This window comes from Schistocerca gregaria, chromosome 4, assembly GCF_023897955.1.
Source record: "Schistocerca gregaria isolate iqSchGreg1 chromosome 4, iqSchGreg1.2, whole genome shotgun sequence".
Lineage (NCBI taxonomy): Eukaryota > Metazoa > Arthropoda > Insecta > Orthoptera > Acrididae > Schistocerca > Schistocerca gregaria.
The window spans coordinates 541,302,086-541,446,264 of NC_064923.1; the positions used below are offsets into that span (position 1 = coordinate 541,302,086).

The window sequence follows — 144,179 nt, forward strand, 5'->3', positions numbered from 1 at the left end:
TACTTCTCACATATTGTCCATATAATATGACCAACAGAAACGAGTGCAGTGAAATGTAACTTACAGGTTAATAATTTGATAAACTGGTGTCAATTACAATTTTATAACATGAGAATACAATTACAAAGGTACAAAATACATCATTAAAGAACACAACAGTACAGATAACATTTGTAGTAACACAGGCTTTACAAAAGAATAGAAATAAACATGTACATCAGTGTTACAAGAATTATGACGTAAGTACATACATAAAAGATCAGAATAACTTTTGAAACATCAACTTTACACATGAGCATTAAAACAAATCAGAATACATAATGTCTAAGCATCGTTACGAGGTAAATAACATATTATCAGAAAAATTTTACCACATAAATCTTATTAGCTAAACACATAAATGACAGGAAAAACAGAAATACACAAGAGGACACAAACACATAGCAGAATAACACAGGAGGAAAGACAGGCTTTGTTTTCAGTGTAACATTTGGTGCTGCAGTCCACCCCAAAACTTCATTCCATATATCTTTCCTCTTATTTCAACATTTGTTTCCACCAAAAAATTTTATCTAAGCATACTTTCTGTATTTATATGCTCACATATTTCTTACCTCATTATTTATTTTTCATTATCTTACCTCATCATTTATTTCCAAGAAAATCCTACCTAAACCTGTTGTCCCTAAACCCTACTTTTTTGTTCATATCCTCTTTCAAAATCCTTTTTTGGCCAAACCATTTTCTTATAGCAGCTTCTCAATGCACTTCTTCCAATTCATCACAACTCTTTCTCTTATATAGCCTACCACATCTTAAGCTAACTGAAATCTACTGAGCTCAGATGCTAAACTAAGGGATGAGGCAATGCAGCAGCACAGAACAATTAACACAAACAGCAATGACAAAAACTCAAATTGGCAAAGCAGGCAGCAATATATATATATATATATATATATATATATATATATATATATATATATATATATAGAGAGAGAGAGAGAGAGAGAGAGAGAGAGAGAGAGAGAGAGAGAGAGAGAGAGAGAGAGAGAGAGGTTAGCAAAGCAAATGCAACATTATCACTAATATGAGCCAATGTGCAGCAACAAGAAAAATAAATCAGTCGTACAACTGGCTTAACAGAGTAATACAAAGTGAAATTTAGTAGCACTATACCTGGCAAACAGCAGCAGCAAATGCAATAACTAATATCTAAACATGACAAAGCTCAAGCAGAAAAATATTACAGTAAAGATGGCCATGTTTAATACCTACGTCACATCTTAACACTAGAGTGATGCATCACGAGAACTTACGCTACCAGGTAAGTTACCAAATCGTAAAAAAATTATTTATACTATTCCTCTGAAGGGAAATGTCTATTTATGTGCCCTCGTTTTCTTGTAAGTTGATCATAAATTTATTATTGACTGGATCTGTAGGCATAAAATAACTATATTATTACATCTATTAAATTTTATATTAACCAATGCTGCAGTGCAGAGAGAAACTAGATATTAAACAAAATGAGTAAATAAATACATAAAGCAAGCCATATGGCATTTCTCTCAACTAGCAAGACAATAGCTGTGAAATGTTTCTCATCGTTTCATTACGCATTTTAGTAAATATCAGAAATTAAGAGCTCCACAGTATAATCATATGTTTTCAAGTTTAAGCGTGTCGTATTTGCGATGCTTTCTTTTCAAGTTTGAGCGTGTCGTATTTGCGATGCTTTCTACAGCTCCACAGTATAATCATATGTTTTCAAGTTTGAGCGTGTCGTATTTGTGATGCTTTCTACAAAGTCATGTAAATAGCGAGGATAATGGCCTCTTTTTTTCTCCACCTGTGCCTCTGAAAGGCACACACTGATGGCTTTATTTCCAGGTGACTGTCGCACAGCTGGGTGCCCACGACGCATTACGTGCAGGTGGTCACTTAACTTTCTTACCGAAATATTTACGACACCAGTTTGCACTACAGTGACAGTCTCATATAAAAATTTCACAGGTCGAGAATTTTCGTTTCAAATCTTTAGAAACAAAATCCTGTAAATATAACAGTGGTCAAAAAATTTTTGCCAGCATAGTGATACATTCACGCATATACACACATTTCATAACTCTTAAAGTACGATTCTCAGTTTCCAACATCCTTTTTCACAAACCAGAGTCCCTAACTTCTATTCATTATTCATATACATATAAACAGGTATTCACATTCCTCATATAGCATCAGCTTATTGATCATAAACATACCTCAACAGCATAATACACATTTTCATTGTAATAATAACATCATAAAAACTCAGTCAAATCTTAAAATCGTCATAGCTTTCTGCAATAATTTCAAACCATAAAAAATATTCTCTGCTCATGTCAATAGTGTTATCTACCTTGAACATACATTAAAAACCATGATCTCATACCAAATACATCATTCAAAGACCTCATAGTATCACAATGGTTCTGAAATAATCTGAAGAGTTCACAAAGTACAGACAAAATACAGTTTCATAAGTGTGAAGTTATCCAACTGTGTATTTATGTAAACATCTGTCACTGATGTAGTAAAATAAATGTTTGTCTCTCTCAGTTAAATGGTCAGATAGCTGTGTAATTTATGTGTTAGAGAAATATGGTACCGATGTGTATAGTTGTATAAGCAAAATACCATATTAGCTAGGGCTCCTTGTGCTTGCCAGACACATGGTACACAAAGTAAGCGTGTACCCTCCTGAGGATCAACGTAATTATACCCTCAGGGGTTACAGATTACAGCAATGGAATGAAATGTATCATGGAAAACTTTATTTGTAATTCAAAAATCTTGAAAAGTAAATTGCTTAAGTACAACATTAATCTCTCAAATGCGTGTCCTCTAGCGCTAAATGTGCATCTTGCTGTAAGATAATTCTGTGAAAGTGTCGTAGTTATCGTCCTCTGTAAGCAAAGTTCTGCTGAAGTCAATGTACTTACCTCATCATAAACGAAAGTGAAATGCTTTGCATATAGATATCATAGTTATTACGTACCTTACCATGATCAAGAAAGTACTATAACATAACGTATTGTTGTGCTACGGAAAAGGCTATCTCATTGTAGCTATACCACAAAAGTTACTACTAAAACATGTTTTACTTTCTAGAATAATACAGAAAAACTGTGCAGATATAAAACAGATACACCGCAAAAGCAACAATGTAAATTGTGTCACATATTAGTAGCATCGTGATATAATCGTGTAGCTGTCAATTAAACTAATCACTGTGTCATCTGGTATCTCTCAGAAAGTACTTTAAATATAGAATGTAATTTCAAGTAAACTAAAATGTTGCATTAAAATCTCATTAGCAGTACCGGTACATGTTCTAAGTATGTAGCCTTATAGTCGTTACGTAATCATGCAACTAACAAGCAAGAATGTATGCACACAATAACACTGTGTCGTCTGTTCACTATAACAATGCATTCGTAATTTCTGATTGAATAAGTTCTCTTGGTTCTTGACAGGATATTTAACTTCAAACATTGTTGCATGGTAACAGTTTCTTAAGTCTGACAAAGCAGACTAGTAATGTAAAGTGAAAAGTTTTATGGCAAAGACAAAGTTAAAAAGCAGATTATCTTTCAATAAACTGTTTTACATATGAAATGTGGTGCAAACCTTTACTCTTCCTAGTATGCAGAGTTTCAACTTCAACTCAATTATCATGTGGTATACGTCGGTAAGAAATACTGGAGTTTTTCTCAAGGTTAACTTATGTTATTTTTCTCAAGCCCAGCCAGCGCACGTGGCTGCCTGCGGAGCGAGTCATTGTCTGCTATCTCTTTGTTGGCGTGCGTCGTTATTGGGATTGGGAGACGTAATTTCTACAAATTCACCTTGTCGAGAGTGCTCTGCTCTATTTGAATCTCGCCAGTTCTGATGCAATTCAGGTCTGTCGTTACGATTATATCGCCTGTCGTCATGTCGGTAATTTCTGTAATTAATATCCTGTCGGTCACGTGGTAGAGAACTTCTCCCTGAGTCGTAACTCCACGGAGGACCATCGTGTCTGAAGTTATTCTGTCTCCCGTGACAATAAATGTTTTGGTTCCCATATTGTCTGTTTCTCTGATTGTCTCTGTTATACTCATTACTGCGGAAATGCGATCTTTCTCTGTAGCTATTACTCTGCCAGTGGTTGTCATACGGGTGGTGTCTGTTTTGGTCACGATTTGTCTTGTGAGAATAGCCTTGTCGTGTCCATTTATTATTTCTTTCATCACGGAATTGCGACGAATGTGACCTGTAATTGCTGTGTTCCTGTTTTCGCGTTTCGCGATTGTCAGTGTCAATTTCTAATTCTTGTAAGAGTCCCTGAAAAGCTTCAATGTCCTCTTTGCAACGTCCTGCCAAAATAATATGTCGTAGATGTTCAGGTAATTTGATTAAGCAAATGCGGATGAGTTCTGAGGGGCTGCATGGGTTTAACAGGTACTGATTCTTGTGCAACATGTCTTCAAAATATTTCACAAGACTGGAGAATTCAGATTGTTCGAAATGTTTCATCATTATGATGCTATGTTTCACTCGGTCTTGTGTAGGTTGAGACCAATATGCTGAGAGAAAGGCATGATAAAATTCTCCTTCACTGTGGCAATTGTGAATGAAGAATCACATTCTTTCAGCTGGTTCATTTTCTAAGTAGCCACACATAAATTCTAATCTGTGCTCTAATGACCAGTATGCCCGTGGATGAATGTCGTTGCCAGAATTCTTAAATGTTTTGAATTTACGTGTAGTAATGAACAGCTTATAATCAAAATCATCGTGTCGTCGAGTCGCACATCACTCATTGTTAGGTCGTTTCGGCGGTTCCATCTCAAAATTCAATGCGCCTTGCCAATTTCGTTCATAATTTCCGAAGTGTCCTGTGTTATTATTTTGTGGATGTTCTGTATTTCTATGTCCCTCTTACCGTACTGGAGTGCGAGTGTCCTCTGAAATATATAATTCTTGTATTACTTGTGCCAACTGATCTTGTACTTCCCAGATTTCTCTTTTGTACGGTGTATTGATTTGATTTTGATTTTGTTTGAATTTTCTAATTTGTTCATACTCTTCAGTGTCAGTGAAGGTATACGTCTTGTATCATTCAGATCATCATCTACCTTTGTAGATAAGTTAGTGAACTGATCTGAAAGTTCGGCTACTTTATCTGATAGTGAAATTATTTCCTCTGTGTGTTTTTCTGAATCAAGTTTCTGAGTGTCCATTTGTGTTGAAATCGTATCTACTGTGTCCTTTAAGTTTTCCTGAGTTTTTGCAAGTTGCGTAACCGAATTGGTAGATGCAACTGAGTCAATTTTAACCCACAAGGTCTCATGATTTTCATGAACAATGGTTTGCAGTTCTTTTATGGCTGCTTCATGATTCTGTAATGTATTTTCATGCCGTGAAAAAATAGGTTGAAAATGCTCACAAATTTGTGTTTTTATGTCATTACAGACTTTCTGAAATTTCGATTCGATTTTATGTAACTCAATAGTTAAATCTTCACGTGTTTGTTCAAGTGTATCTTCCACTGAGTCTAACTTTTGAAGCTTTTGTTCCATTGCGTCTAACTGTTGCTGTGTTTCTCTCTGGTGTTGTTCCATTGTGTCTAACTTTTGAAGATTTTGTTGCATTGTGTCTAACTTTTGAAGCTTTTGCTGTGTTTGTCTCTGATTTTGTTTCATTTGTTACATTAATTGCAATAATAATGTATTAGTGTCTGGAATCTGTTCCTCTATGCTTTTCGGCAGTGCATTTGCATCAGCAACATTCACATTTTGACAAGCAGAAAATGTGTCTTCACTTATTTGAGAAAACCGTGAGGACGCAAAACCTGAATCTACAGTATTTCCAATATTGTGTTCTGTCATTTCGGATTCCTGAGGCGAGCTGTTGCCGACCGATCGATCGATAATGCTTCGCTCTTCACTACTTGTTTCATTGTCTACACCATTATTTGCCGCCCGCTCCATTTCCCTATGCACAATTACCAAATTACTACTTCGAATGTCTGTTAATTCACTACACAGTGGTGCTGATAAGCTACGCTCGTCGTCACTATTATTTCTCAGTTTACTTTGGAGCCTAGTGTCACGTTATTCACATGCCATTATTGTCACAATATTTCGTACAATAACACAGAAAAGCACAATTTGAAGAGCAGAATAAGAAAACACATTAACATAGCATTGAAAATAATATCTCGTTAATTGCAAGCAAAGCTGCTAAATACTTGGTGCAAACCTACGTGCATGCCACAACTGTTTTACTATACAAGAATGAAAGACTGAAGCTACAAATGAGATTCTCTCTACAATTACGCGCTAGCAATAAACAAAAGCTACGCTAATTACACAAACTACAAGAAAAAAATCAGAAGATTCCAGTGAGGTATCCTCTGCAAAGGGTCGACATACGAAACGTCCCCTTTGAACAATTATACATGACTGTGCTTAAACGGAAACTCAATATTTTTTTAGCACAACGCAGTCTGACTTTCAATAATCCCTACAAAAGAATGGCCCTGACTAACATTAACCTATACCTTTCACAAATCACTTACCTCACAAAAATCTTCGTTACTCGAACTACTGCAATACAGCGAGTGCCACTACTGCCAGCTAAATAAAAGATTCAAACTACTAAAGGCACTAACTACTGATAGGCATAGTTAGCAAATGAAAGATTTTGATAGAGAACAAACAATGTATTTACCTCAATAGTGTTCAAAGGTCATAATGTATATAGCAGTTCATGACATCCAGTCTTACAAATTTCAAAACTCCGCCATCACTCTCCCCACATCCACCACTGCTGACAGCTCACCTCCAACTGCGCAATGCTATGTGCTGTTCACATCCAGCTGCCGCTGTCCAACACTACAATGGCAGACAACAATGCAAACCAGCCACAGACTGCACACAGAACAACCAGTGATTTTCATACAGTGCACTATGTGGCGTTACCAATAAGAAAACCTAAATAGCCTACTTACACTGTGAGAGGCATTCTCTCTATCCGCTTCACTCTATTCTCTTTTCTTCTTATTTATTCAGTGCAACCTGTATTTATGATTCAGTTAATGTAGTTAATGAGTAATCAGACTGTAGACTTTCATATTGTTTAGTTTGTAGTATGTGTCCAACTTGTTCTGGAAGAGGAGTGGGATCATAGTGAGCACATGGAATCTTTTTTTTCAACTTCTCTGTTTTCTTCAAAAGCTTTCAGGACATTATCACCTTTGATATGTTATTTTATTTTTTCTGTTACATCTGTAACAGGTTCACGTTTTTGATATTTTTTGTTGTTTCCTAAGTTTGAATCCTTCTTTCAATTCATCAATAATTCTTCTGTTTTGTTTAGTTCTTTTAATCGCTTCAGGGCCATATCTCGCCAACATTTACTAAAGATAAAAACATTTTTAATGTATTTTATAATTTAGTGGAGGATGACAATCCCCCAATGCAGTGTTTAGATTTTTAAGAAATGTTTTACTCTAACTCTGTATTTTTAATCTTTAGGCTAACTACTCATGTCTGTCATGAAAAATCCAAATTGATACTCATTCCAACAACTACTACACATTTCTTTAAAATTATCGAACTTTAAATTGCTACCAGCAAACTCAGAGTAAATATGAACTAAATTTGTATCACCTTGTCTAAACATATTTAAATATCTTTGAATTTGTTAGAGCTAAATAAAAACAATATAATCCTGTATATCTACCTTTAGTAAAATGTTCTCTAACTTCATCCTGATTTTCACTAATGATCTCGTCGAATTTTAGAAGGGAATTATCTTGACATTGGTCCAATAGTATGATTTCATCATCATTTTCAATAAAGATACTAATTTTCTCATTTTGCTTATCTTCCACTTTTTTGCACATTTTTATAACTTCTTGACATTTTAGATGATCTAAACTTTTGGAGTAGATGTGTAAAAGATTTCTTTTACTCCTGTTCAACCACTCTTGGGCTAAAATATAACTATCAATCATTAATGTTGCTTTTCTGCAATCATTTGTTCCTGTTACTGCAAGTCAAATGCAATTTGGTAAAGATTTACTGTGTTTATTTTTTTATTTCTTCCCTAAAATTCATATTTTTTCTTCCCAATCAGTTTTCATTTAGTTAATACGAGTAATATTTGCATTAGTAGTAAACGAGTTACTTATTTCAATCTAGTGACAATTTATCTGTTCTCAAAAAAAATGACTGAAGCAATACAAGACAGCTATGTTAATGCAGCATTGCTTGGTTTTTATACAACATTTCTAACTTCAAATCGTATCTCAAACAACAATTAACTGCATCATTATGGAGAAACAATATAAATTACTATTGGTCAACATAGATTGAAAAGACTGGAAAAATTTATTCATATACACATATTTAAAACAGACGAAACTTTAAATAGAGTTATCAATTATGTATGGATAAAAAGGATAGTATTGGAAGTGTGCTAGGGTTTAGTAATCAAAATATTGCAGTTAATAAAAAAACTGTTGCTAATGATATTCAAAAAATTATTCCATTCCAATTAATCAAAATAAATCTTAATTTGACTGCTGAAATGTTTGTAAAGCATAGAGACCATTCTCATAAAGGAACTAATATTATTGCTTCATTCATGCATCTCGCTGAATTTGGTTCACTAATAATTCATGACCACTTTATCCGGTATATATTTCAATTTTTCGTACTATTCTGGATTTAGAAATAGCTATAACTGACGAAAATGACAATTTAACTGACTTCAATGCTGCCCATGTGAAGATGTTTTAGAAATGGATTAGTCACAAACTAAAGTCTGCTTTAGTTGATGCTATATAAATTTTATCCTTATTAAATGAACAAGATGAAGTGCTGTCAATTTTACTCATTCCTCAAAAATGAGAGAAGTAAATATAACCTAAATGTTCCTAACAAGGAAAATGAAATCAACATAAATGGGAGATGGAAGCGTTCATCCTAATCATGCCCAGTTGTACATGAGCCTTAAGATAGTAACAGATGATGTATCAGATAGACTATCCAACATATGACAGAAATCCAATAAAAAATTAATCCATAATTATGTGGCAAAGCTATCTGATTGTATAACCATAAAAAAAGGAAACAATATTCTATCAGAATACAACATCTATTTATTTTCTCATGACTTTCGTTGCCTTTTATGTCATCTCTTGCTGAAAAAATAAGTGTGGGAGGGCATATAATCAATGGTGGTAAAGTTGGAAGAAAAAAAAGTGCTTTATCGACTGGAAAATTCTAACAGATTTTTTAGGGTTATAAAGAAATTATGTGGGAAGATAATCTTACCATAATTTTTCCTTGGAGTTCCAGTACTGGAGATGCTATTCTTAGATGGTCTGATCAAAATTATTCTGGGTTTGAAAATAAAGATACTCTCACAAAAGTAGGTAAAACTATTGTAGGATATACGGAAATTTGTTAGCCAAATTATGAGCTTGAGCAATGAGAAAATATATTGAGGAACCCTAAAAGAAACCTGTCTTTCTATGAACAGTAAACTGTAGAAGTGGAGAGATTAAGTGGGAAGAAAAATTTTGAGCTTGATGTTACATATTACTATAACTCAATGGAATCTGAAATCCCATATTTTGTTTTTGTCGTGTTTTACACTAACTATAAAAATAACCAACTGCTTGATTCATCACTGTATAATCACAGTCTAACATAACAATCACGACACTTCGCTCCGATTTTGTTGCCTACTGCGCCAGCACATCGCGAAGTGTCCAGTGAGTTAAACTATGAAAGCGAAAGCTTGATGTTACATATTACTATAACTCAATGGAATCTGAAATCCCATATTTTGTTTTTGTCGTCTTTTACACTAACTATAAAAATAACCAACTGCTTGATTCATCACTGTATAATCACAGTCTAACACAACAATCACGACACTTCGCTCCGATTTTGTTGCCTACTGCGCCAGCACATCGCGAAGTGTCCAGTGAGTTAAACTATGAAAGCGAAAGCGAATATTATTTAGTTATTTTGGCTTGTACAATGGAGTTTACAAATGGGATCGTAGCATAGTGCAATAAATTGCAGCAACAAGAAGTAAACGATTCCACATCTGTCTCTTTTGTAGGTTTCCCAAGGACCCATAGAAGTATATCCAGTCATGTTACTAATCTGTATCATCAGAATTCGCCTGCAAACTACATGTATATTGGTGACTTATGTTTCGTTTTAGGAGTACAAAATGGCTAGTGAATAGCAGACGAGAAGATCACACGAAAAAAGATTCTATTTAGTTTTATAACAATGTTAAGTTTTCTCCACTACACGCTGAACAAAATCAGTTCATGAATGAAGACAATAATAAACGCGTGTAGAATTCAGTTAATCACATTCTTTGACATTCCATATATGCCACCTCAGCTGACAATGAAGAGCAGGCAGTCACAAAGGTTTGGCAATCTGTCTAAAGCTGTAAAACACTCCTATAGCACAGAAACAGCCAGTTCAACTCTCCATACATCAGTGCCATATTTATCTGAATCGTCAACACAGACCTGCTTTGACAATTAAGTGGTAAAATTAAGTGCAGTTATTCACGTTTGTAAAAAGCATATGGAGTGTCAGAATGTGCAGATCGAGAGACTTTGTGCTAAACTGTTATGGGACAAGCAATGTGCCTATCATTTTAAATACAGACAGCAACAGAAGTTGTATCAGAAGGATCAAGTGAAATAGGGACAAACAAATTTTGAAGGCTATAGGATCCCAATATTTAACAAATGATGCCCTTGGCTTGTTAAACCAGATTAGCATGCCATCTGCAAGATGAAAAAACAACAATAAGCTGTTTGCTCTGTTACAGCACTCAGGCATACATGTTTTGTCAGAATGTTATGTTTCCATCAGCATGTACATTACAGAGGTATGTGAAAGACATACAAATAAAATGTGCAATAAGTGACAAAATGTTCCACCTTTTGAAGCAGAAGGTACAGAATTTCTCCAATACTCATAAACTAGTGCTTATGTCATTGGATGAAAAGTTTCTAATGGCAAATTTAACATATGATAGCACTTATGACAGTGTTATTGGCTTTGAGGAATTGGGGTTTACACTCACAGTATATTTCTCCCACTATTTGGCAGTTGCTTTTCCCACTTAGAATAGTATAAAGACGATATGGCAACAGTCAACAATGGCTAAAACACAGTAGGCCTATGGAATAACAAATGGGGCGTTGATCCCTTTTTCATGTAGAGGTACATCTTTGTGTTTCTTATGTATGAATCTATGCATGGTAAGCTGCAGTTCTATCCAACATTACAAGTGATTCTTAATGGATGTATAGTAACTTGTCACTGGATTCATGAATTTTATCCCTATTTTTAGAACCATTTTTATAAATATCCGTGTCTTCTGATATTACACAAACTTTTGGAGCGATAGTGTCGCTCCAGCTGTCAAACAGTATTAACTTTCACAGCAGTGAGTGTTGTGACTCTAATATTAGACTGTCTTATAATCATGTTAAAATACAGAAAATCTATTTGAAAAATGGGACATATGAAGTTTTCTCACAGGAGATGTGGAATAGCAATCCACACCCTAGCATATGATCTTATGTACTGAAAGAAATATTTGACATATGATGTCTAACACAGAGCATTAACTGACGAAGAGAGGTCCCTAGCTGTGGGATCAACTTTTTGAAATGCATTATATAGTGATGTAGGTTAAGAGTCCAGATATCACATCCTGCAGCCACTCAACCTGGAAGGCCCTCATTCACAAGTAACTGAAGAAAAAAGTTTCTCAGTTATAGATGCTGTTCATAAGCTTTAAAAAAGCAAATATACAGACAGGCTCCCTAGTGTAATGGGCAGACTGATGGCCACACATACAGCAGGTTGTGGGTTCAAACTTCGTTTGGTGCTTAGCGGTTTTTATTTTTAAACATTTTTGATAATTTCAAATAAATTTGATCATTGTTTTTATTCTGTTGACTAGTTTAAATGTATTATTAATTTCTGTTCCTTCGTCACATCATTTAATTCATCATATGAACTTCTTAATTTTTCCTCATTATTTACTCTATATCATTACTTTTCCACTTTATGTGAATAATGATTTAATTATATTTATTTATCTACTATAATATTTAAACATTTGAAATTGACAATATATCAATTTAAAAACAAAAGACAAAATCATCTATTTGTATTTAATGTGCACTGGTGTCAAAAATGTATCTTTTGTTGTACAATATATAATTTTTTATGATCACCATCTTATAAACATTTCCAAAAGTAAAAATGAACAGTTTCCATAATTTAAAATACTGCACTATGGACAAAATACCACTTGTCAATATTTAAACAAGAGATGGAATTATAAGTAAAAACGAATTCAAGCCAAATGAGAAATAGAAATAATAAATCCAATAGCATGGAGGAAAATTAAAGGTGATTTTAGTCATATGAAGATGGGTTTCAAGTGGAGGGCAAATGATATGAAGAAAAATGAGAGCAAATGAAAAAGTTAATATGATAGTTAAAGTTGTTATGGCTTTTGTGGCCACTTGTTGACAAATTTCCTGTTGGATTCCGCCTTTCGTTCTTTGGCTGACATTTGACTGAAAACTTTTCTGATGTTTCGCCAGCACTAGTGGCTGGCATTGTTACAGCTTCAACCTCCATTGCTGGTGATGAAGTGGGGCCCAGCTTGCTGCGACAGACTATATGTATGTGGCGCGCCAACGTCCAAGGGCTCCTCTGTGACCATTTCCAGTGAGGTTTACCTGTTGCTACCTGCAACAGTTATTCGCTGCAGCACGGAAATCCAGGATCCATTTACCTTCAGGCTTTCTTCTTTCTTGTTGAAGCTGTTCTTGTGTTTGTGTATTTTTACAGCTTCTCCAAACAAGCGGGTGTGACAGCTCTTCTTTACAACCGTAACTTCAAAGTTGGCGAATTTTATTATGTGGTCGGCCTCATACATCGTGTGCTCTGCCATGACCTTTTTCTCCGCCTGCTCCAACCTGCAACGCCGCTTATGTTCTGTGATCCTGCTGTTGATTGATCGCCCAGTCATTCCAACATAAACTTTTCCGCATATGCATAGTATACGGTATAGACCGACATTGTAACTGGGTTCCTCTTCTGCCTTGCCAATCTGAGACATTCTTTGATCTTCTTTATCTGTTTGTAAATAGTCTTTAAGCCTTGTTTGTGCAATATACGGCCGATCTATCCGTCACTCTGACAATGTATGGCAGAAAGGCCACAAGCGACATTTTTTTCCCGATGCGTCACTTTGACGATTGTTTGACTCTGTTATGCTTCTAATATAACTAAATATAACTAAATATCCATTGCTCCTCAGAACACTTGCGAGGTGTTGCATTTCGCGTCTGAGGTACTGCAGCTCACATATTCGTCTGGCTCACGTTACGAGCTTATTAATCATCCTCTTTTCTGACTCGAGTGATGATTCGACAGTTTGTACAGGTATCGATCTGTATGTCACGGGTTTTTACCCTTCCTTGTGACCAGCACATCTAGATATGGTAGCTGTGTGCAATGGCTCCACACAGTGAAGGTATCTTCGACGTATCTGTACCACACTTTATGTTTACAAGGTGCCAAGTCTAGTGCCTGTGCTCCGAAATGTTCCATGAAGAAGTTGGCCAGCATTGGACTACGAAGACTACCCATGGCGACGCTTCCCAAGTGTCCATAGAAGTTGCATTCCATGTGAAATAGCTCACAGTGAGAGATGCATGAAAGAGCTTCGTGACGTCTTGCGGTGGAACTTGTGTGCTCCAGAGAATCACTAAGTGGCACTTTTGTAAACAAAGAGCAACATCAAAGCTGACCACGATGTCGTTTGGTGCAAGTTTTAGTTTCTTCAGCTTCTCAATAAAATATCCTGAGTCCCTTATGTATGTTGTTTTGTTTTTGTTTTAGGGCGGAAAACAGCTAGGGTCATACGTGCCATGTCAGAACTGTAGGACACGAAGACAAAACAAGGAGTTAAAAACGACTAAACATTAAGCCCAATCGACAGAAGGAAAGACAGCTAAAAACATGGACTTTAGAAACTTCCATAAAATAGGCCATAAAGAAACGGAGGTCTTGAATTAAATATTAAATGTCTTTCCCCATATTGCTAAGACAGATTAAAAGTAAGATGTGGTCGACAGCCCGCGAGTCATTCGCTAAAACGGCCGATGACTCAGACGGCAAACATAAATGAGAATGTAAGTTGTTAAAGAAAAGACCATTCCATCAGGAAACGGCGAACCGTCAAAGCAGCTGAAAGCAGTGAGCACAAAGTGCTGGGGAAGAACCACTTAGCAAATGGCGATGGCTAAAGCAACAGCGTCCAAAACACAAAGTAGCTAAAATGTTCCCTTACGGGGAGAGGAGATCGTCCTACCTGTTGTGAGACGTTTAATTCCCCAAAGAAGGAAGACCACTGGCGATACCAAAGTGACACCACCTGATGACAAGCAGCAACAAAGAGATCATCGGAGGAAGTGGAAGAACTAGAGGCCCGAGTACAAGGACTGCAGCGTTGGCAGCAGCGTCAGCGGCCTCGATTCCTGTCAGGCCGACTTGACCAGGAACCCATATAAACATCACAGTGGCTCCATCAAGAGTGAGCAAGTGACAGCTTTCCTCGACCCACTGCAGTAAGGGATACACAGTGTACAGCACACAGGCTCTGAATGGCTTTGAGAGAGTTGGAGCAGATGACGCAATTGAAAAGTGTATGTCACTGGATGTGCTCTGTGGCTGATACAGGGCGAAGAGCTGTGCTGTAAATACTGAGCAGTGTTCCACAAGCTGATACCGAAAAACATCGGTGCCAATGATGAAGGCACACCTGACACCATGGTCAGTCCAAGAGCAATCAGTGTGCATTAAGGTACTATTGCGAAGTGAAACTTATGGCAGTAGAACAAGGCTGGAGTAGTGTTCTTAGGAAGCGAATGAAGGCCAAGGTGAACATGGACTACCATATGAAGCCAAGGTGGCGAAGGTTTCACACCCATCAGGGAACTGGCAGGCAGCGTGAAGTTAAGCTGTTAGAGCAAGAGCCAAAAGTGAAATCCAGGAGGTAACAGAGACAAGGGACATGTCCCATACTGGTGATCAAAGGAGTCATCGAAGAAGCAGACATAGGATGGGTGACCAGGCACGACAGACAAATGGCATGCGTATCTGCCGAGGAGACAGTCATGGCAGTATGACTGCAGTAGTTTGGCAGCTTCTGCATAAACACTCAACTGGACTAGTGTAAATGGCGCCAGTGACCAAATGCATGCCATGATGGTGGATAGTGTTGAGACAGCATAGAGGGGAGGGTCATTCAGATGCATAAACGTAACACCCATAGTCTCGTTTCGAATGGACAAGGGACTGGTGCAAATGGAGGAGGGTGGTTTGATCTGCTCCCCAGGAAGTACCACTGAGGACACATAGACAGTGAGGGACAGCGTGCAGCGGACTGGCAGATAAGAAACGTAGGAGGATCAAGAAAGTTTCCTATTGAGCATGAGTCCAAGAAATTTCATAGTTCGATGAATGGAAGAGCAACAAGTCCATGATGTAAAGACGATGGAAATGACCAATTGTGCTGCCAGAAATTCATACAAATGGTTTTGTCAGTGGAAAAGCGAAAGCCATTGTCGATGTCTATTAGTAAAGAAGATCAAGACATCGCTGAAGATGCCGCTCAAGGAGAGACAGGTCCATGGAGAATTACAAAATCGTCAACGAAAAGGGAGCTGGAGGTGTCTGGCAGGAGACATGGCGACAGCAAAGACGACGACGCTCAGGACGGTACCCTGAGGCTCATCGCTTTCCTGGATAAACATGTCTGACAAGGCAGAATCCACACGTACCTTGAAAACATGGTCTTTTCAAAATTCCTGAAGGAAACCGAGTATGCCGCCATGGAACCCCACGTGTAGAGAGTAAGGAGGATACCAGTCCTCCAGCAGGTATCATAGGTTTCCTCCAAATCGAAGAAACGTGGCTGCAGTCTGGTATTTCCATAGAAAACCATTCATGACATGGGTTGACGAAATGACGAGATGGTCAAACGTAGAATGGCGCACTTGTATTCCACATTGTGCAGTGGTTAGTAAATTGTGAGACTCGAGCCACTATACTATCCACACGAGTCATAGGCACCGTCACTTTGCAAACACAATTGCTGAGAGAAATGTGGCGATAGCTAGAAGGAAGGTGTTTGTCCTTACCAGGCTTGGGTATGGGTATGACTAATGTGCATGACATGGGTCAACCTCACTGAACGACAGTTGACCGAAGAGGAAGAGTCTATCCTCAAAAAAGGAGAGAATTTCACTATGGTCCCGAGTACTATAACTATAGAGGGCATAATTGCTAATACCGAAGCGGCCATTTGGCCCCTTCCTTGTGAAAAATCACGGGAAATGCACAGTGAAACAGTCAGGATACTGCACCTAGAAAAATGGCCAGCTTGCAACCTGAAAAAAGAAGAGGTGCAAGCTGTTAAGAGTCTTAACGCCGATCTTGACGCCGACAAGAATATAATGGCACTGACCAGCGTTAAGAGAAATGCGACCTTGGTAATGAAGACTGAAGATTATGAGCAGAAGATCGGGGAACTATTGGATCAGACAAGGAACTGAAAACTAAGCATAGAACCAACACAGCGTATCGTATGGAATACGAATCGGTTAATCAATGCCTCCCCCCATGAACCATGGACCTTGCCGTTGGTGGGAAGGCTTGCGTGCCTCAACAATACAGATAGCCATACTGTAGGTGCAACCACAACAGAGAGGTATCTGTTGAGAGGCCAGACAGACGTGTGGTTCCTGAAGAGGGGCAGCAGCCTTCTCAATAGTTGCAGGGACAACAGTCTGAATGATTGACTGATCTGGCCTTGTAACACTAACCAAAACGGCCTTGCTGTTGTGGCACTGCGAACGGCTGAAAGCAAGGGGAAACTACAGCCGTAATTTTTTCTGAGGGCATGCAGCATTACTGTATGGTTAAATGATGATGGCGTCCTCTTGGGTAAAATATTCCGGAGGTAACATAGTCCCCCATTCGGATCTCCGGGCGGGGACTACTCAGGAGGACGTAGTTATCAGGAGAAAGAAAACTGGCATTCTACAGATCAAGGTGTGGAATGTCAGATCTCTTAATCGGGCAGATAGGTTAGAAAATTTAAAAAGGGAAATGGACAAATTAAAGTTAGATACAGTGAGAATTAGTGAAGTTCGGTGGCAGGAGGAACAAGCCTTCTGATCAGGAGAATACAGGGTTATAAATACAAAATCAAATAGGGGTAATGCAGGAGTAGGTTTAATAATGAACAAAAAAATAGGAGTGCTACTACAAACAGCATAGTGAACGTGTTATAGTGGCCAAGATAGACACGAAGCCCATGCCTACTACAGTAGTACAAGTTTATATGCCAACTAGCTCTGCAGATGACAAAAAAATTGAAGAAATGTATGATGAGATAAAAGAAATTATTCAGGTAGTGAAGGGAGACGAAAATTTAATAGTCATGGGTGGCTGGAATTCGACAGTTGGAAAAGGGAGAGAAGGAAACATAGTAGGTGAATATGGATTGGGGCTAAGAAATGAAAGAGGAAGCCGTCTGGTAGAATTTTGCACAGAGCATAACTTATTCATAGCTAAAACTTGGTTCAAGAATCATAAAAGATGGTTGTACACATGGAAGAACCCTGGAGATACTAAAAGGTATCAGATAGATTATATATTGGTAAGACAGAGATTTATGAACCAGGTTTTAAGTTGTAAGACATTTCCAGGGGCAGATGTGGACTCTGACCACAATCTATTGGTTATGAACTGTAGATTAAAACTGAAGAAACTGCACAAAGGTGGGAATTTAAGGAGATGGGACCTGGATAAACTGAAAGAAAGAACCAGAGGTTGTACAGAGTTTCAGGGAGATCATAAGGGAACAATTGACAGGAATGAGTGAAAGAAATACAGTAGAAGACGAATGGGTAGCTCTGAGGGACGTAGTAGTGAAGGCAGCAGAGGATCAAGTAGTTAAAAAGACGAGGGCTACTAGAAATCCTTGGGTAACAGAAGAAATATTGAATTTAATTGATGAAAGGAGAAAATGTAAAAATGCACTAAATGAAGCAGGCAAAAAGGAATACAGACATCTCAAAAATGAGATCGATAGGAAGTGCAAAATGGCTAAGCAGGCATGGCTAGAGGACAAATGTAAGGATGTAGAGGCTTATCTCACTAGGCATAAGATAGATACCGCCTACAGGAAAATTAAGGGACCTTTGGAGAAAAGAGAGCCATCTGTATGAATATCAAGAGCTCAGATGGAAACCCAGTTCTAAGCAAAGAGGTGAAAGCAGAAAGGTGGAAATAGTATATAGAGGGTCTATACAAGGGCGATGAACTTGAGGACAGTATTATGCAAATGGAGAGGATGAAGATGAAATGGGAGATACGATACTGCGTGAAGAGTTTGACAGAGCACTGAAAGACCTGAGTCGAAACAAGGCCCCGGGAGTAGACAACATTCCATTAGAACTACTGACGGCATTGGGAGAGCCATTCCTGACAAAACTCTACCATCTGGTGAGCAAGATGTGCGAGACAAGCGAAATACCCGCAGACTTCAAGAAGAATATAATAATTACAATCCCAAAGAAAGCAGGTGTTGACAGATGTGAAAATTACCGAACTATCAGTTTAATAAGCCACAGCTGCAAAATACTATCGCGGATTATTTACAGATGAATGGAAGAACTGGTAGAAGCCGACCTCGGGGAAGATCAGTTTGGATTCCATAGAAATGTTGGAACACGTGAGGCAATACTGACCTTACAACTTATCTTAGAAGAAAGATTAAGGAAAGGCAAACCTATGTTTGTAGCATTTGTAGACTTAGAGAAAGCTTTTGACAATGTTGACTGGAATACTTTCTTTCAAATTCTAAAGGTGGCAGGGGTAAAATACAGAGAGCGAAAGGCTATTTACAATTTGTACAGAAACCAGGTGGCGGTTATAAGAGTCGAGGGACATGAAAGGGAAGCAGTGGTTGGGAAAGGAGTGAGACAGGATTGTAGCCTCTCCCCAATATTATTCAATCTGTATATTGAGCAAGCAGTAAAGGAAACAAAAGAAAAATTCGGAGTAGGTATTAAAATCCATGGAGAAGAAAAAAACTTTGAGGTTCGCCGATGACATCGTTATTCTGTCAGAGACAGCAAAGGACTTGGAAGAGCAGTTGAACGGAACAGAGCAGTGTCTTGAAAGGAGGGTATAAGATGAACATCAACAAAAGCAAAACAAGGACAATGGAATGTAGTCGAATTAAGTTGGGTGATGCTGAGGGAATTAGATTAGGAAATGAGACACTTAAAGTAGTAAAGGAGTTTGGTATTTGGGGAGCAAAATAACTGATGATGGTCGAAGTAGAGAGGATATAAAATGTAGACTGGCAATGGCAAGGAAAGCGTTTCTGAAGAAGAGACATTTGTTAACACAGAGTATAGATTTAAGTATTAGGAAGTCGTTTCTGAAAGTATTTGTATGGAGTGTAGCCATGAATGGAAGTGAAACATGGACAATAAATAGTTTGGACAAGAAGAGAATAGAAGCTTTCGAAATGTGGTGCTACAGAAGAATGTTGAAGATTAGATGGGTAGATCACGTAACTAATGAGGAGGTATTGAATAGGACTGGGGAGAAGAGAATTTTGTGGACCAACTTGGCTAGAAGAAGGGATCGGTTGGTAGAACATGTCCTGAGGCATCAAGGGGTCACAAATTTAGCATTAGAGGGCAGCGTGGGGGGTAAAAATCGTAGAGGGAGACCGAGAGATGACTACACTAAGCAGATTCAGAAGGATCTAGGTTGCAGTAGGTACTGGGAGATGAAAGAGTTTGCACAGGATAGATTAGCATGGATAGCAATCAATGCTTCTTTACTGCCAGTGGACATACAGAGGAACCTGCACAGCACAGAAACCCTACCACCTCAGCTGTATGGACTATCGAAGATACATAAGAATAATGTTCCATTAAGACCTATTGATAGCGCTCCTGGCTCACTGGCGTATAAACTGACAAAACACCTCTCTGTTCCAGCCACTCGTGGGGAAGCCTGACTCAGAAAATTGCACTGAGAAGCTGAAGAAACTAAGACTTGCACCAAACAACATCCTGGTCAACTTTCATGTTGTTTCTTTGATTACAAAAGTGCGATTCAGCGACACTCTGGAACACATCAGTCCCATTTTGCCGCATGATGTCACCAAGCCTTTCGTGTATATCTCGAATGAGCTATTTCACATGGAATGGCAACTTCTACAAACAGTTGGAAGGTGTCACCATGGGTAGTCCTCTTAATCCAGTTGCGGCCAACTTCTCCATGGACCATTTGGAAGCACAGTCACTCGACTTGGTACCTTGAAACGTAGAGTTTAGTACAGATATGTTGAAGATACCTTCGTTGTGTGGAGCCACAGTGAGGAATAGGTCGGTAATTCCTGGGGCTAAATGTTGGATGGCCACACATCTTCACAGAACATGGGGTTTGAAGGCTTGTTTGCTCAGTAACATAGGACAGATGGTAACCTATGGCATCTCTATTGAAAGAATACAATGCTGGTGCGGTAATCTATGGCATATCTATTGAAAGAACACAATGCTGGTGCATGGATAAGAGTTTCAGAGTACACTATTCAGCACATGGTGTCGAACACGGAGCTTCACAGCAGACTACCGCTATGTGCTCACGTGTTGACCCAATGACATCATCAATTATGATTGCAGTGCATCAGGATTCTGCCATTGATCAATGGAAAAGCGTAAACTCTTTGGGTAAATTACATTTTTGCTACAATAGGTAGCTGGTTGTCTCCGCAGATGCTGTCATGTAGGTGAACAACAGTTCCAAAAGTGCAGTGCATCACGGACATAGGCTGGTAGGAGCAGTAATATGCTTCAGAAGACATTCTCTTGCACTTACGTTGGGCATGTGGTAGTTATCGAAGACACGCTACAGCTGTGACCCACCTGCATCCCTTCATGGTTGATGTCTTGTCCGATGGCGATATCATCTTCCACCAGTATAACTGTCAATTTCTCGGAGTCGGAAACATGTTGCAGTGGTTTGATGAGCTTTCTAGCAAACTCACATTGATTCCTCTGCGACCAAATTCACCTGATGTAAATTATACAGAACCCATCTACATCGCTACTGGCTGCTTTCATCGTGCACGCAAATTTGCATCCCATTATTTACGAAAATTAAATGAAGCATCTGTAGACATCTAATGCCACATACCTCCTACCAACAAACTTTCAGATCCCTAATATGCACAGTCAGTGATGTAGTTTGTTCCAAAGACGGACAAACAAGCTATTAAGCAGATTATCATAATGTTTTGGCTCATCAGTGTAAGCACACTGCAAATGGCTGCATTTGCTCCTGGTGTGCCTCAGGTCAGGTATGGACTGGTCATACAAACCAGTGAGTTTCACTGGCCACCATTCATCAAGTCGCTGCTGCCTGAGGTCTGGCTCCTGAATTAAAAATCATAGGTGACAGAGGCAAGTAGGGGAGCTATCATCAAAATGCTGTATTGTCATTACATCCCAGCAGTGGACGTGGACTTCAAGTTGGACTTCAAGAAAACCTCAGAGGGATAAGAGGTGATGAGAAATAGAGGGAGAGGGAGAGGGAGAAGGAGGGGGAGAGGAAGCTGAAAATCTCTGTGCATCTTCCTTTATGGGTCTCAAGGTTTTGCTGAAATTTATTAATATATATTTTTTTCTATATAAATGCAGCCACTGCTCAAGAAGTTCAATAATGCAAGCAATTATAATTTGTTTAAAAAAATTAGTGAGCTACAATCAAATGTTCCATTCAACATTAACCAACTGTGAATACTTGAATATTAGATATGGAGAAAAAAATGGTATGGAGCTTAATAACTATTAGATATGGAGAAAAATTTTATATGGACATTAAAAACGAGTTAAAGATTATTTTTCCTGATGGATAATTGAAGTTAGTAACTGAATGGCATTTTCAGTTTTTTGAAGATGGAAAGGTTACATTGATACAATGACATGAAGAAATTTAATATTAATAACAATGGTTTTTATGATCTGGAATCCATGCTATGAATTCCACTAAAATTTTTACATTACTTACTTTATTTCAAGAGAAAAATATTTTATATTTCATCCATTATGGAAATGCATGGGGGATGAACATCACCCTTGAAATTATTAAAAATATGAAGAAATCAGAAAATTTTTTAATGTAAAATAAAAAATAATATGATAAAGCTTTCCTTCAGATGGCATTCCTTTATTTTTCCCCATTTACCTCCATTTCCCTCAATTTCATTCTGTTTCCCTGAAAATCTTTAAAAATCATGAAAAAAATAGCTGGCAGTAGGTTAAATATGTAAGTTCTGGGTAATTTTTCCAGAAAAATTGTGGAAAAAAATCATGAAATTTTGAGGAAATCCAAGAAATTTTTTGATTTTCTGGTGATCTTGGAAAAGCGGGCCAGAACCTACATATTTGTTCTACAGAAACACTACATATGGTGCAACAACACCTATCGGGTGTTTGGCAAAGCAGTTACGATACTGAAACAAATTGATTAAGCCAATACAGCAAAACTGTGGACTTCCAAGGAGCGATACCAATTAGGCCATTATAAATGACAGTGTACAGCAAAGCCATTCCTCAACAACATAAACACTCCACCACTCTAGCCTAGAGGCAATCAGTCAGTAGGATCAATGGTAACATCTTGTGTGAGGATGTTCCAGTACTGGTCGTACTCTTGCTGCCTGATATGATGACCACTAATCTATAATCATAAATGACTACAAACCAGCATCCAATATTGAAGCCACCACTGATGGGTAGTCGATGAGTCTGCCAACACCATTCCAGTTCTGGGCACAACTGTTCTAAAACTTCTACATCGTTCAGGTCAGATGGCCTACGGAATAAGTGGACCAGGATCAACTTCCAGCATGACATCACATCATCCCATACCAAGGTCCATCTGATGGTATAACATGGGCAGAGGCCTCAGAATTACTCTCAGAATAGTATGTGAGCTAGACACACATGTGCCAGAGTCACTTCATCTGCAGCACATCATCCCTTGGGAAGTGTCAATGGGTGGACAACCTGCCACACCCCAAGTCACTGCCATGCGCTCTGGGCTGATGAAGTGAGTTTTGGCAGCTGCAAGTCTGCTTCTGCACTCAGGAGACCCCACTCCAGCTTATGAAGCCCCAGCCACCACAGAAGACACAGCTACAAGATGTATTTTGAAGAATAAAAAAAGTAACATTTAATCTTGTTTTGTTTCATTTGATAATGCTACACAGGCTCCTCAGTCTTAATCCTAAAGAAACAGTAGGTGTTACCAGCTCAGAAGTCGGTGAGCCCTAGATATAGGATTCAGAAGTGCTCGAACTCAGCACAGATTTCTACTAGAAGGCAAGCAATATTGTTCAAGCCTAAGGAAGTTGTTCCAAGCCCACACGCCAACATCTGCAACTACCACATAGGATGAGTTGGAAAGAAACAAAGTACTTGTTCTCAGGAAAATTGCATTTTATTTTCATGTTCTCAATAGGACTTAAAGACTGGAAAGTTACCTTTAGTAAGCCTAGTGAGTCAGTTGTTTTATCTCAGTTTAAGGATAATAGTTGGCAAGAGTACCTTGGTATGACACACAAAATTTGTAGTTTACTTTGCCATAGTGCAACTTGTGATAAATTTATGACTGACATTTGCTACATGTAGAAGGCATGGGCGCATGGCAGATGATTACTCATATTGTCACTGAACAATTGTGATACATAAGAATTACATGTGACATCCTTGGTCACAGATGTAGTTATTAAGTTAGTGTTTGGAAGTGATACTAGTTTGTTCATGAAAAGAGTTTAAGTAAATTGCACAATCATGGTGCAGACACGAGCAGCTAGTACTAGTAACATGATAACCGCCTTTACAGATTAAGTTTCCCAATTGGTAGAGGACAGTGAACAGCAGAAAGTTCACAATGAACAGTTACATCAGCAGTTATGTGTTTTATTGGCAAGAGAGCAGTTACAATAGGGTGTGGCTGAAATTAGAAGTGTAGTAAAAGTTCCTTCCTCATCTGTAGATCCTGCAGTCATGAATCTTATAATCCCCTTTTCTGGAAAAGCATCAGAGAATGTTGCTGTATTTACACACAATTTACTAACCATTGCTGAGTTAAGTAACTGGTCAAATGAAACATGCTCCCAGGTGGCCAAATTATGTATTAAAGGGGGTAGGACGTCAAATGGGCCGACTTGGAGCAGGTGAAGCACCACAGGACATTTTATTTTCTACGGTCTATACTTTTACAAATAAATTCATAAAACTTTGTCAGCATGACCAGGAAGGATTCCGGATTCACACTCATAGCAGTGGAAGTGCAAAAGAATAACAAAATAAATTTATTTTAGATATGAAATTTCATCATTTTCTCACTTACTGTTGGCTGCATTCGTTGCTATAGGTACAATTTCCTTCATAAGTAAGAGGGATTCTTTGATGAATTTTGCACAGCATACAAAGCATACTTACAGGTGTATGAAACTCTAGAGTTTTCCACATCTATTAAAAACTGTGGTAAAAATGGAGATAATTAACTACAAAATTTGATTTTTTTTCTAAACATAAAGTTTAAAACGTAACAGCTCATTCATTTTTTCATAAATTAAACAGATTCCATAGTTTCGGACACCTGTTAGTATGTGTTGTATGCTGTGCAAAATTCATCTAACAGTCTCTCTTACTTATGAAGAAAAGTGTACCTATAGCAACAAATGCAGACAACAGTAAGTGAAAAAATGATGAAATTTCACATGTAAAAAAAATGATTTTATTATGTTTTTAAACTTCCGCTGATACGAGTGTGAATCTTGAATCCTTCCTGTTCATGCTGACAAAGTTTTATGAATTTCCTTGTAAAAGTATAGACAGTGGAAATTAAAATGTCCTGTGGTGCCTCTCCAGCTCCAAGTCGGCCCGTTTGACGTCCTACGCCCCTTATGGGTGGCGTTAAAATCTATATACGTATTATGAAGTTCTTCATGAGGCATTGTAGAATTAGCAGAGGGTTTACAGCTAAGGTATAGAAAACAGAACAATGTATGGTTCTTTAGGGCAAAAATCGATAGTCTGATGCAGAAAATGAATGAACAGCTGAGTCATTTTCCTATAGGATAAGAAAAGTGAATGCACAGACTGACAAGCTGACAAAAAACCAGATGCAGACAGGATCGTGCTTAAAGGAGCAGGAAATAGGACATTGGATGTTATACTGAAAAGGATTCCCCCAGATTTTTCACAGTGTGTGCAAATGGAAAATCCTAAGGATATAGCTGCAGTATTTAGATTTGCAATACACTTGCAAGAAATAAATAGTGCAACAAACATGCACAATGAATGAAATATTTTTATGTCTGACACCAAAGATTACTTTTATGGTCAGTAGGGGCATTTGGAGGCTCAATGTCACCATCACAATTCTACAATTTCTAGTTATTTGGGCAATAGGCCAGGATTGTGAATTAAAAAAGTAGTGCAAATACAATCGGAAGAGAAAACCATTAAATGGCCACAGCTATGTTCCTTCCAAAGGAAACCATTTCCAATAAATCTCAGAACAGTAAAAACATATGCCAACATGGATTTTTGTTTCATAACTTGGGCGAATAAAAAATATATAAATTTCTATTTGATACTGGGACACATTATCAGTTGTGAGTCTGCGCCTAGTGGACAAGAGAAGACTGAAGTCTGAGATACAGATTCAGTATGGACAACAAAGGTCAAGTTTAAGATAGGAAACATGTTTTTGTGAGCAAATGGAAGTGTTGTCAATTGTGGGACAGGAATTTTCTGCAATATTTGGATTAGACTTTCTGGTTAGGCTCTGTGCTAAAATCAGCCTATGGCAACAAACACTAAACTCAATGGGAATTTTCTTCCAATAAGTACAGCAGTTGCAAATGTTTCCATGCCATGTGGTACACCCATTGTTAAGACAGTGCCAACTAGTGTGCACAAGTGCATTAAAAATTGTTTCAGACAATAGAGTACTGGCAGGTACAGAAAAGCTAATTTGGGTTACAGTAAATTTCAACATACCACAGCAGACTTTATGTTTAACAGAACCACTGCCGAGTAATGAAATTTTTGATAACAGCATTGTTTTATATGAAGTAGTTCAGCACATGCTAGTAATATAGATACACAGGTTATGGTGGCAGTAAGTCTGGAAAATTTTGGAATGGACAAAGTGTGTCTTCTGAAAGCGTTAGTGATAGCTACACTAGAAGCACATGATGAAGAAGGCATTGACAGGTTAATGATAGAGCATAATGCCAAACAAACTTTCAGCACTCCTATGTTGCATTGTAAAGTTAGTCATTCAAAGGGTAACAACTGGTCAATCATGGAATCATTGCTAATGCAGTACAAAGATTTATTTAATTCAGAAAGTAAACTGCCAACCACACAATATCAGATTTCAATGAGCAATCACACACCAGTGTACCATTAAGCAGCATAGGTCACTGAAGCACCACCAACCACTCATAGACTGGTTTGTGGATCAGCACCTCAAAGAAGCCATTATGGTCCACAACAGTGGAATCTGGTCAACAAGTGTAGTAATTGTACCAAAAAAGTCACATATTGGAATGAGAAAACATCAATTCAGTTGTGATTGGAGATATTTTAAGAAACATAAAGTAACCACTGCATATACATTTCATAATATAACTGAAACTTTAGATAACCTAATACAGAGCAAATTCTTTTTCACAAGATATTTAAAGTGTGGTTATCATAAATCTGAAGTATGCCTGGAAGATAAGTGTAAGACAGTATTTACAGCACTGTCTGATCACTAACAATATCACAGCATGCCTTTTGGTTTAAAGACTGCACCTCCAACATTCCAGAGCTTGTTAGATGGAGTCCTTTGGGATCTAAAACTGAAAAATAACATGGTCTATTTGGATGAAATCATAGTTTTTAGATGAATGTGTAACGCATATGAGTGAAGTATTTGATAGGTTAAGTAGAGCTCGTATTGAGCTGAGCACTGACAAAATCATTTTGCAATATTATTAGCCAAGATGAAGTGAGGACAGATTCTAGTCTCACCTCAGCCATACATCATTTTTCAGTTCCACAAACAGTAACACAGTTACAATCATTTCTTTGGCCAGCAAATTACTACCAAATATTGATCACAGAGTTTGTACAAATTGCACAACCACTGACTAGATTTCTAAAAGAAAAAAAGGGGGGTTACATTTGACTAGACATCAGAATATCAAATAGCATTTCAAAATTTAAAGGAAATATTAATATCAGATCCTGTATTAGTTTTTCTCGATTTTATCGAAGAATTTATAGTACCATCTGACACCAGCCATGCTGCTTTAGATGCCAATTTTTAGTCATAATGTAGCTGGAAAGGAGTATCCAGTGGCATATGCATCTCATCAGTTAAATAAGGCTGAGCACTACTATTTGACAACAAACAAACAGATGATAGCTTTAATATACAGTATTTCATATTTCCAGTGTTACCAAGTCGAATCAAATTAGGATTTTTTGAGGAAAATACTACTAATATGCTGAATTTTTGCATATGTCTTCCTTGCACCTTTGTAAACAACATACTAAAAGTCCCTGTCAATCAGCATGGAGTTTTGCCTACCATATTGGCAAAGTGGGGCAGAAATCAGCTTTTCACATTTTTATAGAAAATGGCTCTATTTGTGAGCAAAATACATGATTAAAAATTAAATAACCTAAAATTATCTACTAAGAAGGTCCTATGTACTGTTTTCATAGGATTAATGGTTCAGCTTCGAAACTATGTTTGTTAATCTGTTCTGACCGCATAATGGCACGAATTTCATTCCTGATTACGAGTGTCAGTGTAATTGCTGTAAAAAGAGCATGAAATGACACATAATAAAGATTTAATAGCAGTTAGTGATCAAGTGTCAACTGTTCATATATTTTGTAGCACTACATCATAGTGCTATGATTCATAAAATTGGCTGGGAATTTCCTATGACTCATAATCATAACTTTCTTGGTCATCAGGATCCTGGTCTGTTGGTATACCACTACTTTCAGCTGGAGGTGTTTCAGTACCTTCTTGCAGCGCATGTGTGGAGCATTTATGAAGGCAAGATACACCTCAACAAAAGCTTCAGAGTAGACTTCCTCCAACTGCACATAGACCCACATCCCTTTGCACACTTGGAGCTTATCAACTTCAGTAGGCAGTCTGGAATGGGAGGGTGCTGGATAGTTACTGGGACTAGTGTATTAACATATTTCCTCCACTCCATCCCTCAGAGGAAATTTGGGACAACTTGATGGTCCACTATTTAAGAGTGTTGTCTAGTGGTCTCCTCTGTTGAGGGATGAGATGAAAGATTCATTTTATTCCTAGTCACTAAGATTTTGAAGCAGTGGTAAAGCAACCTATTCAGATATGTTTCATTGACAGATTCCCCATACAGAGCCATAAACCATTGAAAGATGGACTCAAAAATGGTGTCATGTGACGCACTGGTATCCTTAACCAATGACACTGCAGTTACCAAATATTTGCTTGTTTTAATTTCTCCAAAGTTGTTCCCCTCATTTCGTGAATGTTGATGATGTGGTGTCACATCCACTGAAGGCCTGGAGCAACAATATATGTTCCTGGAAGTTCTCATTTCCTTGCAATTCTGTAATGAGTATAATGTTTGTGCCTTGTTTACCTTTTCTAGTTTAAAAAATTTAATGTCTTTCTGATGAGTTGGCGCAACAATAAAAACTAATAAATCTACATCCTCTCCTACCAGAACAACAACAACTTGATCAACTGGGTTATAGTTTATGATATCAACTGCTGTCTGAACTATTAACATACTAGTCTCACTTTGACACCTTGCAGTTCATGTTTTTCAGATGGCAGGGTTATGACCTACGTTTTGTTTGTATCATTTCCTAAGAACTTGTTCTGACTGATCAGAATTGACATAGTTTCAGTGACAACCAGTTCAAATGAGCACTTCATAGGAGCTCTCCTTTACTGTTCTGCTATCGTTGTACTACTAGTACTCTCAGAATAACCACCAATGACAACATCTAACGTTTTGATGACTTAAAGAGTGAGTGTGGGTCTGGGTTATACTGATTTATTTCCCCAAACCACATTCCACTTCTTTAAGAGATGACTTACTTGGGGTTACCAGCCACTCTTCTTTACTGGATAGCCAGCTGTTCTAAACTCTCTTGACTCCTTCACCATCGAATAACGCTAGGTACAGGAACTTTAAAGCCTCTTTCTACCAGTGAAATAAGTAGCCATACAAACCTTACGTTTCGTCAATCAATGATGTATTTGACTTTCCAGCACAATAAAAATTCTCACTTTAAGTATAATATGTAACTTCAGTAAGTCATTAAGTCTCTCAAACTGTCGTATGTTAGAAAGAAATTGACTGACATTCAAAAGAAAGTCTGCTTAGACACCATTACTTTCAGAAAAGGAGATTGAAAAAAGTCTTTCCAATAACAAGGATGAGTCAAGAGTATATATGAGTACTTTTTCAACTGTTCTTGTTTCACATAACAATAGTCAGTGACACAATAAGCACAAAGCTGAATATAGATTATATGGTTCTTCCATACACACTCACTAACACATCTATGGATTGCCCAAAAGGTACTTGTTGGAGTCGTTCGATAGGTGTGTCTACTTTCTTCCCGTAACTGATTTTAAATCTGCACACACAATCATGTGACGTGCAGTAGGTAGGATTTTACCATCCCACACTCGTATCTAGAATATGGTGTGTTCAAGACGCTACAAGGCTGACTGGTTCTATAATTTACACAGAAATTCTTGAATTACTACATATCCCCCCCCCCCCCTCTCTCAGATTTAACACATGATATTTTATACACAATCATTATTCACATAATATCACTCATAATAATATTTCATATCTTAAAAGTATACATTTCTCAGGTATGTTCATATACATATCTTTCCTTTGAGTAACAATTCTCTGTCCTTTCTTGCACAATCTTTCACTTATTTTTTCTCTACTCTCTTCTTATTTTAATTGTTATTAAGACATCAGCATTTATTCGTTGTTTTAGTCAGCTATACTAATATTTAGTAATTGTGAGGATTCTTTTTCTTTTCTTTAATTTTTTTTCAGTCATAAACTTCATGTGTTTAGGACACATAAGTAATCTTTTTTATCTATTCTCATCTTTTGTACTATCTTTTTCCTAGTGTGTACTATTTTCATTATTTGTAGGTGAAGGAACTCTGGATGAAGTGAAAGTGTTCTTTTGACACTCGTTTACTTCCACAAAACATAATAATGCTAGTCGTTCATAGAATTCACACTTTCCAGAATAATTCCTATAAAATTTGTGATTTTTGTCATGATACTGTCCCCTTCTCCTAGGATAAGCACCTATTCCTTGCTTGTAGGTTGACCTTATGAGAGCACTCCCTCTTTCCATTCTGGCAGATATGCCCCTTACAAAAAGATCTCTATTTTTTAGGCCACAGATCGTCCCATCTCCACGTAGGTACATCTGGCCTTTATACTTAGTGAATGTCAGGTACACCCCCCTTACCCTTTCTGAGTAGGCCTCACTGTTCATTACCCTAATATACATTTCTATGTGTACTATGATTAATTAAGCGTCTTCTGGTAAAGCTATAAATCTATTTCAAACTTCTCATTCATTCTTTAATGTATCATTCACCCCCTAGAGTCCTCCTCTACTTATCAACTTCTACACTTTCAATAGATATTATGTCTATATATACTACTTATGTCCCACTATCCTTCAATTCCCAGAGTTTTTATTGCACTGACGTTGCTTAATGATTAACCTGAATAATTCCACTCCTACTTTTGTTTTCTTTCTTTTCTCATGGCTCTCTCTTATTTATCCATTACTTATTACTACTTTATAGTTGTTCATTATGTATGTGCACCTCTCCTTATGTACTGTATATTCGATGAAGAACCGTCATAACTCCCTATATATGTGGGCATAATTCCCAGTGTACACACCTTTTCCCCTACAACACCTGGAGGTTCTCATATCATGACAGGCTTTGTTTTATGTAATTTAATGTTTGCGTAGAAGTGTATATTTGTGTATATGTGGATGTGTGTTCGTGTATCCTGATTCTTCAGCCTTCTTATCTAAAGATAAGGCGTAGGTTATAAGTAACCACGGAATTAAGGAAGAACTTCAGCAATAGAAGTTTATGAATATGGACAGACAGAAAATGTAGACAGGTCCTCAAGATGGGAAGTAAGAAAGGAAAAAACAGATGTAGTTGCTAGAATCGAAGAAGAGAAAGAAGATAGCCCCAAAGACAGGAAACCCTTCCAACCCCCGTTCCCCAGGATCCCTACCTCTCAGGCACTTGAGTGAGATGCCGGTGGAGGTTTGGTGTTATATCATCTCCTACAGAATGGACTTATCCCACCTTTACCCTTTGAGGTCCACAAAGGAAATCCAAGGAACCATATGGAAACAGAAAATGAAGAAGAATCAGGCACACTTGTTTGTGAGGGTTGCTTAAAAGGTGTGATGTTTGTTTTGTGTTAGTCTTCATTTATCTGTTCTTGTAAATCAAGCTTTTAGCTACAATACCCACCTCTTTCAAAGTTTATAGAAACCCCCCCCCCCATCTAAATCACATCTCATAAAAGGTATAAAATAGAAAAGGTATAAAATAGAAAGGTATAGAATAGAAAATAGAAAAGCTATACATTTTGGTATAACAATTGTTCAGTTAGTCACATCATACTATATTTTCCATGAACATAATAGTCTATTCAGTTTATTTCGTCTAGACATCACTTACTTTTGTGATTCTCTTAAGTTGTTCTCTGTTTCATGGTCATATTCAGGATATTTTTTAAGCACTGTAAATGTAAATGTCATATGACTAGGGCCTCCTGTCGGACTGTTCGCTAGGTGCAAGTCTTTCAATTTGATGCCACTTCAGCGACTTGCGCGTCAATGGGGATGAAATTATGACTAGGACAACACAACACCCAGTTCCTGAGCAGAGAAAATCTCTGTCTCAGCCGGGAATTGAACCTGGGCCCTTAGAATTGACATTCTGTTATTCTGACCACTCAGCTACCAGAGATGGAGATTTTAAGCAATAAGATTATAGTATAAATTTAGATTTTAAAGGAATTTGGTGCAGGAAAACTATTTTGGAAGAAACACTGAAAACAACTTGGTATCCGACAGTCGTCACTCTGCCCATTAACGTCCCTGGGGAATATACAATTTTACATCTTTTACATTGTATTTCCCCTTTTTTAATCCAGTTGTGGGATCTACTAAAAATAACATCTTAGGATGGATCACCGATTATACCTGGCATGGTCCCTCATATTTTTGAAAAAAACTTTTGAATCTCTTTCTTCAGAGTTGAGCTGGGAAGAGGTTGTTTTATAAGAACCACGCCATCGACTTCGTACTGAGGTTCCACAGTCTTTTCATTATGCTTACTTACTCTTTGTTGTGCCTTTTCAATCAAATTTTTAGAAATTATTTCCTGATTTACTTCATAATTGACACTAGGTTGTTCAGGCCAATAAAATACTTACTTATAGGTTCTCCTACAAAAGGTTTGCCTATAACATCTAAAGGTGTCAACCCAGTCGATAAATGGGATAATTCATTTAGTATAAGTTCGAAGTCCTTAATTTTTGTTGCCCACGAAGTATGTTTTTCATGGCACTACATATGACATAATTTTCCAATTTCCTTCATTACCCGTTCACACAGATTCGATGATGGGTTATAATTGGATATTAACACTTGTCAAATACTTTCCCACACTCGGAATTCTCTAAATTTGTTGCTCACAAATTGTGGTGTGTTATCTGTGAGAAACCGTTTTGTTTTACTTACTTCTAGAAAGTAGTGTTGTAAACTGTGTTAGTGTCTTCGTATTTGCTCTCTTAATAGGATATAGTTTAATATATTTTGACCAGCATTATATGATAACCAAAATATATGATACTCCTCCCTTCCCTTGTCAAATTGTTCCAAAGAAATCTCCATATGTCGATTCAATCAAAGAGCATCTAAGACTCATCACACCCCACCTGTAGCTTTCTTCACCACTACTAGAGGATTATTCATTACACTGGAACTTCGTTCTATAATGTTATTAACAATCATTTTGTTAATCTCATTCCGAACTGCTTCCTTCAAACTCACTGGTATTGGATACAGTCTGCAAAAGAATGGAGTGTCATCTTTGATTCTGAACTTACAAATATAGTCGCTGATATTACATGGACAGTCGGAAAATACCACTTCATACTCCATTAAAATGTTATATAAATCTCGCCTTTGTTGATCGGTTAATATTACGGATTCATTAACTTTGTCTTGTATATCAGTTTGATGTGTTTCTTGATCAACATTATCGATTTTTGGTGATAATGGTGCTGTAGCTGTTAATCATGGACACTGGCACTCTATTGTTTGTTGGGTAGCATTCATCTCATGCTAGGTGAGGAGAATTCTACGTCAGAGTGACGTAACACTACGTCATCGTGACGTAGATAAACCTAAGTCGACTTCATGTGTACGTATATCGATCTTCGGAGTTGTACCACAAAGTTTGCACCGATAACTTGAAAGCTAAATGTACATACATGTGTAGAAACGAAGTTTCAGCAGTTGTGTGGATGTTCAGCGCACTTGAATCAGTTAGTAAGCTGGAATCCTAACAATTTTGGAGCTTATTGTGTGTTTCTTGAACATAATGAATGTCTGAACGAAAGAACCATAACGGAAGTAAAAAAAAGAAACGCTTGCAATCATTTTTTAAAATCCGATTAATCGTCCATAAATCATGTGGACAGAAACATGAAATAATTAATTACTAAGCTGTAATCCAAAGAATTTGAGATGTTATTGGGTATTTCATGAACACAACGAAAGTCAAAAAAGGCTTGTAATCATTTTTAAAAATCCCATGAATCATGCATGATTCTGTTGACAGAAATGTGAAATAATTAATTATTAAGATTTCTAATCCCAAGAATTTGGGATGTTATTGTGTGTTTCGTGAACATAATGAATGCTGGTATGTGAACGAAGGAACCACAACCACAACGAAAGTAAAAAAAGTGAGTAGTCATTTTTTTAATGAATGGTTCCTTCGTTCACACATTCACTACAACAAGAAACACACAATAACATCCAAAATTGTTGAGATTGCAGCTTAATAAGTAATTCAACTGGGGTGAGCGTACCAAACAACTGCTGTCACTTCGTTTGTACATGTCTATTTATATTTAGATTTCACGTTATCAGTGCAACCTCTGTGGTACAACTGCAAACATTGATACACGTACTCAATACCAGAGAAGGAAAGTTGCTACTCACCATATAGCGGAGATGCTGAGTTGCGATAGGCACAACAAAAAGATTCACACAATTATAGCTTTCAGCCATTAAGGCCTTGGTCAACAGTAGACACACACACACACACACACACACACACACACACACACACACACACACAAATGCAACTTGCACAAACATCTGCAGTCTCAGAGAGCAGAAACCACACTGTGAGCAGCAGCACCAGTGCATGATGGGAGTGGCAACTGGGTGGGGGTAAAGAGGAGATGGCGTGGGGGGGAGGGGGGTGATAGTATGGTGGGAGTGATGAACAGTGAAGTGTTGCAGTTTAGATGGGGGGCGGGAGAGAAGGTGCGGAGTGGGGAGGTAGCGGAAAGAAGAGTAATAAAAAGAAATTAAAAGACTGGGTGTGGTGGTGAAATGATAGCTGTGTAGTGCTGGAATGCTAACAGGGAGGGGGCTGGATGGGTGAGGACAGTGACTAACGAACCTTGAGGCCAGGAGGGTTATGGGAACATACGATGTATTGCAGGAAAAGTTCCCACTTGCGCAATTCAGAAAAGCTGATGTTGGTGGGAAGGATCCACATGGCACAGGCTGTGAAGCAGTCACTGAGATGAGGATATCATGTTTGGCAGCGTGTTCAGCAACAGGGTGGTGCACTTGTTTTTTGGCCACAGTTTGTCAGTGGCCATTCATGTGGACAGACAGCTTGTTGGTTATCATGCCTACATTGTAGGCAGCACAGTGGTTGCAGCTTAGCTTGTAAATCACAGGTAATCCTGCCTTTGATGGGATAGGTGATGTTAGTGACCGGACTGGAGTAGGTAGTGGTAGGAGGATGTATGGGACAGGTCTTGCATCTAGGTCTATTACTCCTTCCACTCGGCTCCAAACCAGAGGACAGTGATTGGTTCTGGGAACGATACTACAAATAGTTAGCTCAGATTCCTCCCCGCGAGTGAGGCTTTCCGCCTTCACCAACTCCGCCAACCACCTTTATGAACTGAGGATGACTCTGAACCCAGACGGCAGGAGTCATTGGTGCTGACACGAGCAACAATTTGCAGTTGGGTACACCCAGTGGTCTCTATCACTGCCGGCAGGGCCTCCTCTACATCTAGGATGAGACCACCGGCTAGCAGACAGAGTGAACAGTGGCCTACTTCCTTGATCTTTCCACTATTTCCCTAAGGGGCTCCATCATCTGTCTAACATTGGAGCTCCCAATCACTAATAAACCCCTCCCGCCATGTCCCTGCTCAGACCTTGCTGAAGGAGTGACCACAAGTCCACTGACAGGCAGAGCAGACAATGCTACACAGCCAGCCTCCACATTGACCCTCCAACTCATGCGATGCGAACGCCACTGAACCTGCCACTCCCCATGGGGAGAGGGTGGCTCAACCACACCCGGTACCTGCAAAGATGTCTTGACAGCAGGGACCGTGGCCGAAGCATGTAACACCTGGGGTGTACCATGCAACACACCAGACTCCCCACTGCCGCTACACTCCGACGCAGCAGCCTGAAGATGGCTGACCGCGGCCAACATCATGTCCAGCTGTTCGCGAACAGTGGCCAGCTCCTCCTGCATCCGTACATAGCAGTCACACATCCTATCCATACTAAGAAATCAATTTACTTTAGAGAGTTAATCAACTTTTAACTAGACTGCTAATTTACTAAAGGCAGCTGATAGCTGACTAAACTATGGCTACTAAGACACTTATTGTTGAACACAATGAAAATAAGCGCTACCTGTCTCTGGACTGTATTCAAAACAAACACTAGCACTACTGGCACTACAGCTGACTAAAGGGACTCTCTGACTCTATTCAAAACAAACACAAAAACTATGGAACACTATTACTAGCACTCAAAAATTATAGCTTCCTGAAATCAAAAACACAAGGAAGAAGAAGTGACAAGTAAGAAAAATACAGTTAATATTTAAATTAACGTAGCTAGGTGCACAGCAGATGTGAAGCAGATGGCAGTTACGACGACACTGATTTATGACAATAATTGCCTAATTCAATAAACGACTGTAAGTTATTTAGTAGTTTGTGGTGTCAGAAAACCATGTACAGTGGAAGTAAATTGAGGATCTGTCCTCACTCCGTCTTGATGATAATATGCACAAAATAACTTACTTGTGTGTGATCAAATCGTGCATTTCTCCATACTAAATTTATGCTGCACTGCCCTTCATCTACTAAATACTTCATCTACATGTTTAACTTGATATTCTATAGTTCTCAAATGTGCAATTGTATCACCAAGATATACCATACAGATTCTTGTTTCTAATCCACGGAGTACCCAATCTAATAGGTGCTGAAATGCAGTCAAATCATTTTTCAATCCAAATGGCAATCTTCAGTATTAATGGTGACCTGAAAGAACTGTGAACACTGTTTTGGGTCTATTGTTGGGAAACACTTCCAGCTGTTGATAACTACTTCTAAGATCAATTGTTGAAAAATACAGAATTTACATGTTTTTTAAGTTATCTAATTATTCACCATGATCAGGATCAGATACGTTTCTGTTGTGGCTCATGTGTTCAAGTAATGGTAGTCACAACAAAATCGATATTTTCAAGTACCATCAACTGACTTTTTAGGTACAATAACATTGCTGACCACAGACTATGCTTGATAAACCCTTATATATCAGCTGTAAGTGTTTTGCTATTCTGTATGATTTCCTACAGGCTGTTGTGATATGAGTTGTTGGTATCAGACTACCTGAACTGAATAAATCTGAATATCCTAAAAACAAAATTTCCATTGCTTCCCATTCACTGCCTTTCGCACATTGCACAGATGCATGGATAGTTGGTTTCATGCTTCAGTCACCTTGCGATCCGTCGACATCCTCAATCTTCAGTATCTCTAAACTAGCTATAATTAATCCTTTCAGGAGATTCACTTCATGTGTTTCAAAACTATCACAGCTTACCGGAATCGTCAGTCCCCATTAACATTGGTTATGCACAAAACACCCATCTGCATATAAAGCCATGGATTTCATATAATGATTCATTGTTGTGTAATGGCTAAACCACACATAATCTCTCCTGTGGCACATCAAAACTTTTTTTTAAAAGAGCCATTGAGTATGATCTGCATAAGAAACTGACAGGCCATATACACCAATAAATGAACTAAAAAGCATTTCAGCATTGGTGACAATCTTCCTCGTCAGGTTTCATTCCAAATGAGGACAATGATGTGTTTGAAGACTTAAGGTCTGTTAGGTTTTCAATCAGGTGACACTGGCTATCTCCTAATATTGTTTTGGACTTCCTTTTGCCCAGAGTAGTGCATCAACTCAATGTGCAGAAATACTGAGCTATGCTGCCTCTATAGCTGTCCATAATTGTGAAACTGTTGCCAATGCAGGATTTTGTGCACAAACTGACCTCTTGATTAAGTCCCACAGATGTGCAATAGGATTCGTGTTATGTGGTCTGGGTGGCCAAACCATTTGCTTAAATTGTCCAGAATGTTCTTCAAACCAATAGCGAACAGTTGTGTCCTGGTGACATGGCTCATTGTCATTCATAAAAATTCCATCATTGTTTGGGAACATGACATCCACGAATGGCTGGAAATGGTCTCCAAGTAGCCGAACAGCCAGAGGACCCTGTCAGTACCATGTAAACACAGCCCACACCATTGTGTAGTCACCACCAGCTTGGATAGTGTCTTGTTGACAACATGGGTCTATGGCATCCTGGGGTTTGTGCCACACTTGACCCCTATCACCAGCTCATACAGCTGAGAGGCAGTGTATGAGAAAGGGTTGTCAATATTTTTGTATGAAACACCAAGAACAGGCCTCTCATTTCCTTTTGCAAGTGGATATTGCTTCAATTTTCTATTTTAATTTAATTAATAATTTTTGAGATAAATGTGTATTGATTCTGCAGTATTTTAAAATTGAAGAAATTTTTCTAAAGCACCCTTGAGCTTTACTAAATAAATTTTTAGCTTTTCCACTTAACCTGATTATTTCATCTGCAACTGCTTTTATTCCTGGAATTTTTTGAATAAGGATTGGGAGGTGTCTTAAATATAGATTTTATATTAGGCTTCTAATTTCTAAAAAATTTTTAGGGTTAGGGGGCAGTGGATGCACTAAGCCAGCCCAGGCTTCTTCGCCCTCCATATATGCCCTGTGATTATTGACAGCTTCTTCTCAAGGTTGCATAAAGTAACAAAATTGTATCAAAGAGATAGTGTGAAAACATACCATGTCTGCATGTATGAAACTTCTGATACGGATCTGAATAACAAGCAACGTTAAACCAACTATTCCCTTATATTGTCAGCTATTCCAAAAGCTATATGAATAAGAGCGAGAGAAAACAAACACATTATATATTGCAAAATACTACAATTACAAAAATAGCAATAATATACCACAAACATACCAAGCTTAATGAGATTGCAGTCAGTTATAAAACATACATACAGCATTATTATACTAGGTAACTTATCAATGCTAAGCGCTGTGTGTGTGTGTGTGTGTGTGTGTGTGTGTGTGTGGCCAAGCGGTTCTAGGCGCTACAGTCTGGAATCGCGTGACCACTATGGTCGCAGGTTCGAATCCTGCCACGGGTGTGGATGTGTGTGATCTCCTTAGGTTACTTAGGTTTAAGTAGTTCTAAGTTCTAGGGGACTTATGACCTCAGAAGCTAAGACCCATAGTGCTCAGTGTGTGTGTCCAGTAGGTCTGATTTTCCTGACACCTATTTGTAATTGTAGCAAGACTAAATGCTGTGTATACTTGTGAAAGCGAAGCCAACAGTTGCTGATAGGTGATGTGTAAGCATACAAAGTTGCCTCACATGGTAAACAGCGTGAAACTTACGCCAACAATTCTGCAGAAATGGAAAGTGTTACTGATGTGCAATTTTCGCAGAATGGATTAGCCTATAAACAGACTGTATTAATACTTAGAAAGTGCACTTTTTGTGCAAACATACACTTTTTTAAATGGAACAATGCTTATTGACATTAGCAGACTACCGTTTTTACTCGAATCCAAGCCGCACTCAAATCTAAGCCGCACTTGAAAAATGATACTCGAAATAAAAGAAAAAAAACATTCCCAAATCTATGCCGCACCTGAAATTTGAGACTCGAAATTCAAGGGGAGAGAAAAGTTTTGGACCACACCTCCAAATCGAAACAATGTTGGTCCATCACAACAAGAGACACAATTTAGGTCGAATGGATGAAGATACAGCTACAGTAGTTTGGTTCATGTCATAAGCTTGAAAGTTAAGTTTTCCCAAGTTGCCATTGCTATCTATATGTCAGGTGCTCCGTCTGTATTTATATGAGTACCCTTCCTTTTTCACGTGCTTCGTCTAGTTTGAATCGACTGCTTATTTTGCTTTGATCTGATAAGTGACGTTCTCTTTGTTATAGCTGTTTACGTCATCCATTATTGTACTGTGTTATGCATTGTTTGTCGCATTCTGATGATGAGTCTTTACGACCTGTCGCCGCTCGCGGCATGACTTGCTTTTCTGCGCGCTACCATCGCTTACAATTTTAAAAAAAGGAGAATAATTGTCTCATAAGCAAAACAATGACAAGAGACTGCTATTTGTTGTTACTACACTGCTGCTTTCGTTGATAATGATCAACAGGAACCCAATAATATGTATAAGAGATACAGACAGGATATGAGTAACGAACAAAAATTAAATTATCTTACTAAGTAGAAATATCTACAAGTGAATATATAGCTTATTACAAGTAATTGAAATATTGTGGTACATAGCTCACATAGCAGAATACATATATGAGATACAGACAGAATATAGATAAGATACAATAATTAAATTATCTTACTACGTAGAAACATCTACAAGTGAATAAACAACTTATTGCAAGTAATTAAAATTTTGTTTCAAGAAACGCATGTGCGGAATAGAAATGGTGATTTAGTGGAAACTTCTTTAATTTAATTCTCATTATTTTGGGTTTTTGCTTGTTTTTATGTCTGTTGGGAGGTGCTTGTATATTTGAATGCCCTTACATTTAACCCCATTCGCATATAATTTTGTGTTGTGGGCTATAATGTGTAACTGTGTTTTGCTTCTGGTGTCATGGGTGTGGCAGTCTGCATTTCTGTCGAGGGCGTCCAATTGCTGTACTGTAAAACAAGCTAGTTCCAATATATAGAGGCATGGCAGTGGCAGGATTTTTAGCTGTTGAAATAGTGGTTTACAGTGTTCAGTTCTTTTCTTGCATTTCATTATTCTTACTACTTGTTTTTGTAACTTGAAAATTGTGAGAGAATCATAGCTCTTTCACCAGAAGATTAGGCCATAGCTCAAGACAAACTCAAACAGGGCATGGTACACCAGTTTCAAGGTATTTACTCTGGCTGTGTCTTTTAATGATCGTAATAGATAGCAGGTTTTACTAAGCTTTTGTGACAATGCCTCAATATGTGGTTTCCAATTTAGTGTCTTACTGATGGTATGTCCAAGAAATTTGGTGTCCTGCCTGTTTGTAATGTCATCTTTGCCAATAGCTATAACTGCATTGAAGGGGGGTTAGATCTTGTCTAGTATGGAAGTTCATACTTACAGTTTTTTAAAGTATTTATGAGTAATCTAACCACCACTAAATGACAAGTAGTTTCGTTAATTGCATCTTGCAATGCGTCACCTCTACTGGTTATCAGGATATTTGTGTTGTCCGCATTCAGAAAGGAGCTGGCAATTGGTATGTGTTCTGGTAGATCATTTATTAACAATATGGAAAAAACAGGGCCAAGGGCAGATCCCTGAGGGACGCCATTTGTTGTATGTAGTATATCTGACCTGCAGTGCCTGATTTTCGTATTTGTACACATTGCTTTCGTTGACTAAGGTAGCTATGGAACCAATTGTGGGCTACACCTCTAATCCCATACTTATGGAGTTTCATAAGCAGCAGCTTGTGGTCAGCCATGTCATAGGCCTTGGACTGGTCAAGAAATATACCAACTTCAGACTGTTTATGGTCAACGAAACTTGAGCACTTTTCTAGAAATGCATACAGAGCATGTGTGGTGGACCTATTTTTCTGAAATCCATATTGGGAAGATGTGATTATGTTGTTAGAATTAAAACATATTTCTAATCTAATTAACAGACATTATTAAAATATTTTTGAGAAGGCAGACAGTATAGCAATTGGCCTATAGTTTGTCATGTCCGTTTTCTCTCCCTTCTTGTAGAGACGTATAATTTTAACAAGTTTTAGCTGGTTTGGAAATATTCCCTCTAGAAATGAGGTATTTATGATATTTGACAGGGGCCCACTGATGTAATTTGAACACTTGTGAAGTAAGAAGGGTATCAGATCATGCCCTGCTGAATATATATATATTTTTAATAACATCTTCAATTTCGTACAGTGTTGTAGGAGATAGGAAAAAGGAGTTCAGAGGAGTATTATTTTTGAGACAAGAGTGTGCAGTCATTGGAGAGTTAGTCAGGAGATTAGTGGGAGGAGAGTGAACAGTACTTGAAGAGTTGGTTAGGAGATTCGTGGAAATTTCTGAAAATTAGCTGTTGAAATTATTGGCAATTTTATATGCATTTTCAGTCTTTTGTCCTTCTATATTTAGTGTGATTTGTCCTCTATCCTTAACTTTCTACCAGTCTGTTCATTTACTATACCCCATATGGTCTTACATTTGTTGGGAGAGCGCCTAATTGTTTTATCATTATGAGCTTCTTCAGCCCATTTGATAATTCTCCTGTATGTGTTTTTGTAATTTTTATAGTATACCTTTAACACTTTGGATTTGCCACTGTCCGGTTTGCTAAGTCTGTGCAGCAGCCTCATCTTTTCTGATGAAGTTTTAATACATTTTGTGACCCAAGCATTCTGTTTTTTGTAAGTGATAGTCTTTGTTTTCTCTGGGAAATGGCAATTAAAGTAATATTCAAAAATAGCTGCAGAAAATTCTCATTTTTCATTTGTTGTTGAGGAAGTAAATGCACTTTGCCAGTCCTCTTTCTCTAAGTACAAAGTTGTTTATTTTGCTATCACTATAATTTTTACATTTAATAACTGTTTCTCCTGTTGGGAGTACACTGAATGGTGGATTAAAATATATTGTTAGTGCACTGTGATCTGAAAAACTAACATCTATAATTTTTACAGTGCAATCAGTGTTAGTAGCAACCTGATCAAGACAGATGTTTAATCTCATAGGACATATAACTTTCATATTTAAGTTGAATGACATCATTAAATTTACTAATAGGGGCTTTCGAGCAGATTTTTCAAGGAAATCAATGTTGAGATCACCACATATTATTATATTTTTTGAGTTGTTGTGACAAGCTATTTCTAGCAATAGTGCAAAGTTTCTGAGGAAGACTTAAATGTTACCACTAGCTGACCTATATACACACGTTATATGCATATTTAGGTCGGCAAGTACTACCCCAGCTATTTCAGTGTCTTTGTCTAAGGAATACGCTTCACAGGGATGGAAAGGTTCACAGCTAATGCTATTTGGTATGTATATACAAGTTCCACCACCTTTGTAATTTTTCCTAGAATAGTGGTGAACTAATCTTAAGTTTTGAATATACTGATAAGGTAATGCTGACACTTTTAGCCAGTGTTCACTAATACACAGTAAGTGCATGTCTGACAAAACATTAGAATCACTTGTAAGAATTTCAAGTTCACTTACTCTATTTCTCAGTCCTTGTACATTGTGACAGTATATGTTAAGGTTGTCACATTGTTCTATGTGAGGAAGATTTATGTCTGCTGTGTCCTCTTACGAAAGTTGTTACTTGACCATAAAAAAATCTTAGTTATTAGCTGACACTTTTTTTTGTTTTTCTTGAAGATCTTCTCAGAGCTGTTGAGATCTTGCTGCTTGAAGCTGTACTCCCAGAAGAAACGTGATTCTCCAATGACGAATATGATGCAGTGGGAGTATGTTGTGATCTCCTAGACTTTCCTTGTTGAGCTGTTTTTTGAATAGTGGTATCCAAATTTTGACTGTGTAATAATTCACCACTAGTTTCTTGTGATTTTGTAGGTGAAGTTTTCCTATCTCCTTCTTCACTAACTGCAAGGGAATTTTTTGATGCAGCTGTTTCTTTTTGTTCCTATAGTACACTTTCATTAGGCATGGGTGCTTTTAGTGCGATTGGTGGTGTGGTCTTTTCATATATTTTGGACGTTTCTGTTAATAATGCGTTAGCAAGTACATGTTTTCCTCAACGGTTTCTGTGCACTCAATGGCAAGTAAAGAAGCTTCTTTCATCGGAGCTAATGTCTAAGAACTTGACATGTTTGAATGCTTTACAGATTTTCCAAAACTTTCTGTTTGTGAAACGTATATACGATAAATGTATGGTAAATTAGAGTGTCAGTGGTGTCTGTTGCAGGATTCTAGTGCATCATTTATTTATGAGATATTGTATTTTGAAAAGTTTCTACATTGACCCTTATTTGTGCCATTCAGCCTGTGTAGTTGCTAGGTATGATGGTGTTATGTTTGCTTACAGTGTGCACATGTATTCCTTGAGTGCATTGCAACCTGCTAGTCAGTCAGTGTACAACAGTCCAAACAGTAGGTCGTATGTGGATGATGGGATTACCAACGCAGAAAAAGCTGACATGCTCATAGTGTATGGAGAATGAAAGAAGCATGCAGTTTGTTCTTGAATGGTGTAAGTGGCACACATCCCAATAGACATCAATCATCTAGACAGTTATTTACCAACCTCTTCAATCAATTATTTTCAAGTGGTAGTGTAACACCTAGACACTGCAACAGAAGGAAACAAGTGACTGATGTTGCATTTGAAAAGTACTAAGGCATATCTTCATGAATTGTTTCCAAATTGTTGGATCAGATGCAGAGGGCCTGATCCTTGGCCAACCCATTCCTCGGATTTGATGCCTGTAGACTTTTGTCTGTGAGGAAAGATCATAAGGTCATACCAACTACACTTGCTAATATACAGTTATGTATTGCTGCAACCTGCTCAGATATCTCCACTGGAATGCTAGCACACGTGCAGCTGTCACTGGATAACAGACTGGAAGTACGTATTGTGTTGTCGGTGGTCAATTTGAAGACAATGTGTGATGGTCAACTCTCTCGTTAATGGCATAACTAGTGTATGCTCTTGTGTTGCCATTTAGTGTGTGCTTTTTTTTCTTTTGATCAGCCTTCTGGCTAGTTTGATGTGACCTGCCACGAATTTCTCTCCTGTGCCCGCCTCATTTTCTCAAAGTAACACTTGCAACCTATGTCTTCAAAGTCATTCCCCGATGTCTTGACAGATGTCCTGTCATTGTGTCCCTTCTCCTTGTCAGTGCTTTCCACATATTCCTTCCCTCTTGGATACTGCACAGGACCTCCTCGTTCCTTACCTTATAAGTTCACCTAATTTTCACCATTCGTCTGTAGCACCAAATCTCTAATGCTTCTATTCTCTTCTGTTCTGCTTTTCCCTCAGTCCATATTTCACTATCACACAATACTGTGCTCCAATCGTACATTCTTCCTCAAATTAAGGCCTTTGTTTGATACTAGTAGACTTCTCTTGAGCAGGAATGCCTTTTTGTCAGTGCTAGTCTGCTTTTGATGTCTTCCTTGCTTTGTGAATCATTGGTTATTTTGCTGCCTAGGTAGTATAATTCCTGAACTTTATCTACTTAGTGACCATCAATCCTGATGATAAGTTTCTCACTGCTCTCATTTGTGCTACTTTTCATTACTTTTATCTGTCTTTGATTTACTCTCTGTTGATATTCTGTACTCCCATTCAGCATATCATGTAATTCTTCTTAACTTTCACTCAGGATGGCAATGCCATCAATTAATTGTCTCATTGATGTCCTTTCACCTTGAATTTTAATCCCACTCCTGAACCTCTCTTATTTACATCATTGACTCATCGTTGTACAGATTGAACAGTAGGGGGTGAAAGACTACATCCCTGTCTTATATTCTTTTTAATTCGAGCACTTCGTTCTTGGCTTTACCCTCTTATTATTATTATTCCCTCTTGTATATATTGTATATTACCTATCTCTCCCTGTAGGTTACTCCTTTTCTTAGAATTTTGAGCATCCTGCATCATTTTACATTGTTGAATGCTTTTTCCAGGTCAACAGATTCTATGAACAAGTCTCAATTTTTCTTTACAACTGCCATGTCAGCATTGCCACTCTAGTGTCTGTACCATTCCTAAAGCCAAACTGATCATCGTCAAACACATCCTCAATGTTTTTTTTCCATTCTCCTGTATATTAGTCTTGTCAGCAACTTGGCTGCATGAACTGTTAAGATGATTACGTGATAATTCTCTCACTTTTCAGCTTTAGTAGTCTTTGGAACTGTGTGCATGATACTTTTCCAAAAGTCAGATGGTATATTGCCAGACGCCTACATTCTACACACCAGTGTGAATAGTCGTTTTTGTTGCCACTTCCCCTTTGCCTTATTTGATCATAAGTCCTCCAAAGCTCTTTAAAATTCTGATTTTAATACTGGATATTCTCTCTCTTAAATCGAATCCTGTTTCTTCTTCTATTACATCAGTCAAATCTTCCACCTCATGTTGTTGTTGTTGTCTTCAGTCCTGAGACTGGTTTGATGCAGCTCTCCATGCTACTCTATCCTGTGCAAGCTGCTTCATCTCCCAGTACCTACTGCAACCTACATCCTTCTGAATCTGCTTAGTGTACTGATCTCTCGGTCTCCCTCTACGATTTTTACCCTCCACGCTGCCCTCCAATGCTAAATTTGTGATCCCTTGATGCCTCAAAACATGTCCTACCAACCGATCCCTTCTTCTAGTCAAGTTGTGCCACAAACTTCTCTTCTCCCCAATCCTATTCAATACCTCCTCATTAGTTACGTGATCTATCCACCTTATCTTCAGTATTCTTCTGTAGCACCACATTTCGAAAGCTTCTATTCTCTTCTTGTCCAAACTAGTTATCGTCCATGTTTCACTTCCATACATGGCTACACTCCAAACAAATACTTTCAGAAACGACTTCCTGATACATAAATCTATATTCGATGTTAACAAATTTCTCTTCTTCAGAAACGCTTTCCTTGCCATTGCCAGTCTACATTTTATATCCTCTCTACTTCGACCATCATCAGTTATTTTACTTCCTAAATAGCAAAACTCCTTTACTACTTGAAGTGTCTCATTTCCTAATCTAATTCCCTCAGCATCACCCGATTTAATTTGACTACATTCCATTATCCTCGTTTTGCTTTTGTTAATGTTCATCTTATATCCTCCTTTCAAGACACTGTCCATTCCGTTCAACTGCTCTTCCAAGTCCTTTGCCGTCTCTGACAGAATTACAATGTCATCGGCGAACCTCAAAGTTTTTACTTCGTCTCCATGAATGTTAATACCTACTCCAAATTTTTCTTTTGTTTCCTTTACTGCTTGCTCAATATACAGATTGAATAACATCGGGGAGAGGCTACAACCCTGTCTCACTCCTTTCCCAACCACTGCTTCCCTTTCATGCCCCTCGACTCTTATTACTGCCATCTGGTTTCTGTACAAATTATAAATAGCCTTTCGCTCCCTGTATTTTACCCCTGCCACCTTTAGAATTTGAAAAAGAGTATTCCAGTCAACATTGTCAAAAGCTTTCTCTAAGTCTACAAATGCTAGAAATGTAGGTTTGCCTTTTCTTAATCTTTCTTCTAAGATAAGTCGTAAGGTCAGTATTGCCTCACGTGTTCCAACATTTCGACGGAATCCAAACTGATCCTCCCCGAGGTCTGCATCTACCAGTTTTTCCATTCGTCTGTAAAGAATTCGCGTTAGTATTTTGCAGCCGTGGCCTCATAGAGGCCCTAAATGTACTCTTTCCACCTCTCTGCTCTCTTCTCTATATTTAACAGAGGAATTCCCATTGCACTCTTCACATTACCACCCTTGCTTTTAATTTCACTGAAGGTTGTTTCGATTTTTCTATGCACTGAGTCAGTCCTTCTGACAATCATTTCCTTTTTTATTTCTTCAAATTTTTCTTGCGCCTACTTCATATTAACTTTCCTGTAATTCCTATTTATTTCATTCCGCAGTGGCTTGTATTTCTGTATTCCTGAACTTTCTATAACATTCGTGTTCTTCCTTCTTTCATCAATCAATAAAAGTATTTCTTCTGTTACACATGGTTTCTTCGCACTTACCTTCTTGTACCTATGTTTTTCTTTCCCACTTCTGTGGTTGCCCTTTTTAAAGACGTCAATTCCTCTTCAACTGTGTTGCCTCCTCAGCTATTCCTTATTGCTGTATCTTTAGCCTTTGGAACTTCAAATGTGTCTTGTCATTCCTTAGTACTTCCATACCCTATTTGTTTGTGTACCGATTCTTCCTGACTTGTCTCTTGAACTTCAGCCTACTATTCCTCACTACTACATTATGATCCACATCTGTATCTCTCCTGGGTGCACCTTACATATCAGTATCTGATTTCAGAATCTCCATCTGACAATGATGTAATACAACTGAAATGTTCCCATGTGACCCAGCCTTTTCACGTACACCTCCTCCTTTTGTAAATCTCGAACAAAGTATTTGCTGTTACTAGCTGAAATTTATGACAGAACTCTGCTAGTCTTTCTCCTCTCTCATTCCTTGTCCCAATCCGGTATTCTCCTGTAACCATTTCTTCTACTCCTTCCCCTGCAACTGCATGACTACTAAATTTTCATCTCCCTTTATATACTTTATTGCCCTTTCAGTATCTTCACATACTTTCTCTCTCTCTTCATCTTCAGCTTTTGACGTTGGCATGTATACCTGAACTACTGTTGTCTATTTTGGTAAGTATAACCTTATCACTGAACTGTTCACAGTAACACACTCTCTGCCCTACCTTCCTATTCATAATGAATCCTACTCTCGTTACACCATTTGCTGCTGCTGTTGATATTACCCTATACTCCTCTGACCAGAAATCCTTGTCTTCTTTCCATTTCACTTCACTGACCCCTACTATATCTATATTGAGCCTTTGCATTTCCCTTTTCAGATTTTCTAGATTCCCTACCACATTCAAGCTTCTGACGTTCCACACCCTGACTCGTACAACGTTATCCTTTTGTTGTTTATTCAATCTTTTTCTCATGGCCACCTCCCCCTTGGCAGTCCCATCCCAGAGATCTGAATGGGAGACTATTCTGGAATCTTTTGCCAAAGGAGATCACCAAGACACTTTTTCAATTACAGGCCACATGTCCTGTGGGTATACATTGTGTGTCTTTAATGCAGTGGTTCCCATTGCCTTCTGCATCCTCATGCTGTTAATCATTGCTGATTCTTCCGCCTTTCGGGGCAGTTTCCCATCCAAAGGACAAGAGAGTGCCCTGAACCTCTGTTCGCTCCTCTAGCCTCTTTGACAAGGCCATTGGCAGACTGAAAGTGGCTCCTTATGCTGGAAGTCTTCGGCTGCCAATGCTGATTATTAAACAAAATTTAAGCAGTGGTGACTTTTGAACCCAGGATGTTTTGATTACTAGTCAAAGATGCTACCCATAGAACACTGTTCGTAGAAGTGTCAATGTGGGAACTTTTCAAACTACTATTCCCCTTGAACGATTTGCACTACAATCCTGCAACAAACGCCACTGGCATTCTAGTTTGTTAATGTCAGTAGCCATTGTTCCATTTATAAAAGTTTGCGATTGCACAAAAAATACATTTTCGAAGTATTATTACAACTTGTTGATTGGCTAACAATACAAGCCACTGACCATCAATCTATTCTATGAAAATCACCATACATTAGCACTTTCCATTTCCACAATATTTGCTCTGTAAATAGGAATAATAATAGTAAATCAAACAATGGGAAATCCAGGATGGAATGTAACAATCCAGAGAAGGAAAGTTGCTATTCACCATATAGCGGAGATGCTGCGTCGCGATAGGTGCAATAAAAAGATTCACACAATCAGCCATTAAGGCCTTTGTCAGCCGCGCGCGCGCGACACACACACACACACACACACACACACACACACACACACACACACACACACACACACACACACACACACGTCTGCAGTCTCAGAGAGCTGTAACTACACTACTATTGCTGACAAAGGCCTTAATGGCTGAAAGCTATGATTGTGTGAATCTTTTTATTGTGCCTATCGCGACTCAGCATCTCCGCTATATTGTTACAATAATAATAGTAATACAGATTAAAATATATATAATAAAATGCAGACACAAAGAAAATATAGGAAAAGTATACACACAAAGGTTGACATTACAAAACAATGTCACAAAGATCAGGAGAGTACAGTTTAATAGAGCAGCTACAAAAAAGAGCACAGTGTTGTGATGTAACTTTTTTTTTTTTTTTTAGAAAATCACAATAGAAGGCCATTTATTATACATACCAGTATTTAACATTAAATAAATACATAATAGTAAGGTAAGAAGACTGCTGCTATTTAAAAAGCGCCACCTTCTGGAATATAAAGGCAGCAAAGGCCGCTGTTGAATAAAAAGAGGCTACTAGATTTTGGAAGATGGCAGCGAAGCCTTCGGGCCAGTTGTCCCAGCATGTCTCTCACATACATTTACTGACAGTAATTGAAGTACTTCATCAGAAATACAATTCCCATCAACCCTTAGAATAGAAAATTCGTCAGAGGCTGAAATGTTTGTTCTGTTAGAGACACTGAAAATTGTCCTACAGTTCTAGCTGGCTACGAGAGCCTTATTTGTTATTTTATTGAAGTGCACTGAAGGTAACATGTCTCATTGTGCTGATTTACCCAAGAAAACTTGATTTCATTTCAGGCCCAAACAGCCTCAGAAGCAGATGTTCCACGTAAGGGGCTATACTCAGTCTGATCATTCAATGAAGAATCTGGAGCTCTCTTTCTACAACTGTAGATCTCCTACTTTTCCACTAAATGTAATTTCATTCCTTTACATGCACTGTGTAGCACCAGTATTCCCTGTATAATACCCCGCACTGTGTGTTCCTCCTTAATAACATATTTTGGGTGTACGTGTCGTCTTTAATGCAGACATTGAACGAACTACCAATTTTGTCAATATAATAGTACTGAGAGCCATTAGAATTTATCCTATATACTACTGAATTACTAAAATTGTCCTGTTTTGTGACTACTGCTGTCTTTACGTATGTATTTTTTTCCTCCAAGTGAACAAAGTAATAACTTTTGTAGTTTTGTATTCAAACATGATATAATCCAAGGTTTTCCATGTGTTTTTAAAAAATTCTGAGAAATTTGTGAAATAATGTTGCGAATACCAATTTTTGGAGTTGTACCATGATAAATTCCAACAACTGTGATCAAGCAAATTTTTTTTATTCTTTCTTGCATGGCCTATGTGCCAAACCAGCCTGTCCTACAGGACAAAAGCAGTTCTTTCTAGTAGAAGCTGCTGACCGAGTACACTTTCATTTGTCTGCTGAATGCACTAACATTTCATGTCACCAGCTAGTGAAGAGGGTGGTGTGAGAAAAGTGTTATGTGGCTGCCACAAGATGCGTCATGGGGAGCATGGACAGTGAAGTTTCTCTCTTCGTTTCTTACTTTCAGACTGAGCAGACAACTTCATACCATCTGCATCTGTGTCTGTTCTCTCCGACTGCCCACTGGCCAATTCAAATGTGAACCACCTTTCTCTCATCTTCCTAGTCTTGTTATTTTCTTTACTCTCACATACGCAGACACCCCCACATTCTGGCCTGAATGAGCTCTCATGCTCCCTGTACTGATGGAATATAGTCAGAAGATAATTTTATTTCTTCTTCGTATATCCATAATTAAAACGGACAACTTGGAATGTCAGCTGACTTAATTCCTCCAATTGTATCACGGTGTTTGTTTTATTGGCAACTAGTTTCAATGTTATTACATCATCATCTTCAGGCCCATACTTGTTGACAGTTACCATATGTGTCTAACACATACTACTACTGGCAAAGATTTCTCGGGCTTCCAGCCGGGTGGTGGTGTCTTCAAACTGCGACGTTTCGATGAGTGACATAATCATCATCTTCGCCAGAAGATGAGTATGTCACTCGTCGAAACGTCGCAGTTTGAAGACACCGCCACCCGGCTGGAAGCCCGAGAACTCTTCGCCAGCTGTATACGCCGGGAAAGCATACATTCACACATACTACTACTGTTGGACAGTAGTACTAATACTACTACTGTTAGACAAATATGGTTACTGTCAACTAGTAAGGGCTTGAAGATGATGTAGCAACATCGAAACTAGTTGCCAACAAAACCAATACCTTAATACAGCTGGAGGAATTACGTCATTTTTTTAACATAATTTTATTTCTCTCTTTCAGTTCAAACCCTCTCTACCATCCTTAACACAGGCAACATCCACAGAGGTGTGATCTGTACACAACTTTACATATGCCCTAGCCCCACAGATGAAGAGATTGAAACAATGTATAATGAAATAAATAAATTATTCAGATCATTGGAGACAAAAATGTAAATGGAGCCTGGACAACGAAAAACTACATAATATAATTTTGCACAGAGCACAATTTAGCCATTCCTAATACAAGGTGGGGCAATGAAAGTGGCCCAGAGAAAAGAGTTCCAGGGTACAAAGAAACACAGCAGAAGAAAGGAAATACAGTACTAACCTGACAATACCACATGTTCAAAGTGACCACCATTCATCTCTTCACGCTTTTGGCTCCTAGTCAGCAAATTGCTGAAGGCAGATTGAACATGGACGGCTGGAATTGCTGCAGTGTCCTCTGAAATCATCAGTCTTGAAGACTGTGAGGGTTGTTGCTATACACCTTAGACTCCAGGGCTCCCACACAAAGTAATCGTACACTGATGGATCAAGTGATCTGGGTGGCCAGTTACTGCCATGACGAGGCTGACCTCTGCTAACAACTCTGCCAGTGTGAAGATCATGTAAATGTGCTACAAGATTCGGCTGGCTGTATGGGCAGTTGCTCCATCCTGTTGAAAGCAACTGTGTCTTTTCCTCCTCAGCTCCTCAGTTAATGCTGTCACTCATCCAGGCCACTTATTTGCCGCCGATGCCCCCCCCCCCCCCCCTGTACTTGACACATAAATCATGAATGACAGTTGTATATGCGAAAGACATGTGGAGGTACTGGAAAGTTTCAGATATATTATGTAATGGTAAGCCAGATTTCTACACCACATTTCCAACTGCAAAACACATCCAGAGACACATGTTTAACCTGATTCACTGGTTATTAACTGCAGAGATAAGAGATTAACAAAATGGAACTTGACTAAACTGAAAGAACCAGTGGTGGTTGAGGCTTACTAAAGGAGTGTTAGACAAACAGTAACTGGATACTACAGAAGAGAATGTGTTGTTTTGAGTAGTAGTATAATAAAGACAGCAGTGGGACAAATAGACAAAAGACAAGCCCCACTAGAAATCCTTATGTAACACACAAGATACTGAATTTAAATGAAAAATAGGTACAATGTATAAACACAGCAAGTGAAGCAGGCGAAACAGGAAAGGACAAATGGCTATCACAGGGATCCCATGCTACAGAAGCAGGCATATTTATGGGAAAGATATGAGCTGCCCATTGAAAAATTAGAGAAACATGTGGAGAAAAGAGAACCAACTATATGATTATATCAAGAGCACTGATGGAAAGCCAGTATTAAGCAAAGAAGGGAAAGCCATAAGGTGGGAGGAATATATATATAGAAGGAGGAAGGAAGGAAGACTGGGTTTAACATCCTGTTGACATTGAGGTCATTAGAGACGGAGCATAAGCTCGGACTATGTCAAGGATGGGGAAGGAAATGCACTTTTAATGGGACCATCACAGCATTTGCCTGGAGCAATTTAGGGAAATCACAGAAAACCTAAATCTGGATGGCAGGACTCAGGTTGGAACCACCATCCTTTCAAATGAGAGTCCAGCATGCTCACCACCTCACTCGGTGGAATGCATATAGGGACTACACAAGAGAAAAGGACGCAGTACAATGGAAAGAAGAGGGGAAGTAGATGAAAAGCTGGTGGGTATGATACTCTACAAATAATTTTACACCACACTGAAAGAAACCTGACACTTGTAATATGATACTGTACAAATAATTTGACAGCACATTGAAAGAAACACAACACCTGTAATAGACACCCCTTCAGAATTATTGAGATACTTAGGACAACGTAACATGAAAAAATATTCCACCTGGTACGCAAGATATGAGATGCAAGAAATATCATCCGACTTCATGAAGCATGTGCTGACGTGTGTGAATAATACTGTACTAACAGTTTAATAAGTCATAGATGCATTATGCTGATTGTTTACTGAATAATTTTTAAACAAACAGATCAATACATGGAGTCACTACTAAAAATAAGAATAAACTTTGTAAAGATTGAGTTACTCTGTTCCATTATTCTGGAACATATATTCTTAACAGTATGCCAGGCACTGTTCAGTTACTGAATAAGTTCAGTTCATAAGGAGCCTGAAACATTAATTGGTTGACAACTCCTCCTACTCCAATGACTGTTTTTATATAAAACCAACCGCACAGTTCAACACAGTAATGTGACTGCAATAAATACATATTGTGAACTGTTTACCATTGCACAATGTGTGGTTGCAATAGCCTAAGAATGAGTTTACACACTTCCATGTGTATACATTAAAGTATTTATGAGAAATTTCATCTGGGATCTGTGAAAGAAACATTAAGACATCCTCCCTCTCTCTTTCCCATAAATATGTATTACGTATCCTTGTTTCATGACAGGTTCTACACTGTTGAGGAGCTATGAATCTATGAAATGAAAAGTATATTTATATTTCAACTGCTCTTTTGACTATTGGAAAAGAGAGGCAATAGGCCAAATGATCTTATTCTTGTTGATGTAATGGGCCACAATTTTGCCTTAACAGGCAATTACAACCTTGTGGCAAATACTTTTTTTCAATTAAGAAAAACTGACTTCATCTGTTATTAGCACATTTAACAAACCAACTGATGTTTTACTAGACTATCACAACTAGGAACAGTGTATTTCCTTTAATACCATAGAGCAAATTATGAAATTTCATTTTCAGTTTAGCCACTCATGCTGTAGGTCTCAATGAGAGATGTTCGACTTTTCACCTGTTGAAGTTAAGTATTCACAAACGTCACATTCAGAATAGAAAGATACAACTGATGATTAAGCAGTACAAGACTTCCCATCAAGGAGAAGCGCACTGCCTATTTCATCGGTGAACAAAAGACTGTATAAAATAATTTTGGTTTATTTGTGATAGAGCAAATTCAAAAACTTCTAACTGGTCCTAATAACAGTTGCAGTAAAGCCTTTTGGAATGCAAAAATACTGATGTTGGATATGGAGGTAGATGAAGGGTACTGGAAATGGAGTATGTCAGCAAGGAAGACATAAGAATGAAGAAAGAAAGTAACAGAGCTTGTTATTACTTCAAGAACAAAATAAATGCATAGAAAAGAACCAGAATCCATATTTCTTTTTCTTGTTGTGTGTATTTTGATTTTTTAATCTGTACTAATAAAAACTACTGCAGATCACTGTAATGCATGTAATCAGCCACAGTGGACAGTTTTCCAAAGTTTTTGTATTTCTTCAACTGATACATAAAGCAAGAAGTTACAATGAACATTTTTATGACTGGTGCAAAATATAGTTATTTGTCTGTTCAGGAAATTTAAATAGGAATAACCCATATTTTTAAACAAAAAAACTATGTTTCACAATGATCCACTCTATAGTTTTTACAGATCTGTGTTCAGTATTTACTATACAAAACCAACTTGAGTCTTTGTTGCAACTGCCATTACACTGACTCTACTTAAAAAACAAAGTTTCATGCTATTAAAGTAGACTGTGGCAATAAGAGTAAAAATAACAAATTTAGTGAAAATACTTGAGATATATCTTTACTTAGTGTCAAATGCTCTTCTTGTCTCTACAGAAAATACACACACACACACACACACACACACACACACACACACACTGACAACACAATTTAACAAACATTCAATTATTCAAATTTATTTGTTTAGCCTTGAGAGGGTGACATACACAATTTGCAACAAAATTCCATGTTTCAGTAGCTGTCAAAATATCCCTTGCCGCACTCCACCACCTTTATTACTGGGTCAGTTAAAAAACTTTCATGTAGAAAACAGTTTTCACACACACACACACACACACACACACACACACACACACACACACACACACACACACACACACACACACACACAGAGCTCAAGTCCAACAATGCCTTTAAGGATCACTGTAATATTTCCTTTTAGGATTCTAGAAGTTCCTCTTATTCATAAGATCACAGAACTGCACTGTCATCTTCGGTTGCTTGCCTGTTCTTTCACAGCAACATAATTACAAATAAAATGGGCAGGAACATTCAATATATAACTTGCGTCACTGAGGCACTCTTTGACGATGAGATAGCTTCTTCCAAGTTGCTGTCCAGTTTTCGATATCCTGACGTATTAGGTCGTCTCCTGCCACGCCTGGAACGTCCTTCCAGTGCAAGAGCCAATATCTGCAACAATTCGCACATTGCACACAGCCTTCCTTTGTACCATTATATAACATATACAAATATCTACCTTTTAAAATACTGTTTACCATACTGTGTGAAAGTGCTTCAGAAAAAGTGGTAGCACTCATTTTAGGGCACTGACAGAGTTTTACTATGGCACTAAGCTACTTGCTTGATGGAGCCCATTTATGAAAGATAAAGACACTGTAGAGACAGTTCTGGCGTTACACTTGATAGTGGAAGGCAAGGCTTAGGCCAAATGAAGACATAACCACATTATCTGTCGACCTAGAAAAAGGATTTGACAGTGTAAAATGGTGCAGGATGTTCAAAATTACAATGAAATATGTATAAATTATGTGGAATGACAAGATGTACAAGCGCCAAGAGGGAACAATAAAAATGGAAGACAAAGGATAAAGTACTTGGATTAAAAATGGTAAAAGGAAGGGGTTTAATCTTCCACCTTACGTTCTATCTATACGCTGAAAAAGTAATGACAGAAATAAATGAGAGGTTCAGGAGTGGGATTACAATTCAAGGTGAAAGACTACCAATGATAAGATTTGCTGATGACATTGGTATCCTCAGTGAAAGTGAAGAAGAATCACACGATCTACTGAATTGAATGAACAGTCTTTGAGTACAGAATATGGGTTGAGATTAAACTGGAAAAGGATGAAAGTAAAGAGAAGCAGCAGAAATGAGATTAGGGGTTGCTCTAACATCAATCTAATCACAAAATAGAAGAAGTTGAGATATTCTGGACCTTTGGAATCAAAATAACAAACAATCAAGAAAGAAAAGCCAACTAGTACAGGTAAAGAGGGCATCCCTTGCCAAAAGAAGTTTACTAGTGTTGAACACTGGTCTCAACATGAGAACAGAAAAACTGGAACAGAAAGGAAACAAAGCACTTGAGATGTTGAAAATGGGTGTACTGAAAAGTAGGCATTCCAGGTTAAAGTGAACCTAATGTGTGATTTTTGAAAACTGACTTTCGTAATAACAAATGCTACTTATAAATAACTTAAATACTGAAAACAATCAATTTTTGAAAAAATAATTTAACTGGATAGATAAAAAAATCTACTCACCAAGCGGCAGCAGAGCACACACATAAAAGACAGTTGTAATTAGGCAAGCTTTCGGGGTTCCTTCTTCAGGCAGAAGGGTTGAAGGGGAAGGAAGAAGGGTGAAGGAAAAGGACTGGAGAGGTCAAGGAAAAGGGGTAGAATTTGGAAGAGTCGCCCAGAACTGCAGCTCACGGGAGGCTTACTGGATTGGATGAGAAGGACAGACTTATTATTTGGGATTGCATTGGATGAGATTTGAAAACCTGAGAGTTTAAAGGTGGAAGACAGGGTAACATGCACGGCAGAGATTGCTGCTTTAACAACATGCAGGAGTTAATCAGAGTTGTCTTCCCTGTCTATTCTCCACCGACCTGCTCCCACTTCTGTTACATACAATTAGCTTTACACTCTTATTAACTCATACTTGATGTTTAAGCAGTAATCTCTGCCTTGCATATTACCCTGACTTCCACTCTTAAGCTCTCAGGTTTTCAAATCTCATCCAATGTAGTCCATAACAATCAATCTTTTCTTCTCATTACGTGTGATAAGTCTCCCCTGACCAGCAGTTTTGGCCAACTTTCTCAAAATCTAGCCCTTTTCCTACACCTCTCCAGTCTTTTCCCTTCACCACTCTTCCTTCCCCTTCAACCCTTCTACCTGAAGAAGGAGCCACTGGCTCCGAAAGCTTCCCTAATTACACCCATCTTTTACGTATGTGCTCTACTGCCTTTTGGTGAATAGATGTTTTTATCTATCCAATTAAATTATAGCTTAAACACTGGATTTCTTCCAAATAAGATTTGTTTTTCAAAATATGTAGTATTTTTATTTCTAGAAAATTTCTTTTTGGTCAGGCTACAACAAAATACACACACATTTTAAAATGTGAAGAAGCCAAAGCTGCATATTTTGAGAGACAGAGGGAAGACTTACTTGAAAAAAGAGCAGTATTTCAGGTTGACTTTCCAGAAAATTATTCAATGATATCAAAACACAAAATTTGGTCTGCTCATTGGAGTCATAATCAAATTTCCATTTTCACTCCAGTGGAATATTTCTAGCTTACATTTAAGAAGCATGTGAAGGATATTAAAAGTTTACATAATGACAAAGAGAAAGCTCTTCAAAGAGAGTTGGCATTTACGGACAGATGGTATCATGTGTGCTCCATACCACAAATACAGGGGTAACATGACTTCAGGCTGTATAACCAGAATCATTGTTGATATCTAAAGCATTTCAGTCAGAAGTAAAGACAGTTGGTATTTGTTCTGTAAAGACAGTGGGTATTTGTTCTCTGGAAGTTGAGCGACGAAGTGCTACTACAAGGCTTTACTACAAGCAGGTCTACTAGATTGTGAAGAAGAGTTAGGCAAAGTATAGGAGGAGGATGTGAATGCCGGACTGATTTAGTTCAAGTTGCTGCTGAAAGTAGCAAACAGAAAATATTTACAGAATCTAAAACAATTTGTTGGTGTATGCCAAAGCGCTGTGGATAAAGAAAGTGATGCGAAAAAATGTTTGTGCAGTCTTGTGAAAGTAGTAAAATTATTTAAATGAAAAGAAAGTGATGTTTCTCATGTAAAATTAACAAATATAATGGCTAAATTACTTATGACAAATATTACAATGGAAGGAGGGAGAGTTTTTATGAAGTTGGCAAAAATATTGATGTTACAGAAAAATATGTTTAATACAAATGTGTTGCACTCAGACCCTTAAAAAAGGTAACTTTGATTCTTCTAGACCACTGAATTAATAATGTTAATATTAAAAAATTGACAGAGTTTAGAATGTAAACAAGTCTACAATTCATAAGAATGATGTCATATGTTATACTCATTATAACCTGCGTAACACCTGATACATCATATTTATTTTTTAAATATTTTGGTGATTATTAAGGTACTTACTCTGCAATAGTGGGAAAAAATCTTTTTGTTCTTTACTTGTGCCTCAGAATTTTATCAAGATTGAAGTTCAAATCTCTCAGAATTTTTAGTCATTACCCGGTTTTAGAAATTCATTTGAAGTAACACCCGTTACACTACTCTCTCACAGAAATCCTAAACTTATGCACTTTCCTCAACAAAAATCAGTCTACTTGCTCATGCAATTCCTATCAAGCATCTTATTTTAAATGTGAAAATTTTCAACTTTTATTGCTTGCAAATGTAACACCTATTACAATGGAATGCCTGTAAAATAAGAAATGTCAAGGTTCTTTACAGAAATACTGAGTGGAGGAACCTATGGAGAACACTGCCAATAAGATGGAGCATGAGGATAGGGTATATGTGAAGATATCAGAGAACAACTTCCACAATACTAAGGCGAGCTGTAGAGTGGAAAAATTGTAGTGGAAGACCAGATTTGAATGATTTGAATATATCCAATGAATAATTGAGGACACAATGTGCAGGTACAACTCTTGAGATGGAGAATTTGATACAGGAGAAGAATTAGTAGCGGACTGCATCCATCCAGTCAGAATACTGAGTTTTATATGTATGAAAAATGTGTTTCAAATATATATAGTTGGTTCATATAGCCAGTACACTGAAACAGATAAGCTACTACACACTGGCTCACCCATATTGCATCTGCATTTAATCCCGCACATAACAGTTTTCACTTAAAACCAAGCATTGGTCTGCAGAGAACACTTCACGAATGTGGAGACAATTTATATACTAATGTTACTGTATTGCCTCTGTAGTCATTTTGGGCATCAGTGAATTATCTTATCACATCCTTTAGAGGTTGCATAGCCTTTATGTATCAAGGCAATAAGATCTAGCTTGTGACACTTTAAAAACCACAGGTTATGTGGAACACAGGCCTTTACCTTATGTAAACATAAGGCTACATTACAGTACTTTGGAAACAATGCCTATCTGAAGTTAACTTAACAATGGAAGTGTTCTTCACATATCATCCAGCCACACTGTACATGTACTACTTCTGTTCCATTAATTCTACAGACATACTGCTCCTATAACCACTACACACTGTACCCAGCTTCTAATACTACACAACCATTCATCACATTCTAGACTGAAAATTAATAAAAATAGTAGGAAAAACTCTCCGCAGTATAACTTTTGTATGTTATTTTGTTTTAGGGGTCTTCTCAAATGGATGAGTCAGGGCATGTAAGATACAAGATGGTACCCACTGAGGAGAAAGTGTGATATTTTAACTTTTTGTACATCTTTACTCGAAAATTAAGACGGCATGGATATCACAAACCAACACCAGTCGCTAAGATAAAAAAATGATATGGTCACTTTCTGGACAACAGACTGTTTATAAATGCATGAAGGAGGGCAGTGTATTTACAATGAACATGTAGCTGACGACTGTAAAAAATTCTGAATCCACATTCTATCTGCAAGCCCTACAGGAAATTCCACTGCCTACAACTACCACATGTGCTCATCTCAAAGACCTGTCAGAGATGTATGCACGCAAAGTCCAAATCCTCCAGAAACTGCTGCCAATAGATCAGTCACTGCTCCTTTCTTCCTGCCAAGAAAAATTTACCCATTCTGCATCATATCTACTTGTGTTTGAAAGACAAGCAACTCAATTGCAATACATGTGAGTTCCACACTATTGAGAGTCAATATGTTTGGTATGAAGGCAGGTTTCTAACTGCGCACTTTCTCGACATAAACATTAGACAATGTTATTGTCAATTTTTTTGCCTCACACTTCCCTGCAATATACTGACACTTTTTTTTTATGCCAGAGAGATGGATTCCATAAGGGAGCCTCTTCACCAGTAGATGCTGAAGGAGAATTCTTCTCTGGCCAAGTGCAGAAAGTGGTTCCCAAAAAGGTACTATGAAAACCACGGGAAAGGAGGATGGTGGGAGATCCGATTTGGAGAAGGTTTATGAGTGTGTGTGTGTGTGGGGGGGGGGGGGGGGGAGGAGGCAACAATGGTCATGATGTTAACATAGAAATAAAATTATGCCCATCAGACTAAAGTACAGACCAGGTACTGGGTGAAGTATTTTGCTCCCAGATGTCTGGTTTGACCCTCTTCCCACTGCATAACCAGGGAAGGAAATGCTCTAGGCCGTGATGCCACTGCAAAATGGCTTGATAGTAAGCGACTGCCTTTGACAGTGTATCAAAAAACAGTTTTGCTGCACTTCAGCAATGGTGCTTGTTTACTTTTAGCCGACAGTGAAGATGAACTTGCTGAGGACATTAGTCTAGCATATGGATTACACATCAAATTCGAGAAGACCAGATCCAGCTCACAGGTCGATTAAATGAACTGGAAGTCGTGCATTCCTTCTTCTACCGTGGGTCAACCATCTGCAACACGGGAAGTTGTGAAGATAAGATAAGAAGACTGACCACACTAGGGCAAGTGGCTATGAAGCAGCTCACCAAGATCTGGCAGAGCAGAGCAATAACAAATAGCACAAAGATCTGGCTAGTTGAAACACTCGTGTTTTCTGTCTTCTTTTGTGGTTGCAACACATGAACACTCAAGGCTAGAGACAAACAACACATTGATGCATTTGAGCTTTGGTGCTGGCGTAGGATGCTACGCATGAAATGGACTGAAAGAAGAACAAATGTGTCCATTATTGAACTCCTCTATAGCTCCAGACACATTTCTTTTCAAGCCACTGAAAAAATTCTCCAGTTCTTTGGCCATATTATGAGAAGAGATGGAGCAAATCTAGAGAAAATAATCTTGGAAGGAAAGATTGAGGGCATGAGACCAAGAGGAAGAGGAGTGAGCAGATGGATGGATCAAATCAAGAAGATCTCCTGTCTACCTCTTCAGCAGGCACTAAGAGAAGCCGGCAAGCGTCTGGGATGGAGACGCTTGGTTCATGGGGTCATGACACTCAACAATGAGCACAACAACTTATTATTATTATTTATCTTCTTTCCTTTCTCAGACCTTAGGTCTGGTTAAAAATGGAAAGTGACACAGACCTTGGTCAAGCGTAACTTCCTTTTAACTGTACAGTATATGTTACATTGCATTTAGGAACTTTCGGGTAATTGAACATGTATCAATAATTACAGATATCTGTAGTTGTATATACAAGTTTGGATGTAGCTGTATTGCGTTGATGTACTGGTGGATATTGTGTGGTATGACTCCTGTAGTTCATAGTATAATTGGTATATGTCAGCTTCATCCTGATGCCATGTCCTTGACTTCCTCAGCCAGTTGGATGTATTTTTCAATTTTTTTCTCCTGTTTTCTTCTGTATATTTGTTGTATTGGGTATGGATATTTCGATTAGTTGTGTTGATTTCTTCTTTTTATTGGTGAGTATGATGTCAGGTTTGTTATGTAGTGTTGTTTTATCTGTTAATGGTTCTGTTCCAGTATAATTTGTATTCATCATTCTCCAGTACATTTTGTGGTGCATACTTGTATGTGGGAACATGTTGTTTTATTAGTTTATGTTGTAAGGCAAGTTGATGATGTATTATTTTTGCTACACTGTCATGTCTTCTGGGGTATTCTGTATTTGCTAGTATTGTACATCCGCTTGTTATGTGATCTACTGTTTCCATTTGTTGTTTGCAACATCTGCATTTATCTGTTATGGTATTGGGGTCTTTAATAATATGCTTGCTGTAATATCTGGTGTTTATTGTTTGATCCTGTATTGCAATCATGAATCCTTCCGTCTCACTGTATATATTGCCTTTAGTTAGCCATGTGTTGGATGTTACTTTCTTCATATCTGTTGATGTTAAGTGATCTAAAGGATTGTAGAAGTGGTTCTTAAATTGCAGAGGTATAGCCGATGTATTTATATGAGTGATTGCTTTGTGTATTTTGCTAGTTTCTGCTCGTTCTAGAAAGAATTTTCTTAAATTGTCTGCCTGTCCATAATGTAGGTTTTTTTTTTGTCGATAAATACCCTTCCTCCTCCTTTTCTGCTTAATGTGAATCTTGCTTTTGCTGAATGTATGTGATGTATTCTATATTTGTGGCATTGTGACTGTGTAAGTGTATTGAGTGCTTCTAGGTCTGTGTTACTCCATTTCACTATTCCAAATGAGTAGGTCAATATTGGTATAGCATAAGTATTTATAGCTTTTGTCTTGTTTCTTCCTGTCAATTCTGTTTTCAGTATTTTTGTTAGTCTTTGTCTATATTTTTCTTTTAATTCTTCTTTAATATCTATATTATCTATTCCTATTTTTGGTCTGTATCCTAGATATTTATAGGAATCTGCCACTTCCATCGCTTCAATGCAGTCGCTGTGGTTATCCAATATGTAATCTTCCTGTTTAGTGTGTTTTCCCTTGACTATGCTATTTTTCTTACATTTGTCTGTTCCAAAAGCCATATTTATATCTTTGCTGAATACTTCTGTTATCTTTAGTAATTGGTTAAGTTGTTGATTTGTTGCTGCCAGTAGTTTTAGATCATCCATGTATAGCAAATGTGTGATTTTGTGTTGGGATATTCCAGTAATATTGCATCCATAATTTGTATTGTTTAGCATGTTGGATAGTGGGTTCAGAGCAAGGCAGAACCAGAAAGGACTTAATGAGTCTCCTTGGTATATTCCACACTTAATCTGTATTGGCTGTGATGTGATATTATTTGAATTTGTCTGGATATTAAGAGTGGTTTTCCAATTTTTCATTACTATGTTTAGGAACTGTATCAATTTAGGATCTACTTTGAATATTTCGAATATTTGTAGTAACCATGAATGGGGTACACTATCAAAAGCTTTTTGGTAATCAATGTATGCGTAGTGTAGCGACCTTTGTTTAGTTTTAGCTTGATATGTCACTTCTGCATCTATTATCAGTTGCTCTTTACGTCCTCGTGCTCCTTTGCGACAGCCTTTTCGTTCTTCATTTATAATTTTGTTCTGTGTTGTATGTGTCATTAATTTCTGTGTAATGACTGAAGTTAATATTTTGTATATTGTTGGTAGGCATGTTATGGGGCGATATTTTGCTGGGTTTGCTGTGTCTGCTTGATCTTTAGGTTTCAGATAAGTTATTCCATGTGTAAGTGTATCAGGGAATGTGTATGGGCCTGCAATGTAACTGTTAAATAATTTAGTTAGATGTGAATGTGTTGAGGTGAACTACTTTAGCCAGAAATTTGCTATTTTATCTTTTCCACGGGATTTCCAATTGTGCGTAGAATTAATTGCTCGGGTGACTTCATGCTGCAAAATTACCACTTCAGGCATTTGTGTGTGTGTGTGTGTGTGTGTGTGTGTGTGTGTGTGTGTGTGTGTGTGTGTGTGTGTGTGCTTGTATCCACCGTGCATGTCTGTTATGTTATACCGGGTTTGACCATATGTTGCTCCAGAAGTGTTCCATGTCTGTTATGTTTGGTGGATTGTCTATTTTAATGTGTGTGTTATCTATTGTCAGGTAAAATCTCTTTTGTTTTGTGTTGAATGTTTGGTTTTGTTTTCTCCTATTTTCACTTTTTTTTTGTATCTTCTAAGTCGTTTGGCAAATGCTTGTAATTTTTGCTTATTTACATCGAATTGCTCTATCGCTTCTTGTTGTGAAATTTTACCTACCCTTTTTCGTTTTTTGTCTGATATTTCATTTCTTATAAATTGTGTTAGCTGTCTGATGTCTTTTCTAAGTTTTTCTATTCTGATCTGTAGCCTGTGTTGCCATGCTGGTTTTGTGTTTTTTTTTTCTGCGTGTTGGTTGGTTCTGATCTCTGCCTAGTGTGTATATTTAGTGTAGTGAGTGCTCCTATATAAACCAGTAGTTGTAACTCTTCCATAGTTTTATTTTCATATATTTTGTTGTGTATGATTGTGTTGATTGTTGTTGTTGTTGTTGTTTCAGCTTGTGGGTTATTTGGTGGTCTATGCAAGAATGGTCTAATGTCTGTATTTGTGTCTTTGTATTCTATATGTCAGCTGAAATTTTTCTTCTATATCTAACATGTGTGTCACTTCGTGTTCTAGTTGTGCTTGTTCTGGTGGCTGTCTTAAGATTTCGTTTTCCTCTGATTGTTTAATTGATGCGTGTTGTTCTTTGTTTGTTTGCTCTGGGATGTTTGAGTCAATTAATGTATTTTCTTCTTCTTCTGACTGTACATTATTTTGTTCCAGTATTTGTTGTACTTGTTGTTTGATGTTTTCTAATTCTGACTGGGGTATCCTGTTATTTTTGATTATTACACAGATCTGATCAGCTAGTCGTCGTCCTGTTAAAAATTTTAATTCTGAGTATCTGGTAATAAATGTTGTGTGTACTTGTGATCTGTATCCAGTTGTGTTGCTTCCTAAGTTTGTTGCATGGTATAACAGACCTTGAGGTGTCAGTTAACTTCATCAGACCATCTCATCCTCTGTCTTTGTTTTCCTTCTAGGGTGGTTGCAGGAAGCTTGTCCTGCAAAACACCTCTATTTGGACTTAAATCATTTTCCGTGTGGCTAGCAGTGACGTTACCATTGTGGATGGGCATAGGGTTCAAGCGTCGTCCCCGACCATGACAGCGCTTGTCCGAGGCTTCATTAGTTCTGTCCTGAACCAACTAATCACACTAAAAGGGGGGTTAGCCCTATTAGTGGTTTGTTCTTTTCATCGCCTTTTACAACTGACAGAACATACCGGAGGCCTATTCTTTTCCCGGGCCTTATTATTATTATTATTATTATTATTATTATTATGAGCAATGGTATATCCTACTTCATTGTTTTTTCTTGATTTTTGTGTATTTTTGTCTTTTTTACAGGTTAGCACAGAATTTAGTCTACTGGTAACATTCTGATGTATATATTTAGCACCTCCTATGCATGAGCTCAAGCTACTTAACAAATTAATGGAGGGGAAAAATCAAACAGTTGGATAAATATACTATGAACATTAAAAATATGATATTTTGCTCTCCAAAAACACCATTAATAATTCTTAAAAAACTGAAGCTTTTTGCTGAAGATATTGTTGGAGAGCACCAGGCAGCTTTACAACCTGGAGAACAACTGTGGATCAAACTCTCACCACAAGACAAACCTGGGAGAAGTGCTGGGAATTCATCCATCAGTTACAGGTGAGATTTGTAGAGTTTTCAAAGGCTTACGATTGGGTACACAGATTGAGTATGGACATCATCTTGAGGGAGTTTAGCAACCCAAGGAAGTTTATTAATATGGTGAAGGTGTGAAGACAAAAACCTAAGTGAGATACAGGGTGGATCTATTGAAGGAATCCATCATCAAAACAGGTGTGGGACAAAGTGGTGCCATTTTATGGTTGCTTCTTAATTTGATTGTGCAGAACGTAATTTGAGAAATGGAAAGTGAAAGCAAAGGGGTGAAGTTAAATGAAGGAACGCAGTTACTGAAATACACAGATGACTTTGCAGCCACGGAAGAGTCAGAAAAAGAAATGGTAGAAACTATAGGATAATCAGTAACAAATGCCAGTAACACTGTCCTGAGGATTAACTTGGAGAAGACTGAAATGGTAGAGGTATCGAGGAAAGTCCCTAATAGTGTCGCATTCCAGGTTGGAATATGAATAACAGCCAGAGTGGAGAAAAGTTTAAATACTTGCGTAACTAGTTCAACAGGCATAATAACCTAAATATAGAAAGTAATTAATGTATTGTCCATGGATGTAAACCTTATTTTAATCTGAAGCAGATAATGATATAAAAAATATCAAAGTTAAGACCAAATTTAACACCTATAATGCAGAGATAGTACCAATGTTCTTATGTGGGACAGAAGCTTTACATATCACAAAAAAGATAAAGAGAACTTGTAGAGCTTTGAATAGAAAATCATGAGAAAGATCTTCGGATCAATATGTGAAGAGAACACCTGGAGACTTGGCAAGAACCAGGAACTGTAGGACCGTATGAAAAAGCTGATCACCATACAGAAACTGAAAATGCGGAGAACAAGCCGGATGGGGCACATTGCCAGGAGGCCAGACATTTACTGGGCCAAGGCCACGCTTATGGTAAAATGTGATGACACTTGTTGAAGACCCAGGAAGTGATGGAAGGATGACCTGCAGAGGTGCCTTCAGCAACTGTACGTCTATGAAAACTGGATCTAAAGTGCACAACATCTGCATTTATTTGAATGCATGTGCATGAACTTCAGGGACCAAGGCCAGTGTTATGTACGTATCTTAACATTTAACTCTGCATCAGGGTAACTGCACACCAAGATTTCATGTACTAAAACATGTGTGAAACCCATCAAAAATTATTTTGTCATACATCTAAGACAGAAAATGGGTGCTCTACACAATATGACAAGCAGGGTGAAGTCAAGACAGTATGTACGCTGCTCTACTAATGTACACTGCTCTACTAAAGTTTGGAACACTATCATAAAATGTAGTCTATAATGCTAAAGGTCTTACTGACCTAGGAACTTCATGTCTTATCCAGTTAAAGCAAATATAGTGGATGGTATTTACTATTGGCATGCTTTGTGGCCGTTTCCCAGTCATGTAAACATACCGATGCTGCAGCGGCACACCATGAGCAGTCCAGCATCAACAGCAGCTTCATTCAGTTTGTGTTCAGCACGCCACTAACGTGCCATGTAGTGGCACACAACACTTTGATAGTGTCAGGTTATACATAGCCTGACATTGTTGATCACTTACACGTCACTCAATGTGGTATGGAGAAAGTACAGAGAGATGGGAAATGTGAACGATAGACCTCACAGTGGTTGTCCTAGTATGTCAACACCAGTGCATGATTGTTTCCTGAAACTGTTGGCTTGCAGGTGCCCCACATCAATTGCCAGAAACATTGGAAATGACTTCTCCCAGGCAACAGGGATTCATATCTAAGACCAAACTGTAAGTAGAAGATTGCATCATGGTGATCTTCATTCCCCAAGACCAATGAGAAGTTTTGCACTGAACCAATGGAACCAAAACAATCAAAGAATCTGGACTCTTGCACATCAACACCAGATCATTGCAGAATGAGTAATGTCTGAGTCCAGGATTGGTTTGCGACCAGACACTAGACATGTAGGGGTTCGGAGAAGTGCTACATGACATCACGAACACTGATATGTTCAGTAAGTCCATCCTTTGCATCTGGAAGGGTAATGTTCTAGGTGACAATAATGATGGTACAGCAGACCCCTAATTCCAACCTATGGCAATTTAACTAGTCCCCTATATCTCCATGAGGTTCTACAAATGATTGTACGGCCATACAAATGTGAAATTGGTGACAGCTTCATCCTGGTCAATGACAATGCAGGACTGTATCGTACTCTAGCAGCGTCTCCGTATCTTCAAATGCACTGGCCAACACAATCCTCAGAAACGAGTGCAACTAAGCATGCATGGTATGCGTTGCAGGTGACCATTGCACAGTGTCTGAAGCCACCTGACTATCTTCAGGGCCTCACTGAAGCTGCCACTGAGGAATAGGACCTCATACCCCAAGATAATTTTGATGGTCTCATCCAGACCATCCCTTGCAGGCTGGAAGAACTCCTATGTGTGGGAGAACATAATCACTACTAAAGACTGATAATCATCATCATGAGATAGAGATTTTCACTGCTTTTGCTGTTAAGATGTACAGTTAGAAGAAAGCCTACTTTGTTTCATAATTATTTTTGTTAACTAACCAAACTCGTTCAGAGGGAATGGTTGATTTTGTTAATAAGGTATTGTACAAACCTCAGTGGGCATGCTATAAGAAGTCAATTGTGAACTCTACGATATTCCAAACTTTAATTGAAGTGTGTATTACAAGAACAACAAATACATCAACAAGGCAATATTTAGGGAATTCAACACACTACAGGCAGTGAATTCTTTCTCGCAAACACAAGATGAACATCTGTCTATCATGTTAGCTATCCAAGGCCACAACATTAATCTTTGAGCCGATACAAAAGCAATAGTGAACTGTCAGTTTAGACACTTTTAGGATATTACCTTGCCTGCACATGCACACACCTGATGACAAAAATTAACTGAAAGTTAAACACTTGTTCACAATCTGAAGACATGTTTACACCCATGCACCTCGTGCCTAGTCCTTGTGTGCCTGGGCTTGCCCCAAATGCATTTAGAGGCATCCATGTTGGTACATGCCTCTTTTTCAATGGTGCATATGAGTGATTTCATTCACATCCAGAGGGAGCCACGCACACTACTCCAGCAATCCAGCTGCAGTTGCAGGTTAAATGCACCTGTCTGGCTGGCCAGTATGCAGTGTTTTAATTAGAGCCTGCCAATTGTGCTAACAATGTGTAACGAGCAAGCATAAATGTGTCCTCTAAGAGCAGACCAAGGGCCACCTAATGTTACTTATTCTGAGGAACACAACATTTGCTAGATTATTAATATTTATAATGAACGGGTCAAGAATATGCAGTCACATTTATTTCATTTATATTGCTAAACATATAATCATAATGATGAGTTCTAATAATGATGAAACTTTATATTAATAAAAGAAGTTCCTCACAAAATCAACATGCTTGTGTAGTCCTTCAATTTACATTATGAAAATATGTTCATGTTTTCATTCGGGAGCTCACAGATTGAAGCAACACAATGTGTCTCTAACATCTGGACATTTTGTTGTTGCTTTGATGAAATAGATTTGCTGTCTAAGCTGAATGTGTTGGGAGTTGGAATTTGTGAAGAATGCTGTATATTGATCTACAACATACAGATACTGGCTGGCAGCTAGAGAAGAAATACCAGATATTAGATGTCACATTTCTGATTCCATTTGCAAATTGTAAAGTACTTTATGGGTGTACTTTATGGGTATGTATTTCTGCTAGAAATTTTAGTGTTATTTTATAACTCTCACTGATGCAAGCTGTTTATGAATCAAAATGACTTGTTGAAGAGAACAGAATAGCTTTAACGGAATCTCTCTTTTTCAACACATGTTCATCTGAGGTGCATACAAAGGCTTTTTATTTTGCTCTTATTGCAGTGGTTTATTCCAGGTTGTTTTTATTTGTGATGAACTGTAGACAGTTATTTACCTTCACTATGTCTTTATACTCCACGGAATTAGCCAGTTCTTTATAATCCACGGAATTAACCAGGCAAAAAAACTAAATGCAAGATAATAAAGAATGTCCATCATTAAAGTTCCAGTTTCAAAATGCTGTAAAAAGAGAACCACTGCTCAGAATGACGAATTTGAATGGCATATTATTGACACAGGAAAACCATCGAGGGGGAGGGGGGGGGGGGGGGGGGATGACTAACAGATGGTACTGTAAGCATCAGACTATGCACACTAACATATGAGGAGCATAATATGGCTGTTCTTTAGTTTGAATCTTAGATGCCCAACATCACTATCTCTAAGAAGGATCACATGCTGCTGATAAAGCTCTTTTACAAGAACGGTGACTGTGTGCCAGTAGCTCTGCAGAAGTTCAGGACACTCAAGGGTATGAAAGAAGGCACTGGTATTATGTCTGCTAAGGGTCAGGAGAAAAAATTACAAAATTTGAAAAAAACAGGTGCTTTTTAAATGCAATGTGGCAGAGGGAGGAAAGCAGTTGATCCAATATCTGTTGAAGATGCAATCACAGCACTGCCAGGGGGTTGAGCGGTGGTATGCAAACATGCAGTGCAAGGGGAATTGCCTGGATGTTCAACATATCTGTAAGCACAGTGTTCCTGCTCACATGGAAGTGGACATTTAATTGTCATGGAATATTCTGTGGACTGACAAAGCCCATTTCCATTTCCAACTGCAGGATATGAGAAACAGAAAAAAATACATGCACACCAACTGGTACCATTTAATTCTGCAAAGGTGACACTGCAGTGCAGGTTGATGTCATTTTTACTGTAAGGCCATATTTTTTCAAGTATAATAGTCCAGTGGGTCCTGTTACCTGTACCATTACGGGTAAATGTTATGGGAGTCTTTTGGACACCAACAACATTCCAACCATTTGACAGCAGGGATTTGTGGGTAGGATTATTTTTATACAAGATGGCACTTCTCAGCACATTGTACAGTCAGTGAAGTGGCTGCTGTGGAGGCATTTGGGAAATGTTAGAATCACCTTATCCGCCATCATTTCGCTCCATCCTGCAATCCAGATCACCTGATCTTAATCCGTGTAACTTCTGGTTGTGGGGTTACCTAAAAGATGCTGTGTTCGGTGCTCCAATTATGAATGCAGCTGAAATGAAAGCATGATTTGTGCACCAAATTCTGAATGTGACCTCCGATACACTCCATCTCTTGTGAAACATGCTGTTTTTCGATTAGAACTTGTGGCAGGACACGATGAACAGCATATGCAAAATCTTGCACCAGTATCACAACAATTAGAAACTGACAGAATTTGCTTTATGTGGCTTTTGGCTCCAGGACAATAAAAACGATTTTACCTAGCTGATGTGGTACAGCATTGTCATGATGGATGTGCTTACTTAACTAATGGTGCTACAACTGTTGACTGCCGAACCTGTGCAGTCACGCACACTGAACAGTATGGATGGTGTAATGCGCAAATCAAATCAGAGCCGTTGTATTGTGATTCATTTGTCATTTGTAGCTGACCACATTTACAGTAAGACACTTTCAGCGACACCTATTGGTTAAATTTCTGTTTCTCCTCCCCATCCACCCAACAAAATGCTGTTAAAATTTGACATCATTCTGAGCAGTCATTCTCTTTTTACAGTGTTTTGAAACAGGAACTTTCATTATGGTCACCTTTTACTGTTTAAATGCTTGCATGCAAGAAACAATCTTTTAATCATGAGACACAGTGAAACAAAGCACCAAATAGAGATAATTGTGGAAGGGCTCATGAATGTTGCATGTGTCTCTCTGAGGAGATGAGCACCAAGGTGTTTGGCAGTGGTGATGGTAGGATGTGGTCACATGTTAAAACAAAACACTTTGCTTTCTGAATGACCCTCATGTATATATATATCTCAAGAGGTTTATAAGAATAAGATAAGTCTTCTGAATGATTTGGCATGACCTGCCAGGATTTTCTCTCCTCTGCCTTCCCTTTCATCTCACTTTTGCACAGTAATTTCACACATTCCAATATCGGCGTTCCATATATTGTCTGCCCTTTATGGTTCTCTTCAGTACTATGAAGGTTATTCCCTAAAATGTCACATGTCCTATCATTCTTCCTTTTTCTTCCTGTTAGTGTTTACCAAGCATTCCTTGTCAATTCTACAGCAAGCTATTTCACCTCTTATTTCATGAATGTAGCTAATTACAAGCACCTTTCTTCAACACAATATCTCCAATTATTTGAAGATTTGCTGTAACGCAATGCTAGTTTGTTTCTATCCTCATTTTAGCCATAATGAGTTATTTTGCTCAGCTATATAGACAAAAGTTCTTCACCTCTCTAATGCAATAATACAGAAAATTACTAATATTGGAATGAATATAATAGAGGGAAACATTCCACGTGGGAAAAATATATCCAAAAACAAAAATGATGCGACTTACCAAACAAAAGTGCTGGCAGGTTGATAGACACACAAACAAACACAAACATACACACAAAATTCAAGCTTTTGCAACCAATGGTTGCTTCATCAGGAAAGAGGGAAGGAGAGGGAAAGGCGAAAGAATGTGGGTTTTAAGGGAGAGGGTAAGGAGTCATTCCAATCCCAAGAGCGGAAAGACTTACCTTAGGGGGGGAAAAGGACGAGTATACACTCGCACACATACACATATCCATCCGCACATAAACAGACACAAGCAGACATTTGTAAAGGCAACGAGTTTGGGCAGAGATGTCAGTCGAGGCAGAAGTACAGAGGCAAAGATGTTGTTGAATGACAGGTGAGGTATGAGCGGCGGCAACTTGAAATTAGTGGAGGTTGAGGCCTGGCGGGTAACGAGAAGAGAGTATATACTGAAGAGCAAGTACCCATCTCCGGAGTTCTGACAGGTTGGTGTTAGTGGGAAGTATCCAGATAACCCAGTGGTGAGAGGGTGCATGGGACAGGTTTTACACTGCGGGTGGTTACAAGGGTAGGAGCCAGAGGGTAGGGAAGGTGGTTTTGGGGATGTCATAGGGATGAACTAAGAGGTTACGAAGGTCAGGTGGACGGCAGAAAGACACTCTTGGTGGAGTGGGGAGGATTTAATGAAGGATGGATCTCATTTCAGGGCAGGATTTGAGGAAGTCATATCCCTGTTGGAGAGCCACATTCAGAGACCGATCCAGTCCCGGAAAGTATCTTGTCACAAGTGGGGCACTTTTGGGGTTATTCTGTGGGAGGTTCTGGGTTTGAGGGGATGAGGAAGTGGTTCTGGTTATTTGCTTCTGTACCAGGTCGGGAGGGTAGTTGCGGGATGCGAAAGCTGTTTTCAGGTTGTTGGTGTAATAGTTCAGGGATTCCGGACTGGAGCAGATTCGTTTGCCACGAAGACCTAGGCTGTAGGGAAGGGGCCGTTTGACGTGGCATGGGTGGCAGCTGTCATAATGGAGGTACTGCTGCTTGTTGGTGGATTTGATGTGGACGGACATGTGAAGCTGGCCAATGGACAGATGGAGGTCAATGTCAAGGAAAGTGGCATGGGATTTGGAGTAGGAGCAGGTGAATCTGATGGAACCAAAGGAGTTGAGGTTGGAGAGGAAATTCTGGAGTCCTTCTTCACTGTGAGTCCAGATCATGAAGACGTCATCAATAAATCTGTACCAAACTTTGGTTTGGCAGGCCTGGGTGACCAAGAAGGCCTCCTCTAAGTAACCCATAAATAGATTGGCGTACGAGGGGGCCATTCTGGTACCCATGGCTGTTCCCTTTAATTGTTGGTATGTATGGCCTTCGAAAGTGAAGAAGTTGTGGGTCAGGATGAAGCTGGCTAAGGTAATGAGGAAAGAGGTTTTAGGTAGGGTGGCAGGTGATCGGCAGCGAGGCCCTGGACGTGCAGAATATTTGTGTATAAGGAAGTGACATCAATGGTTACAAGGATGGTTTCTGGGGGTAACAGATTGGGTAAGGATTCCAGGCGTTCGAAAAAGTGGTTGGTGTCTTTGATGAAGGATGGGAGACTGCATGTAATGGGTTGAAAGTGTTAAATCTACGTAGGCAGAGATACGTTCTGTGGGGGCTTGGTAACCAGCAACAATGGGGCGGCCGGGATGATTGGGTTTGTGAATTTTAGGAAGAAGGTAGAAGGTAGGGGTGCGTGATGTCTGTGGCATCAGGAGGTTGATGGGGTCAGGTGAAAGGTTTCGTAGGGGGCTTAAGGTTCTGAGGATTCCTCGAAGCTCTGCCTGGACATCAGGAATGGGATTACCTTGGCAAACTTTGTATGTGGTGTTGTCTGAAAGCTGACGCAGTCCCTCAGCCACATACTCCCGACGATGAAGTACCACGGTCGTGGAACCCTTGTCCGCTGGAAGAATGACGATGGATCGGTCAGCCTTCAGATCACGGATAGTCTGGGCTTCAGCAGTGGTGATGTTGGGAGTAGGATGAAGGTTTTTTTAAGAAGGATTGAGAGGCAAGGCTGGAAGTCAGAAATTCCTGGAAGGTTTGGAGAGGGTGATTTTGAGGAAGAGGAGGTGGGACGCTCTTCTAGAGACCTACGGTACACCGCTGCAAGAAGGGGCAAGTTCCTTTGCATAGTCTGTGTAAAATCGAACTGGTATCCCATCAGGTCCAGCGGCCTTTCCTGTTTTGAGCGATTTTAATTGTCATCTATTTCGATATCTACCATTTTGTCATCTGTGTGACAATCTAGAGAAGGAGCTACAGTGCAGTCTTCTTCTGTGAAACAGATTTGGAAAAAGACATTTAGTATTTCTACCTTTAGTATGTCATCCTCTGGTTCAGTATCATTTTGGTCCCAGAGCGTCTAGACATTTTGTTTTGATCCACCTACCGCTTTGACATAAGGCCAAAATTTCTTAGGATTTTCTGTCTAGTCAGTACATAGAACTTTGCTTTCGAATTCATTGAATGCCTCTCGCATAGCCCTCCTCACACTACATTTTGCTTCACGTAATTTTTTGTTTGTCTACAAGGCTTTGGCTATGTTTATGTTTGCTGTGAAGTTCGCTTTGCTTCCGCAGCAGTTTTCTAAATCGGCTCTTGTACCACGGTGGCTCTTTTCCATCTCTTACAATCTTGTTTGGCACATACTCATCTAATGCATACTGCACAATGGTTTTGAACTTTGTCCACTGATCCTCAACACTATCTGTACTTGAGACAAAACTTTGGTGTTGAGCCGCCAAGTACTCTGAAATTTGCTTTTTGTCACTTTTGCTAAACAGAAAAATCTTCCTACCTTTTTTAATATTTCTATTTACGGCTGAAATCATCGATGCAGTAACCTCTATGATTGCTGAGTCCCAGTACTGCGTTAACTGTTTCAAATAGTTCAGGTCTGTTTGTCACCAGAAGGTCTAATATGTTATTGCCACAATTTGGTTCTCTGTTTAACTGCACACGGTAGTTTTCAGATAATGCACTTAAAAAATTTCACTTGATTCTTTGTCACTGCCCCTTGTTATAAACGTTTGAGTTTCCCAGTCTATATCCGGAAAATTAAAATCTCCACCCATAACTATAACATAGTTGGGAAATCTACTCGAAATACTATCCAAATTTTCCTTCAGGTGCTCTGCCACAACAGCAGCTGAGCCAGGGGGCCTATAGAGACATCTAATTAATATGTTTGAGCCTGCTTAAACCGTGACCTTCACCCAAATTATTTCACATTTCAGATCTCCGTCAATTTCCTTCGATACTATTGCACTTTTTATCGCTATAAACTTACCTCCCCCTTCACTGTCCAGCCTGTCTCTGCGGTATACATTCCAATCTGAGTTTAGAGTTTCATTAGTGTTTACGTCTGGTTTCAGCCAACTTTGTCCCTAGTATTATGTAGGCATTGTGACCATTTATTAATAAGAGCGGTTCTCGGACCTTTCTATAGACGCTCCTGCAGTTTACTATTACCATATTAATATTGTCATTCCCTGTTGCGTTTTGCCTACTACTACCTTGTCTCATCTCAGGAGGTGTCTTGTCGGACCTAGGGAGGGAATTCTCTAACCTAAAAAACCCACATGTGCACTCCACACATACTCTGCTACCCTTGTAGCCACTTCCTGTGTGTAGTTCACGCCTGACCTATTCAGGGGGACCCTACATTTCTCCACCCGATAGTGGAGGTCGAGAAATTTGCACCCAAGATCTCCGCAGATCGTCTGAACCTCCGGTTTAAGCCTTCCACTCGGCTCCAAACCAGGGGACTGCGATCAGTTCTGGGAATGATACTACAAATAGTTAGATCAGATACCACCCCCTGAGCGAGGCTTTCCACCTTCAATAACTCCGCCAACCGCCTGTATGAACTGAGGATGACCTCTGAACCCAGCTGGCTGGCAGGAGTTACTGGTGCCGACATGAGCAACATAACAGTTACTGGACAGGAGGGGAGATTGCTACAGAAATCATCACTCACCAGTGTTAAATGAGCTCCATGCATCAAGCTGCTCTATTCAAACTCCTGATTTATACCTTGCAATTCTCTGTATGATATCCATTGGCTGCGTTAGGCCATTTTTTTGCTCATGTACACTTATTTCAATGTGCTACACTCAGTCTGACCGTTGCTTACATTTGGTGATGAATGGTGGAAACTATAAACAAAACTTGCTCCATTCAAGGCCTACTACTCCGAATGGTGGCAAAAAGTAACAGATCACAGTTCAAAACCAAGGATTATTTTGCATATTTTGCACAAAAATGTTTCTCAATCCTTTGGTGCACATGTCCGTCCACTGCAGTGGACAGCTGTTAATATTGTTTCTTTGGCATATTCAATCAGTCCTGGGGCTTCAATTGCAGGCAGTCCATTACAATGGACCCTTCCTACAGGTGCTGTGTCTTGTGTGCTGAAGACTGATTGAAACCACCAAAGAAGTGACAAATACCAGATGTCCACTGCAGCGGACATGTGCACCACAGGATTAAGCATTTCCTTGTGACTCCTTCCCATCACAAATCAAATGACAGAAAATCCAGGATGGAATGTAACAATATTATGGAAAGGAAAGTTGCTACTCACCATACAGCAGAGATGCTGAGTCAACTCAGCATCTCTACTACATCCTGAGTAACAGCTTTCCTTTTCAGAATATTGTTTCAAATCAAATGAGAAGGACAAAGAAATAGAATAATTAAAAACCCTATAGAAAAGCAATCCATACATCAAAAAAGCTCAAACAAACTTACTCTTCGAATAGCATATTGCCCCAGTGAATGGTAATAGCTGAACAGAATTATTTAAAAACTCATACAGTACTCATTCAGTTGATTGAAACAAATTTATATATCTAATCAACAGGGGAAAGAAATACAGTAGAAGAAGAATGGGTAGCTTTGAGAGATGAGATAGTGAATGCAGCATAGGATCAAGTAGGTAAAAAGAAGGCTACTATAAATCTTTGTGTAACAGAAAAGATACTGAATTTAAATGATGAAAGGAGAAAATATAAAAATGCAGTAAATGAAGCAGGCAAAAAGGAATACAGACGTCTCAAAAATGAGATCAACAGGAAGTGCAAAATGGCTAAGCAGTGATGGCTAGAAGGACAAATGTAAGGAGGTAGAAGCATGTATCGCCAGGGGTAAGATAGAAACTGCCTACAGGAAAATTAGAAAGACCTTTGGAGAAAAGGAACTACCTGTATGAATATCAAGAGCTCAGATGGAAAACCCATCCTAAGCAAAGAAGGGAAAGCGGAAATGTGGAAGGAGAATACAGAGGGTCTACACAAGGACACTGTACTTGAGGTCACTATTATGGAAATGGAAGAGGACATAGATAAAGATGAAATGGGAGATATGATACTGCGCAAAGAATTTGAAAAAGTACTGAGAATTGTAAGTCGAAACAAGGCCCCGAGAGTATACAACATTCCATTAGAACTGCTGATAGCCTTGGGAGAGCCAGTCATGACAAAACTCTTCCATCTGTTGAGCAAGATGTATGAGACAGGTGAAATATTCGCAGACTTCAAGAAGAATATAATAACTCCAGTCCCAAAGAAAGCAGGTGTTGACAGGTGAGAAAATTACAGAACTATCAGTTGCAAAATTACTAACACGATTTTTTTATAGACAAATGGAAAAACTGGTAGAAGCCAACCTCGGGGTAGATCACTTTGGATTCAGTAGAAATGTTAGAACATGAGAATCAATACTGACCCTATGACTTATCTTAGAGCGCAGGTTCAGGAAATGCAAACCTATGTTTCTAGCATTTGTAGACATAGAGAAAGCTTTTGACAATGTTGACTGGATACTCTCTTTCAGATTCTGAAGGTGAAGGGTAAGATACAGAGAGCGAAAGGCTATTTACAATTTGTACAGAAACCAGATGGCAGTTATAAGAGTTGAGGGACATGAAAGGGAAGCAGTGGGTGAGAAGGGAGTGAGACAGGGTTGTAGCCTATCCCCAATGTTATTCAATCAGGAATTAAAATCCATGGCGAAGAAGTAAAAACTATGAAACTATGAGGTTTGCCGACAACATTGTAATACTGTCAGAGGCAGCGAAGGACCTGGAAGAGCAGCTGAACAAAATGGACAGTGTCTCTGAAAGAGGATATAAAATGAACATCAACAAAAGCAGACACTGGGGGTATTAGATTAGGAAATGAGACACTTAAAGTAGTAAATGAGTTTTGTTATTTGGGCAGCAAAATAACTGATGATGTTTAGAGTAGAGAGGATATAAAATGTAGACTGGCTATGGAAAGGAAACCGTTTCTGATGAAGAATTTATATGTATGGAGTGTAGCTGTGCATGGAAGTGAAACATGGACAATAAACAGTTTAGACAAGAAGAGAATAGAAGCTTTGAAAATGTGGTGCTACAGAAGAATGCTCAGGATTAGATGGGTAACTAGTGAGGAGGTACTGAATAGAATTGGGGAAAAGTAGAATTTGTGTCACAGCTTGACAAGAAGGAGGGACCAGTTGGTGGGACATGTTCTGAGGCATCAAGGGCTCACCAATTTGGTACTAGAGGGAAGCATGGAGGATAAAAATCGTAGAGGGAGACCACGAGATGCATACACTAAGCAGATTCAGAAGGATCTAAGTTGCAGTAGTTATTCGGAGATGAAGAGGCTCGCACAGGATAGAGTAGCAGGGAGAGGTGCATCAAACCAGTCTCCAGACTGAAGATCACAACAACAACACATGTGAGTTCTGGGGAAAATCACAGAAGGTTTGCAGTTAATAACAGTCAAGCAGATCATACACTCTGAGAAAGTCACAAGACAGTGAAACAAAGTATACCAGTGGTACAGTAATGACCACAGTTGCTCAGTAAGAGTACCCGAGAAACAATCATTTTCCTACAGTAGGTGTTACTCAGCTAATGAGTTCCAATAATGCCTCAAGAATCGCTTGATAATGAGGAGCACCACACCAAGCACCACCCACATGAGTTGGGAACTTCAACTCTTCAATCTTCAAATGACAAGAACTCTAACACTGTGGAAACACAACCTGTCCTTTGATATGCAGATGATATATTTCCCGAATGACATTTTCACTCTATACCACAATGTGCTCAGATATCAAACTTCCTGGCAGGTTAAAACTGGGTGCCAGTCCAGAACTTGAACCCAAGACCTTTCTTTGTCTTGCATGGGAAAGTGCTCTGCCAACTGAGCTACCCAAGTATAGCTCAAAATCTATTGGTTGGCTGGCTAGTTTTATTTTTAAAGGGGGCCAAACTGCGTGGTCATCGGTCCCTTGTTCCATTGAACCAAGTCCATGGGATAAAACAGAAAACAAACAGTACACACCACAGGAATTCTAGAGGGGGGGGGGGGGGGGGAGAAGCTGAACACACTCGAGGCAACAGAAGACAAGAAAAGCACAGACACATAAGAAACAGACAGAAGGGCTTAAAACAGTAGAGCAGATGGCCTGGTCTGGTTGATCATGGGGATAAAAAAAGGATGAGCTAGCCACTCTGCAACACATTAAAATCTCTAACCTAAAAGTACTAGGGTCGAAAGCACAGGGAGACAAAGGACAGGAACTAAAGCTTAAACCGAAGAATAAAAACCAGTGTCACATAGAAAACATAAAACCAAGTTAGCTGCGCAGGCATCATCTCCTAAAATCAAAGGAAGTGTGTGAGAAAGATTTAAGTTCCATCTCAGAACGACAAGATGTGGACAGTCCAACAAAATGTGGACTACTGTCAAATGGGAACCGCAGCGACAACACAGTGGGGCCTCACACGCCGGAGAAGATAGCCATCCGTCAGCCAAGTGTGGCCAATGCGAAGGCGGCAGAGGATCACAGAGTCCCTGCGAGAAGCCCGCAGAGAAGACTTCCACTCACTGAGGGCGCAGATTATTGGGTGTAACTAAGTTGTGCCATTCAGCATCCCAAATGCCAAAAACTTTGTGGCGTAACACCGATCAGAGGTCAGGTTTGGGTAGACCAATCTCTAGAAGCGGCTTACGAGTGGCCTGTTTGGTCAGCCTGTCAACGAGTTCATTTCCCGGAATTCCAACATACAAAGACCACTGAGCCACCAGACCGTTTGAGAGCATAAACCAACTCCTGGATAGTTGCTACCAGAGGATGGCATGGGTAGCACTGATCAATGGCCTGTAAACTACTCAATGAATCACTGCACACCAGGTAGAACACACCAGGGCAGGAATGAATATCGTCAAGGGCACGAGAGATGGCCACTAGCTCGGCAGTGAAGACACTGCAGCCACCTGGCAAGAAGCGCTGTTCGATATGCGCCGAGTGAGCATAGGCAAAGCCTATGCGACCATCAACCTATGAGCCGTCGATACCGATGACTTCAGAACCCTGGGACGCGTCACGGATTGATAGGAAGTGACTGCGGAGTACCTCTGGAGGAACGGAGTCCTTATGGAAACACGATAGGTCCAGCTGTAGTTTCGGTTGAGGCATACACCACAGAAGTGAATGTTTATGGACCCGCACGGGATGCTGTAAAGCAAAGGACTTAAGTTCAGACAATAGGGAATGGATACGTACAGCGATCTTTATCCCTGAATGAGGTCACCATTCCGGGAGATGAACCACTGCGTTCAGGAATAAAAGACAGTAATTTGGATGCCCGTGGCGCCTGATGTCCAATGGAGGGACCCTAGCCTCCACTAGTAGACTTGCCACCAGACTTGTTCAAAAAGTGCCCATCGCTAGATGAACCCCACAGTGGTGCACAGAATCAAGCAACTTCAATGCTGAGAGCACTGACGAGCCATACGCTACACTCCCATAGTCAAGTCATGACTGAACGAGGGGTTTGTAGAGCTGCAGCAACGTAGAGCGATCTGCCCCCCAATTGGTGTTGCTCAGGCAGCGGAGGACGTTGAGATGCCGCCAGGACTTTTGCTTGAGCTGACGAATGTGGGGGAACCATGTTATCCAGGTGTCGAAAACCAGTCCTAAAAAGCGATACGTTTCAACTACCCATAGTGGATGGCCAACAAGGAAAAGTGCAGAGTCAGGATGGACTGTCCGTCACCAACAGAAGCACAAAACGCAGGTCTTGTTGGCGAGAGCCCATGACTGCACAGTCAAAATGGCTTCCTGTAGGCGGCATTCAGCAACACCAATAGTTGAGGAACTGAAGTAAATGCACAAAGTGTCAGTATATAAGGAAGGAGACACTGACGGCCCAACAGCACCTACTAGGCCATTTATAATGACTAAAAACAATGGAACACTGAATACAGAGCCCTGTGGGACCTCATTCTCTTGAATAAGAGAGGAGCTAAAGGAGCCCCCGACGTGAACACAGAAGGTATGGAGGGAGAGAAAATTCATATAGAAATGGGGAGCGAGCCACGGACACCCCACTTGTGCAGTGTGGCAAGGATGTGGTGGCGCCAGGTTGTGTCGTAGGCTCTCCTTAAGTCAAAGAAGATGGTGACCAGATGCTGGCACCTGGAAAAAGCTGTTCAGATGGCAGACTCAAGGCACACCAAATTATTGTTGCCAAGTGGCCTCGACAGAAACCATCCTGGGATGGAGCCAGAAGGCCCGAGACTCCAGGAGCCAACACAACCTCCAACTCACCATTTGTTCGACTAATTTGCAGAGAATGTTGGTGAGGCTGATGGGGTGGCAGCTGTCCAATACTTCTGGGTTCTCCCCAGGTTTCAACACTGGGACAATGATGCTGTCCTGCCAGTGGGATGGGAACATTCCCTCACCCCAGATGCTATTGAAGATAGACAGAATCTGACGCAGTGAGGCCACAGACATATGTTTGAGAAACTGGGAGTGAATTCGGTCAGGGCCAGGATCTGTGTCAGGGCAATGGGCAAGGGCATCAAGGAATTCCCACTCAGTAAAAGGAGCATTGTAAGACTCAAGGTGGTGCGATGTAAAAGACAAATGCTGTCATCCTGCCTGCTCTTTCAAGGAGCGAAAAGCCGGTTGATAGTTTGCAGATGCAGAACTCTGAGAAAAATGCTCAGCAATTTCAGCTGAGTCGGTACACACTACCTCATTTACTGAAATCCCAGGCGCTCCCAGCTGTGTAGGGTAACCATAAAGGCAGTGAATCAGAGTCCACACCTGCGAGACAGGGATACGAGAACTAATGGAGGAAACTTATCTTTCCAAGCATTCTTGCTCCCGCCTTCGTATCAGGAGGAGGGCACGGGCAAAGAGCCACTTAAAAAGAATGAGACACTGAAACAATGGATGCCAGTTATGTCATTGGAGGGTCTGCCTATGCTCCTTGATGTCCTCTGTGATGTCTGGCGACCACCAAAGCACAGTTTTACACTGAGGGCACCCGGAAGAAAGAGGAACTGTGCATTCTGCAGCCGATAGGACCAACACAGTGATCCGCACGATCATCACATTAATAGCGCCATGTGTGGGAGTGTCAACAGAGACACAGATGTACAAGCCAGCCAATCAGCCCTATTAAGGGCCCATTGCGGCAGACATCCAGAAGTGTGACATCTGGCTAGTGACAGGAAGATCAGAATCAGGTCACTGCCACAAAAGTCATCATGAACCCTCCAGTGGACGGATGGTGGAAGTCCTGGGCTGCAAAGCAATAGGTCAATGGCCAAATAAGTGGCATGAACCACTCTGAAAAGTGTGTGTGTGTGTGTGTGGGGGGGGGGGGGGGGGGGTGGTCTCCTGTATTTAAGAGGTAGAGGTCAAGCTGAGAGAGAAGATTCGACATCCCTACCCCGGCCAGTAATCAAGGTGCCACCCCACAAAAGGGGTTATGGGTGTTGGAGTCCCCCAAAAGCAGGAATAGTAGGGGGAGTTGGGAGATCAGAGCAGCCAATTCATTAAGAGGTACTTCACCATCTGGAGGAAGGTAGACATTGCAGATGGTAACATCCAAGGTCATCCTTATCCTCACAGCAACAGCCTCTAAAGCTGTATGAAGAGGCACTGACTCAGAATATACAGAGGTAAGGACATACAGACATACACCACCCCACACTCTGTTACAGTCAGTCCACTTTATATAAACACCCCGATCATGAAGGGCAGGGATCCGCATTGCTGGGAACCAGGTTTCTTGGAGGGCAATACGAAGAGCAGGTGTTGAACTTAAAATCTGTCTTAGTCCAGCCAAGTGGTGGAAAAAACTGCCACAATTCCACTGGAGGATAACACTTTCTGTGTTCTGGGAAGGCATGAAGGGACGTAGAATGCAGGTTACTCCCTAGGGTCAGCTGCTGCCTCCAGTGGAGGGTTAACGGCAAGGAGCATTGCTTCGGAGGCACAGGCGAGAGCTAGGTCCTCAGGGGACACTAGAAGCTCCACCTCGTCCTCAGAGGCAGAACTGGTGGGTGGTGGTAGCGTGAGGACCACCGGAGCCTCTTTTGGTGGAACAGATTATTTCTTTTTCTTGGTTTGTCCTCCCACTGTTGTTCTTTCAGAGCATACTGGGAGGGCTTCCCTAAAGCAGAATTGGGTAAGGATGAAGAGTGGGAAGCCCTTTAACCTTCAGCCTGTGGCTCCTTGAGCCGCTGGCTAACTTCCTCTTGTGCACTGTGAGGGGCCTAGGTGGGTAGAGCCCCAAGGGAACCCGTACGTGGGAGAGGGGCTGAAGGAGGAGGGCACTCCTTCAGCTCAGATGTGGAGACTGGCGACCCCGATGGTCAGGAGGGCATTGCCCCAGAAGATGGAGTTGCAGGATCAACAGTGATAGGTGGAGCCCCCGCCCTTAAGGGGGCAGGTGTGGTCTTGTGGCCCAAAAGGCCAGCCACAAGAGGCATCACTGAGGAATGTGAAACGTGTGTGGTTGCTACAGCATATGAAGCTACCATGCAGACTGGGTTTAACTGCTTGAACTTTTTTTTTAGCCTCTGCGTAGGTCATTCAGTCCACGGTCTTGTATTCCATTATTTTTTGTCGCTTCTGGAAAACACTCCAGCAAGCAAGGGAAATGTGGCCCCCCACAGTTGACACAGATGGCAGGGGGAGTGCATGGAGTGTCAGAATGAGGAGAATGTCCACAATTTCGGCATATAAGGCTGGAATTACAGTTGGAAGACACGTGACCGAACTTCCAGCACTTGAAGCAGCACATATGGGGAGGGATGTACGGCTGGACATTGTCAGGTAAAGTGTCACCCTCGAAGGCCGATATGAAGGTTGTGGTGGCAATTTATTGTCCTTCGGACCCTTGTATACACACCAGCCGAAGTGAACACCTTGCTGCTTGAGGCTGGCACGCAACTCGTCATTGGACTGCAGAAGGAGGTTTTTGTGAAAGATAATACCCTAGACCATGTTAAGACTCTTATGGGGCATTATGGAGACAGGAACATCACCCCGTGGTCGCAAGCAAGAAACACCCTTGACTGGGCAGAGGATGCTGTCTGTATTAGGACAGACCCAGAATGCATCTTGGACGAACTGTCCACCTCCCCAAACTTGTCTTCTAAATGGTCAACAAAGAACTGAGGCTTCATGGTGGCGAAAGATTCCCCATCAGATCAGGGGCAAATTAAAAATCAGGGCAAATATGGCACATGCCTTTCTTTAGCCTGAAGTTCGTCCCACAGTGTGGCCAGGGAGGGGAACGAGTTCAGATCATATTTCCTGGCATTGATCTGATGCTTTCCACACTTTAAGACTGCTGGTTGAGGACCAGCAAAAGATGACAGACTCTGCTTCATTGCGGGTCATCTGCCCTGATGCCACCCACTCCGACCAGGGGCTTTCCCCACGGGCATCACCCAGCTACAGCAAAGACCACCTGGCAGGATGGCCTTTGCCCCAGGTAGACGGGCATCTACCCCTCGGCATACGTGGGGAGTTAGCAGCTCAAGCATCAGCAGTGTGATCCCTGCGTAGTCAGGGGGCTACCACCAAGAGGGTACATGATGACCCCACCACAACAGGTGGCTATCTTGCTGGATTTTGGGTGTCGAATATCCATTTGTATCGTGAGTGTGAAGACGGAAGCACACAATGGAGGGAAAGTATGCTACCCGAAACACACTGTGGCCAAAGTGGTCAGAAGCCCAGTGCAAGTCCCGACTCCATGACGATAGTGAGTGCACCAGATCTTTTAGGGCATGATGGATTTACAATGCACCATGTAAGGTGTCCTTCCCCAAATGGTACGCACTATAAGAACATTTTGAAAAGTGGAGGTCAAACCCTTTAGGGGACCATCACATTAAGGCCGAAAGATTTGAGACTCCTTTTAGCCACCTCTTACGACAGGCAGGAATACCTGGGGCCTATTCTTACCCCCTGACCCGCAGGGGGGGCCACAGCCAATATCACAGCTTGACTTCCACCAATCCCTCTTCTGAAACCAGGACCTTTCCCTTTCATCAGCAAGTGCTCTACCAGCTGCTCAGTTGTTATGTCAGTAGGCTGCAAAAGGCAAAGGTCCCAGGTTCTGGTTCCCACCCAACATACAGTTTTAATCTGCCATTGAGTTCCAGATGATATGTTAAAATGTGTAATATTTAAAATAACTGCTGCTCACTTGAGAATTCAACATTAAATCAGCTACTAAATTGGGACAGAACTTTGAAATGAGCCACATCTATCTCTAAAAGACAACCTTTTGCACAGACCTCACAAGGTCACACTGCTTGCAGGTGACTGTACAATAGATCAAGAATTATGAGGTCACCAGGGATAACTAATTGTGAGCTTGCCACACCAGAAGGAGTCACCTCTGAAGTGTAAGGCAGCATACCATACTCAGCACAGAGGCTGTGAATATGAAGAGTCCAAAGGGACCATATGGCCAGCCACATTCCCGAATAGTTCATTGTGTCGAACATTTTTAAGTAGATGGGTCTTGCAAATCCATACACCATCATCCATAACCATGTAATGACTATGTAAAACTGCAGCAGACTAGTTTTCTCTCTTCCCTTGAACTACGTCACCAACGAATTTGAAAATACTTAATGCTATTAGAACAACAGCTTCTCAGTCTGTAAGATTAAAATCGACTGTGAGACTGAGAAATCTCTCATGTTCTTCAAAGTTAAGAACAGCAGCTCTCATTCTCAGTTCAGGAAAGTTAAAAATGGAACGCTAATGGTGCAAAGGACACAAACAGAATTCCCAGCTGGGTAAAATCTCTCTTTTTCAGTCCATTCTGCCAGCCTACTAACTGGTAGTAGTCTCAGACTATTTGTTGCTTATTGGCTGTAGGGGAACACAAAACAGAGAAGTCATTCAAAACTAGGCACGACTTGACAGGACTACTTACTTTCAACATTACACTATTTGATAACTACAGCAAAAACACTAAACCACTACCTCAAGGATACTGTTCTCTCACTGAAGGTAACTGGAGAGGATTCTGCCACTTCAATATTTAAAATAACATTGAGAAAGGAAGGACTGTATAAAGACAGGAAGAGGACCTCAGAAGCCACATTCATTGAACTGTATGAGGGTACTGTATCTCTAATTAGTAACATGGATTCCTTGTTGTCAAGAAATATACTTCTATGTAATGCCTGAGCAGGAAAGCCTGTCATACAGCCACTTTCAGAAGGGCCTGGCCATCAAAGGTGTAGTGATATCTCCTGAACCCACACTGGCAGTGACTAATGACCTGGTTGGATACCAAGATCCAGACAAGGCAACTTAACCATTCTTTCCTGTTTATCTACTAAGATCAACATAATTATTACCTGAGCCTGTATGGTCCTTCGTGGTCTTTAAGAACGGGGTTAAATTACACTTCTCTCTAAGAGTTGGAAAATTGTCCCACTCAACAAATTCAGTTAAAGATAAGTATGTCCTTGCATCTCCCTATGATGTTCCACATATGCTGTAATGTATCTATTCATGACTGGATAATGTATTATGTGCCACAGACAGTGTACTATCCAGCTCACACATGTAGAAGGCACAGGTATTTGTTTCTTCACTGGTGGAGCCAAATTTCTAGTGGGCACTCTTAGTGGCCACTATTTGGAGTAAAAAATCGTGTATATTGACTGGCAATGGCAGTAATTTTAATGAAATTCTCTGTCATTGTCTAAAATATATTGTCCTGCAGGCCCAACTGGATACATCCATTTATTGTGTTTATGCATAAGTTCTAAGTGTTTTGAACTTTCCCCACTGCATGCAAATGTCGCATAATGGTGGAATGATCACAGTTAATCATGTCTGCCAGTTCTCGAGTACTCTGGCATAGATCACTGTGGATTAATGAATTTTAACAATCTTCATCGAAACACAAACGTCTTCCTGAACATGTAGAGTCACTAAGTCATAAATATCCTCCTTAAAATGAGAAAGCCATTTTCTTGCTGTGCTCTATCCAGTGACATTATCCCTCTGTTGTTGTCACCCCTCTACTAAACTCAAATAGAAGAATGTCATAAATATTCTGACTTCTCTATTTGGCACTCCATTTTCTAGCATCCACAGCTCGTCACTCGACACTCCATTATCTAGCGTCCTCAGTGCCACTCACTATCTCCGAATGACAAAATGACAATATGTAAACTCAAATAGCAGCAGTGAACTACAAATAAAAATAGATAATTGACGAGTGACCAATAGCAACTCAAATACCAATAGACAAAGCATAAATGCTATGAACTTATGCACCAAACTAATAGCACTGAAATTGTGACTGGACACCTTTCCCCTTGACCTGAAGTCCTTTTGATGAAAACACACATCAGAGTGTACTTGCATGGATACAGTAACTGCTTGTAGTCTGGTGGTGAGGTGAAGATACTTTGAGCGGTAGGCATGGCTTAAAAAATAGCTACTCTTCCTTCAACTTTCCTCCTACTAAAGTTTTCCTTCCCATGCAGGCTGTAACCATCAAGTACAGGGACATCGATAACTTTAAAAATGTGTCTAGAGACACATACTCTCATTGTTTTCTCCAGTGATAAATATCTTAGTTCCTCCACAGTAACAGCTCACAGTTACAGAAGAATGGTGCTCACCAGTGCCCTGCTGGAGAATCCCAGCTGCACTAAAGCTGTGCCCAACCAAAGCAGGCAAAGTTTGCTGACGTGCACATCATTTGACATGGTAAGAGGCCACAACTGACTTATCGAATACGATTGATGTGGTAAATGTTACCACCTTTCAACAAAAATATCATCCATCAAACTTCAATGACAAGTTTTCACCAAACATCATTCACATCTTTCAGTTACATGTTTCACTGACGGTGGTCACACAAATGTGCATAGAGTGAGATACTCCCCATCAGCCACAGGCCCAGGTTATGTTGATGGTCTCCTCCACTTTCTCTCATGATATCTCCATACTCACTTGCTGTCTGTGACAACTTTCTGCTGTAGTGCTTGTTAAAATGTGTGTGCTTTATTTGTTTAAGATCTGTGCATAGACAGTAGATCAAGAGGTCCAGGGCTGCTAAACATGAATTCAGCAGTCAGTTTTACTAATGACAAGATCGTTATTTATTATCATTTGAAGGAATGCTAACATTGTAGTTAGCACTACAACAAACAAGAACAGGAATTTAGTCAAGCATAACCATAAAACAAAGACAGCAGTCTATGTGCAAAGGGCCTAATATAAAAGGAACTGAGGTTCCTTTTCATTAGCTACTATTGTTTTATCCTGCAATTTCATGGACATGGCCAGCCAGGATCAGTCATTTTTGTGTCATCTGTTTTCAGTAGTACTTTGGAGGTGCAGAACAACACTAAATAATGACATGCAGATGTATGTGCTATCTCTGGTTCCTTAAAGTGGTCTTAGAAGTTGGGAGTATAACTTCTTCCTTCACAGCAGGAACCACAAGAAGCTACATTGAAACTTATATGGCCACTACTTTATAACAGACAGTGACACTGTCCACTCCATTCCTGTATGAATTATGTATGGCTTTCAAGAATAGGCATAGCCAAACGGCTGCAGCAAATCATGAATCATTGTTCTCAGTGATGCATCTCCTCTTTTTTACTAAGTTCCTCTCACACTGTCATGCTCATGCTGCAGCTCATCATAAGAAAATGAAACCTGTCAGAAAATGTGCACGAATAGTGCCATTTTTCAACAAAATTTTCTCCGTCTGGCACACAGTTTTAATCTACTGGGAAGTTTAACATCACAACAGTTTCTTCACAAAACTACAGAGTATCCAACTTAATTTCAGTATAGTTCATTTATGAGTATGAAGAAAAATTGGCAAAGAAAATGTGCGAATGAGATGAGTAATATGGTTGGGTGGAGTGGGTGGAGGAGAGGAGCAAAGGGAATGGGAAACGGGCAGGAGAGGTGTAAAGAATGGTGATAGATGGGCTGAGAAGAGGGTGAGAGAGAGGGGGGGGGGAGGGGGGAGGGGAGGGGAGGGGAGGGGAGGGGAGGAGAGGAAAGAAGGAATGAAAAAGCAGCATTCCACTGTTGTTAAAGGTCATTATAAATGGGCAACTACACTAATGGTAAGAACTGACCACTTGTGACCAATAAAAGGTACCACATCACTGATTTATGGAAACAAAATTTGTGTGACTGTAGAAACTCTTAATGTTTTAACCACTGATAACTTCATTTAACACATGGAGAGAAATTACATAAATCATCTATAATGTCACTTGCAGCACTGTTCAAGCAACAAGCAGATGTTTAATACTAAAACTTACCTTCTGTTTATTGTGGAACAATAAGTACCCTACAATGCAGAATACCATTGTTGTCATGAAGTAAGCAAAGAAATGGGAATCATCATCATATTTCCCACGAATCACTGCTGTTCCAGCACCCATATTATTTTTATCTGAAAAAAAGGAGGAATTTATTCTTGAAATTGGTATGTACCTTTTTTTTAAGACTGCAGATAAAGCACAAAAGTCTGGTAAATGATCTTCAAACTTTAAGAAATTGCAACATTTTCTTCACTTGAATGCAATGGAATATTACCCTATTCTACAGATGTATTACTTAATATAAGAATATCTGACTAAAGAGTAATAAATAATAATCAATTAACCTGGGCTGCAAAATCATTTGGAAAATTTAGTTTCTTGTATTCTTTTAGTTGCAATTAAAACATAAAATGTCACTTCAGTCATCAAACGTATTACAGAAACCCAATGAAGAAATTTATATTTATGCTTTCATTTTGGAAGATAACTTTGCTTCACACATTTGCCTACCCATTGTCTCCTTTGTCTTTTTCACAAAGTGCAGCTACTTACAGTTATTGCCATGGTTTATTTACACAATGCTCTTTTTGCCCAAGCTCTCACCTTCCAACTCCTAAACTTCTTTGACCTTTTGCCAGAACACTGCCACTGCTGAAGCTTCCAGTCACAGACTATCACCTTCATATAAATTCACTCTCCTATATACTTTCAGTAAATGTACAGGGCCACCTAATTTAGTGCCACTAGAAGTACTCATATCTACAGAATGAACATTTTTTAAAATCAGAGGCAATGTTAATCTACTCACTTTACTAACTAATGGAGCATAGGAAGAGACCTTAAGTGTAAGTTAAAACTGGTATAGCCAATAAATAAAAATTGTATGAGTATTTCCTGTTACAAACTTTACAGTCTGATGGCATATGATCACCAATCTCTAGATTTATGCGGATAGTTTTGTCAGCAACAAAAATAGATGTGCTGCTCATCAACCCACACTGTAGACAATGTGGTAAGATAGTTTCAATTTCTGCTACCCTGTCAGCTGGAATACTTAACAAAACACACAAAGAATTACAGATTACTAAATAAAAGTTTTTACTGAAGACTTAGGAGCTCCTGCGGCATCCAGCCAGAATATGAACTGGTCAAATTGATCCGAGATTCTGAGATTTTGGACTCGGGCCTGGACTGAGACTGCTGTGAGCGTAACTCTGTCAAGGCTTAGTACAATCTGAAAAAAAAAGATTGGGTTTAATGTTCCTTGGATGATGAGGTCATTGGAGACAGAGTTCAAGTTTGGATTGGGAAAGAATGTTAAAGGAAGTCAGCTGCACCCTTTCACAGAATAGTCTCAGCATTAGCCTTATGCTATTGAAGGGAATTACGGAAAACGTATATTTGGTTCACTGGATGGCGATTTGAACTGCTGCCCACCCAAATCTGAGTCCAGTATCTTAATGAGTACACCAACCCATTTGGTGCTCAGCAAAAATCAGATGTTTGGTCGAGTTCTTCATACTAAGACAGGCTAGAGTGTCATTCGTAAGGTCGTTGCCACATGCAAGAGCTTAAAGGCATGTTAATCAAAATCCTGAACTGAACGCAGTAATTCTCACCACACATTCTCACTATGGAGAAGTTTCATGGACACACACTGGTAACTATTTGCTTAATGTCTGTTAATGCCAACATTTTGGAGGGCAATGAAAGCCATCCTTTCAAGCCAGACCTGAAAGGAGAATACACAAAAAATCCGAACAATACCAGCACTGTCATTGTTGATGTTGTGTTTAAAGTTGGTGGCTTTGTACGAAATTCCTCCTAATCACTGAGAGGTCCACAGAGGGGCAAGACGACATTTAAGGTGATGAATTTACCTGACACGCATGTTCTCAGTCCTAAAATAGAAAATCCTTTAAGTTGGCTATGTCTGTAATGTACAGAAACTGCACTTGGTTGGTTCTGTGACACCTTCTACACTAGTGTGCCATATATAAAACAATGTAGTGTAAGGTTACACACTCCAGTTACTGAATGTAAGCCACATGCACTACATCTAGGAATGAACTAAACACACTCAGAGTAGCTATTAGAGACAAAAATGTGCGTATAAGAAATGTTGACAAAAGAACTAAGGTGACAGAGGAAATATGTGAATGATGTCATATGAAGGGATGGCGGTGCATCAACGGTGAGGAAATAAAAAGCTTGCAAACAGCATATAAGCACTGTGTGATCAGTGAAGTGTTGTGTGGTGTCAGTTAACAAGAACACACCCAATTGTAAAACAATGATGGAAACTCCTGGATGGGATAATAATCAGCTATATGTAATTGTAAGTTCTCTCTCAAATTACAAGTCACAAACAAAGCCTCATGGGCAACTACAACACAAAATTTGAGTAGCTAACAGCTCTCCATTATGCAACCCTTATCTACCTTCACACATAGGAGTAATGCATCGAATATGCCATATGCTTTGACCATTAACTATTCACCTCTAAGCCTCAGCACTGCTTCACCATCAGAATAATTCCTCAAACACATTACTGAAGTGCACTGGGAAGGTAGTACCCAAGGGACCCCTTCCTAGCGAGAGAAGCCGAAGAAGATTTACGCTTCTCTGGCTTAGAAATGGGAACTTACGTCCCCAATGGGGGGCAGTTCCCACGGAAGGTGGTGTGGGAACAACAGGGAGGTAGGTGCCCCCCACCATCAAGAGGGCAGGAGTCGTTTTACGGCTTTGAGAGCTGACTGCAATTGGTTCAACAGATGGGGCTGCAACATTAGTGTCAGTAGCGGCGTAAGATGTTGTCATGCGCATGGGATGGAGCCTTTCAAATTTCCTTTTAGCCTCAGGTCAGTTGGTCCAGGGTCTTTTATTCCATTATTTTCCTTTCCTTCTGTAGAATCTTACAGTCCGGCAAGCAAGGGGGATGGTGCTCTCCACAGTTAACGCAGATGGGAGATGCGGCACATGGAGTATTGGGATGGGATGGACGACCACAATCTCGACATATGACAATGGAAGCATTGCGGGAAGACATACGGCCGAACTTCCAACACTTAAAGCACCGCATCGGGGGAGGTATATATGGCTTGACATCAGAGCGGTACACCATCACCTTCACATTCTCGGGTAATGTGTTACCCTTGAAGGCCAAGATGAAGGCACCGTTGGCAACCTGATTATCCCTTGGACCCCGATGGACACGCTGGACGAAATGAACTCCTCATTGCTCAAGTTGGTGTGCAGCTATTGTCAGACTGCAAAAGAAAGTCCCTGTGGAATATAATACCATGGACCATATTTCAGGTTTTTATGGGGTGTGATAATAACAGAAACATTCCCCAGCTTCTTACAAGTGAGTAATGCCCGTGACTGGGCAAAGGATGCTGTTTTTATCAAGACTGACCCAGACCGCATTTTTGGCAAGCCCTCCACCTCCCCAAATTTGTCCTCTATATGCTCTACATAGAACTGAGGCTTCATGGACACAAAGTATTCCCCATCAGCTCTCGTACATACAAAATACCAGGGCGAATAAGTGTCGTTGTCGTTCTTAGCCTTCCGTACCTCACAAGGTGTGGCCAGGAAGAGGAATGATTTGGGGTCATACATATTTGCATTAAACGGAGCCCTCAAACACTTAGAGACAGCTGGCCACCAGCAAGAGATGATGTACCATGCTTCATTGCGGGTCATTCGCCCGATGCCACCCACTCCGATCAAGAGCCCTCCCCACGGGCACTACCCAGCCGTAGCAACGGCCACCTGACAGGATGCCCATTGCCAGGAGTCCCAATGCCCCAGGGAGACAGGCATCTACTCCTTGGCATACGTGGGAAGTTAATGGTGCAGGCACTAGCAGAGCAATCCCTGTGTTGTGAACAACCAACAGGGTACATGGTGGCCCCACCACAATGGACTGGCTACCGTGCTGGATATCAGGCGCAAAGAAGTCCATGGTCATCGTCAGTGCGGATGGTGGAAACTGCACCCAAGAATGTATCCTCGCCCAAGAGACGGAGAATGAGCGGAGCTGCAATGCAACAATGAGAAAGTGGGCTAAAGTTCTCAATGCACAATGGATACGATGCACCAAGTACAATGCCTTTCCCCAATTGGGTCGCTCTTCAGAAAATTTGGAAATATGGAGGTCAAACCCTACGGGAAAGCATCACATAGAGGCCGAAATGTGTGAGACTCCTTTTAGTCGCCTCTTACGACAGGCAGGATTACCACGGGCCTATTCTTACCCTCGAACCCTTAGGGGGGAGGGGGCTCGAAGTAAAGCGACTTCTGGCTCCACTGGCACAGAGGTTCACAATGCAGCTGAGACAATCGTCACTCAGAACTCTCAAGATACACAAGATATGGCCCAGCAGACGTCTCTCAACACAGCTGTGATGTGCACACAGGCATGCTTAGCAAGCCACAGACACCAGCGAAAGCCAGCACATTCACACTGTAATGATGGTGAGATTTACGGGCAGCACTGGCAGTATAAGTCATGATGAATTTAATGACAAAAGTAGCACAACAATTTTACTTATATTCCAAGAATAAATGCAATCACTGCTATTAAGCTGCTGATTTGAGTCAGTTAAAATTTAATATGTTAAGAGAATTGAATTTACTATTATGCTTCCCTTCCTGAACTTCACAAACTGCAAGTCACTTCAATTTCATCTTGTTCAGAGATTATTATTATTATTATTATTATTATTATTATTATTATTTTATTATTATTGTTGCATCTGTGCAAACTTTTGCTGAATTACTTGACAATGTTTTTAATGAATTCAACTTGTGGCAATAACCTCAGGAATTTATTTTATCCTTTAATTTCCATTTCATTTCATAGCTATTCATGCCTGTGTATCATTAAAGAAACAATTTGATTACTCCCACCCACAGTTCCATTGCTAAGCCAAAAATAAAAATAAAAAGCATTTATTAGTTCTGTTGCATACACTTTAACTAGCATGGCTCAGCATGAGGGAGATATCTAGACAGGTAACTGACTAGCACCATTTCTCACTCTCTTTAATAACAAGGGGGTTATCACAAAATGATGCTTTAATGTGAATGCAGCTAATTAACTATGCTGTTATCTGGATGGGACACGTTCCCTTTGTTTTCACAAGGCAAATATTTTTATGCAACAGAAGCATTTTAAGAACTGTATATACTTTATCGATAACAATATCATGCAAATTCTACAATGGAGAAAGAAACTTACCTACATCAAAGGCATCAGAATCAGGTGTGCCATAATCTAAACCTGTTCCTCCACCACTAGGGTACCCTGTGTTGTCATTTGACTCACCATCTTCTGGATTGTGCATGTCTTGTTCTTGTACACCAGCTCCTGTATTCTCTGTGAACTGCATTTCCTCACTGACTGCCTTCTGTGTACCATCTCTGCCCGACTGTTGTGCAGTTTGAGAATTTTCATTTGTATATGCTTTTCCATTATTCTGACTTGTTGTTTGCTCATCAATATTGCTCTTTGGCATTACTTCAGTTATGCTACTAATTTGTATGTCTGCTTCCTCCTGTGGGGGACTTTCTGTTTCTTTATGCTCAGCTTGTGACTTTTGGCCATTAACAACACCTTTGTCTTCCTCGGCATTTGGCACCTGGGAAATACTTGCCCCTTTCTGATAGCCTGTATCTACTTTATTGGATGTTAATCTATCTCCAATGGTACTGATCTTTCCTTGCAAGTTAGGCCCTGTTGCAGTAACCTGGTCATTTTTATTATCACCAGAACTGTCGGGCAATGCAACTGAAGAATGCTGTGGTTTCTTTTCCCCAGATAGTGTGTCCGATTTTCCCTGGTTTTCATTTTCAGTTACAAATTCTCTAGATTCATTTGATTCCTTCTTTGGGATTTCAGTTTTCTTCATTGTGTTACTGACAGTATTAAAGTTTGTAGTGGTAAAATCATTCCTCTCCTGTGTTCCACTTGAAGAAGGTTCATCCTTCCCTCCAACTGCAACTGGCATCCTTTGTCCACTAGTCACCTTTGGCTTCTCTTTAACTGAGCTCGGTCCTGTTATATTTACCTGTTGTGTCAGTCCATCAACTGCTGACGTCAATTTTGTTCTCTGAGACGTTTGTTCCTGGTGGTTAATTTGTGTCATTTGTACTGGAGATTTATCATCTCCATGTGATTTTTGTTCTTTAGATGCCTGTGCCTTTTCTTCATCAGTTACAACACCTTTACCACTGGCTTTCGGTTTCTGTTCATCAGGAATTCTATTGGAAACTTGTCCCATAAAATTTCTTGACTGCTCAGAGACTCCACCATCATCGTTATCTGCTTTTTGACCAGGTAGTGTAGTTGAAGGCGTTTGAGCACCACTTCCAATACGATTTTCTTTGGAATGACGACCTGTAAAAATTAAAATAAATACAGTTAATGATGAAAAGTTAAAAAAATCATCATAGAAGGTCTTCAAAAACAAATTTCTATCTTCACCATAACACTGAACATGATGATGACAGCAAAAACACATCGTAAGTATAATTTATCACATCCACCAACAAGCAAAACATTAAAGTTACAACACTGCCCCTATCTCAGCATTCACAGGACATGGAAAAAGCATTTCTGTAACCATAACTTTCAGCACCTCATCGAAACAAATAGGTCTGTCACCGCAATATTTTACAGAAAATCAAATTATCAATTAGATGATGACCATCTACAAATAAGCAGTACTCATCCAAAGATTATCTTGTTTGCACACCAAAGGGAATAAAACAGTAGAGCCTAGAGGCTGTCTACTACCTTCTGTACATATAACCAATTATGAGTCCTTTACACTAAGTCAAGTTCATGCACAGGCTCTGTTAAGGCAAAAATATTTGGTGTGAACAAACATAGATCTGTTCATGTAACAATGAAGCACTCAGCTGAAGTGATTTAGAGAAACACTAAGTACTTTATTAGGATGGATAGCCTCAGATTCTATGTCTACATTTATCATGTATGACAACGAAAACAATCAATTATTGACAAAATGATTCAACTGGACAGATTAAAAAAATCCCTTCTGCTTGAAGGAGTCACTGGCTCTGAAAAGTTGCCAATTACAATAGTCTTTTATGTGTGTGTTCTGCCACCAGTTAATGAGTAAATTTTTTTATCTATCCAATTAAATAACTTATCATTTAAGAGTATTATTTCACCACTCCAAGATAATCTACGTCAGTATGAATGATACCATCAAACACCAGCAAAATACAACTGTGCTTATTAAAATAAATCTCTTTAATGTTTGCCCAACAAAGACTACACACACATCTGTATTGCTCTTGGCATTCTTGCATCCTTTCCTTTCAAATCTTTCTTCCTCCAAGCTACAAATTATGCATTCTCCTCAGATGTAAGACAAAAACTTCAATAAACTTCAGTGTACATGGGATAAACATGAAGCTCTGTTATCAAGGGCAGGGACTCAATTCAAATTTGACAAGAAACTTAATTTTTTAAGACTAAAAATCGTTTCTACAATAACAGGCCACTTAGCTGAAAGTGGCAAGTTAGTGGTTAAAGTCTTAAATGTTGTCTTCAGGCAACTGTCAGCAGCGGGTATATGTTTCAGGAACCTCATAACACTTGGTTCCATTAGAAAAATTTATTAGTTTGCCACTGGTTTCAGGCAACAACCGTAATCTGGCACAAAAAAATTGGCTAATGCAAGGAACATGTCAATTGTGCTGAACCATAAAATCACTGCAGCACTCAAATTCATGAATAATAATAATAATAATAATAATAATAATAATAATAATAATAATAATAATAATAATAATTATTATTATTATTATTATTATATAGGATAACATCAACTTTCCCAATCAGCAGCCTTTGTCATGCACACAACACGAAATTGGACATGTTGTTCTATATTATTACTGAATTTGAGAATTAATACGATTTTTATGGTTCAAAATGATTGGCATGTGTCTTGCATTAGCCATTTTTTCATACCAGATGATGGTTATTGACAGAAATGAGTAGCAAATTAAGAAATTGTTCTAATGCAACCTAGTGTCACGAGTTTCCTGTAAAATAACAACAGCAGGCCTATTCCACGTGACATTTGCATTACATTTTAACACATTTCAAATTACAAAATAAAATTTCTATTTAAGCAATAACACACTCTCTGTGGTCATAAAATGGAATAGACAGAAATATAATTTTAATAAAGTCAAATTATTGAAACGTTCTTTAGTGCTGTGTAAATAAGTGAAAATTTGTGTGTGACAAAATGGGACAATCTCACTGTAGTAAGATACTGGCATAAGAACTCCGCGATACTACAGCCGACTGGATTCCAAATTTTTTATGCTTCATAAGTCAAAAGGCCATCTGCACTAAAAATCTTCTATTCCCATATGTTATTTCAATATTAAAATTATTTCTTCTGGCAACATAATGGGTCAAACACTGTGACAGAATGGGAGTAGTACCATAGAATTTCAGATTAATCTGTTTTATTTTGAAAGTTTCCAAACGAATGCGTATACTTTTCTTTTTAGCCAAAAGTATACCAGCCTATGAAATATTGGTGTCCAAGCCACAGAATGAAAACATATGTTGATGCTTAATCTCAGGCATATGAAATCTGAAGAATGTTATACCCTTGTAACCATGCTATATTTTCACTGGAAGTGTAAATTTAGAAAAAATAGACGGCTGCTCGCAACAAAGAAGGTGATGAGTCGCAAGCAGGGCAAATAAAGAAGACCGCAGAAATAGTTAACCTTTCCGACAAAGTCCTTCTTCAGAAATAGGAGCACTCACACATTTACACAAGCACAATTCGCACATACATGGCCACTGCCTCCAGGTGCTAGGATCCCACTCAGCAGTTGCTGAAACAACAGGGACAAAAAAATGATCAATTGAAAAAAGAGCTAATAAACTTACTTAGACAAGCAATACATAATCTAGCATCACAGATCAGTTTTGCCAACTTATCTGTTAGAGAGACCACAAAAATCATAAGGTAATTAAAAAGTACAATTGGAGTCACTAATGATAGAAGTCAAATTTAATCTTCTTCTGCACAGCTACATCACACATTCTCTGACAGCCAATGAGTGTTCAGTAATGTTTTAGTGCTAAGTGACAAATCCTGCATAAGCAACCGAGAGACAAATTGCAGGGTACGTGATTTCTTCAAGTGCAAATCATGCGCATGCATGTACTGCAACTGTCACTTGGAATCAGCCACCGTGCAGTGCCCATCCATGCCTTGATGTGCCGAACCACCATCGTTCATGGATCGAACTATAGTAACTCTTCTGGCTACGACGGTATCTCAGCCAAAATAGAGAGCTCTTGTACTTACTTGGTAGTACCATCACCGAGTTACCTCTGCAACCAAAGTACGCATCGGTAACACAAATATACACATATGTGGAGCGAAAAAACAGATCTCTAATTGTAGACTGCCCCTTGTGTTCTAAAAATTTTGAAATAGTTTTTTTATGACAGAATGCTGAATCATTCTGAAAATAACTTCTAAAGAACAGCTTAGTTTGGCTTCCACAGAGGCTTCTCTACTGAAAATGCAATACATGATCTTAAAAACTCTATTCTCCTATAACCAGACAAAAAGATTCTTCTGTGGGCATTCTCTGTGATCTTTTGAAGGTCTCCGGTTGTGCAGGTCATATCTTAACAACAGAAAACATATACTAACTCTAGCAAACAATATGACACGAATAAAATTAAATTCCAAGTGATGAAACATGGTCTCAGATAAAAAAACAATAGGGAAATGAAATCAGTCTGCAGAGGAGACTACATACAAAACACTTGTGACCCATCACATCTTTGGGAACTGTATCAAATAGGAGAGGGGTTATTGAATGTATAAAGGAAAGGGCAGCACAAATACACCTGGTGACAGTGACCGTGTGTGTGTGTGTGTGTGTGTGTGTGTGTGTGTGTGTGTGTGTGTGTGTGTGTGTGTTTTTCCCTACTTCGGAAAATTGACTTTACCTGTAAACATTTCAGCAGTCCCTTTCATTGTGCTTGCAGTGACTCAATGCATCCTCTAAAAGTGGTGAGCAGCAATCTATTCCTTCCGTTTTTATGTTATTCCATCTTGTTTAGGTGTGAATTTGGTGGATTAACTAAAGCATTCCATACCACTTCAACTCATTAGCAAACCTATGCTAAACTTCAGATTATGCTACATATCATTCTGTTTCCACCCCCAAAACTTCCAAATCTAATATAGGTGCAAAACAAGTATTGTCAATATCTCTTTCTGTTTACGTAGATATTGATCTCAAAAATAGCATCATCATTATATTATGGGATGAAGTTGGCACCCAGTATATGTAGGTTCAGCTGATTCAATCTACTGTCTGCAACATTCTTTCTTGAGGCTGTTACTTCTTGTTCATCAATGTATACTGTTAGAATTCTACTTATGAAGAGTATAACTGACTTTTTGGTTGCAAATTTTCAGCAGCATTGGAACATACACATAAATTTTTCTTTTTTCACACTCATCTAACTTCATTATTTAGTGTGTGCTCAGCAATCACTGTTGCTGTTTTTCCTGAAACAAAGTTAAAATCAAAAGAATTTCTGGCGTGGAGTACTCTTCATAAATTATGATGTAAAGTGATAGCACTTCCATACAGTGTGCAGAGTGTGTGTCGGTACTGCGTGGATATCATGAATAGCACCATCAAATAAAGACTTGTGCTGCTGAACTTTATCTTTAGGACACAATGTCACCACAACTGATTTTCTCTCTTTTTAGCAATCTCAATCCCATGAAAGGACACTGCATTTGAAACCCGACATTTTCCACCAAAATCTGCCTATTATACCAACACCGATTTCACTACCAGCTCCTTCAAAACCATCTTTTCAATGAACTTACTAGCATGCTATGTTAGGCCAATACTATATAGAACGTTATCACTGTAACCATGCTGGGGCCAGTCATAACTGAAGAAATGTTAAGAAAAACTTGTTGTTTCTGTTGTTGTCATTGTCATTGTTGTTTAACTGGCCCAAAGACTGGTGTGATGCTGCTCTCCGTGGTAGACTGCCCCACGCAAGACTCTTCATCTCTGCGTAACTACTGCAGCCAACATCCATTTGAACTTGCTTGCTATGTTCACATCTTGTCTCCATATACAGTTTTTACCCCCTCCGCACACTTCATTCCACTTCCAAACAAACAATTTCTTGATGCTTCAGAATGTGTCCTCTCAACTGACCTTTTCTTTCAATTAAAGTGTGATATAAATTTCAGTTCTTTCCAATTTCATTCAGTAGCTCCTCATTTGTCATTCAATCTACCCATCTAATTTTCAGTATTCTTCTATAGAACTTTTCAAAAGTTTATATTTTCTTCATGTCCATTTTCACTCCCATACCAGGTTACATTCCTGACACATACCAGGTGATCAAAAAGTCAGTATAAATTTGAAAACTGAATAAATCACGGAATAATGTAGATAGAGAGGTACAAATTGACACACATGCTTGGAATGACATGGGGTTTTATTGGAACCAAAAAAATACAAACGTTCAAGAAATGTCCAACAGATGGCGCTTCATCTGATCAGAATAGCAATAATTAGCGTAGCAAAGTAAGACAAAGCAAAGCTGATGTTCTTTACAGGAAATGCTCAATATGTCCGCCATCATTCCTCAACAATAGCTGTAGTCGAGAAATAATGTTGTGAACAGCACTGTGAAGCACGTCGGGAGTTATGGTGAGGCATTGGCGTCGGATGTTGTCTTTCAGCATCCCTAGAGATGTCCGTGGTTTATTAAGTTTTCAAACTTATACTGAATTTTTGATCACCTCGTGCTTTCATAAAATATTTCCTAACATTTAAATTGATATTACATGTAGACAAATTGCTCTTTCGGAATAGTTTTCTTGCTACTGCCAGTCTGCATTTTATATCGTCTCTAATTTGCCCAAGATAAGTTACTTCACTGCACAAATAGCAAATCTCATCTATCACTTTCAGTTTATTTCCTAATCTAACTCCCACAGCAACAAATAATTTCATTCAATTATCTTTACAAAACTGAAGAAACTGCAAAAAGGTGGAAATTTAAGGAGATAGGACATGGATAAACTAAAAGAACCAGAGGTTGTACAGAGTTTCAGGGAGAGCATAAGGGAGCAATTGACAGGAATGGGGGAAAGAAATACAGTAGAAAAAGAATGGGTAGCTTTGAGGGATGAAGTAGTGAAGGCAGCAGAGGATCAAGTAGGTAAAAAGAAAAGGGCTAGTGGAAATCCTTGGGTAATAGAAGAAATATTGAATTTAATTGATGAAAGGAGAAAATATAAGAATGCAGTAAATGAAGCAGGCAAAAAGGAATACAAACGTCTCAAAAACGAGATCGACAGGAAGTGCAAAATGGCTAAGCAGGGATGGCTGGATGTTAGGATGCAGAGGCTTATCTCACTAGGGTTAAGATAGATACTGCCTAAAGGAAAATTAAAGAGACCTTTGGAGAAAAGAGAACCACTTGTATGAACATCAAGAGCTCAGACGGAAACCCAGTTCTAAGCAAAGAAGAGAAAGCAGAAAGGTGGAAGGAGTATATAGAGGGTCAATACAAGGGCGATGTACTTGAGGACAATATTATGGAATTGGAAGAGGATGTAGATGAAGATGAAATGGGAGATACGATACTGCGTGTAGAGTTTGACAGAGCACTGAAAGACCTGAGTCGAAACAAGGCCCCCAGAGTAGACAACATTCCATTGGAACTACTGACGGCTTTGGGAGAGCCAGTCCTGACAAAACTCTACCATCTGGTGAGCAAGATGTATGTTGTTGTTGTTGTTGTTGTTATCTTCAGTCCTGAGACTGGTTTGATGCAGCTCTCCATGCTACTCTATCCTGTGCAAGTTTCTTCATCTCCCAGTACCTACTACAACCTACATCCTTCTGAATCTGCTTAGTGTACCCATCTCTCGGTCTCCCTCTACGATTTTTACCCTCCACGCTGCCCTCCAATGCTAAATTTGTGATCCCTTGATGCCTCAAAACATGTCCTACCAACCGATCCCTTCTTCTAGTCAAGTTGTGCCACAAACTTCTCTTCTCCCCAATCCTATTCAATACCTCCTCATTAGTTACGTGATCTATCCACCTTATCTTTAGTATTCTTCTGTAGCACCACATTTCGAAAGCTTCTATTCTCTTCTTGTCCTAACTAGTTATCGTCCATGTTTCACTTCCATACATGGCTACACTCCAAACAAATACTTTCAGAAACGACTTCCTGATACATAAATCTATATTCGATGTTAACAAATTTCTCTTCTTCAGAAACGCTTTCCTTGCCACTGCCAGACTACATCTTATATCCTCTCTACTTCGACCATCATCAGTTCTTTTGCTCCCCAAATAGCAAAACTCCTTTACTACTTTAAGTGTCTCATTACCTAATCTAATTCCCTCAGCATCACCCGATTTAAATTGACTACATTCCATTATCCTCGTTTTGCTTTTGTTGATGTTCATCTTATATCCTCCTTTCAAGACACTGTCCATTCCGATCAACTGCTCTTCCAAGTCCTTTGCCGTCTCTGACAGAATTACAATGTCATTGGCGAACCTCGAAGTTTTTACCTCTTCTCCATGAATTTTAATACCTACTCCAAATTTTTCTTTTGTTTCCTTTACTGCTTGCTCAATATACAGATTGAATAACATCGGGGAGAGGCTACAACCCTGTCCCACTCCTTTCCCAACCACTGCTTCCCTTTCATGCCCCTCGACTCTTATAACTGCCATCTGGTTTCTGTAAAAATTGTAAATAGCCTTTCGCTCCCTGTATTTTACCCCTGCCACCTTTAGAATTTGAAAAAGAGTATTCCAGTCAACATTGTCAACAGCTTTCTCTAAGTCTACAAATGCTAGAAACGTAGGTTTGCCTTTTCTTAATCTTTCTTCTAAGATAAGTCGTAAGGTCAGTATTGCCTCACGTGTTCCAACTTTTCTACGGAATCCAAACTGATCCTCCCCGAGGTCCGCATCTACCAGTTTTTCCATTCGTCCGTGAAGAATTCGCGTTAGTATTTTGCAGCTGTGACTTATTAAACTGATAGTTTGGTAATTTTCACATCTGTCAGCACCTGCTTTCTTTGTGATTGGAATTATTATATTCTTCTTGAAGTCTGAGGGTATTTCGCCTGTCTCATACATCTTGCTCACCAGCTGGTAGAGTTTTGTCAGGACTGGCTCTCCCAAGGCCGTCAGTAGCTCCAATGGAATGTTGTCTACTCCGGGGGCCTTGTTTCGACTCAGGTCTTTCAGTGCTCTGTCAAACTCTTCACGCAGTATCGTATCTCCCATTTCGTCTTCATCTACATCCTCTTCCATTTCCATAATATTGTCCTCAAGTACATCCCCCTTGTATAAACCTTCTATATACTCCTTCCACCTTTCTGCCTTCCCTTCTTTGCTTAGAACTGGGTTGCCATCTGAGCTCTTGATATTCATACAAGTGGTCCTCTTTTCTCCAAAGGTCTCTTTAATTTTCCTGTAGGCAGTATCTATGTTACCTTTAGTGAGATAAGCTTCTATATCCTTACATTTGTCCTCTAGCCATCCCTGCTTAGCAATTTTGCACTTCCTGTCGACCTCATTTTTGAGACGTTTGTATTCCTTTTTGCCTGCTTCATTTACTGCATTTTTATATTTTCTCCTTTCATCAATTAAATTCAATATTTCTTCTGTTACCCAAGGATTTCTAGCAGCCCTCGTCTTTTTACCTACTTTATCCTCTGCTGCCTTCACTACTTCATCCCTCAGAGCTACCCATTCTTTTTCTACTGTATTTCTTTCCCCTATTCCTGTCAATTGTTCCCTTATGCTCTCCCTGAAACTCTGTACAACCTCTGGTTCTTTCAGTTTATCCAGGTCCCATCTCCTTAATTTCCCACATTTTTGCAGTTTCTTTAGTTTTAATCTACAGGTCACAACCAATAGATTGTGGTCAGAGTCCACATCTGCCCCTGGAAATGTCTTACAACTTAAAACCTGGTTCATAAATCTCTGTCTTACCAATATATAATCTATCTGATACCTTTTAGTATCTCCAGGGTTCTTCCACGTATACAACCTTCTTTCATGATTCTTAAACCAAGTGTTAGCTATAATTAAGTTGTGCTCTGTGCAAAATTCTACTAGGCGGCTTCCTCTTTCATTTCTTAGCCCTAATCCATATTCACCTACTATGTTTCCTTCTCTCCGTTCTCCTACACTCGAATTCCAGTCACCCATTACTGTTAAATTTTCGTCTCCCTTCACTATCTGAATAATTTCTTTAATTTCATCACACATTTCTTCAATTTCTTCGTCATCTGCAGAGCTAGTTGGCATATAAACTTGTACTACTGTAGTAGGCGTGGGCTTCGTATCTATCTTGGCCACAATAATGCGTTCACTATGCTGTTTGTAGTAGCTTACCCGTATTCTTATTTTCCTATTCATTATTAAACCAACTCCTGCATTACCCCTATTTGATTTTGTGTTTATAACCCTGTAGTCACCTGACCAGAAGTCTTGTCCCCCCTGCCACCGAACTTCACTAATTCCCACTATATCTTACTTTAACCTATCCATTTCCCTTTTTAAATTTTCTAACCTACCTGCCCGATTAAGGGATCTGACATTCCACGCTCCGATCCGTAGAACGCCAGTTTTCTTTCTCCTGATAACGACATCCTCTTGAGTAGTCCCCGCCCGGAGAACCAAATGGGGGACTATTTTACCTCCGGAATATTTTACGCAAGAGGACGCCATCATCATTTAATCATACAGTAAAGCTGCATGTCCTCGGGAAAAATTACGGCTGTAGTTTCCCCTTGCTTTCAGCCGTTCGCAGTACCAGCACAGCTAGGCCATTTTGGTTAATGTTGCAAGGCCAGATCAGTCAATCATCCAGACTGTTGCCCCTGCAACTACTGAAAAGGCTGCTGCCCTCTTCAGGAACCACACGTTTGTCTGGCCTCTCAACAGATACCCCTCCGTTGTGGTTGCACCTACGGTACGGATATCTGTATCGTTGAGGCACGCAATCCTCCCCACCAACGGCAAGGTCAATGTTTCATGGGGGGGTTAGGGGGGGGGGGGGGGCAAGATGTATGAGACAGGCAAAACACCCTCAGACTTCAAGAAGAATATAATAATTCCAATCACAAAGAAAGCAGGTGTTGACAGATGTGAAAATTACCGAACTATCAGTTTAATAAGCCATAGCTGCAAAATACTAACACGAATTCTCTACAGACGACTGGAAAAACTAGTAGAAGCCGACCTCGGGGGAAGATCAGTTTGGCTTCCGTAGAAATGTTGGAACACGTGAGGCAATACTGACCCTACGACTTATCTTAGAAGCTAGATTAAGGAAGGGCAAACCTACATTTCTAGCATTTGTAGACTTAGAGAAAGCTGTTGACAATGTTGACTGGAATACTCTCTTTCAAATTCTGAAGGTGGCAGGGGTAAAATACAGGGAGCGAAAGGCTATTTACAATTTGTACATAAACCAGATGGCAGTTATAAGAGTCGAGGGACATGAAAGGGAAGCAGTGGTTGGGAAGGGAGTGAGACAGGGTTGTAGTCTCTCCCCGATGTTATTCAATCTGTGTATTGAGCAAGCAGTAAAGGAAACAAAAGAAAAATTCATAGTAGGTATTAAAATCCATGGAGAAGAAAAAAACTTCGAGGTTTGCCGATGACATCGTAATTCCGTCAGAGACAGCAAAGGACTTGGAAGAGCAGTTGAACGGAATGGATAGTGTCTTGAAAGGAGGATATAAAATGAACATCAACAAAAGCAAAACGAGGATAATGGAATGTAGTCGAATTAAGCCGGGTGATGCTGAAGGAATTAGATTAGGAAATAAGACACTTAAAGTAGTAAAGGAGTTTTGCTACTTGGGGAGCAAAATAACTGATGATGGTCGAAGTAGAGAGGATATAAAATGTAGACTGGCAATGGCAAGGAAAGCGTTTCTGAGATGTTGATTTCAAAGGGGAGGGAAAGGGACGAAACTGCGAGGCCATTGGTCCCTTGTTCCCAGTAGAACAATTATCCAAAGGAAAGAAGAAAACAAAGAATACCTATGTCACAATAACAGGAGAAAGGAAGAACCAGAAGGACAACAATGGAGAAAACAGGACAAGAAAACCACAGAGACACAAGAAGGGAGAATGGACTAAACACAAGAGAGCAGATTAATGGCTGGCTGACCATGAGAATAAAAAAAGGAGAAGCCAGTCACTCTGCAACACATTAAAACCTCCAACCTAAAAGCCCTTGGGTGGAGGACACAGAGGGACAAAGGACATGAGCTAAAACTCTGATCAAATGATAAATCCCACCCTCACGAATAAAACGTAAATCTGAAGTTGCTGTTGAGACACTGTCACCAACACGGAAGGTAGGGTGCTGGGAAAGTTAAACCACCGCAGAGTGGCTAAAAGAGGGCAGTCCAGCAAGAAGTGGACAGCCGTCTTTTGGGAGCCACAGCAACACTGAAATGGGTCCTCGCGACGGAGGAGGTAACCATGTGTGAGCAACATATGGCCAATGCAGAGCCGGCAAAGGACAACTGATTCCCTGCAAAAAGCCCTTAGGGAAAACTTCCACACATTCGCTGTCTCCTTAATGACATGCAGTTTGTTGTGGATACTGTTATGCCACTCCATTTCCCAAAGCCAAAAAACCTTGCGGTGGAAGACAGAACACAGGTCAGTTTCAGCAATGCCCATCTCCAGGAGCGGTTTCCACGTAGCCTCTTTGGCCAGCCTGTCAGAAAGTTCGTTGCCTGGGATTCAGACGTGACCACAGAAACACCACTCAACGACTGTACTGTTCTGGGGCAGAGATGGACTCCTGGATGTTCACTATCAAAGGGTGGCGAGGGTAGCACTGGTCGATAGCTTTTAAGCTGCTCAGGGAGTCATAACACAGAAGAAATGACTACCCAGAATAAGAACGGATGTACTGAAGTGCACGAGATATGGCTACAAGCTCTGCAGTGAATACACTGCAGCCAGCAGGCAAGGAATGCTGTTCAATATGGCCTCTGTGGACATAGGCAAAGCCAACATTACCATCAGCCACTAAGCCGGCGGTGTAAACAACTTCAGAGCCCCGGAACATGTCAAGAATTGAGAGGAAGTGACAGTGGAGAGCAGCAGGGCTAACAGAGTCCTTAGGGCCATGCAAAAGGTCCAGATGAAGCTTCGGCCAAGGTGTACAGCGTGGAGGTGTACATGAATGGACCCCAAGTAGAGGTTGTAAAGGGAAGGACTCGAGTTCAGAGAGAAGAGATCGCATGCGAACCACAATCGTGAGCCATGAACTGCTGCAGGTGAGATAAGGAGAAGGTAATTCGGATGCTCGGGAGAACTATGAATGTGTGCAACATAACTGGCAAGCAGCTGTGCACATCGGATCCGCAATAGAGGGACTCTGGCCTCCACCAGAACACTGGTCACCAGACTCATTCTAAAAGTTCCCGTCACTAGTCAAATGCCACACTGGTGCACTGGGTCTAGTAAACACAATGCTGAGGGCACTGGCAAACTGTAAACCAGACTCCCATAGTCTGAACAAGGGCTCTGTAGAGCTGCAGCGGTGTATAGTGATCTGCGCCACAGTTGGTGTTGCTCTCAGGCAGTAGAGAGCATTGAGGTGCTGCCAGCACTCCCACTTAGGCTGACAAAGATGAGGTATCCAAGCCAATCAGGCATCGAAAACCAGTCCTAAGAATCGACATGTCTCCACTACAGTGAGTGAATTGTCATTAAGATAAAGTTCAGGTTCTGGATGAACGCAATGTCGCTGACATGACTTCGTGGCTGAAAGCTGGAAGCCACGGGCTAGAGCCCATGAATGCACCTTGTGAATGGCTCCCTGTAGGCACCACTCAGGAACACCAGTACTGGAGGAGCAATACAAAATGCAGTAAGCCACGTGACTTCAGTACCCAACACAACTGCCGACACACAATACTTTCCAGTAGCTTACAGAGAATGTTGGTGAGGTTGATGAGTCAATAGCTATCCACGTCAAGCTGCAACGAAATGATGGTGCTCTCCCACCACTGTGATGGAAAAACGCCATTGCACTAGATCCATTTGAACATGATGAGGAGATATCACTTGTAGTCAGATGAGAGATGTTTAAGCATCTGACTGTGGATCCAATCTGGCCCAGGACCTATATCGGGGCAATGTGCAAGGGTACTGAGGAGCTCCCACTCCATAAATGGGGCGTTATTGGGCTTACTGTGGCGTGTAGTGAACGAGAGGGCTTTCCTTTCCATCCACTGTTTGAGGGTGTGAAAAGCTGGGGAGTAGTTCTCTGACACAGAGGCTCGAGCATAGTGCGCCTAATAAGGCTATTAGGTGCTCTAGGGGCGGGAGCTGCTTATGTTGCTGTATAGCTCACTGACACTCTTTAATTGCCTCAGCGACTTCTGGCGACCACCAAGGGACTGTCTTGTGCCGGGGGCACCCTAGAGAATGAGGGATCACGTTTTCCGCCACAGAAATTACTGTTTTAGTGACCTGTTCAATCACAACATCAATGGTACCACGTGGGGGAGATTCAACGGTGGCAGCAGAGTTGAAGGCTACCCAGTCTGCCTTGTTTAAAGCCCATCTGGGTAGGCATCATGGTCACGACGCCAGGGCAGTGACAGGAAGATGGGGAATGGTCACAGGTTGTCATGTGCTCTCCAGTGGATGGATGGGAGAAGTCCTGGGCTTCAAATTGATAAATCAATGGCTGAATAGCTACCATCAGCCACAATGAAATGTGTGGCGGCCCCAGTATTTAAGAGGCAGAGGTCAAGTAGGGATAGTAAATTTTCGACATCTCTGACACGGCCAGTACGCATGGTGCTACCCCACAAGGGCTTATGGGCATTAAAATCTCCTAAAAGTGGGAAAGGTTTAGGGAGTTCATCAATCAGTACAGCCAATATGTTCCGGGGAACCGCACCATCTTGAGGTTGATATATGTTGCAGACAGTTGCTTCCTGTGTCGTCCGTATCCTGACAGCCACAGCTTCAAGAGTTTGAAGGGGAACAGGTTCACTACATAGCAAGTTCAGGACATAAACACAAACTCCACCTGACACTCTATTACATTCGCTATCGTTCTTGTGATATCCCCTGTAGCCTCGAAGGGCAGGGGTCCGAATTGCCAGGAACCAGGTTTCCTGGAGGGCAATGCAGAAGGCAAGTGTAAAGCTTAACAGCTACAATAGCTCAGCCAGGTGGTGGAAAAGAACCACCGCAATTCCACAGGACGATGGTGCGACTGTGAGACTGGGAAGGCATGGAATACTTAATGAGGCAGTCTACGCCTCATTGTCACCGACTTATTTCCTGAATAGACTATATCCATTGTGTCTGAGGGTCTGGCGAGATCTAGGTCCTCAGCAAATGCCAGATTCTTCACCTCCTCAGGCGCAGAGCTTGTAAGCAGCAGTGGTATGGGTGCCACCGCAATTCCTTGGATCTTGGGGGTCTTCTTTCTGGATTTCTCTCGCTGTCCCTTGGGTTCCTCTGGCTGGGAGGGCTTCACTGATTCAGTCTCTATGACTGAGGATGATTGTGAAGTCCTACAACCAGCTGCTTTTGGGCACTTCAGCTACTGTCGAGTGTCGTCTTTCCCCCTAGCAGAGACCTGGAAAGGGGTGACCCAAGGGACCCCTTCCTAGCGAGAGGAGCTGAAAGACGACTCACACTTCTGAAGCTGAGAATTGGGGATAAAGCTCTGAGAATTGGGGATAGTGCTCTCAAGGTTGGTGGTGCGCGAGCAACAGGGAGGGAAGTGCCCCACCAGCAGCAAGGGGGCACAGCATTGGGTAAGGGATATATGGGTTGACATCACAGCAGAAGGCCATCACCTTCACCTTCTCGGGTAATGTGTCACCCTCGAAGGCTAAGATGAAGGCACCGGTGGCAACCTGACTATCCCTTGAACCTCAATGGACATGCTGGACGAAATGAACTCCTCATCGTTCTAAGTTGGTGTGCAGCTCATCGTCAGATGGCAAAAGAAGGTCCCTGTGGAATATAATACCCTGAATCGTATTTAGGCTCTTATGAGGTGTGATAGTAACGGTAACATCCCTCAGCTTGTCACAAGCGAGTAATGCCCATGACTGGGCAGAGGATGCCGTTTCTATCAAGACTGACCCTGACCGAATTTTGGACAAGCCTTCCATCCCCCCCCCCCCCCCCCCCAAACTTGTCCTCTAAATAATAATAATAAAAAATGAGGCTTCATCCAGACAAAGAAGTCTCCATCAGCTCTGATACATATGAGGTACCAGGGCGAATAAGGTTCACTGCTATCCTTAACATGGTGTTCCCCCCAAGGTGTGGCCAGGGAAGGGAACGATTTAGGATCATACATCTTTGCATTGTACTGAGACTTGGAATGCTTAGGACTGCTGGTATTTGATCACCAGCAAGTGATTACATGGTACGCTTCATTGCACGTCACCCACCTTGATGCCACCCACTCCAACCAGGGCCCTCCCCACAGGTGTCAACCAGCCGCTGCAAAGGCCACCTGGCAGGATCGCCATCACCAGGAGTCCCATTGCCCCTGGGTGACAGGCATCTACTCCTTGGCATACATGGGGAGTTAATGGCACAGGCATCAAGCAAAGCGATCCCTGTGTAGTCAGAGGGCTACAACCAACAGGGTACATGGCGGCCACACTACAACAGGCTGGCTACCTTGCTGGATATGAGGTGCAAAGAATTTCATGGTCATAATCGGTGCAGAAAACGACAGTGCATAGTTCGTGGTGGAAAACGCACCCAGGAAGATGTCCTTGCTCAAGAGATGGACAAGATAAAAGAAAAATCTCAGACAGCACTACCCATAATCCAGCAAGAGGCATACCAAGGCCACTTCCTGAAGTGGAAACAGCACTGGTAGTGATGTATAAATTGTGGAAGAGAATATTTCAAAGGACACCATGTACAGTAAGGAAAAGGTAAGTGAAAAATTTTGTCAATGTTCCAGAATGTTTTGAACAGACCTCCTATTTTCATTAAAAACATCATTTGTACAATTTTTAGTAATGAAAACTGACGAATATTTTACTGTGATGAAATGGGACAGTAAAACATCCTTTTTTTAATTCCTTTAAGAACTATGTTTGTATTAGAACAGAACAATTAAATTTCACATTTGTAAGAGAGTTACTAAAGAATATGTGTTGTTGTTGTTGTTGTTGTTGTCTCCAATACGATTAGATTAGATTCAGTTTTTGTTCCATACACCCAAAAAATGGTATGATTCCTGTGGGTGTGGAACAGGTCAGAAAATATAAAACAATTGAATATAATACTTACTACCCTGATCATTTGTCATGATATTGTCAAAATAGGTGAATACAATGCGGTTAACTGTAACAGTTAATATTTACAGAATTAACGCACTGTCAGAATGAAACACTGTTATGCAGTAGGCCTATTAATAAATTTATCATACACAAATACCTAATCTTGACTATCGTGACCAAGTGCTGTCAAAACTGAAATCTAACAGATATTTTTGCTTAAGCTGGCTTAACAATCTCTGTTAAGATATTCATCTGTAGAGTACCAGTTGCCTATCAAAAAATCTTTCAGACTTTGTTTAAACTGTGCTTTATCTGAAACCAAGTTTTTAATGGTTGCTGGCAATTTACTGAAAATGTGTGTTCCTGAATATTGGACTCCTTTTTTCCAAGGTAAGTGATTTTAGGTCTTTATGAACAGGGTCTCTCACTCAAACCTCCCCGATTTCAAGGACCCAGGAGAAAAAAGCCACAGTAGATACAACATTGAAAAATGCACCACATTGTAGAACATCTCAAAGAATTTATATTCCCGCATGAGAAGTGCCAAGAATCGTCGTCACAGTGCACCATGGTTGCATGAAGTGAAAATGACGACTCCACAGCAGTGCGCGCAAGCAGTAGTGTGGTTTGCAGACACAAAATCACTGATTACTGTGCAAAGGAATTACCGCTGTGTGTATGAATGTGATCCACCAGATGTGGAAACAATTAAGGAATGGTATAAGAAGTTTCTAGCAACAAGAAGTGTTCTGAAACATTCTGGCGGTGCACGTTACGGAGTTTCAGAAGAGACAGTGGACATCAGACAAACATTTCTCAGAAGTCCACATAAGTCAATTCATGAGGCACCTAGGCAACTTGATGTACCTCAATCAACATTGCATTGTGTAGTTCACCAGCGTCTTCATATGTCTGCTTACAAAGTGCAAATTCTGCAACATCTGATGCTGCACGACAAACCACGCTGACAACAATTTGCTGCGGATATGCTGCAGCATATTAATATGGATGCCAGCTTCCTTAAAAGAGGTTTATTCTCAGATGAGGCAACCTTTCACCTATCAGGATGGGTTGATAGGCATAATGTTCGAATTTGGGGTTCACAAAATCCGCACGTTGTCACTGAACATATTTGTGATAGCCCTAAACTAAACATCTGGTGCAGGTTAATGCACAACAGGATTGTTGGACCGTTCTTCTTTGCGGAACAAACAGTGAATGGGTCAGTGTATCTGGACATGTCAGAGCAGTTTGTGTACCCTCAGATACAAGACTTGCAACCCAACATCATTTTTCAACAAGATGGAGATCCGTCGCATTAGTCAACGGCTATTCGCAAGTTCATGGATAGGAAATTTCCCAATCATTGGATCGGACATGGAGGACCTATTGTCTGTCCACCATGTTCATCCAACATTACACCGCTGATTTCTTCATGTGGGGATTCATGAAGGACCGCGTGTATGCGACCAAAGTGGACAATGTTCCTATGCTGCGACATCATATCACTAATGAGATTGAACTAATAACAAAGGAAATGTTACAAAGAACTTGACAAGAAACTGAATATGGACTAGATATTCTTCAAGCTACAAATGGTTCACATGAAGAGGTATAGTGATGATAAATAAATAAATTCTTTGCGGTGCTCTACAATGTGGTGCATATTTCATCGTTGTTTCTACTGTGGGTTTTTTTCCACCCTGAGTCTTTGAAATCAGGGAAGTTTGACTGGGACTGTAGATTGTTCCTATTCCTAGTATTGATAATATGTATTGAGCTATTGGTTGGAAATAGAGATGTATTACTTGCAGCAAATTTTATTAAGGAGTAAATATACTGAGAAGCTGTGGTTAGAATACAAAGTTCCTCGAACATTTTTCTACATTATGTTCTTGAATTTAAACCACAAATGGTTCTTATCACACACTTTCGCACCCTAAAAACTTTTGCTCGGTTTGATGAGTTGCCCCAGAATATGACCCCATCTGACCCAAGGACTGGTTTGATGGAGCTATGCATGCAAGCCTCTGTATCTTCAAATATTGCAATATATATCCTTCTGAACTGCTTACTGTATTCATCTCTGTCTCCATCCACAATGTTTAACCCCACTTCCATCAAATACAAACGCAGTAATCACCTCAGACGGTGTCGTATCGACGACCTCTTCTTCTAGCCTAGTTGTACAGCAAATTTCTTCTCTCCACAATTCTATTCAGTACCTCCTTGTTAGTTAAATAACCTACCCATCTAATATTCAGCATTCCTCTGTAGCACCATATTTAAAAGGTCTCTTCTCTTTTTGTCTAAACTGTTTATAGTTCATGTTTCACTCCATGTATGGCTACAGTCCTTACAAAAACTTTCAAAAAGGACTTCCTATACTTAAATCTATATCTGATGGCAAATTTCCTTTCTTCCAAAACTCTGTTCCTGTCATTGCTAGTCATGTTTTATATCCTCTCTACTTCGGTCATGTCCTTTGTTGTCTGACAGAATTACAATTACATCAGCAAATCTCAACATTTTTATTTCCCCCCTACTCCAAATTATTACTTTTCTTCCCCCCTCCTTCACCACTTGCTCAATGTATAGATTGTATAACACCAGGAATAGGCTAGAACCCTGTCTCAGTCCCTTCTCAACCAACAGTTCCCTTGAATGCCTCTTGAATTTCAGAACTGCCATCTGGCTTCTGTAGAAGCTGTAGATAGCTTTCCAGTCCGTGAATTTTACTCCTGCTACCTTCAGAATTTCGAAGAGAGAATTGTCAAAGGCTTTCCCTAAGTCTACAAATGCTATAAAAGTGAATTTGCCTTTCCTTAACTTATCTTCTAAGGGACAGAGAATTTATTGTAACATAGGTCTATCTTAGAAAAATTGTCCTCTGAAATGATTGTTCAAGAGCATGCTTTTTTATTAGCAGATACCAAGGGTAAAATTCACGGTTACAAAGGAATTGCAGTATTCTTGGGTGCATATTATATAATGTAGGTAATTTTGGACTCTACAGCAAAAATTTACTAGTAAACAGATTAGAAATCATACGAGTTTTGTTCCACTGTGTGTACTGCGCCAGCAGGGTTTGTAACAACATTTTGAGTAAGAGTTAAATAGTAACTGACCTGTGGGTATGAGCTAGCTGGTCCTGGGATCAGTTATGGAGACCACTGTGGTCTTGGTAATTGAGAAAGGAGTGCTATAGGCTACTCCCCCCCCCCCCCTTTCTGTTTTTTTAAAAAAAAGGGGGGGGGATTGTGGTGATCTCTGACTGATCTAAAGTTAACATCATATGGTTAATTTCAATGATGGTAATGTTTTGTGAAGACTAAAAAACAAAGTGACAGCGTGGTTTGTTTCATAAGTTGAATTTTAAGTCTCCCGAAACTGGATGGCTGTCAGCTTCCAATTCTGAGAATAGCAAAGATAATCCATGCACAATAGGCCCTACAGTCCTACCTCATAGAACCCTGTGGTATTTGAACAAACTGATGAGCCGACTGACATATCAACAACCAACTTAAGCTGTTGGAGTTGGTAAAATGAAGATGGAACATTGACACTACGTATTACATGCTAATCTGGAGTTTCAAATGATTGATGAGAAAACAGCAGTAATGTGAAACTCAGCTCTCTCTCCGTTTGTTCAAGAACAGTCAGAAGGCAGTAGTACCCATATTGATGCTCTGTTCTATAATTTTTAGAATAGCCTATGTTTAATTTAATACAAATTCTCATTATTTACTAGTCAATAAAATGTAATGTAAGACAAGTTTTGTGATTACATTTATGATTTTCTAGGTTTTTTTTTAACAAACTCAAAAGAAATAACCATTGAGATATGAAATCATCTTCATCCATAGAACCACCCGAAGGAAGTGTTACAATAACTGTAGCCTAATGTTAACCACATATGGTTCACAAATAACCTATTCAACACTTTTCACTATAGAAAAGTAAAACTGAAAGCAAATTCAGAAAACCCACATCTGATAATGGACAAGTCAATGATGAGTATTTTGACACCCATCACGTTGGGTACATAAATTGGGAAAACTCAATGTTTAACTGTCTTTAATATAGAGAAAACAGTAAAATATATCCAGTTACACATCCGGAGTGATGTTAGGGGGAACACCAGCAAAATTAGAACTATTTTTTCTAAAAAAAGTGGAGGGCAGGCACAGTGGTTAAAGAACTCTTCAGGAAATGTAAGGGACACAAAGCCTCACTTAACAAATCATTTAGTAAGACTTTTCTGGAAGGATGGGTTACCAAGTATGATTAATACTGAAAATAGTCAAGATTCAAGGAAGACCTGTGCACTGTGTCATGTGCGTTCAACTGGAGCAACACTTTCATTGAATTCCCATCCAAATCCAGTGTGATTTTTGCATTATGTAAAAATAATATTCCACAAAATGTCAAGCAAGGCACCACTCCTTATAATATTTGCAAACAAAATATTAGTATGCTGGGGGGGGGGGGGGGGGGAGGGAGTGTAGGGGGCTGGCAAACAGAAATGGCAGTGGTACATGCTGTTCCCCATGCCATCACACCATAAGAAAGCTTCTGAAGTACAAATGTAAATCTATAATGATGCTTTCCAATCCTTCTGTAAAATTCAACCAAATAATTCACAGGACAGTCGAGCCTTTCCAGTTATATCTGTGAAAGCCACTGTGTCTGTTTCATAATTAATAACTGAAATTTTCTGCTACTCCTTCCATGCTTTGGAGTATTTCCCACATTATCTATTAACAATAGCAGTATTGACATGTTAAAGGTACCAGTACTTTAAAGCAAATGGCGTATGAGCGCATCAATAATCTGAAATGTCAAATTTTATTTTTATTAAGAGATCTATTTTAAACATGTCTGAACAAGTAAATTGCCTGGGAGCAAGTAAAGATGCAAATTATGCATTCTTATGCTATTATTTCACTAGAATTTCACACACTGTCTCGAAACATGTGGGAACATTTTTATGCATTTATTCGAGTGATTAGTTTTGTTGATTTACACTCTGCTACGGCAGATTCTTTGGTTCTCTTAAGAATGAGAGAATCTTCTCGCACTGTTGGCTGCACGACTGCAGCTTCCAAATTTTGTAAAACTTATTAATTTTAATAATTTCTTGGTACTTCTGGTTGTAATCGTCAGAATTTGTGTACTATGAGGCTCTAGTTACGACAGCTGGTTCCTTCAACCAGTGTCCACAATAAAATAATATGTAACGAATCATTCCACCCATAGGAACGTACTGATTATCACAGGTTGCCTCCCTTCTGGTCCCCTATATGGTCGGTAGCTTGTCATCGGGGAATTATTGTTAACTAACAAAGAAAAAACAATACCAAATAGGGTCCTTACGTCAACACACACATTTTCTCTGAATTACTAGAACGAAAACATAAGATTGTGGTGGTCTGTAGGATCATCCAGATACTATCAATTCTGTATGTATTGTACTTACTTAACGCTAATAAAATACTGCAGATAGGATTAACATGCTCCATAAAATCCAGACAAGCTCGTTCACACGTGTTCTTATCGCGAAATTGCTGATTGTATATTACTACACTATTATTCATATTTCCCGGCGGGGAATTCAGCATCATTTCTTGAAAATGTTCGCAAACATTTGTATCGGATTGCTTTTGGACTTCTTCAAAGACTTCACTTTCCGGTACCCCGCCAGGGAACTGCTGAGAAAACATTTTCAGACCGAAACACAATAGGGTGTCTTGCTCCAAAAAACTGTTTTTTGTTATGTCATCATACACTTTCTGGCATTTTTTAAATATGTTCTCAACATTATTTAAACCATCAGGATGCTGATGGGGTTGGGGTATGCCAAAAATACAAGTACACGCACAAAACATCAAAAGGTGTACGGAATAAAAAAACAAAGTCTTCATTGCTGATACTAAACACTTCAAACGAGATACCAATACAAACTCCCCACTCTAACCTCACTTAGCTAAACACTGCAGAGTGCAGACAGTCCAGAACACCACTTTTCACGCCAATAACAAATACAACTGTTCTTCAGTACGCCAACATTTGAAAACAAGTAGACTTTACTTTCTTAAAATTACCCAGCGGCAATGACTTTGACAGAGACTGTGAACAACGCAAATTTAATTAGTAACAGTGCCGTTAATCACAGAACAACATGTAATTTTATCCCTAGTGCTTTTAAAACGCTACTCGTGAAATTTTCAAGAACGTGAATAAAGTCCAGTCTGGTCAGTGGTGCGACACCTGCTTTTTGGACATGGTCGGTAACTAGTCATCAGGGAATTATTGTTTACTAACAAAGAAACAACAATACCAAATAGGGTCCTTACGTCAATAAAAATGTTATGTGTAATTATATAGTAAGCAAATCAATGGGGAAAACGTTAAAACGTTGCTGCACTCTTCCTGGGACCCAGAAGTGTAAAAGTATGATTCACAACTTGAAACCAGCAATGTATGATAACATCTGCCGTAGCTACTTTTGTCAACATTTCAACCTTAGCAAGAAAAAGTTTTTTGTGGTTTATTTCCACGCTACTTTTCATATACTTTCAGTTAAACTGCAATGAGCGTGATATGGAAGTGTCTTGATTATGATATGCCCTTACAACATAGGCAGTTCGCGGATCTGGTAGCGAGTGTCTTTTTTTCTGCACGTTCTATTAAAACCACTTCATTCATGCCATGTTCGGCTTTCGCTCAAGGAACATTTCTCTTTATGAAAAAAAATTCAGTTTTCTCTGCATTGTTTGAGTTTAATGTTGAGGTATGGCAACTTGTCCATTGCTCCTTGCTACTGTCGGATTCTAAGAAATATTTTGAAGCAGAAAATCAGAAAAATATTCCCATTTACGTTTACTATTGTTGAAATATAATGAAAATGAATATGAATATGATAATGGAATGTAGTCAAATTGAATCGGGTGACGCTGAGGGAATTAGATTAGGAAATGAGACACTTAAAGTAGTAAAGGAGTTTTGCTATTTAGGAAGTAAAATAACTGATGATGGTCGAAGTAGAGAGGATATAAAATGTAGACTGGCAATGGCCAAGAAAGCTTTTCTGAAGAAGAGAAATTTGTTAACATCGAATATATATTTGTGTATCAGGAAGTTGTTTCTGAAAGTATTTGTTTGGAGTGTAGCCAAGTATGGAAAAGAAACATGGACGCTAACTGGTTTGGACAAGATGAGAATAGAAGCTTTCGAAATGTGGTGCTACAGAAGAATGCTGAAGATAAGGTGGATAGATCACGTAACTAATGAGGAGGTATTGAATAGGATTGGGGGGAAGAGAAGTTTGTGGCACAACTTGACTAGAAGAAGGGATCGGTTAGTAGGACATGTTCTGAGGCATCAAGGGATCACAAATTTAGCATTGGAGGGCAGCGTGGAGGGTAAAAATCGTAGAGGGAGACCGAGATATGAGTACACTAAGCAGATTCAGAAGGATGTAGGTTGCAGTAGGTACTGGGATATGAAGAAACTTGCACAGGATAGAGTAGCATGGAGAGCTGCATCAAACCAGTCTCAGGACTGAAGACAACAACAATGAATATTTCGATGCATAAAAACAGAAAACCATTTCCTAAAACACAGTGTTCCGTTCCTCGCAATAGCTACCTTGCTTTTTGGAACAAAACAGCAACAAACAATTTGGAATGAAGTCACAAGCCAAGTCAGTTTGGATGATGGTTATCCTTCAACCCTTCCTCGTCTGTCCTTTTGTTGTGTAATCCATCGAGCCTTTTGTCAATGCATAACATACATGTACACACTTTTGTATAGCCACTGGCTTTCGACTACAGCTTCAGTTAATGTAACGAGTTGAGTTTAGGGAGTGCAAACAAATTTGAGTGATTTTTGTGGTTCGCAACATGAGAAATGGCTGAACTTTATAGCAGATCACAACATTGTATTATCATTGAAACAATACATAAACGCTCTGAAATGAAATATGTTTATGAAAAGTATATCTTTTATGTACTTGTTGTCTGCTGGTGACAGCAGGAAATTCCATTGATACTGTCAGAAATTTTATTTCAGTGTGTAGACTGCCAAAGCCTTACAGCTGTATGTTTTACCACTTTGTGTACCTAAGTTAAATATTCCTTAAAGTATGTCATTAATACAGATCATTTTTCTTTATAGTATTGTACTTATGAGTACCACTGTCACTCTGTAACTGAAGTGAACTTTTGAAAATGGATTTCATAAGTGAATAAATGTACTGTGAGGCTATGGTTAATATTCCCAGCAGCTTAAAGAGAAACTGGTTTAATGTACATGTGTAAAACTCACACATACTTCTAATTATTTGCTTTTTTTTGATGAATAATTTTTACCTAAGTGAGGTGTTAATCCTGAAAATTATCACGTAAGACATCAGTGAATGAAATTATGCAAAATTACTTACTGATTTCCATATTCAGGAAGTTTGCTATTACTCTTATGGTAAAACTAGACAAACACAGATCCTTTAGCAGATCTACACTGGTGTCCAAAATTAAAGCAACAAACCGTTATTTCTCTGTCCTGTGTCTAATTCACTACATAATCATAAAAATTGTCAACCACATGTCAGTACGATCTTGTCCTGCATGGAAGATGGTATTCCGGTCAACAGAGAACCATGCCAATCATGACGTCATGGCACCTATGAAACGAGGTAGTGTTTGCTGGGAAGTCCCACATCCACATTCTCAGCGTACACGGTCGCAGACTGTTCAGTATGGCACAAAGAAAATGTCTACCAGACTTTCTGCAGTGGAGGGCCATAGAAAGAATGGAAGCAGGACAGTTGTCAATTGATGTGGCCTGATAGCTTAGTGTGAATAGTTCTGTTGTTCCTCGGATGTGGCGAAAATTTATAGAGACCAAAACTCTATTCTGAAGACCAGGGCAGGGCCGACAATGTGTGACTTCAGAAGAGAGGACCCTAATTTGGTCGTAAGGGAACAACTGTACCACCTCAGTACTGCACGGCAACTGACATGTGGGATCGCAGCATCCACTGGGCGTGTTGCATCGAGGCAAACAGTGTGCAGGAGGCTTCGGCAGAGTGGCGTTTATTGTCAGAGACCTGCTACATGTCTACCTGTGACTCATCTTCACAGAAGGGAACGTCTAGAGTGGAGTTCTCAGCATGCCACCTGAGTGGTCAAACAGTGGGTCAATGTTGTTGTCAGAGATGAGCCCCAATTTAGTCTGGAGAGTAATTCTCGAAGGATTTGCATCTGAAGGAAACATCGAACATGATTTCGAGACCCAAACATTGTGGAAAGAGACCAATATGGAGGAGGATCCCTAATGGTGTGGGCAGGGATTATGTTTATCACTCGAACCCTTCTTCATGAAATTGCATGGGTGAATCGGCAAGGTTTACCTATCAGGCGAGATTTTGGGAGCTCATTTGCGGTTGGTTCGAGGTGCTGTGGGCCGAGACTTCCTATCGATGGACGATAACGCTCGACCTTATAGAGCACAGGTGGTTGGTGTTTTTTTGAAAACAGAAGATATTGCATTCATGGCGTGTCCTTCTCACTCTCCTGATTAGAATTCCATAGAGCATGTCTGGTATACACAAGGGAGAGGGCTTGCATCACATCAGTGTCCACCAGTCACTTTTCAAGACTGTAGGCAGCTCCACAGAAAGAATGGGCGTTATTGCATCAATATGAGACTGATGACATCATTCACCAGATGCACCATCGTTTTCAGGCCTGTGTTGCTGCCAGAGGGGGTCACACCCCATAGAGAGCACCTTAACCAGCTGTCAGAATGTACGCACAAATCCGTTAAGTTGGAAAATAAACGAAGAAAGTTTTTTTGTCTGCCATTATGCATGTTGCAGTTGTTTATATTCTGAATTCTTTGCAATGTTCCTACTTTAATATCACCTGTTTCTACAGTTTTGTGGCAAAATAAAAGCAACCTTGCAAAATTTCCGTTTGTTGCTTAAATTTTGGTCATCAGTGTATTATATGTTTCTCCTGTTTAAGCTTTCATCAATAACCCCACCTAATAAATTCCTGTTCTGTTTATTGTTTCTTGTTGTTAGACTAGGTTAACATGACTTGGAACGTTCGTAACTGTAAATCATAAATGTTTTAAGATAACCCAATCGTGAAAAATGAGTAATAACTTTCTCAAAACATTTTTTTCTGTTGATGCTTCTTAACTCATGTTCACAACGTTGCTTTTATCTTCTGCAAACAAGATTAACTTAAAATGACAGATCATTAACATAACACAGGAATAGTAGTGTACCAGTGTTCGAATGTTGTGGGAATCCTAATATAGTTCCTCCCTATGCTGATAATGGGGTGTCCCTATTTGCAAGACTTGAACAGCCTACAGAAAAGCTATACACCACAGACAAGTATAATCAAACCTAAGGAAATGCACATGAAGCAGTAAACTATCTGAGTTACAATTTACACACACATTATGGGCCGTCAGGGTACTGTGGGAAATAGATTGGGGATTGTGAATACATCAGCTTTAACTTTCTGGCAGAAATAATTGCATTACCCATGACCTATGAGGACTCGAAAAGGAATTGATACACACACTTGGCACATTACTGAGCAATTAGTGAAGTCCAGGATTTACTGTAATAAGAATCTACTCAGAAAATACGAAATAAGTGAAATAAGTAAAATGAAATTTATTAATAAAATGTTATGAAAAATCAAACATTACCATGACATTCCTAGAGACTACATGAGACCTGATATTTACATCTTACTCAGTCTCATCTCAAATGAAACAGCAGAGCAAGATACACATATCAGTCTGCACCATGCTGAAATCAGACCCCGATAGATAAAAAACTTTGCACCTGAAAATTTTCTGCCATCCTATGAAAAAAAGTGTCAATAACTAGGTGTCAGCACATGTGGCAGCATACACTGATGATGTCATCAGATAACATCATGGATTTTCACCCGTCCTCTGCTTCTCAACTCTGACCTCTCACACCCCTTCCCTTTCCACTTCCCTCCCCTACACCAGTCTGGGAATTGGTAGGAAAATCTGTCTGTGCTGAGCTATTGGTGTGATGGGATCTCTTTATTTCATCAGTTTTTTTCTTGTGTGTGTGTGGGGGGGGGGGGGGGCGGATGTGCAGTTACCCTATTGGAAGAATTTTGCAATGCCAAATGAAATTGACGGGCAAAACTCAGTCACTAATCAGCCTCATTGGTGTGCACGATGTGTTCAATTGACATGATGTTGGTGCCAGACAAAGAGGACCTTAATAACTATATAACCTGTGAGCATGTAGCTGAGGTCTGCGTCCATAGCTTCCTACATGAGGATTGGAAAGAAATGATAATGGAGGATTTTTAAAGCAACATTTGCATGCTGAGCTTTTATTAGGAGAAAACGTAATTACAAGTAATAAAATAAATAAATAATTTGAGCCAAAGAGATAGTCCATGGCTGTATAAATATTGCATGCCAGCACTGGAAACATTTGAAGGCTTTTTATCATCAGATTATTGGCAGAATAACAGGCACCTTTTGTTTTCTAGGTCTTGTCCAGATCGGATGTATTTTGGCACACTGCCATTGACACTACTTTATTTTATTAATACAGTCACGAGTTGCAACAAAATGGCACTCGTAATTGCATAATGTAAGTCTCTATGTAAGTGTCGTAATTTAACTGTGCTTCATTTCAGAATGTACTGTTATCACTAACTTATGTATGTTTTATTTTGTATCTTTAGTTATTCTAAGATTCTTGGGTAACTTGGAATGGCAAAAGCTTACGTACTTCTAAGGAAAAGTTGTCCATCTCAATCCACCGTCGTCTTCGGTTGCTGTCTTGTTACGAAGTCCCATTTTAGTGAAAACACAGAGAGAAGAAACACAGTTAAAATACATGAACGCACCTTCAACCAAAAAAGCCATGCTCAAGCGCCGAGAGTTTGTATGATATTTAATATTCATTACTATACTTCACTGTATTGTCTCAATACAGGTACAAACGATCCAAAATTAAACTGACGATTTTGTGTCGGGACACATTGTTATATATACTATACTGCCTTCCTTTTGTTACATGTTTATTGGATACTACAAACTGGATACGAGACCCTATTATTGGAGTACATTGAAGTAAGACGAATTGTATGTCGACATCTGAAATTATGCTGCAATTGTGGATACAAGGTAAGGCATCAGCAATCTTGTCCAAGTGCTTTGTATTATTGTAGCTTGCTTGGTAGATTTATCACAGTTTTCTGTTTCCATATCAGTGGTTTTTAAGCTACATCACAGTTTCCAAAATTATTTTCATTATTCATACAATGCATCAATACAGTTTTATCAGTTCACAATATGGTCGACTTTAGTTCTGTGCGACGTAATATGGCTTGCAGCCGTTAGTGTTCAAAATTCCATAATTACTTGTGACAATTATTTTCTTGTTCAGACATTGTCACACAGTGAGATTAATTTTTACATTTATTCTGATTACGCACACGAGTTAAAATTTTTCTTGTGTCACACATTACATGTGGCATGGTATTGACCAGAAAATAATTAGCAAAGATGGAGAACCACAGACTGCAAACACAGATACAGTCAGACACTGAATTGCTAATAAATAATGAAAGTGACATTAAGGTTGTCTTGAATACTATGACTGACATATTATAGACTATACTGTTGACACAAATTTAGAAAACAGATTGTTCACCAGTAATATGCCTAAATCTAGTTCCAAACCTATTTTGGTGTCTGACACCATGTAATAGCAGTAGTAGTATTAGTTGTAGTAGTTGTTTTATTCATCCATAGATGTCTTTTTGCAAGGATATAGGACATGTCAAATTATTTACAAGTTTAGAACCGTCTAAAATAAACTAATTTGTATACAAATACACTTAAAGACTTCTAGTTAGGGACAATCATTAGATATACACCTGGTATACAACACTAATTTTACAAATAACTTATTGCAAAATGTAATGTCACACTGTTCACTGATATCTCACTGCCAGTCACTGCACACACTATACACACTTTGATTCATAACACTTCACTCACTATACACACAGACACAGACACACACACACACACACACACACACACACACACACACACACACACACACACACACACACACACACACTGACGATCTCTGGGCCATTTTCTGTACCGATTTGCTATGCTGAAAAACTGAGTCAGCATCATTCTATAATTAGCGAGATGTTGAGCTCAGAAAGATGAAGAGGTGTTAGTACTGTGCTATGCATAGCTTGGGGGTAAGTTATTCTAGAAAAGGAAAAAAAAAACATAGTGTGAAGATGTTATGCGGAATGTTGGATGTTTTATAATCACTATTATTATTTATTTGTGTAACTTTTTTAACCAAACCCCTACTCTGTTTTGTCTAAGTAATCCTTCAATGTATAAAACGTATTGCATAACAGGCACCTTTTAGGTGCCTTTTTAAATAAATGTATTTTTGCAAATTCTTTAATTTGTTTTGGTAATTTATTGTACAGTTCTATTCCTTGGTAGAAAATGCTGTTTTGAGTTTTATGTTTATTTTTTCTTGGTAAATGTAAGTTTAGTCTAGCTGTTGTTCCATGGTCATGGACAGAGCTGTTTGTGTAGTAATTACCAATGTTATTTTTGATATGTACAACTGACTGGTAAATGTATTCACACAGAGCAGTTAAAATCCCCAGTGTTTTGAACAGGTCTTTACAATAAGCTCGACTACTATATTTGGTTACTATTCTTATGGCTCTTTTCTGGAGTTTGAAAATTGTGTTCATATTTTGTGTATTTGTTCCCCAAAAAAGAATGCCATAGCTAAGAACTGAGTGTACTTATGAATAGTATGTAACTAAAAGACACTTCATGTTACACACTGATGATAGGACTTGTAAGGGTATAACATGCTGATGGCATTCTGTTTGTAAGTACCCTTGTGTGTTCACACCACTTAAACTGGGAATAAATATTCGTTCCCAGAAATTTTGCATTGGTACACAGTCTATAGAGGTACCACCTACATTTAATTTAACATTGTCATTTTCCCTCCTCAAACTGAAATATATGGCATTAGTTTTCTTTATGTTCAATGTCACTTTATTGCTTATTGACCAATTGTAAACATCCTTCATTTGCTTTCTCTGCAAGGAGATCTCTTGTTTTCTCAGTTACTATCAAATAGTATTGCTCCTAATATGCTACCTTGTGGAACCCCTATATCAATGTATTTTGGTTCTGATAAGTGTTTTAATAAATGTTTAGATCTATTTGAAGTATGTGTTATCTCTACTCTTTGTACCCTATCTGCTAGTTATGATCGAAACCAGTCATTAGCTACCCCTCTTATTCCTGATGCTTCTAACTTATTTAATAGAATCTTGTGGTTTACCGTATCAAAGGCCTTAGAAAGATCCAAAAATATGCATGTGACACACTCATCTTTGTCAAGAACATCAAGTACAACTTTTGTAAATTCTACTGCAGCAGACTCCGTGATTCGCTTAAAAGATTGTATTTATTCAGGTAATTCATTAATCTGTCTTTCATAACTGCTTCAATTATTTTTTATAATGGTGACATCAGGGAAATGGGCTTGTAATTTTCTATGTCTTTTGCATTACTTTTCTTAAGCAAAGGTACAACTCTTACCTGTTTTAACTGCTCTGGAAAGCTCCCTGATGTGAAGGATTCATTTATTATATTTGTTAAGGGGCCTTGTATAATCTCTATGTGTTGGTTCAGTACACACATTGGTACTTCATCTAAGCCTACTGACATTTTATTTCCTAGTTTTTGAACAGTTTTATTGACTTCATTCTCTGTGGTTGAAAGTAACATCATTGTATTTAGTGCAACATTATTTACAGGTGTTATATTTGTTTTGGGAAATTTTTACTGTAACTTCTCTGTAATACTTGAAAAATGCTCGTTTATATAGTTTGCGAAGTCCTGTGGATCATTTATTTTATTCTGTGTTCGTTCGCCTCTCCACCTTTCCTTTTTTATAATGTCCCAGGCTACTTTGCTTTTATTTTCCGCGTTGTATATTATTTTGTCATTAAATGACTATTTTGCAGCAATCAGCACCTTCCTATAGATCTTTTTTGTATCTATTAGTTGGTTCATTGCTTTTGTTATTTACATATTTGTAGTTATGCACTTGGTCTTATTGCTAATGTGGGGTGTCGTGCCTAATCGTACTCTATTTCTTGAAAAAGAATTCAACATTTCGAGGTTCTGCGTTGTTTTTTTGTGCGGGATGCATTACTGAAGACTTTGGAAGTCCCAAGAAAACAGACTTGTGAATTTAGATGTTGTTGGGTGCCGTATGTTTAAATAAATACAAATAAAATCTATTATTTCGACTCATTTGGTGAGATGCAGCCTCCAGAAGAATTACAATACTTCATTTGCATGAGACATGTGTTCTACAATTTTCAACACTATCACGATTTTAACAGATACCTGTGTGGTCATCTGTGCATCATGTTCCCCCTGACGTTACTGAAGAATGATATATAAAGAGGTGCATTAAGCATCCATTTACCGGTTGAGGTTCAGATGCAATGTCATACACTCTGTTTTTAAAAGAATGATCGTCAGTACTACATGCAAATTACTTTCCACCAATTGTTTTGCACACTGGGGACTAGAGTGTCGCGCTGATTGGGCTGAAGACACACAACAGAATCCCAAATATCACAAAGGCTACCAATAAACTGCATCTGGAAATGAATGATAAAAAAGAAATGGTAAAAACAGAACCCAGCGTATACAATACTGACCATTTTAAACAGTCTGGAAAGGTGACTGAGCTATAAGCAAACATCAGTTCACTTAAATCTGAAATAAGAAAGACAAATGCAACGACTGACTTTAACCACAAGGTTCAGTAGGACGACTACTGGGTTTCATAATGGGACAGGCTGTGAAGGATGATTCATGTGTATGATCAGACTGTGTATATATTCCCCATTGGTAAAATCTGTGTTCATTGTAACATTGTAAGAAACTTCTATCTCAAAGATAGATTGATTCACACAATTTCCACATTCTTCCCCTCGGTTGGATCAGGATGTAAGATTGTAGAGACTCCCACCATTGTTGTATACCTTCCAGTGACAATTCAGACACTGGACTATCTGGAGCAACGTATGGTGGACCAGAATTATAAACTTGTTGAGTTTCATGGTGAGGAATCGTTGTACCACTACATCTAAGTCAGGATGGGCGTAAGGCATAAAACCAGTGCACAAAACTTACAGCACTTCACACAAGAAATTTCTTAAATCAGTAGATATGAAACCCTGCAATGGGGTCACTCAGTATAACTGTCCCAGTAGAATTTGATGAATGAATTATATGCTAGGAATACTTCTCACAAAAGCCTTATGCTTCAGCCATATTTAGCAAGCTCAATGAAATTAGGATTGGTATCCAGTATCAAGACACTTTAACCCCCCTCCCCAACCTCCCCCCCCCCCCCAAAACACACAAGAGTTTCATATATCTGAATGGAATATTTAGAAGAAAGGATGGTGCTTCCACAGTGCATTCGAAGCGTACATGTAATGCTTCAGCACTCCTGTTTCAGGAGGCACTGTATGAACTTAACAGCGTTGAAACTGACTGTTCCTGTAGTGTGGGCATACCATCAACTCTTAAAACATAAGTCTATGCTTCACCCTCGGATTTGAAAGGTTCAGAAAATGCAGGATGCTTTGTAGACGAGCCAGTGGGTAGAACAGTGGAAGAGGACAAACGATTTACTGCATGTGTACCACTAAAACTATTTATGGGGTATTTTGAGGATATGCAGTGAATTATAATGAATGCTAAACATGAACTTATTCCAGTACGGCATGCGAGAGACAACGATTCATACATTCAAGGAACCCAAGAGGGGAACGAAATCATCAGCAATAAAATAATACCAACAATGCCTCACATCATGGTTTGGACAAGGAGTATTTGAGGCTTTTAAAAGTTCTGAATGGTGATACATATCTGCCATTAACTTCCTGTTCATGGGAGCTTTTTTAATACCCAATGCTATCGACAGAAATCAGACAAACATGGGACAGAAGTAGGAATACAGCAAATGATTCCACAGCATGTGACCTCTACAACTTAATTAAAGCCAGAATCTATTAGAATTCGAAATTCTATCCATATGACAATTTATTGGTACATTGGGATGAAAATGTGTACAGTCTAGCATTTGACATGTGTTCAAGATTTCGCACTTCATACTTTGAAGGTGCTGAAGACAAAGGATATCTACTCAGATTATGGAAATTCAAGGAGATGGCACCAGTCATCATAAGACAGTTCAAAACAGAACGAGATAATTAAATCACGACCAATAGATGTATGAACTTAATTTGAATCTTCAGCACATTTCCCAGAATGCACTGCAGCATATGCTCTAGTTCTATATGGCCAGTGATTTGCAGCTAGCTGTATAAATGAACAGGTGTTGTGTCATATCTAGATCATTTCACACTGACATCTCAAAGTGTGAACATCATTGCAGACATTCAATGTGTCTATGATGATGAGTGCAGACAGTTCATATTTAAAGATCCTGCATTCATAGCGTTCGCAAAAGATGCTGGTGTAATAGAGACAATCTCAGCAACTATTTTATAGAGGAAGGCTCTCAGGATGTGATGTGTGCTAAAACATGGAGGAGTACAATGTATGTAATAGTTTCTTCCATGAAATTCAATGGGAAAATCCTGGTATACCCTAGAAGATACGGTGGCATTGCTTTGATTATTTGACCATATGGATAATATCTTCCATGTCAAAGGCAAGGAGAAGATCTCATGGATGTATGGAATCTACATGTATGCAGCTATTCAAAACCTGGAATTCTGTAGGTGCCCTGCACTCCATCAGCTCAAGACGACATATGGATATAAACAAAATAGTGGTGTGTCTGCTTCCTGAAATGTAAAATTACTTTTAACTTGGACAAATAATGAATGTATTTTTCTCACATTGTGTACTTTTAGCGATTTTACCTGCTCTCACTTTGATACGTATATAGCTGTATAGTGTGCAGCTTTGTCCAGTTTGTCCAGGTACTGCCTGCGGTTTTCTTCAAGCACATGTGATACAGTTTTAGATATGTTTGCTATATGTCTTTGGAAGTGGATATGATGACGTGTCACCGGCTCTGATGACCCAAAATGTGTAGCAAAATGAATTCATTTATTCAATTCACTTAGACATAAATGCATACAAATGGTAGATAGATTTCAGTTCTTGATTTTTTTTAAATGTTTCCCGTCTCTTTTAGTTGTAGGTATGGAAGATTATAGATACAATTTGGTTCTTAAGAAGTTTTCATATACTACTCTTTTATCACTGCATAAGTACTTTTTTACAATTACTATTACTGTTACTAGTAACTACAACATGATAGCAGTCCATAGCCCACTCAACAGTAGCACTGTTTGCATCCAGTGGACTTTAAAAATATTTTCAGTTTCGATGGACAGGAGACACAGTCCATCCAATAGTAGTACTGGTTGAGGATATTTACAATTTCGATGGACTGGGAACTTACATATCTACTCTAAAATCTAATATGACGAATATAGCAACAGGTGGAACTTGACAATTACTCCGTTTACAAGTGCACTTGGTTCATATAAGATATAAATATCTGTAAGTGATATTTTTTCATGACATGGATGTATTTGGAAGTGACATTTTGATTACATAATATGGAAGGTATATTTTTGCAAGTGTCATTTCGATTACATAATATGGAAGGAGTATTTTTTGTCAGCACACATGGTGTAGTTATGTATTCACATTTTTCAGAGCACACACACACACACACACACACACACACACACACACACACACACACACACACACACACACACACACTTACATATGAAGGGCTTAATTCAATATGGGTACAAGTCCACTTTTGTTCATCCTGAGATACAGAGTCCTAAAGTTAAATGAGCGCTGAAAAATCTGAAGTTGAGATACCAGAAATATTCAAGCATATGGCTTCTTGCTAGAGATGAATCCTTCTTTCTGTTTGTTTGAACCATTAATGTCAGAAGCATTATAAACAGAAATGTGGAGGTAATGGACTTGTACTATTATTGAAATAAGCCCTTCATATGTACATGGTGCAAAAATGTGACAAATGGGTAACACTGTTCCACAAATATGTATACTATTCACACCCACTATCACACTCACTCTCTCTCAATCTCACTATGCTCATCAAATGAACTGTATGAGTATAGACGAGTTTCAAACCCATCCTCACAAACGACCTGCTTCCCATCATGAGGTGGCAGTTCCACTTTAGACTGCAACACTGTGTACACCTTGTGTCCTGATATCTGAATACTAGTTTTGTGCAGCATATGCTGCAGCTACAGAGGACCACTGCATACATTACTGTACAAGCACTGCAAGTAGTCTTCAGTCATGAGAGACGTTGACACTGCAAAATGCACACCCTTCACTCACCTCTGGGTGGCATCTCCTAGTGTACAATATGCATACCTCTTTGATCTGAGACCAACGAACTCCACAATCAGGAACCAACTCACCTCATCTTTCGTAAGGCCAACAACCTTCTTGTTTTGTGGAACAATATTGTAATGATTATCGACCACATATGAAGACTTGTTGAATGCATTAACATGGCCCCTCATTGGATCACATGACAGAACATCACATAAACGAACATTTCAAGAAAAATTAAAAGAATTTTTTGTGTATTAAAAATAGTGACTTATCAACTAAAAATTATTGAAAGACTGTGTCTGTGTGTGCAATGAATATCAAATATTAAAAAGAGTAGTTTATTATCTGTAAAGCTCACAAACAGTGATGCATTTGACGAATAGCCTTTTGTTTATAGTATCTGTGTAATGTAGATGAAGAAGAACAGATAATTTTTTTTTGTTAGACTTTTTTATCCTAGCTTGTTTCATCTAGTGGAAGGCCGACATTGTATCACAATCTGATATTTAATGTAAGTATGTCTGTAAGATATCAGAATATATGTCCAATTGTTATTAGACTGTTATGGTTATTGAAGCAATGCACCTCCCATAATAGCCACCATTAATTGTAATTAATAACTCTATTTCAGAACTTTGTGGTGTGGGGAGCGCTCTTTCCCTAGCAGCATTTGGTCGTCCATTATGCTGACGATATTTTTTTGTTAGAAATTCAGGTTGTAATATTAAATGTAAATGTTGGAGACTTCTCTATTTTGATCTTTTAATAGTTTCAAAGCTAGTAAAGTAAAGACAAATTCCATTCGTTAATGTTTTCTTACTGAATTGATTCAGCATGTTTAAGATTGGCTGCTTAACAGCAGATGAGATTCTTTTCAGTTTTTGTCTCACAGATAACGAATAGAAAATACAGAAAAATATACCGTTTAATAAGCATAAAAAATATCTCAGTCACTTTGTGAAAATTAGTATATAAATGACCAGTAGCCCCTGAGAAGCAAATTAATCATTACAGTTTGTGTAAAAGCATGCATATTTTCTCTCCATAATAGCAGCACTCACACATACTTTCTTTAGAAGGCCATGAGTCATGCACTGTGTATAAAATATTATTTCATGCATACTTTGGAGTAGCCGATGTCTGTACATATGTTAATATTGCAGTACAGAGTAAATAATATTGCAGTATTCAGTATTTATTTGTTTTGATTATTCACTGCATATATAGAATTTAACAAAACTCTCAATCCTGAGTACTGTGGTAAGTGGCGCCCACGAAGGTGGGGATCGAATTTTTATGTACCAAAGTTATGTACATAAATACTGAGTACATAAAGAATGACTGAGATGTAGTTGTGTTTATAAGAAAAATTTTGAAAGATATTAGTATAATATATTTCTGTGTATGTGGTAACGTGTCTGGAGCAAGAACTATTCATGTATATGTAATATTTTTTCATGTATCCCAACATAAACATTTGCACCTGAACGAGAACTGCACAAGAACGATGCAGTGAAAATTTTGGACCTGCAGCTGGCTTAATATAGACAATTGCCTCAATTGAGATATATGCAGCAGCAAGCAATACTAGTTACTAAAGGTAAGGGTGTGAGTGCATGTGGTTCTGGGCTGGAATTAAGAAGAGGGATGAATCTGGTGGCCAGTAACTGTGCTGACTGTGTTGCCACAAATTTGTCATAGTCTTGTATTTAAAGTAAAATTACATTCTTTTGCCACAGTGAATTTTAGTCAGATTCATTTGCTATAACTTGATACTTGTGAGTGAATCAGTTTTAGAAGTTACTATACAGTGTATAGTGTTTGAGACATAGTTCACACAATCTGCTGTGTGTATTTCAATTAAACGCAAGTGCAATTAATGATAGGTTCACTTGTGTGTGTACTGCTGTCAAAGTAATATTTCTGCATAGATAGATTTTAGCAGTACACCATAGAAGTACTGTGATAGGTTTACACTATGAAATCAGTGCAAAAGGGTAGGTTATACCTTCATTTGAAGTGATCGATAGGATTTCTTTAGGTTACTTCAATATTTAGTGTGTGTTTTGTGTATTTATTGTGTGTGTGACATTTTGGGCGCACCAGATTTCTTTGTATATTTGTGCCCAGATAGTGATAGCAGATTCTGCAAACATGGTTAATACACACAACAAAAAAAACCTAGCACAGAGCGAGAACATGTCTGGGTATGATACAGATGACAATGAACAGGAATTTCCAGTAACTAATCAATCCGAAATGTCCTGCTCTCAAATTTTTAGATAGGAAGGTGAGCAGCATGTGACCGATAGTGTATCTGGCAATGCTGATGAACAGACTCAGTTGAGCAAAGAAATTAACTCATCTTCTAGAATAGGTAAAAGTAATGCAACAGCATCAAAAGCTGATGTTGTGCAAGCACCACCACCAACAGCCGATTTCTCGACTGCACTTATTGCACAATTAGATCTCAGAGAGAAGCAACGTGAAGAGAAAGACAAATTAGAATGCCTTGCTCAGGAAGAGAAAGAAAGGCAAGAGCGCTTTATTCGCGAGCAAGATCTAATTTCAAGAGTTAAAAGTATTTTAGCTGTAGATTGAGCAGAGCAAGTTGAGAAAGATAAAGTAGAACCCCTTGCTCGTGAAGAAAAAGAAAGACATCTAGGTGCTTCAGTCCAGAACCATGTTGCTGCTATGGTCGCAGGTTCGAATCCTGCCTCAGGCATTAATGTGTGTGATGTCCTTAGGTTAGTTAGGTTTAAGTAGATCTAGTTCTATGGGACTGATGACCTCATATGTTGAGGCCCCTAGTGCTTAGAGCCATTTGAGCTATTCGAAAGACAGGGACGTGTTGCTGTCGAATGCAGGGAACAGGAGCGTGATCCTGTTTCCGGCAAAATTGAACGAAATTTTAAAACAATATGACAAGGTGATAGTGTCACATTTGTCACAGGAGATCGATGTTGTAAAACAACAAGTCACGGAATTAGTTCAACAAAACAAAGACATTCTGCAACAGGTGTCACACTTAGATCAGTTAGATAAGGCGCATTGCGTTTTGGAAAATCAGGTAAAGAACATCAATAGAACTGTTGATGAAACATCGAATACTTTAGAGCAAAAGATTAATGATTGTGTAACCCAGGCCGTGGCTCGGCTGGAAGTGGCAACGCAATGATGGACTAGCGCGACACCTGTTAGAAAAGTGCTGTACGGAAATGTACCACTTGATATGTACAGAGTAGGAAAATCAGACTGCAGCCTCTTTCTCCGGTAAATTATTCAGGCATTCTCGCTGCAACAGAGGCTGGAGGGCTACCAACAGTAGCACAGGTAAAGCACGAAGAATCTTTAATTGAGCACCGGCAATTTCAAACGTTTAGCAATGAAAGGAAAAATGTACGTCCCGTGATTTTTGTCAAAAGTTTTCGAAACGTGGTACTTGTGCCATGGACTGAACACCAGAAAATTCAGTTCGTTATTTCATCTATTAGGGGAGATGCGGCACTGTGGGAGATGCAGATTGTCCGACGTTCTCGGAATTTGAGAACAAATTCATAGCCAGGCACTGGTCTAGGTCTGTACAGGAAAGACTGCGTAAATAGGTGTACAACCCTGTATCCTTTAACTACCGCTTTGGCAATCTGGCGAAATACTTTGAATGGTATGTGAATAAGACGAGGTATTCGGATAAACCCATACCCACGAGAGATGTTTTGCGAATCTTAAAAGAGAAATTACCAATACCGAAAAGGGAAAAATTAGTGCATGTTGCAGATACAGACCTAGAATTGTTCATGGCAATGATAGATTCTCTGGACTTGATACATGAGGACGCCAGGTAGAATGAGCAAGGGAACTCAGGTAATGATCAAGGGAATAACAAAACAGGAAATCAGGGGAATGATAGCCACAGTAAAAATGGTTTGGCAAAAACAATGAATATTCGCGTGGAGAGAACTTACATAAGAAGGCGAAACTAAATGAATAATGGGCCACCTGCGAATAACAACCGGAGTAGCAGTGGTTATAATGCAAACCAGTATGCCAACATGAACCAGTCTCCAAAAAACGTTGGGGGGGGGGGGGGGGGGGAGACAACTGTAACCGAAAGAGAAGGAGCGAAGGGGGAGGAAACTTCAACTTCGTAAATAAAAACATGCAAACAAACAGTGAACAGTGGCAACAGACAGGGCCAGCGAACTAGCAAGCACAACAGTCTATGCCGACAGGTCATGTACCTATCAACCACATTAATGGGGTGAGATTCACAGACGTGACAGACCAAGTATCGGCCGAGTGCGACAGGCCATCAAACTCTGGCCGACCTCTGTACTGGCCGGGGTGGCCGAGCGGTTCTAGGCGCTACAATCTGTAATCGCGCGACCGCTACAGTCGCAAGTTAGAATCCTGCCTCGGGCATGGATGTGTGTGATGTCCTTAGGTTAGTTAGGTTTAAGTAGTTCTAAGTTCTAGGGGCCTGATCACCTTAAAAGTTAAGTCCCATCTCGGGCATGGATGTGTGTGATGTCCTTAGGTTTAAGTAGTTCGAAGTTCTAGGGGTCTGATAACCTTAGAAGTTAAGTCCCATAGTGCTCAGAGTAATTTGAATCATTTGAACCGACCTCTGTAGGCCCTTCCCAGACGGTCGGCAAGGTTAAAGGGGGAGAGGGGTGGGCAGGCCGAATGTGGGTGTACATTTACTCCGTTATAATGACGGTTGCGATATGAAAGAAGAGTTAACAGTTGACCCGCGATCGGCGGAACAACAGGATGTAGGTCATGTGTAGGCTGTGTTTATGGCAAAAACAAATGGAATAGAAGTGACAGTAATCCTTGATAAAGGGACGAGCGTCTCCGTCATAGATGAGCTATTATTCAAATGTATTGATCGTGTAAAGAAGTTACACATCTTGCCAGTGGAAAATTGTAAGGTCGTAGGTGCTCTATGGGGCAGAGTGCAAGTGACAAGGAATCAGAAAAAAGAAAAAGAAACTATATTATGCTCATTCATTGTGGTAAGAAATCTTGCAGTGTCTTGCATCCTGAGACTTGATGCACTTTGTGAAATGAAGGAGAGAATTGACGTCTCCTGGGCCACAAGCACTTTGTATTATCGTAACCGGAAAATTGACCTGGCACTGATTAGGACTCTAGACACATATATAAATTACTGCTGGAATATCTGAGTAATTGTCAATGATCCATATAAATTGTGTCCCATTGACTGTACCATTAATCAAAGCCATAATGAACAGAAACCCGATCCGGAGCTGGAAGCTGTCACTATTAAATAAATAATCGAAGAAAAAGTAGCCAAATCATCTTACTTCAGCCAGCCACAACAAGCTGACTTAAGACAATTGTTAAATCGAATTGTGAAAGTATTTTCAGAAAAACCAGGCATTATTAAGGGATATGAATTCGACATGCAGGTGAAGCCCCATCAAACATTCTGTTGTGCTACCTACTCTATACCGTGGACTAAAAGGCCAACTGTAGGAAAAGAGATACAAAGGACACTGCATTGGCAGATAGTTGAACCTTCAATGCCACCGTATAGTAGCCCATTGTTAGCGTTTATGAAGACAGACAGCAGTGTTCCATTAGTGTTGGATGCATGGGACTTTAATAACATAATAATACCCATTCGGATCAGGTCCAAAAATATAGAAGAACAAATATAGAAATTCCAAGGCGTCAAGTATTTGACAAGCCTGGATCTAAAAGGTTCTTACTGACAGGTTCCCTTGATGTAAGCTTCAAGGAAATATACCACGTTTATATTCGCCAGTAGAAGCTACCAGTTCCGAGTTTTACCGTTTGGGGTGAATGTCAGTGTGAGCATTTTCATTACAGCACTGGACACAGTATTAGGGCCTCACCTTTTAGAAAAGGTAATGGTATATGTGGATGATATCCTTATAGCATCAGAAACCTGGTCTGAACTTATGGAAATTTTGTACCATGTGTTAACAAGACATGCAGCAGTAGGAGTTAGTGCCAACCTTGCAAAATCTAAATGTGGTCTTGAGGAAATAAAATTTTTAGGACATATTATTGCTCCTGTGAGAATTTTACACACTCCCAAGAAATTGAATGCAATAGAGGAGATGCCATATCCCAATACCAAAAAGCAACTGAAGGCATTTCTAGGAATGGCCTCCTTTTTTAGGCGATTTCTACCAGCTCAGTTATTAAATAGTGAGTACTTATTAAGTCTACTCAGGAAAAATCGGCTTTGGATTTTTACTGATGAATGCAAGAGAGCATTTGATCAAATCAAAGAAGCACTAGTAAAAGTGGATATATTGCACCATCCTGACATGTCACAAGATTTTTATCTTGCAACGGAAGCCTCTTTTTGTGGGTTTGGGTGTTATCTGTTTGAAGTGGACAACAAAGGGCAACAAACAAATTAAAATAACAGGATTTGCAAGCCATGTGCTAAATTCCTGTGAGCAGTCATATTCCACAACAGAACTTGACGCACTTACAGTGATCTGGGTACTGAAGAAATTTCGTTATTACGTCTGCAGAAAAGGGGCAATAATATTTTGCCACCACCAGGCTCTTAGTTATGTGCTAAAGTGCCATTTACTGCATAACGTCTGACCAAGTGGATTTTGGCTTTGTAAAATTACAATTTCCAAATCAGACACATAAAGGGAACGGACATTGTGGGTGCAGAAGCATTGTCTAGATTGCCTAGAGGATTATCCGAGTTTGCAGGCTTAGTAGAACGGTCTATTGAGTTTAAAATCTTGTTGCTTAAGGATCTCACCAGACGTAACAAATATGTATGTATATGTTGCCAGATCACAAATATGGAGCGTGCCGTTCCGTTATAGTATGGGATAATTGACTCACTAAATACCAATCCAAGTGGACAATTTAGCAAATTATATAAGATCCAAAATGACATTTTGTATCACAGAATGAAAGACACTTCGTAACACTGGTGTGTTTGCATACCAATACAGTCAGTTAATAATCTGATATGGCACACCCATGATGACAAGAAATGTGCCGATCTGTTAATTAGATGTTATTTTCCAAACTTGCACCAGAAGGTCAAAACACTGGTGAGGTTTTGCCTCATTTGCCAAAAAACAAAACCATGTCCTCGTAGTACAAGAAATGAAATACACGCCGTAGTTCCGACAGCACCATCACAGATTGTCGCTGTTGATGTAACCAGACCTTGATGATAGCAAGAGATGGGGTAAAATATGTAGTAGTCGTGTTTGATATTTTCTCCAGACATCTGAAATTGTACCCCACAAGAACCTCCACTACAAAAACTATAATCCGGAAAATTGTATCAGACTATATACCAGTCAATGGGAAGCCAATGACCTCACTGACAAACAACGCCAGCTATTTCAAAAGTCAGGACTGGAAACTGTTTCTACGGAAACACGCCATTAAACACGGTTTAGTATCATTTTTTAATCCAAGCGCGAATCTCGTTTAACACTGTTTTCGCGATTTAAACCGATTTGTCTGGACATATGCAGCAAACCAACAAACTAAGTGGGTTGAATTGGTGTCACATTTTGAGAGAATTCATAACAATGTGCCTCATGAATCTACAGGGTGCACGCCCTGTGAAATCACTATGACGTATGTACCTGCCAATGAGTGGCTGAAACCTCTGTCACGTATCCCAAGAGTCATAACTAGAGAACAAAAGTTACAACAAACCCTGCTTGCACTGCAGCATCATGCAGCAATTAGAAAGGCAAAATATGATAGGAGTTTGAACAGACACTATACTTACAACAGAGGAGACTTGTTGCTGCCAAAGAACCATTCCAAGTCTTCGTATATTAAAAAGATTAACAAAAAGTGGCAACCCTTATACTCAGGGCCACACAGAATCATGGATGTACCTCATGACGGGTATTACCTTCTGGCACACTCAGAGAGAGGGAAAGTAAGAGGAGTATATCCTCATAAGGATCTAAAGCCATTCATACCCATGCATGCACAAGCAGAAGCTTGAATGAACAGAAAACTCATCTGGGTAATGTACAGAGATTAGGTATAAGGTGTAAATACAGAGATAATTAAGATTCATTTCATGATATGTTAATTTTGGGTGTATGCTTGTTATATACCGGTATATGTGGTAGTTTTTAAGTATTTGTGAGTAAGTTTCTTGTGAATGAGAGTCATGCATTTAAATGTGTGCATGTAAACAATGTAGTAAATGAATCCGTTTAGTGGCGCCATGCACACACTTGGAAAAAATGCATTGTGCATGGTTGCTGGAAACACATACTAGCCATGGATGATTAACAGAATGTGTGAAATCTAACGATTTATCCTTTAAGGAGTACAATAATCAAAGGTATGGCAGATGATTAATGTCTGCGTAGGTTCCAGCTTGGAAGTGCTTGCAGCCACACCTGGAGAAGCAAGGCAACTGCAATCGCAACAATAATAAAATAATTGAATCAGTGTTGAATGGTTGTAAATACCATATGTAAAAACGTTCTGAACTCATGGGTCAAGGAAGACCAGTTGGTCGAAAATTTGAATAAGAGGTATTGGCTAGGTCAGTCACTTTATGCAGAGTGAAAAGCCATATCTAGAAGTAACTCTGATTTACCTAATGTGTGAAATATTACTATGTAATTTTAAAGCCATATTTCTTACATAGTCTAAGTAATATGTGCTAATATGTTCCAAATTATAAATGAAACTATCTGGGCGCTTACATAGTGCAATACAGATAAGGTGAATCACTAATTGGAATGTGATTTGAAAAGTGAACATTAGACTGTGTGATAATGCAGTGAGTGTTGACTGTATTTAGCAGTGTATAACAGTTGTTCAAGTTCAGTGAGTTAAAGGAAATAAAATTAGCAGCATACATGGTGGTGCCTTCTTTAAGGTGTATAACTTAACATGGAAATAGTTCTGACATTCATAGTTTGAAGAAATGTTTATGGAGACAAGGTAAACTTCATATGAACGGAATGTCCCAAGTGGACTGTGAAAAGGATGCCATGGGTAGTGCGCAGTGAACTGCGGATTCTGGGGCCGACAAATGAAAGCTAGAAGCGACGTAGTACCAGCATAGCAAAGTGAAGAGGTGTCACAGCAATGTACTCACATGGGCGGTTGCCACAGTGACAGTGTGTAGTGCAGAGCAGGGAACACTTAAAAAAAAGCAATTATTAATTTGAAATAATGAAATGTGTGAGTTCGCGCCATAGACGTATTTAAGGAAATGGGTCTCATACATTCGTAGATTACATCAATGCACACAAAAACAGTATACACGAATGACTGAGGAGTGCTTGAAAAACTAATAACATTTCTTTCAGCACCTTTGATATGTGTATTTGTCCTGCTTTGCTGTTGAACTGATGCTCGGTCGAATATTTTCATGTTGTCCGCGAGGCGAGCGGCCGGCCTACTTTCCTGACTGCCCAGCTGATGCGTGGCGCCTGGCGACTGACCATCAGCTGTCTGCTCGGACGTCACGGCGCCCGCCAACGAACTTTCGCTACTTACGGCAGGCTGCCGTACACGCTTCTGTCATCGCGTAGCAACGATTCGCCGACATCTCCACCACTACACCATCATCGACGATTCTCACTTCGCTAAAACTTCGAAATGTATCTATTGTTTACGACGAAATAATAATTACTGTGTACAATGTAAACTTGTAACAATTATAGTGTGCAAAGGACACGGAAATCGAAAAACTAACTTCACATGTAAAACCAAATGTATAATGTTGTAATCTAAGCGATTTGTGTGCCAAGACAGTTACATATATTGCTTGCATCGACAAATATTTCTTCATGAAGATGAACTTTAATACTTCAAATGAAATGTACTGTGTACGTAATATCAATTACTATCTATTTCTTGTTGTGATGTATATGTGCATGTTACACAAAATGTGTGCCAAGACAGTTACAACTAATGCAGGCACAGACAAATAGTTTTTCGCAAAAACGAACCTTGTTATTCTAAGACAAATGTACTGTGTATGTAATTTCAATTACTATCTGTATCTTGTTGCGATGTATATGTTTCTTTGTTGATTAATTCAATTGCTATACAATCAGCATAAAAGTAACTAAGAATACAAGAAGCTTGGATGTCAACAATCCGAAGGCTCTGGACAGGGTTTTTGACTCATTTTTCCTTATGCCTGTAACCTAAATGGGGAAGCATAAGCAAATTCGTATTGGGTCTGTAGGACTCCGGTTTGTTCACATTCTTGCTAAAAAGTAGGGTTAGACCTAGCGAATGTACTAACCTGTAATAATAAGGAGAGTTCGAAATATGTCTATAACACATGAGCTGTATATGACACATATAATTTGACTTGAATCCAAATGTACCTATCATACTCATCTGAACATGAACACTTAATTAATGTTGTGATATGGTAGTGATGGTAGTGAAACTGTACGTAAAAAGGTAAAGAATGTTAAGCGCACCCTCACTAGGGGGCGCATGTGACGGAACGTCACATAGCCGGCCGCGGTGGTCTCGCGGTTCTAGGCGCTCAGTCCGGAACCGCGCAACTGCTACGGTCGCAGGTTCGAATCCTGCCTCGGGCATGGATGTGTGTGATGTCCTTAGGTTAGTTAGGTTTAATTAGTTCTAAGTTCTAGGCGACTGATGACCACAGATGTTAAGTCGCATAGTGCTCAGAGCCATTTGAACCATTTTTTTTGGAACGTCACATAAATTAACATTTCGAGAAAAATTGAAAGTGTTTCAAAAATGGTTCAAATGGCTCTGAGCACTATGGGACTTAACATCTGACGTCATCAGTCCCCTAGAACCTAGAACTACTTAAACCTAACTAACCTAGCGACATCACACACATCCATGCCTGAGGCAGGTTTCGAACCTGCGACCGTAGCAGCTGTGTGGTTCCAGACTGAAGCGCCTAGAACCGTTCGGCCACCTCGGCCGACTTGAAAGTGTTTTTTGTGTGTTAAAAATAGTGACTTGTGAACTATAAATTATTGAAAGACTGTGTCTGTGTGTGCAATGAATATCAAATACTGAAATGTGTAGTTTATCATCTGTAAAGCTCACAAACAGTGATGCATTTGACAAATAGCCTTTTGTTTATAGTATCTGTGTAATGTAGATGAAGAAGAGCAGAGAATTTTTTTTGGTTAGACTTTTTTATCCTAGCTTGTTTCATCTAGTGGAAGGCCGACATTGTATCACAATTTGATATTTAATGTAATTCTGTCTGTAAGTTATCAGAATATATGTCCAATTGTTATTAGAAAGTGTTGGTTATTGAAGCAATGGGCACCTTCCATAATAGCGACCATTAATTGTAATTAATAACTCTATTTCAGAACTTCGTGGTGTGGGAAGCTCTCTTTCCCTAGCAGTATTTGGTCGTCCATTATGCTGACGATATTTTTTTTGTTAGAAATGCAGTCTGTAATATTAAATGTAAATGTTGGAGACTTCTCTATTTTGATCTTTTAATAGTTTCAAAGCTAGTAAAGTAAAGACAAATTCCATTCATTAATGTTTTCTTACTGAATGAGTTCAGTATGTTTAAGATTGGCTGCTTAACAGCAGATGGGATTCTTTCCAGTTTTTGAATCACAGATAACGAATAGTAAGTACAGAAAACTATTCCGTTTAATAAGCATAAAAAATATCTCAGTTTCTTTGTGAAAGTTGGTACATAAATGAACAGTAGCCCCTGAGAACCAAATTAATCATTACAGTTTGCATAAAAGCACACATATTTTTTC

General features: G+C 39.4%; 1 protein-coding gene across 2 annotated transcripts; it reads right to left on the minus strand.

Annotated features, from left to right (window-relative positions):
• Positions 1–55,097: 55,097 nt before the first annotated feature.
• LOC126365990 (trans-Golgi network integral membrane protein TGN38-like) lies at positions 55,098–119,104 on the minus strand. 2 transcript variants are annotated; one of them, XM_050008806.1, is made up of 4 exons: positions 118,343–119,104; positions 95,772–96,842; positions 90,434–90,567; positions 55,098–56,241 (listed from the first exon to the last, which is right to left on the minus strand). In XM_050008806.1, the coding sequence occupies exons 1-4, from the start codon at positions 118,785–118,787 to the stop codon at positions 56,101–56,103; spliced, it is 1,791 nt and encodes a 596-aa protein (XP_049864763.1). In that variant the 5' UTR covers positions 118,788–119,104; the 3' UTR covers positions 55,098–56,100. The 2 variants fall into 2 exon arrangements, with proteins under 2 accessions (XP_049864763.1, XP_049864762.1); XM_050008805.1 differs by having other exon boundaries at positions 95,685–96,842; positions 118,343–119,069.
• Between the last annotated feature and the right edge of the window lie 25,075 nt (positions 119,105–144,179).

Coding starts and splice junctions, on each gene's coding strand:
- LOC126365990 (XM_050008805.1), bottom strand. CDS start 118,787: ATGAAGACTTTGTTTTTTTATTCCGTACACCTTTTGATGTTTTGTGCG. Junction 96,843..118,342: donor CAGTATTTTATTAGCGTTAA/GTAAGTACAATA, acceptor TAATTTTTACAG/GTCGTCATTCCAAAGAAAAT. Junction 56,242..90,433: donor TGTTCCACAATAAACAGAAG/GTAAGTTTTAGT, acceptor GAATTGTTGCAG/ATATTGGCTCTTGCACTGGA.